This window comes from Equus asinus, chromosome X (genome assembly GCF_041296235.1).
Source record: "Equus asinus isolate D_3611 breed Donkey chromosome X, EquAss-T2T_v2, whole genome shotgun sequence".
Taxonomy (NCBI): Eukaryota; Metazoa; Chordata; class Mammalia; order Perissodactyla; family Equidae; genus Equus; species Equus asinus.
This window is the reverse complement of record NC_091820.1, coordinates 41,816,858-41,961,036: the sequence shown is the minus strand read 5'-3', so window position 1 is coordinate 41,961,036 and position 144,179 is coordinate 41,816,858. Positions and strand designations below refer to the sequence as shown.

At 40.2% G+C, this 144,179-nt stretch overlaps 2 protein-coding genes across 25 annotated transcripts in view; one reads left to right on the top strand and one right to left on the bottom strand.

Annotated features, from left to right (window-relative positions):
• The window catches only part of KDM6A (lysine demethylase 6A), a 213,771-nt gene extending 174,302 nt beyond the window's left edge, over positions 1–39,469 (top strand). For 16 of the 23 annotated variants that reach the window (XM_044763083.2, XM_044763082.2, XM_044763081.2 and 13 more), the window contains 12 exons: positions 3,146–3,275; positions 5,082–5,187; positions 5,802–6,007; positions 8,083–8,147; positions 8,223–8,297; positions 8,785–8,933; positions 15,774–15,888; positions 18,973–19,160; positions 19,956–20,097; positions 34,955–35,081; positions 37,301–37,471; positions 38,590–39,467. In XM_044763083.2, coding sequence (XP_044619018.1) covers positions 3,146–3,275; positions 5,082–5,187; positions 5,802–6,007; positions 8,083–8,147; positions 8,223–8,297; positions 8,785–8,933; positions 15,774–15,888; positions 18,973–19,160; positions 19,956–20,097; positions 34,955–35,081; positions 37,301–37,471; positions 38,590–38,619 — 1,504 coding nt within the window. In that variant the 3' untranslated portion in view covers positions 38,620–39,467. Of the gene's footprint in view, positions 1–3,145; positions 3,276–5,081; positions 5,188–5,801; positions 6,008–8,082; positions 8,148–8,222; positions 8,298–8,784; positions 8,934–15,773; positions 15,889–18,972; positions 19,161–19,955; positions 20,098–34,076; positions 34,185–34,954; positions 35,082–37,300; positions 37,472–37,891; positions 37,936–38,589 lie in introns of all 23 variants that reach the window. The other 7 variants (XM_070501720.1, XM_070501717.1, XM_070501719.1 and 4 more) reach the window with 2 other exon arrangements.
• Positions 39,470–83,219: 43,750 nt separating this feature from the next.
• On the bottom strand, positions 83,220–130,243 carry DIPK2B (divergent protein kinase domain 2B). 2 transcript variants are annotated; one of them, XM_070502156.1, is made up of 6 exons: positions 129,760–130,243; positions 122,055–122,319; positions 107,422–107,598; positions 90,457–90,630; positions 87,753–88,041; positions 83,220–86,326 (listed from the first exon to the last, which is right to left on the bottom strand). In XM_070502156.1, the coding sequence occupies exons 1-6, from the start codon at positions 129,990–129,992 to the stop codon at positions 85,986–85,988; spliced, it is 1,479 nt and encodes a 492-aa protein (XP_070358257.1). In that variant the 5' UTR covers positions 129,993–130,243; the 3' UTR covers positions 83,220–85,985. The 2 variants fall into 2 exon arrangements, with proteins under 2 accessions (XP_070358257.1, XP_014690797.1); XM_014835311.3 differs by lacking the exon at positions 107,422–107,598 and having other exon boundaries at positions 129,760–130,235.
• Between the last annotated feature and the right edge of the window lie 13,936 nt (positions 130,244–144,179).

Genomic DNA, 144,179 nt, shown 5'->3' with positions numbered 1-144,179 from the left:
CTATCTCAGTTTTGAGGCATATATAAACATTCATTACAGAATTTTAAGTACATTCTTATAATTTTATTTTCAGCTTTTAATTCTTAAAGACAATTTTGCCTTATTGTAAAGATTTAATTTTTTATACATGTGTGCATGTGTATGATCTTGTAAGTGGCTAGATACATCAAAACATATAGACGCCTGGGGTTGCTTGGGTTATTTCAGTAACTCTAGGCCTCAGTTTATTAATGAAGAGACAAAAAAGTGCTCTGATACGTTGGAGATAAAAATCTTTTGAGGCTTAGAGAAAAGTCAAGATGGCAAATGATAGGTGTCATGTTGTTTGCCATTTCTGTTCTGTTGATGGTGTCCTGCCCTGGGCAGGAGTCCAGGACTTAAAAGGGAAAGTGACATAGGCACAAGAGACTTGATGTCTCTAGTCTAGGAGCTTCATAACCAAAGATAATTAAGGTGTAGATCAGTTTACCTACTGAGTAGTTTTTCATTTCTTTACCAAATGATGTGGGTAAATTTGAAAGTAACTTTTAGCCAATATTTTAAATAATTGGGCAATGACTAATTTCTTCCTACTCTACTTTGCTCAGGGAAAGAGTTTCAGAATGGGAGAAAAGGATTTAAAATGGGATAATCTCTAAATCCTTTCCAACACCTGCATCTTTCTTCAATGCCTTTTTCCACTTTGGATTGTTACATTAAAATTTCATTATTTGGCTTGAAGCATTATAGACAGTGCTGGACACATACATATTCAGAAGATAAAATCTATTCCTATTTTCCACAGCTCTGTCTTTTGCATGAGAATTGATGTGCATTTTAAATGGAAAAAGCTTATAGTTGCTATATAGACAACTACCTACATTAGTTCCTTCAGAGAAATTCCTGTTTGTTTCAGACTTGACCTCAGCAGGCACAGAATCAGCGTTCAAAATACAATAAGAAACTTCCAGATACAATTTGATTGCATGGTTTGTTCTGACTACCCTCTTATTTTTCGCATACATAGTTGGTTTTTAAAAAGTGTTGGTTATTTTTAATCTGATTCTTGTTTGGTTCATCTTTGTGTTGCAGTGGTCAGTGCATCAAAAAGGCAGTTATAATACCTTTGCTTCTTTTATGCTTTAACATTGTAATTGCACCATTCAGTGGTTGAATCAGCTCCCTTAGTCATGCCTCACCTTTTTCTTTTCTATTTTAAAATAAAGGCAGCTACATTTTTTCATTGTTTTACTTTCCCATTTGCCTTTTTTCTTTTGATTGTTACAGATTTGTAGAAATGATAGAGGCAGAATTCTGCTAATCTATCAAATTCGGTTTTCTAAGCTCATTTCTCAACTTCCAGAATGTTGTAGAAGCTTAAATTTTGTTGCCACGTTTAATTAGCCACGAGATGCTCTTTTATGCCACAATTTTAATACTTGGTCCATATCTTCCAATTTCTTAAAATATTAATGATATACTATACAGTATATCCATCTCTTGCTCTGGAAAACAAATTTTGTGTATTTGGAGTTGTATTTTGTTTAAATTCCAAAGTTAAAGAGTGACAGATGCATAGTTCAGCATGAAAACTAATTTATGTGGATATTATATGTGAATGTTTTATCTTGCATTGGTTTAATTGTAATACTTGAATTGTTTCTTTACTAGTCTCAACCAAATATTTTCTACTTCCATGGAGTTTGTAAATTAGTACCAATTTTATACCTAAATTTAAAAACTTAAATGTATCCTATTTAAATGTACAGGGCACTTGTGCTTTATGGAGAGTTGTTGAAAACTGTTATAGAGTGGAATATTCATTTATTTAACCTTATTTGTTAGTTGAACTTAAAATTTCGCTTTAATAACTATTTCATATACTTTTTTTTTAAAGTCAACTATTTTGCACTTAATTCATTCCTTTGAGACCTGCCATGACCTTGCTTGTTTTTACTTGGAGTTCTTGTTGAGAAAATTAAGGAAGTGACACCCCTGATGCTATTTAGTGTAACATCTCAAAAGTTTGTAGCACTGGAATTTTAAGTCTTAGTTTTCGTTAGTGCCAACCAGAACAGACTGATTTGTAAGGTATTTTTCATTTTGGCAAAATAAGGAAAATTAATTTTCTTTCAACCTGTATTATTCTATAATTTATGATGAAAAATTGCTAATTTCTTCTTCAGTGAGTAAAATTACTAAGTTTTTAACTCCCTACCATAATTAGAATTTTCAAATTCTTATCTGAAATTTTAGTATGTTAAGAGTGCTTGATATTTTGGTGTGTTGATTATTTTTGAACTTGGAATATTGGTTGAAGTAGGTTAGTTAACCTGTAATGGTTTGAAAGCTCAAAATTATATCTTGCTGATTTTCTGAGTTGGGTAGAAACTTTAAGAAATTGGAAATATCTTTTGTTTCTTAACTAAAAGAATTATAGTTTGGAAATAATTCTACCATATTTTAAGAATTTATAATTTAACAAACATGATACCTTCATTAAAGGAAAAGAAACACCAAATACTAGTAAGAAATAATTATATGGAATGTTAGAGAATGGATAGCAACTATACACCTCATTTTAAAAATTGGTATAATTTAATGTAAAATTTAGTAGGTTGGAGTCTTGCTGAATTAAAATTCCTTAGTCAAAGAGTTACATAGAAAATTCTTCCCAGATTTGAGAAAGGAAAAGGTCTTTTCAGGTTTCAGAACTATCACAAAAATATTCTGGTTATAATTGCTGAGATGAGACATAGGAATAGAGTCATATTCTGTTTTTACTATTATGTAGACCTCTTTTGGTCAAGTTATTGTTTTAACATTTAATGGAAAGAATCTGATGGTGGAAAGATGGTGGAGAGAAAATTGGAGTTCATTTGTTCTTTAGGTGAAGAAAATAAATTGGAAAATTATGAGTGAGAGAAGGAATGTCATCAATAATTCATGTGTTGTATCTTTTCTATTATTTTTCTTCATTGGGAGATCTAGGAATCAAGCTAATCAAGTATTTGCTGAAATTAATGATCTTAGTTTTTTCCTGATGGATCCAAATCTCATGGATTTGTGCAACTGCCCAGTAGTTTAATTAGGACTTAATTCACAATTTTTTTTTCTGCTTTCTTAATAAATGTATAGCTGATTTATTCTCCCTTCTTTTTTTAAGGAATCTAGGTAAAAATGGCTTATCTAACAGTAGCATTTTATTGGATAAATGTCCACCTCCAAGACCACCATCTTCACCATACCCTCCATTGCCAAAGGACAAGTTGAATCCACCTACACCTAGTATTTATGTGAGTCTGAATTGACTAAAAATAAATCAAACCAGTGTTTGCCTGAACCTGTCTTTCATAAGATCTTGCTTTAAATCAATATGGATGCCCTTTAGAAAACGTTAAAATTACTGGCAGCAGCTTGAATGTTTTAGGGGGAAAAAGATTTGGTAATAGTGTTTAAAACATGCTTTCTCAGCTGTTAACTATGATTACATTAGAGTAGTGAGAAATACTTTTTTCTGCCCCCAATTTTGAGCAGTATTAGGCAAAAACTACCTAAAAGTGTAACTTTGTTTTGAGTAAGCTGCGTTTTAAATCTGCATTCTACTAGTTGTATGGACCTTAACATTTATTTGTTGTATACATCTACAAAAAGATATTATTTACCTTCAAAAAAAGTGTTCAAGAACATAAAATGTGGTAATAGTTAATGTCATTAAAAAGCTTAATAGATTATTTAAAACTGAATGTTAGTTTTGCTTTATGGACATTTAGATGCATCTGATATGGAAAGTTGATAAGAGTTCAATAAAAGCAGCTTTTACTTATGTTTTTCCCAAATGGGTCCTCCTACCCTCTTTCTTTCCATCCTTGCACTTCTACCCCAAATGAAAAAATTTTAAACCGTAAACTGTTTTTAGAGATTTGGCCCTGTCTTTGCTTTCTAGAGGCCAAATGTTTTATTAATTCTTCCTCCAACTAATATTTATTTATTGATCCTTTAGTATGTAAGGGAAACACTGGGATAGACATGTAATAAAACTTGTAAACTGAGATCTGAGAGGGGGAAATGCAAAATTAAGATTTATCTTTTATGAGTCTTCTTTAGCCTGCTTTCACTTTGGTAATATTTTTTAAAACACTTTAATCTCTTTTTCTTTTTTTCTCTTTCTTTTTGTGATTTTAAAAAAACACATAAAATTTCCCATCTTAACTACTTTTAAGTTTACAGTTCAGTAGGGTTAAGTATATTCTTATTGTTGTGAAACAGCTCTCCAGGGCTTTTTCATCTTGCAAATCTAAAATTCTATTTCTATGTCCATTAAAAAACAACTCCCAGAGGCCAGCTGGGTGACTGAGTGGTTAAGTTCGCGTGCTCCTCTTGGTGGCCCAGGGTTTCGCTGGTTCGGATCCTGGGCGCGGACATGGCACCACTCATCAGGCCACGCTGAGACGGCGTCCCACATGCCACAACTAGAAGGACCCACAACTGAAATGTACAACTATGTAATAGGGGGACTTGGGGAGAAAAAAGCAGAAATAAAAAAGATTGGCAACAGTTGTTAGCTCAGGTGCCAATCTTAAAAAAAAAAAAAAACAACCCCTTTTCTCTGGTCTCCCCAGCCCCTGGTAACCACTTTACTTTCTGTTTCTATGAATTTGACTGCTTTAGATGCCTCATATAAATGAAATTATACCCATAATTTTTCTTTTCATGACTGGCTTGTTTTCACTTAACATGAATCAAGGTTCATGAGGATCGTGAATCATGATCCTCAAGGTTTATCCGTGTTGTAGCAAGTGATAGGATTTTCTTCCTTCTTAAGGCTGAATAATGTTTAAAACAATTTGATTTTGAAGTTTAAATTTTGTTTCTCCCACATATTTTTGTTCAAGATATAATGGACAAGAGAAATGTATATGGTTACCATCTAATTATAGTTAGGAGTAAAAGACACCGATAAAATGCTATAAAACATAGAATAGAAATAACAACACTTAGGATGCATTATTTATTTAAATTGCGATAAAGAATATGAATTTGGCATAATATTTAAATGAAAGGTTGGTTTTCAGAGAGCTAACCATGTTTTAATTTTACAGTTGGAAAATAAACGTGATGCTTTCTTTCCTCCGTTACATCAATTTTGTACAAATCCAAACAACCCTGTTACAGTAATACGTGGCCTTGCTGGAGCTCTTAAGTTGGGTAAGCTTTAAATAAGAAAAAGGAAAAGTTTGTATAATTCTTTTGCTATCTATTAATTTTTAAAGCACTGGCAGAAACTTTATCTATTTTTTCAGGTTTTCACATTTTCATTTTAATATTTTCCTGGCTCTGTGTGTGTATATATGTGTCACTTCTTTAATCCGTAATGTGAAGATATGATGATGATATATGGGTACAGGTGGTTTTTTAATTTAGCTTTTATTTTGGTCTAATTATATAATTATGATTTAGATTGATAATAGAAGAAATTTTTAATATAAAATTTAGGTAAAATTTGATGCTACTAGTAAGTACTATAACCCCCTAAGTAGTTCCTGGCACCTTCAGAAATTAAATAAATAAGTGAAACTTCAGTCCCTGCCCCTTGATTCTGCCTGTGTTGATGACTGGGTGATTAGGTCCAGGGCTTCAGTACGTGGTTGTACAAACATGGCATGAAGCTCAGGATGTATAGAGGCCCTGGTTGGTTTTAGGGGAACTGGATAGAGTGCCACAAAATTTTTTCCCTTTTTTTTTCTTTAAAGAAAGCACTTTTAAAATATTATTCCAAATATATGTATATATTTATTAACTACATTTATTTATTTATGAAGACCTGGGACTTTTCTCTACCAAAACTTTGGTGGAAGCTAATAATGAACATATGGTGGAAGTGAGGACACAGTTGTTGCAGCCAGCAGATGAAAACTGGGATCCCACTGGAACGAAGAAAATCTGGCATTGTGAAAGTAATCGATCTCATACTACAATTGCTAAATATGCACAGTACCAGGCTTCCTCCTTCCAGGAATCATTGAGAGTAAGTATTTGCTTCCTGAAGATTATTTTGTTTTGGAGATATTTCATTTTGAAAAGGCACATTACTTTTGTAAGCATGTCGTTATTGTATAGTTAAGTAAAATACTTTATAAGTACTATTCAGTTCACTCTTAGTTAAAGTCTAAGTAAACCTATGGGTTGATAAAGTAAATATTATTACTGTCTAGTGAGATGTCTCCCTCATCTCTGGGCTATTTCTGTTTAGAGCAGGATTTCTTAACCTTGGCATTATTGACATTTTGGGTTGGATAATTCTTTGTTGTAGGGGATGTCCTGTGTATTGTAGGATATTTAGTAGCATCCCTGGCCTTTCCTCACTGCATGCCCATAGCACATCTCTTATCCCTCACCCCATTTGTGACGATCAAAAATGTCTCCAGACATGCCAAATGTCCCCTGGATGGCAAAATTGCCCTGATTGAGAACCACTGATATTAGAAGATACACTGAGTCTCAAAGTTTGCTTTATGCTTGCAGAGTCCCTAGTCTTGACCTTCCCACTTTTCTCCTCTACCAGGTTAGTATTTATCTGATAGGTAACGCCTACATGAAGCATTAGTTTTGTTCTTACCAATTTCAGTCTGAAAGAGAAAACTGAGGGAGAGGCATAAATTATTTCAAAATATATGGAAAACGGAAAAACAAAACTTTGACAAATAATCAGAGGATTGAAAAGACTCATAGGCCTTTCAGCAAGGAAGCATTACTAAAATCCTTTAGCACTGTAATGAGAACTTTGTGATTTCTCCCACAAAGTGAACAGAAAAAATCCACAAAAATGAGTTTATTAAATGTATTACTCAAATACTTATCTGTACTACGTTGTTCTCTACATACCCTACAGCTGAAACTAAATATGTGCCTGTAAGTCTTTAATTTGTAATTCATTGGATTTGCTTATTTCTGTTTAAATTTTTCCCCTGAGTTCCTATTTTCAATCAAGGCAACGTTTGTACCTGCAAATCATATATTTGTGTTCCTTTCTCACTACCACTCTCTATATCATAGAGAGAAATTTATCTAATAAAAACTGTCCTGCAACTTTGATGAGTTGCAGTGGATTCGTTGTCCATATAAAGCTCTGTAGTTCAAACTTTCGAGATATTTCAACTATGTAGTAGTATTATGGTCAGAAAAGAATAGATAACAAGCGAGATTCAGAGATCATCAAAGGAAAATTTGGAGGAAGAGTTGAAAAGCAAAGATAATAAGAGGCAGATTATTTAAATGGAAAGGGATCCATAACCAAAGAAAGGATGGCTTTTTGTTTGGTTTGGATGCATGGGCCATTACATGTGAAAAATTATCAAATGTTTAGACACTATACTCATAAAGAGAGGGAGGCCATAACGTCACTAAGTGTTGCTAACTCAGAAATTGTAGGACAGTGTTAAGAGATACCATGTCTGCGACACAAAAATTGTAAATAATGGTAATATTTGCATTGCAAAGCACTTATATTTATTCAGCACTTAATTTCCTTATTAAGGTTGTAAATGTTTTATTGTTCATGTATAAATTCATTGTACAAAAAAAGGTAAAACTTTTTAAAATCTTTTAAAGAAAGTTTTCTGGAACAAATGGAACTTCTTGCATTTGTCCATAATCAAGAATAGAGAATGTCTTACCCTCAGTCATTATACACATAGAGTTATATACACGTGTACACACCTCTGCTAGTTTAGAAAAGTTATAATGAAGATTGGTATTTCTTAGGCCTCTCAACTTTCCTTAAATTTTCTCTCTTCATGAAAATGGGGCAAGAATGAGAATTTATAGTTTTTCCCTTTAGGGAAGAAAATTAATAAGGAAGAACTCAGGAAAACTTGGTGGCTAGTGGAGAAGATTGGATACCAGCCCAATGAGCATTGACTTTTCTTGGGCTTTTATTTAATGTGGGCTTTGAAGAAATTTTCATGTGAGAGAGACCTATAGAAGCTTACTTTCAAAACATAGATAATACCATCAATTAAGATGTGATCTTTCCAGTTGTATGATGGAAAGGATAGCTGGTTGTAGACTACTAAGCTGGAATGCTTTTTGCTTAATCTGTAGGAAGAAAATGAGAAAAGGACTCACCATAAAGAGCACTCAGATAGTGAATCTACATCATCAGATAAGTAAGTCATTTTTAATGTCCACTTAATATTTCTGTTTAAAAAACATGTTTCTAATGTTGTCTCTCTTTTTTTAAGTTCTGGGAGGAAGAAGAAAGGACCCTTTAAAACCATAAAGTTTGGGACCAACATTGACCTGTCTGATGACAAAAAGTAAGTGTCTATAGTCATATTTCTGTGAACTGAAGCAAAGAGATAGCCTTTGCAAGATTGGGAATTGTCTACAGTTTCCTCTTCTGTTTCGTTCTTTGTCATTTTTTTAAGTTGATATGCAAGTTTTAGCTAAATTATTTGTGCTAGGTTTTGCAATTAAATTATTTTCTTTGACTTAAAACTCTTGTACAAATTTTCATCAAGATCTTGACCATATGCTAATTACACAATCAAACTTATATTTATGATTAATATATAATTTCTATCAAATAGAATTATACAACAGTTATAAATATAGGAAGTCAATTTTTTCTTTCATTTACTTGGTCGGTAGTTTTTATGCTTCTTTTTGTTACAAAGTTTTCTTTTAGAAAAATTTAAGCATTTGAGTGTTTCTCTGACTGAAACACAAGGTTTTTGAATAAATGATTAACTTCCACAAATATTTGTAGCAGAATTTCACTCTTAATCTATTATTTTATTGCAGGTGGAAGTTGCAGCTACATGAGCTGACTAAGCTTCCTGCTTTTGTGCGTGTCGTATCAGCGGGGAATCTTCTAAGCCACGTTGGTCATACCATACTGGGCATGAACACAGTTCAACTATACATGAAAGTTCCAGGAAGCAGAACACCAGGTAGCTTTTATGAACTGATACATCTACACTTGAAAGACAGAATTAATCAAAATGTGGAACATGATAAAGAGAACCAGATTCTTTCCATTTACAATGAATGAAACTGAAAGGATTTTTCTTTCTTTCTTTCTTTCTTTCTTTTGGTGAGGAAGATTGGCCCTGAGCTAACGTCTCTTGTCTGTCTTCCTCTATTTTGTATGTGGGATGCCTCCTCAGAATGGCCTGATGAGCAGTGTGTAGGTCAACACTGGGATCTGAACCCACAAAGCCTGGGCTGCCAAAGCAGAACGTGCGAACTTAACTACTACGTCACTGGGCTGGCCCCTGGATTATTCCTATTATAAGGCTTGACTCTTTAACTGGCCTCAGATCATTAAAATTTTTCCCGTTTGTATTATATTAATAGCCATGAAACAATAGCAGTTTAATCAGGAAAGGGGTCATTCGAGCGCTCCCAGGAAAATAAGTCCCTGTGGCTTAAAGACTGTTGTTGATGCCATCTACTGTAGGGTGACAAGATACAGTTTTTTCTAAACTTTTTTTGTTTTTTTTTTTTTTACTACAATCACAATAAGAAATGTATTTTATATTATGACCTGGTGCACATGTATGTATACAACAGTTTCATAGAACAATACATTTTCTAATTTATTCCATTCTATTTTATTTAAAAAAGAAAGTATAGGTTGCATTCCTCTAATTGGGTCACAATGCACAGTTTACAAAGCATTTGATGATGTGGAAACATTATTAAATTCATCCTGGTTTCCAGTCTGAATTTTACCACTAACTAGGCTTGTCACTTAGGGCAAGTCACCTTCTTTCCCTGGGTCTGTTTCTTCATTTGTGAAATGAATTACATTGGTTTTAGACTTAAAATTCTGTCCAGCACTAATGTACCATCTTCTTTGTGCTCCCTTGGACTGACATGAAATTTCACAGGGTGATGTTCAAAATATTTAACGATTAGGACAGACTGGTGATAACGAGTTCAACTGTACCAATGCCTATGGGCTGCATATCACCCTCAGGTGTTTCTCTTTGCCACTTGAAGCAGCTATGGTTTGCAAACCAGATTGCTTTTCTTTGTCACCTGCTTATTGAATTATAGCTAAAGAATTGTTTCAATGTAGGCCTCTGCTTGCTTCTGGGTAACATAGGTCAGTGGTTCCCAGTCCTGGTTGCTCGTTAGAATCTCCTGGTAAGCTTTTGAAAAAAGATATAGTTGATTAATCTCTGAGGATTGGGATCCAGACATCAATATTTAAAAAAAAAAAAAGATTCCCAAGAGGATTGTTAATATACAGCCAGAATTAGAACCAATAGGTTGTAATAGTTTTTATCCTCGGGGCATTGGAAGCCCACTTCTGTGATACTTTATCCATAGTTGGATAAAGTGGAAATAGTTCTCAAATAAAGCAGAAGGACCTATCTGCTCCCCACTCTGTCATTTAGACACCAGTATAAATCCTGGGCAAGTTCTTTAAACTATAGAGTTTGTTTTTCTTAGGTATGTAGTATTGGCTTGATTATGTTGATTCACTTCAATTGAAAACTTCTCTCATCCAATTTGATTTATTTTATGCAAATATTGTCAAATCAAAAAGAATGCAGGTTTTTTCTTTTTTAACAAATCAAGAGAAAAAGTATACTTGATAGATTACTTCTTTGTCCCTGTGTCTAGTATATTTTGGGGTTTTTTGTTGGTTTGTATAAAGGTGTTAGTTTTTCAGAAGCGTCCTGTGGAACCTTAAAGAATTCTCTATAAAGAGTTCCCTTAGGATAGTGCTGTACAATAGAAATAAAATGCAAGTCATATTTATGATTTAAAATTTTATAGTCACATTAATGTGAAATGAAATAGGTGAAATTAATTTTAACCCAGCTTATCCAAGTATTATCATTTCAGCATATAAAAGTTATTGGGACTTTTCGCATTTTTTTTTTCATATTAAGTCTTTGAAATCCAGTATGTATTTTACAGTTAGAACACATCTCAGTTCATATTAACCACATTTCGAGTGGTTACCATATTGGACGGCTCAGTCTTAGAAGAAATGTTGTATAGTTTAATTATTAGTCCAGTTCAATTTTTAAAAACTTATTTTGAGTACTTTTTTTATGGGGCAAACACTTTGTTCCTGGAGTTACATAGATAAATATAAGTGTTACCTACTTCAATGGACTTTCATCATCAGTCACGTATTTTCTAAACTGTAGAGATGCTCTCAGGTTCTACCCTAAAAGATTTTTAGTTAGATGGTTGGATCCTAGTGTCTCTAATTTAGATTAGAGCTAAATGTTATTTAGCGTTCATGCCATCGACAGTTCCAACCGTCTACCTGTGGTAAGAGACAGTTCTAAGTGTTAAGAGCACCACCTTCACCTTGTACTGTAGTGTGTAAAAGACTCAGTATGTGATGTGCACAGGGTGTGGCAAGAACAGCTACACTTTTCTTTATTGAGGTAAAATTCACGTAGCAAAATTAACCCTTTTTAAACTGTGCAGTTCAGTTGCATTTAGTATATCACTGTGCTGTATAATCATCACCTCTGTGTGGTTCCAGAACATTATCATCATCCCAGAAGGAAACCCCAAACCCATTAAGTGGTCACTCCACATTCCCCCCTTCCCTCAGCCCCCCCTGGCAACCACTAGTCTGCTTTCTGGCTGTGTAGATTTACCTGTTCTGGATGTTTCATATAAATGAAGTCATACGGTATGTTGCCTTTTGTGTCTGGCTTCTTTCACTTAGCATGTTTCTGAGATTCATCCACATTGTATCTAGTTCATTCCTTTTTATGGCTGAATAATATTCTGTTATGTGGATATAGAACATTTTGTTTATCCATTGACCAGTTAATGGACATTTGGGTTGCTTCTACTTTTTAGCTGTTGTGAATAGTATTTCTGTGAACATTCGTGTACAAGTATTTGCTTAAATACCTGTTTCCAGTTCTTTTGGTAATATACCTAGGATTGAAATTGCTGGATCATATGGCACTTCTTTGTTTAACTTTTTGAGGAACTGCCAAACTGCTTTCCACAGCAGTCGCACCATTTTACATCCCTATCAGCAGTGTACAAATGTTCCAGTTTTTCCACATCTTCACAAACACAGATTATTTTCCATTTTTTTCTTATTATGGCTGACCCAATAGGTGTAAAGTGGGTTTTCATTGTGGTTTTGATTTCCGTGTGCTTGTTGGCCATTTGTATATCTACTTTGGAAAAATGATTATTCCAGTCCTTTGCTCATTTTTTGACTGTTTCTCTTTTGTTTTTGAGTAGTAGAAGTTCTTTATATATTCTGAGTATTAATCCCTTATCAGATACATGATTTTCAGATATTTCCTCCTGTTCTGTAGGTTGTCATTTTACTCCCTTTGTAGTGTCCTTTGATACACGAAAGTTTTTAATTTTGATGAAGTTCAATTTATCCATTTTTCCTTTGGTTACTTGTGCTTTTGGTATCATATCTAAGAAACCATTGCCAAATCCAAGGTCATAAAGATTTATCCCTGAGTTTTCTTCTTAGATTTTTATAGTTCTAGCTCTTATATCTATTTTAATTTTTGTATATGGTGTGAGCTAAGGGTCCAACTTCATTTTTTTTGCATATGGCTATGCAGTTGTCCCAGCAACATTTGTTGGAAAGACTATTCTGTCTTCTGTTGATTGGTCTTGGTACCCTTGCTGAAAATGAATTGACTGTAGATAGATGTATGGGTTTATTTCTGGACTCTTGATGCTATTCCATTGATTTATATCTCTATCTTTATGCCAGTCCCACACTGGTTTGATTATTGTAGCTTGGGGTAAGTTTCAAAATTGACAAATGTGAGTCTTCCAACTTACGTAGTTAGCTTTACTGTAGTTCTTTATTTCTTCATGGGGCTTTGAGTTACTGTCTAGTATTCTTTCATTTCAGCCTGAAAAAATTCTGTCCAGCATTTCTTGTAGGGCAGATTGACTAGTGACAAACTCCTTTAGCTTTTGTTTATCTGGAAACACTTTAGTTTCTCCTTTATTTTTGAAAAATTATTTTGCCAGGTATAGAATTCTTGGTTAACGGGTTTTTTTATTTCAGCAATTTAAATGTGTTATCCTGTTGCCTCTGGTCTCAGTGGTTTCTGCTATGAAATTGGCTATTAATTTTATTGACAATCTCTTGTATATGACAAATTGCTTCTCTTTTCCTGCTTTTGAGATTCTCTGTTTGATTATGATGTGTCTTGGTGAGGATCTCTTTGGCTTTATCCTATTTGCAGTTCTTTCTTGGAACTCAAGGAACTTCTTGGAATTCATGTCTATTGTCAAATCTGGGAAGCTTTTGACCATCGTTTCTTCAAATATTCTTATTGCCCCTTTCTTCTCTTCCTCTGGGACTCCCACAATGCATATGTTTGTATATTTGATGGTATCCCACAAGTCTGTTAGACTCTGTTAATTTTTCTTCATTCTGTTTTCTTTCGTCTCAGAATAGATAGTTTCATTTGACCTATCTACAAGTTTGCTGATTCTTTCTTTAGCCTGCTCAAATCTGCTGTTGAAACTCACTAGTGAATTTTTTATTTGTTCATATACTTTTCAGCTTCAAATTTTATTTTCTACTTTATTATAATTTCTGTCTCTTTATTGATAATCTGTTTGTTGAGACATCATTCTCCTTGTTTTCTTAGGTTCTTGTCCATAGTGTCCTTTAGCTCTTTTAAGCATATTTAAGACAGTTGATTCAAAATATTTGTCTAGTAAGTCCAGTGTCTCTGCTTCTTCAGGAAGAGTTCTTGTTAATTTCCTTTTTTTTTCTTTTTTCCCTGTGACTGGGCCATACTTTATTTCTTTTCATGCCTCATAATTTTTTGTTGAAAACTGACTTTTTGAGTGTTTTTTTCAGATGACTCTATTCTCTGTTGGATGTGGTCCCTCATGTCTCTACTCCTTTAGCATAACGCTCTGCTAGTGTTTTGACATTTTGAATATTATAATATGGCAATTACCGAAATCAGATTCTCCTCCCTCTCCAGGGTTTGTTGTTGTTGCTTTTAGGCTACAGTTGTCTATTTGTTTAGTGACTTTTTCACACTATTTTCACAAAGACTGTATTCCTTGTCACGTGTAAGCACTGAAGTCTCCTTTCTACTGTCTGAGCAGTTAGCCAGTGATCTGACAGAGATTTCCTTAAATGCCTGGTGCCAGAAAAAGAAAGAAAGAAAAAGGGGAAAAAGGACAGAAAGAAAAGAGAAAGGAATTCTCCAGATCTTTGCAGGTTGCCTCTGTGTTGAGTTATTCCTCCTACACTTAGCCATGCTGCTTACAACTCTACTTTAGCCTTTACCTCCTTGCTTGCACTGAGCCTAAAGATCAGCAAGAGGTTAAAGTTTATGGTCTTCTTGAAGATTTTATTTTTTTTCCTTTTTCTTCCCAAAGCCCCCTGGTACATAGTTGTATATTCTTAGTTGTGGATCCTTCTAGTTGTGGCATGTGGGACGCCACCTCAGCATGGCTGGATGAGTGGTGCCATGTCCACGCCCAGGATTCGAACCGACAAAACACCAGACCGCCTGCAGCAGAGTGCGTGAACTTAACCACTCAGCCACGGGGCTGGCCCCTATGGTCTTCTTAATGTTTTTTCTGAGCATGCGTCCTGCCCTGGATATGCACATGGCTTTATAAATTCTTGAGTATTCACAGGAACTTTTCAAAGCCCTTATTCTCCCAAAATCTCATTACCTAGCTTCTCCTCCCAGGCCTTTGCTATGTCTATCATTTGCCCTATATGGGGTGTTTTTTTTTTGTTTTTTGTTTTTTGTCTTTTTTTGCTCCTGGTAGGTAGTATCAGCCTGTTTGTTTGTCTTTCAATGTTTTTGGGGAACCTCCTCCACCAAACTGCTTGTCCTGACAGTTCTGAGGTGGGTGAAACAAAACGAAGCCCTTTATGTCAGTCTTTTGGGGAAACTCCAGTTAGATCAAAACAGAAAAACACAATTTTTCGGGAACAAGATCCATTCTGCTACCTCCAGAACCAGGAACACTCACACTTAGGAACACAGACTACTGTTTTTAGGTTCACTGCCACTCCAGTGATGGGGGTGGCGATATGTTAAGTTAAAGTGACATAAAAATCTACCACATTTTAAGTTGCCTTTCTTCTGGTCAAGGATTCACTTGGTTGCTGTAAACCTTTGACTATCGCCTAGACTTCTTGGAAGGTTGCTTCTGATAGTTTTTACTAGATTTTTTTTTTTCGTGTTTCTGGAGACTTCCCTGCTCTGCCATTTTTGTTGACACCACTCCTGCAGCTACATTTTGAAAACCAGACTTCTTGCCTGTTTATTGATGTCCTGATACTACTTGTGAGAAATGGGGATTTGTTCACAAGGAAGAAATGGTAAAGATGTCAATTATAGCTAATATTTATTACCTATAACAGTGTATTCAGCACTGTTCAAAGCAATCATTGTTTCATTTATCCTCAGAACAACCCAATGACTTGTTGGAATTGTCATTATCTAATCTTATATATAAAGAGACTGAGTCAGAAAAGTTTAGCAACTTGCCTAGGTTCACATAATGACTAAGCCAAGGAGCCTGGCTCCAGGACCTAAGCTTTTAACCATGATTTAGACTGCCTTTCTCAGAAGCTCTTACCAAATAAGTTAGGAGCTGACCAAACTCAGCTCTAAAACTAGACTTAACACAGAAATGGCTATAATGATGAACAACTTAATACTACTAAAGCATTCTCCATTGAACATTTCTAAGGTTTCATTTCTAAAGACACATTTTGCTTTAGAATTTATAGTATACTGATTATTTTTTTCCTTTTCACATTTCAGGTCATCAAGAAAATAACAACTTCTGTTCAGTTAACATAAATATTGGTCCAGGTGACTGTGAATGGTTTGTTGTTCCTGAAGGTTACTGGGGTGTTCTGAATGACTTCTGTGAAAAGTAGGTTTTCAAAACTAAATTTTCTTTAAACATAATTATGCAAAAACAGTAATTGTAAAAGACAGTTGCTAAGCTGGATATCCTAATGCATATAACCAGTTTTCACTTAACCATTCAGCAGAAAATTCATTTAAAATGATTTGATTCCAAACCTATTATTTTATGTTAATGGGAATACTTGAAGAAAGAGGGCTTGAAATCATTTCAAGGAATAGTAATAGTCTTGAATTTAGAGGATAGAAAGGCTGAGTTGTTTATTAGGTTAATTAAGCAGTTGTTGCATAAATACTTGATCATGTGAAAGATCTGTGTTCCAAGAAAAATTATTTTACTATAAATGGTTTTAGAGGTGGAAGGACTTCTATAATTGCGCACCTTTATAGGTTAATAACTCAACAAGCTTGAACATATTACTCTTTGCCATATCATCATGATATAAATTCTTTTTACAACTACATTGGCAACTTTTCCTATAAAGGAATTTTATAAAATTTAATCATCTGCTTCAGATTTTGTTTCCTATAATTGAAAGAACTCATATCATAGAAGTGTTCCATTCCTTAAGATCCTAGAAATAGCCTTCATTTATAGAAATAGCCTTCATTTATTTCTTTGTCTTGTGTTAAAGGATACCTTAGAATTGTTTCCATTGGTTTAAATTTAATTATTTGTCTAAATGGAAACTTATTCTCTTTCTTTTTTTAAAAAAAAGTACTGCATTATGTGAGCACCTGATATTTTCAATTAGAAATAACATTGGGAAATTGTTATGGTTAAAAACATAAGTTATAGGTATGTTTAGTATTACCCCCCTTCTCCAATAACATAAAGGGAAAAAACTACCAAAAACATTTACATATGAGAGACTTTAAAAACTAATTATACACATATTCCACATGCTTACAATTTTTTTATTGTGGGTTAAAGAATCTTTGCTGTAGTAAGAAGTGTAAAAACAGTTCCGAAAAAATCCCATATTAATCCAAAATTTCCTTATATAGAAGCAAAAGATAGTCACCTTTTATTGTCTTTGCTATTTAACATATAGGTTTCCTTCAATGTAAAAAAGCCAAAGGTGTGGAATTTTAAAGTTTCAAATGCTCCAGTGGAATAAGCCGAAGTACTTGAATCTGTCCTTACTTTTATGGACGAGCAGTCTGATAGTAGCAGACAAAGAATGGTGTCATGTAGGAAATCTCTGTTGTGCTACAGAAAGATTTTTATTCTTAAACTTTGAGATAGTATATTATTGCAGCTACAGTACAGTGATTCTTGTTCATTATTTCTGAGTAGGGATTGACTATTTTTAGGATTTAGTTTTCTTTTCTATCTGAATGGAGAGGTAACCTGAGAACAAAGATAATTATAATAGGCAGATGATGTCTGAAAAGCTTGAACTTTGGGATAATAAAAATATTAAGTTAGTAGGAAGGATTAGGTAAATTTAACTAAGTTGTGGAGATAGGACTTGTTACTTCACCATTTCGGTGTAATTTTGATTCACATAAAGATTGTTGCTTTTGATATTGACTGATATTGACCATGTCTGTAGTTTGTCTTATAACTTTAAATAATATCTGTCTTGAAATAACCATTAATTTGAATGTATGATAAAATGCCTTTGTTGTAAGTTTGATATTTTTTGACTTAGTTTTTGATTATTTGGTGGTCTTGCTTACTTGATTGTTTGCTTGCTTTTGGATAGAAAGTTTTCTCCAATTTTATGATGGTAACACCTGGGTGATGTAGGGCTAGGATTTGTGTTTGTATAACCATATTTTGCTTTAAGGCAAGTTTTCCTGGACTGTATCTACTTAGTCTTATCACAAACAATAAGCCAATCCGTATTCCCTTGCAGTTAGGCTACTATTGGCAGTGTATTCTAGACTTTGAAGAGCAGCCTTACATTTTTTTTTAAGGAAAAAAATAAGACTAGGATTACATCTAGATTGAGGTTGGCAAGCTTTTTCCATAAAAAGCCAGATGATAAATATTTTAGGCTTTGCAGGTCATATGGTCTCTGTCACAACTGTGTCATTGAGGCATATAAGGAGTCATATATGGTATGTGAATGAATGGGCATGGCTGTGTTATAATAAAAATTTTATTTACAAAAATAGGCAGTGGGCTAGATTTCGCCCACGGGCCATAGTTTGCCCACCCTTGATTTAGACAAAAAATTAAATTTAAACCAATGAAAATAATTTCAAGGTATAGTTGATCATATCCTTTAGCACAAGACACAGAAATCAAATGAAGGCTGTTTCTTGGATCTTAAGGAAAGGAACTTTTCCACTCTACAGGTTCTTCCTTCCCTAAAATGTGAAATCTAAAGTAGTTAAGTGAATTTTATAAAACTCTTTTGTAGGAATACTTCATATCATATGATGATGAAGTAGAATAAGAAGAAACTGGATTTTAAAGTAAAAGCGTAGTAATATGTAGATTATTTCCAAAGAATGTTGTTGGTTGTTGTGGTGATCATGGTTATTTGTACATCTGGTATGTTTGTTCATTTTTGATAAAGTTTTTTTTCAACTGTATAGTTTTAGTCAATCAGTCATCAAAACTACGCGGAGACTGACATTCTGTCGCCCTTTCCTGTTTGGATTCAAAACAGCAGTAGAGACCATTTCTGTTTTCTACTTTCTCTCAGAAATTTAAGTTCCTAGTACTTATATCTGCCATAGTGTTCCTGTTTATGGATTTAAATGACTTGATGCCAGCTCTACCTTTTAGAGATTTCTAGGTACTCCAGGGAGAAGGGTTCAATCATAATAGGTTTTAGTGACATGAAATGAAAAGTTAACGTTATATAAGTGTTACTTAAAAGTAGCTTTGCGTTTCATATGTATCTTTGAAAAATCAACTTCAGGTAGTAATACTGATCTTTGGATAAGTCATCCAATACTTAACTATAATTAACTTCACTCACTAAACATATAGCAGTTCTTATTGTACAAGCAATTGTTTCAGTGCAATGAATGAGCATATTTTAAAGACTTTTGACATTGTCTTCCAGTCTTATAAATAAGGAGCTTATTAAAATACTTGATCCGTTTGCGTTATTTTTTCTTATTTCAGAAATAATTTGAATTTCCTAATGGGTTCTTGGTGGCCCAACCTTGAAGATCTTTATGAAGCAAATGTTCCAGTGTATAGGTTTATTCAGCGACCTGGAGACTTGGTGTGGATAAATGCAGGCACTGTTCATTGGGTTCAGGCTATTGGCTGGTGCAACAACATTGCTTGGAATGTTGGTCCACTTACAGGTATTTTAAAGAATATGCTAAAAAACAAAGTTTGATTTGTAAAGGGTTGTATCTGATAGGTCTGTTCTTTTTTTCTTGAAATATAACTAACTAAAAATTGGAAGAAGAGTGTCTTCATGAAATTTTAATTTGTAGTACAGGAAATTAAATTCAAGTTAACAAATAGAAATCCAAGACCATAGGTCTCAGCAGATCAGAAATTTGTCTTTATATACAAGGAAGATATACTTTTAATAATTTTTAGAGTGCTTGGTTTTGTTTTATAAAGGAAACCCTTTATGGGAGAAAGCAAATAGAGTGGTTATTCATTCTTTCAAATTTTTCTTTTTATCTAGTATATGAACAGCCCTTTTATGTCAAAATCTGTTTGAATTATGCCTGCCTTCAGGCAGTAGATACTTAAAATTAAGAATATGGCCTTTGGAGCCAGAAAGACCTGGATTAGGACCAGGACCTGGCTCTTGCAACTTTGGGCAAGTTATTTAACCTCTCTGGGCCTCAATTTCTTCATCTGTATAATGAAAATAATAAAGGTAATAAGGTGATGGTAAAGATTAAATGAGATAATGTGTAAAAAGTAGCTCAGCACAATGCCTGGCACATAGTTTATAGTAAGCACTCTACATGATCGCTACTGTTATTATTACCATAATTATAAAAAAAAACATAAAAATTATTTCTGTAATGTTTTGAGGTTTTCAGAATTGGTGTTGATATCACCTGAGAGGGTGATAATGGTTATCTTCATATCATTTGGTACTTTGGGTTGCTTTATAACTGTTTTTTTTTTCCTAGCCTGCCAGTATAAATTGGCAGTGGAACGGTACGAATGGAACAAATTGCAAAGTGTGAAGTCAATAGTACCCATGGTTCATCTTTCCTGGAATATGGCACGAAATATCAAGGTCTCAGATCCAAAGCTTTTTGAAATGATTAAGTAAGTGCTTTCTAAAACTGCTGTAGTCCCTCTCTTTTTGGGGAGTGTTAATTATTCAATACTTTTTTCCCCTCATAGAATCATGTTGACATTAAAACCAAATGGTCCATAAATCTAGCAAAGTGTAATATGAGAATCAACATGTTAAAAGTATTTTTCCATTCCAAATAGTCAGTACACTATGGTACAAAGAGGAACAAAGGCCCAAATGATTCTAAACCAGTAGATTCACAAACCTGTCCTTCCCCACTACCCTCTGAACCACCTGATTCCTAGGAGAACTTTAGTTTTAATATTGAAAGACTACCCTTAGTATCAGGGGGAGAGAATAGCATCACAGAATAGTTGCTGGTACAGAGAAGTTGGCATCTAATATAGGAATTTGGCTTAAATGTCCATTTATTTGGATTATTTTAATTAAATCATCCATCTTATAATTGTCCCTTTTCTTAGCTGCTTTAAACACCTAAGACAAGTTATTTGACTACGTATATATATCCTAGTAAGCTTCTCATTTATTGTCAGAGTCTCTATCCTAGCTATTTTCTAAATCTATTTGGAAATAATATTTTCAAACAGTGCTATATAGCAGTGTTTCCCTAAACTATGTTTTCTGTCACTACTACCCCTATCCCCAAAAGGTGGGGAATTTTGGTCAAAGAAATATGGGAAATGATAGATTAGATGAAGTTTAACAAGTCTTTTATTTTTTTTTCTTGCACAATGTTTTAGAGACTATAAGTGTTAGTGTGTTTTGTGAATGGGACAGAAGGGTTATAATATATTGTATTTCCCAAACTTATTTGTTTGACCAGTATCTTTTGATCTCCTCAAAAACTCCTTTTGGAATACACTGCTTTATACTCACTGATAAAGTAAGTTTGTCTTCATCTTTCTTAAAATAGTGCTTACATTAAGTTTTTCTCCTGTAGCTGTATTAATTTGGTCAGCATGTGTTGTTTTCAAAAATACTGTCTTTTGAAAGTAATCTTGGCTTATTAAAATGACTTCCAACCTAAATCCAAAATTTTATTCAACAAAAATTGTGTGGCCAAGGTAACATGCCTATGGATTATCTTATGATACAGTCCTTTATCAACTGCACTGTTTTATCTAGTCCTGGGCAGAAGTCGTGGGGGGAAACAAAAGGTAACAAAAACCAATGTATAAATCCTTTAAAAAGTTGGATCTTAGGTACCATACTCTATAAATGTAATTGGTAGTGAGGTGTGAGGGATTGTCTATCCATTTTTCCTATTAAATCTCAGAATGGTACTTTGCTCTGAAAAGCAAGCTCAGGGTTACTTTTGTGGAAAAAAGATTGTCTGAAGTCACTGAAGATGTAAGTTGAAAGTAGGCGTAAACTAGAGACTAATGCAGATCACCTAAAGGTAAAGGGCTGGTACAGTATAGAAACCTTTTCTCTAACAACTATATAGACTGAAAGTGACTCATTAAATTTTGGATAGATTTGGATTTTATAATTGGAAAGGATTTTAAAGGTCATTTAGTCAAAACTACTTAATACAGTAATCCCTTCTATAACATCCATAATTTGTGGCCATCCAGCAACTTCTTGAACATTCTCATTACTTCACTATAATTCTTGAAAGTTCTTTACAAATTGGCCTAAAATCTACCTGTCGTTTAGTCCCCAATTCCCTAAATATATTTGGGATTTATGTAGAGTAAATCTCATTAAACAAGTGTTTCAGAACCAACTCTATGCCAAACACTGTTCTAAGCACTGATGGTAGACATAGCAGTGTGTAAGTTAAAATTCCTGTCCTCGGAGGACTCAAATTCTAATGGAACAAGACAGAAAGATCTCCAGACAGATAAATAAATTACTGATAATAATATGAATAAGATAAAATAGATAATATTTGGGTTGTGGGGGAGGTAGGAGTGTTGCTTTTTCTAAAATCTCAGAGGAGATGCCTGAGAAGATGCGTTTTGTGCCTTAGACTTGAATAATGAGATAGAATCGACCGTGCAGTGTTCTAGGGGTAGAACGTTTCAGACTCCAGGAATGAGCACAGGCTAAATTAGGAACAACTTTGGCATGTTTATAGGACAAAAAGGCCAGTGTGACTACAGCAGCATGAGAGAAAGAAAGAGGGGTAGCAATAAACTCAATGCAGTGAACAGGAACCAGATTGGGCGTGGATTTTTAGGACATGGTAAGAAGTTTATATATTAACTCTGGGTGTTAGGGGTTACCATTAGAGGATTTTAAGCAGGAAAGGGATAGATTCTCATTTAAACTTTAAGAAATAAATCTGGTTGCTTTGTAGACAGTGGATTTCAAAGGGCAAAGTTAGAAGTGGGGGCCAGTTAGGAGGCAGTTGCAATAGGACAGACCAACCTGGGCAGACTTTTACCCATGGGAGTGGAGAGGGATCAAACTAGGAACTGTGGTGGAGCTAAAGCTCATAGATTGGGTGGTGGGGTAAGAAGGAAAAAGGAATCAAGGAAAGATTGTTGCATTCTGTTCTTCCTACGTGGTCTTCATTAATTTAAACATCTCTTACCTTTGTCATCTTTTCCATGCCCTCTTGCCCCCATCATCCTTGCCATCCTTCTAGACTCCTTCTAGCTTATCATTGTCCCTCTTAGTATTTGAAATGTTGAGTATTGACACTTGCATTGTCTTTGTTATAAAGTTGTCTTGTTTTGAAAGTGTATACACACAATTTGGACATTTTTCCACTTAAAATTACTGGTGATACAGTTGTTTCTCATACTTTCCTTACATATTTTTTTAACCTAAATCTAATTACATGCTTCCTTTACTCCATTTTTACTCTGCACTACAAAATGTCCAATCATTTGAATCTTGATTGTATTCCTTATTATATTAAGAATTCTGCTCCCAGCTTGAGTTATCATGAGATGTGATTAATAAGCTTTTTGTCATCCTGCCAATTGAAAATGTTAACCATAAATCCAGATCCCTAGACCTTGCTTTATAAACTTCCTTTTTAACATACATTCAGCTATTGCTAAAAATGTACTTTTCTCCAGCCAACATTGCTCCATTTCATTTAATGAATATTTGCTGACTGTATACAAGGCTCTGGGCGAGGCACTGAGAGGGGGTGTGTGTGTGTGTGTATATGTGTCTGGTCTAGGTCCTGTCTTGAAGTAAAAGTTAGTGCATATAAACAAACAGACTAAAAGAAATACAATGACAGATCCATTGGATTCTTTCTAGCCCTACAGAGTCAGAAAAGTCTGTATTCTGGGAGGCAGATATTTTGTGTGAAGGATGAAGATGTGGAGATGGAGAGGAAAGAGGAATAGCACCTAAAGCCAGCTTAGACCAATCTCTCGCACCATCAGAAAGATACCTCAGTTCATCCATAAAATACTAGTACAGTAGTGTCCCCCCTTATTCACGGGGAATATGTTCAGAGACCCCCAGTGGATGCCTGAAACCACCAATAGTACCAGACGTTATATATGTTATGTTTTTCCCTATACATACCTACCTATGATAAAGTTTAATTTATAAATTAGGAACAGGTGAGAGTTTAACAATATCTGATAATAAAATATAGCGATTATAACAGTATACTGTAATAAAAGTTATGTGAATGTGGTCTCTCTTTCAAAATATTGTACTGTACTCACTCTTCTTCTTGTGATGATGTGAGATGATAAAATGTCTACATGAGGAGATCAAGTGAGGTGGATGATGTAGGCATTGTGACTTAGCATTAGGCTACTATTGACCTTCTGATGATACGTCAGATATGATACGTCAGAAGGAGAATCATCTGCTTCCACACCATGGTTGACCACTGGTAACTGAAACCATGCATAAGGGGAGACTACTGTATCCATACCATGACTCCTTCAGTCCAGCACGGTCACATTTTCCTCCACTGAGGGAATAAATTCCTTTTCTTCAGTTGAGCACCAGGCAAAATAGTTGGCTTATGTGGAAAGGCTTTGTTATACTAACTGCTAAAATCATCCTCAGCATGGTAAGCTGCTTACACTGTGAGAGGCTGAGGGGAACTCCGACAGCCTAGAGGAACAGCAAATACATACTCACTTCAAGTTATCTTCTCTTCCTCCTGCTCTTATTCTCTCCTCAACACCTACCTCCTTTGCCTTCCCTCCTGACTTCCTTCTCTACTGTTATTTGTATGAGCTTAAATGTATATATGATACAACTCTGCTGTATGTACGTTGACAACGATTGGTGGTACATTCTGGCTTGAGCACAATGTGTGTGATGGGTAGTAGAAGAGATGTAGTTGTAAAAGTTCTTAGTGACAGATCATGCATTGTGTACCAAACTTAAGTCTATTCTGTTGGAGAGCTTTTGGTGCGTTTTTAACTAATATGATCTGATTTGCGTTGCATAAAGAGCTTTCTAGCATTTAAATAAATAGAATAAGTTTCTGGATGATAAAAGAAAGGAATGAATTCAAGTCTGGGTTTTCAAGTCTGGCTTGTAGATGGTTTAGTAATAATGCTAGTTAATAAATTGAGCTTGGTACTTAGCCAAGCAGTGAGTAAAGTGCTTCCCAGTCTGTATCTCAGTTATACCTCTCAGCATCCCAAGGTCACTCAGTTGGTTAGAGCCAGAATTTAAGCCCATATCTATCTGTCTTATGTAAAAGCCACTTGTATGTATTTGTGGCACAGGGCTTCATTTTGGGGCTGTGGCAAGTTTGAGGAGCCAGTAAAATAGTTGGATAGAGTTGTTTAGCGGAAGCTGTATGAAATGCAGAACTCCAGAGAACAAAGTCAGAGCTGACTGGACCTAGGGAGTGTTCTTCCTAGCAGTTTGTGATTACCTTGAAAGGAAGAGGAAGGGAGGAATTGGGGACAGAACTTGGGGGAACACTTCTATTTAAGAAAAGCAAATAGGCCAACTAGATGAAGGTCAGAAGAGAGCATAGAGAATGTATTGTTACAGAAATAGAGAAGGGGGTCTTCTTCCACAAACTCAGTTTTCCTGTAAAATTGTTATAACAACGTCATTGGTTTGGTCCTCAAATCTAGTATATTGCCAGCAAAAGAAGTGGCATGGGTTTGTTCTGGCTATTGAGCTGTACCAAGTCTTAAGAAATAGTTCTCCCTTGCCATTCCTTCCCTCTGCTTTGAGTCATGTTCTTCATCTCCTGTTCACTCCACCATCCATAGCAGTTTGGCTTTCCACCTTCACTATGCCCCTGTTACTTCTCTTGCTCAGGTCACCAGCCGCCAACTATTCTAAGCATAGAAAGGCACACACATAAACATTCTTTGAAGTCCCCATTTGTACCTCAAATCTGACCCCCACTTACCTTATGAGCCATTTCTCCTGCTGCTGCCTTTAGTTGTATACTTGAATTTTCTATTTATTTTTGCCACTCTATTTGGTATTTTAAACCATCTTTAATATGAACAGCAATTTTTACACCTCCTCCCTTCTTTAAATAAAGCATTAATCCAATATACATTGAGCATATGAATTGTAGGCTATTTTAAAAGAAAACATATCAGCTAGACTAAAGAAGTGCAATGGAGAAGATATATAAACCTAGTCCTCTTCCTTAACTTTCTCCCTGAATTATTGTTTTTAGTTCTTAAATACTATGAATCTACAATGTATGATTTTTAAGTCTTCATAGTTGAGGGCGAAGTTTGCCCAATCAAAAAGAATGTAAGCAAAATTTACCTTGTGCCTTCTTGTCCACTCACTCACTCAGCTCTTCTCAGTTCTCTTCATTCTTTCATATTTATTTAATATTTATTGTGAACTGAGTTGGTGCTCAGGTATTGTGCTAGGTGACAAAAGGATTTCATTACTTCTCAGGCTGCTTAAAATAAATGGAGAAATTTAGTGAAAACATTAAAATACGTGATCTTTGCTCTAATGATGGAGATATTGGTAAACAGACAAACAAAAACAGTTGAGGGGCAGAGAAGAAGACACTTCTGAGGGGAATATTCAGGAAAGGCTTCTCAGAAGTAGTACTACAGCTCCATAGTTCCCTATTCTAAACCCCTTAGGCCAAATGTGTTTTGGTATTCAGAATTCTCTGCATTTAAAAAGGTAATAGAGTGCATTTATAATATATTTTACCCTCCCAGCAGGTCTGTCCTGGCAGTATCCTGGAATCAAACATGAATATTTCTGCAGTAAAACATAGAAACAGTCGCTCTCATGAGCTAAGTGAAAGCTAAAAAACCCCAGGTCACGTTTCAACACCAAATGAGTGCATGCAAAATTTATGAAAAATTTGTGGGATTATAAGAAGAGATTATGAACCTGTATTTGCACTGAGTGATTTAATAATGGGAAATGGTGTTATCTCATTGTCATCTACTAATCCCTCATTATCATTTTGAGAATGAATTACCTGTAGTTATTCACACAAGTCAGCATCACTCTTGTGGTTTTTTTGTTTTTGTTTCTTTGCACTTTCAAGTTCAAGTTGGGTCTTTAGAGCCCTGCAATTCCATAAAGTCCTTTACTGAGTAAGTCATTTTGTAAGTCTCTTTCCATTTCTACATTCTAGTTATTTTACTGAAATACACTAATCTTCATACTTTACTTCACATTCCTCCAAATACCTCCTACATTGGCATGAGTCAGAAGAATAGTCATTATCTTCGTTACTTCTTTCATTTCATAATTCAGTGAACTTGACTTGAAAAGTTCACAGCCTAACTCCTTAGGAAAATTTTAGTGGAAGCTTGGTGAATAACTTTCTCTTTTTAGTTTCCTTTAACTGTTTAAATGAATATAAACTTCTTCCCACATACTCCGTATATTGCAAGCAAATTTAGTTTCTCCTTTTTTAGACTAAAATTTCAAGTGTCTCTTGGGTTTAAGCCCTTACTTGTTCATTCATATTAGCTGAAGAGTATAGATTTAAACTTTGTTGCTAAAAATTTCAAGTAGACTTTGCATTGGCAACAGCTGCTGACGTGAAGCCTTGAGAATTTTTAATCTTTTTAATAATGATCAAATTTGCGTGTTAGATCACTTGGCAGCAAGTTGAAGCATTAAATGGAGGGCAGAAGATTTAGAGGCATAAATTAGAAGGTAGTTGCTACAGTTCAGACAAAAAGAGAGACCAAAGTAGACTACACTTGATGATTGATTGGGTGGTGGAGGTGAGAGGGGAATCTATTGCTGGGGCTTTGGCTTGGGCTGTGCAGTGGGACATTTCTGCTTGTTGATGAAACTGGGAGTAAAGGAAGAAAGGGGGAAATGGGTTCGGTGTGGAGAGTGATGATTACCAGCTTGGCTGACTTTAAACACGTAGAACCTGAATTCCTCCTGCAATGTTTAAGTGGGCATCTCTATTAAGTAGCCAGATGGATACATGGTTGTATTACTTACAAAAGAAATCTAAGATACACACTTGGAGCTCTCAGCTGGCTGATCGTAGTCCTTGCTGAGGTGTTAGCTGTTGAGCTTTTTGAACCATTAGGTATTTTTAAAGTAAGGCAGTGCCCACACAAAGAAATGAGTTAAGGAAGACTATAAACGTAAGGCTACTGATCTCTTCCTTTAATTCATTGAACTATGACAATTTTTCTGTGTTAATATCTTATTCTCCTTTAAAATATATAAAATTTGCGTATAACATTGCTGCATGCCCCCCAAATTGTTTATACTTTTTCCTCAGACTTTTTATTTTGAAATTTTTTAAATCACAAAAAAAGTTGAAAGAATAATGCAATAATACTATACAAATACATTTACTTAGCAGTCTCTATATACGTACACATGTGCACACACTTTTTTGTCTGGGCCATATGCGAAAGTAATTTGCAGACATTATGACATGTCACCCCAACTACTTCAACCTGCATCTCTTAAGAATAAGGACATTCTCACATAACCACAGTACCATTTACCAGATGTAAGAAATGTGAAAATCAGTAGTAATCAGCCAATATGCAGTCTACATTTAAATTTCCCCAGCTACCAAAAAATATCTTTTTAAACTCTTACTTCACTCCACTACCACCAATCTAGATGTAATCAAGGTTCACATTGAATTCAGTATGTAGTCATTGTGCCTTTAGTGTCTTTTAAATCTATGAGAGTCTTTTTCATGATTTTTATTTTGAAGAGGGCAGAACTGTGTGTCATACAGAGTTCCACATTCTGAATATGTTTTCCATAATTTTATTTGGGTTATACCTTTTGTAGAAGAACTATTGATGATGTTTGGTAAACCCCTGTCCCACTTGAGTATAAACTGTGTCATAGATATTTTCATTAGTGGGTCCTGAGTGAATGAAGTTTTACTAAATAGGCACTTTAAAACTTAAAATTGAGGGTTGGGAGATTATTGCTGCTTTTTATCCATCTTCATGAAAAAAGTATACAGTTTTTGCCATTTGGTTTTAATTTTAAACTAGTCGATCAAGAGCTAAGAGAACACTCTCATGCTTTGCAAATTGATAATTCCCATTTTCAGATACTTGAGATACGTTGCTTTGGCCTGTGTTTTCTCCCTGTATAGTGCTAAGGCTCTTTTTCACTTCACTTTCGTATGACTCATATGTTCATTGCTTTGCTTTGAAGTATTCCTTTTAACAGGACTGGAAAGGAACCAGATGATAGTGTAGCAAGTGAGCTCTGGAAACTGTTAGCTCTGATTAGATTTCCCTGTGGTTAGCAGGCTTTCGAAATAAATAGAGATTCTTTTAGATGCAGTTGAATGGTTTAATCTCAGTGGTAGATAAGACCAACTCCAACAAATATAGTATAAATTGTCACAATTATGTTGGACTATTAGCAATTTAATGTAGTGATAGTATGTTTCTGATACATTGGAAACTGGTTTCTTCACCGACTACTTCATGAGTTCCACTTAAATCATCATGATAATAAGTTCAGTGCATTTTTAAAATGTCAAAAACAGAATGCCAAAGAGCCCATTTTCCTCTGAAAAGTTCACTATTGGGAAGTCTTAGATTTAGGAGCAGCACATCAGATAGTATGCTGAGGAGTAGAAAGTTAATTTTCAGAATACACATTCTCTTGTCTACCTCCCTGTAATCTGTCAGGTAATTTACAAAATTCTAAAAATACTAACGACGCAGAAGCCAGTAGTTGAAAATAAGTTTTCTAAAATTTCAGCTACCAAGTCCATGGAAAACCACTCCCCACAAACTTAATTTCTTGTCCTATCATTTTGTCATTCTTTTGACCATCTTATAAAGCACTGTTTTATATTTCCGTTTTTAAATGTACCATTTTATATGCACAATATTAATGTTTTATGTGCTTTCTCTGTGCCTTTTGCGTATGTGTGATTGTTATGTGTTCGTTATTTGCCTTTCTTTTTTAATTTTCCCAAGTATTAGACTCTGTGCTTTTTAATATCACAGCGAAATATTACAGGTAGGACAGCACTGTGTAGTTGTTTGGAGTCCAATCTGCCTTCAAGTCTTGGCTTCTCCATTTACTGGCTGGGGGACCATGGGCAAATTACTAAACCTATTAGTCTTTGTTTCTTTTTCTGAAAAATGGGGGTAATAATTATATCTTTCTAATATGACTTATGAGTATTATGTAGGTCTTAGTGTAGATAAACACTCAGTAAATGAAGCTGTTGTTAATATTAATTATAGGAACCTCAATTACCTTCTGTTTTTTTAAGTTAATATTTATGGACCTAGTGCAGTGATTCTCAACTGTGTGCAGTTTTGCCTCCCCTTGCCTCCTTCCTCGGGACATGACTTGAATGTGAGGGGTGCTACTGATATTTCGTGGGTAGAAGCTAGGGATACTGCTAAACATCTACAATGCACAGGATAGTCCCCTACAATAAAGAATTATCCAGCTCAAGATAACAATAGTGCCAAGGTTGAGAAATCCTGACCTAATGGAATCTGGATTAAACACCTTTTAGATAATCTGTTTTATGTTCTTTTTGGTGTAACTATTGTACTTTCAGTTGGCACTCATCGCACAATTGTTTCAAATTTAAAAAAAAACTTTAGTAATTATGTAATTATTTTAACATGATTTAAGATACTGATCACTGCCAGGCACTAATCTAAGCATTTTATGTAATATATGTAATCCTCATAATAGCACTATAAATTAGGTGTCCCATCTTTACAGTTGAGGAGCTTGAGGCACAGAGAGTAAGTATGTGTGGAGCTAGGATTTGAACCTAGGCAGTCTAGCTCCAGAATCTGTGCTCTTACCTACCCTGCAGCTTTCTCTCTGTGGTCTCTTAAGGCTCTCATCATAAAAACATCATTTGTGAAGTTAGTATCATACTAGTATCTATTGGAAAATATTATTACAAATTTTAGACATTGTTTCCATTTTTATCACTTACGCAGTAAGAGGTTTGCCTTTTTTTACTTGCCAGATCATAAGAAACACCTGAGACTCTTATTAAAATAAATTTCTAGACTCTGTTCCTGACAAGTAAATGCAAGGCTCTACAGGAAAAACCCTGAGAATCTCTTTCACAGTGGCCTAGATGAATCCTACAATCAGACAAGTTAGGGACACCCTAGATTAGATTAAATCTCTTTTAGAACTAAACAATATTTTTGTTTTCCCTTTTCTTTCACACATATTATAGATTATTACCCTATCTACATAATATACACTTTTATCACAAGCACAGAGGTTTTAAATGTAAATTAAAGCAAACTGTTAATGTATTAATTCCCTTTACCTTTGATAATGCATAAATGAGGTGTTCTACAGCTCTTTGATCATAGCCAGTTGGTCTAATAATTGACTAAGAGGGTATAGCCACAAAGACCAGTCCATAGTTAGCATAGATCCTAGTGCTGTTGTCCTGGGAGGTCTTCTAATACACCGTTGGGTCAAATATACAATGCTTTGTGATAATATTGATATAAAAATTCTAAAACTCTGCATTCTCGTGGTTAACATATATTTGCTTTCATGCTTGTTTTTTCCATTGGAGAGTTTAAAATGTTTAAGATACTCATTTTATCATTGACTGAGACCTTGAATTTCAGCCATGTGGTTGGTTTAAATGAAACTGTTGGATGTCTTAACTGACCTTCAGACACTCACTGTTGTCCTAGGGGAACAAAACCCTGGAGTGACACGTGGCAAGTGTGTTTCGAGGGCTCACATGTTAACTCACTTTTCTTGCATGGCTCTTTCAGTAAGAGAGGTGGGCAAAGACAAGGCACCTCTTGGTATACTTTAATTTGTACACTATCTCCTTCTTAGTGGCTGAGGTTGTTACTGTAAAGACTTTAAAAGTGCCATATCAAGTTAACCCATGCTTCATCTGTCTCCACACTGATATTTGGGAACTTACTTTGGAAACTTAGTCAAATTGCCCCCAGAATGTCAGAGTAATCCCCAGTGTTGTCTTAGCTTTGACATAATATGGTATCGCTGTGCCTTCATTCCTTTCTTCTCCTGCCCTAGAAACCTCGTCCTAAGATTAAAATCTTGTGAGAACAGTTGTTTGCTCCCTAAATAGTCCCCACACTATCTTTGCTCATGGCATATCTTCTGCTTAGAAGGTGCTTTCCTCCCACTTCTCCTTCCTGCTCACGTCTAAATTGACAACTTCTTTATGAAAACTGTGATTTCCACCTCCCCTCACCTGAAGATGAGCTCTCCCTCCTTTTAGCATCCATGGCATACTGTGTCTATTTATCTTTTGCCTAATGCATTGATTTATGAATATATTATACATGATCCTTTGTCCTCATATTATTGTCTTCAGTTTTCTTATTCTAATATTTTAAGTATATTTTCATTTTTATCTCCTATTTGATGTCATTCTCTAAAATTCCATCCCTCTTTAGATTTCATCTTTGCAGGTGGGTTTTTGGTTGGATTAGATTCTACTGTATAACCTCAAATACACCAAGCCCTCAATCAGCCTCTTCCTCGTGGTTTTCTTCCAAACCAGAGTTGCCTTTTTGTGTAGTCTTTCATCCAAACAGTTAAAAACAGGGCTTGGTTTCTGAAACCAGACTGATCCTTAAAAGTCAAAGAATTCCCTACTTGTCTAGCTCCTGAGATAATTTCTGACCCTGTTCTTAGAAGATGCTATTTTTAATAAATGCATTTTACCTTCTACATTTTTATACTTTTTGCTAGTGATATATTTTTTTGTTTTTAACAAATTGAATTTTTAATTACTGTGAGGTAAATTTATTAAAATTCAGCAAAACTGAAATAGGAGGAAATGACAATCATGATTTTGACTTATTTTTTAGCTCTTCAGTACACTTGCACATTGTCCTCATATAAAATCAAAGTCTGAGATTAATCAAAGCAGAAGGGATTGTTGTTACATCATCTTGAATATTTTCTGTCTTCCCTAGGATCCTTTCCCTAAATCTCTTTATTTTCTATTTGTTTTTCCCTAGCGTTTGATTGACTAAGAGCCTTCCTTTAGGATCTGTTCATTGTTGTGGACTGCAGAAGAGCCTCTGTCTCTCTCAGTTCTCCTTCTGTTCCAACTGCTACCTTTTGAAAATGGGAAAGAGCAAAAGATTTTAATGTTAGGGGAAAAACATAAGGGCAAGGGGGAAACCACAATCTGGTTATTCGTTGTCAGATCAGATTAATAGAGCTGTCGGTTTTCTAAGATTCCAGTATCTCACAAAATAAAAATTCTGGAGCTGTGATTCCGGAAACAGAATACTCATGACTTAGTATTTTATATTTAGCAACCCTTAGCTCTAACCATTTATTGTTTGCAGGAAAGTAGTATATATTGCCCTTTTTTAGATGAAACTACCAAATTAACCTATAAATTATAAACTACAATCTGACTGGCAGAGTAGTCAGTAGCATTGGAGATGAAAATTCATTTGCTGAGTGGAATAATACTCCATAGAACCAAGGCTCTGTTTTGGCGGGGGGGACGAAAACCAAAAACTGTTGTGACTGAACCCCAAGAATCTCATCTTTAAAAGAGAAGAGGAGGATGGGTAAGAAGACATAAAAAGAGACCAGAAAGAAGAGAGTACAGTGTGAGAGATAGTGAGGGGAACCTTGAGATTTTCTGCTTTTACAAACCCCTAGTCCAACCACTTAAAAATTGCTTTATGACGTCAGACAAATTTAGCTTCACTGAGCCCTAGTTTTCTCATTTTATAAGACGGAGATAATAGTGCCTCCTCACAGGGTTGCTAAGAGGCATAAATGGCATAATATGTATCAAGTACCTAATACCATGCCTTCTGTCTGGTTCTTATTTTTTATTGTTTATTTTTATTGTATTGTTTCATTATTTTTGTTTATTTTCCCACATGGGAGCATAGTGGAGTCTGCAAATCTTCCAAAGCTACCTGCAGAGTGTTAGGCATTATTTTCATGTCAAAGAGACCTTATTTTGAAGCCCTGCTTGGAATACTTGTTCAGTAAGATCAGTGCCTTCAGAGGTGAATTGTATGGGACACAGAGAAGAGAAAAGAGAGGAGCAGGTACTGTTCAAGAGCTAGCAGCGTAGTCTGAATTATGATCTCTCTCTTTTTGCCATGGTCTGAATTTTTACTTGCTACCTCACCTGGCACACCTCACACACATAAGCTGTCCTAGCTTTGACTTGGAACCATAGTCTAAAGCATTATTTTGTTTCTAAGTAAGTTAAACACAAGAATTGCTGAAGCCAAGCTGAGAGACAAATTCCTTGAGTATGATACTTAAGGGATTTGTCTTACAAATGTAAAGTTGATATTATGTTTGTTAAATAAGTTAAGTTTTATATATTTTTTTAATCATCTTTTTACCTGGCTTAATCTACCTGGGTTCTGATAAGTAACAAAGCTTTAACCTAGCAACTTATAAAATAGTAAGGAAATATAGTTTAAGAGAAATTAAATGTGCTATTACTTATACTTTAAATTTTAGTTGTTTAGTAATCAAATGTTTATCGAGCATCTACTATATGCTGGGCACTGTCCTAGGCAATGAATAGACAGCAAGACCTTTGCTTTCAAACAATACTCAGGTGCTAAGCCCGTTTCCTTTTCTTTAGGCTATTTTCGTTCTCTCCAAATTTTAGAGCTGAAAAGTGCCTTAGAGATCATCTAGTCCAACCTTTCTGTTCAAATGGAGAGCCTGAGCCACTAAGATTCACAGGAGAGTAAGAGAAATTAGCAGACACTTCAAACTAATGACAGCAAACTAGGAAAATCAGCACAAATTGTAGGAATTCCCTGTATTGTTAGCATCATAACTATGTGTTTAGAAAAGGTATAAACTATAAGAAAAGTTTGATTGTGTTATTGTAAATGGAAGATTCTACCATATGATCTTCAAGTTAAAAGAGGAATTAAATGTCTTTTTTTCCTTCTTTAGCACTGTAGCAAAACCAATTTTGTGTTGTTCAGTAACTAAATTCATAAATGGTTTTCTTCTTATAGACTCAAAAGTTTCCAGAGCAACTATATAGATGATGCTGTTTATGAGTATCTAGGTAGTGTTGATAGAAATAATGTGCCTTTCTGCCTTACTAGAATCATAGCTGTTCAGATTTGGAATTTAGATCCCTTATTTCAAGGATGAGGACATTGACTCCCAAAGAGGTTAATAGACTTGCCCAAATAAGAGCCAAAATTAGCAACTTATATTTAAGCAAGGAGTCAGGTTTTGTATATTAAGTTCATTATATTTTGATATTCAGATATCAGTTATCCTCAACTTTAAAAGATCTAATACTGTTATCGTCAGACCTGCTGAGCTTTGGCCTTATTTTTTAAATCTGAGAATATCTGAGAAATTGATGAAAGAAAAATGATGAAGTCACAGATAATAGAACTGAGTCTCTTGGCATTTTTTCTAGTGGTATATCTTTTATGCTAAAAATATTCAATATTCAGTTGCTGGTCACAAATAATTTTTCCCCCACAATAGGTACTGTCTTCTGAGAACTCTGAAGCAATGTCAGACATTGAGGGAAGCTCTCATTGCTGCAGGAAAAGAGATTATATGGCATGGGCGGGCAAAAGAAGAACCAGCACATTATTGTAGCATTTGTGAGGTAAGTAACTGTTCTTATCCACAGTTGTTTTGTAAAGCCTCTTACCTCTCTACTTTTCATTTCTCTTTAGTTATTTTTTAAAATGTATTTATACTTTTATGTAATGTATTTTACTGAAATTGACATTGTATTCAATCTTATTTTCTTGTTACTTAGCTATTATATTAAAACTTAATCTGATGATATACTGTTTCACTATGTATTAACTCTAGAAGTATCTATTACAGAATCATTTATCTGTTCGACATTTAACAAATGATAATCATCAAAAGATTTAGTCTTGGATTTTAAACAATCCAGACATAAACAGATGCCAATAAACTGGGTGTAGTTCGGTATAGCTCCAGGTATAGACCACTGTTCAGTCTTCTTTGGTGCAATTCACAATACAGTGGTCAGTCTTCTCTTGGGGCCACAGCTTGCAAGAGATACGGAAACAAAGAAGAAGTGGTACCTGCTCTGAAGAAGCTTATATTTTTGTGGAAAAGACAAATTATAAACAGTTAATTGTAATGTACATGAGACTGTCATGAATGCAAAGTTGGTCTTACTAACTGTTATGATAACACTGGGGGGGAAATAACCTAATTTTCCCTTCTAGTATTGACATAAAGAGTTCACAAAAGTATTAACATTTGAGTCCGTCCTTGAAGAATGAGTATGGCTTCACTAGGCTTTAAAAAATGATGAGAATTGGAGGTAGAATGAATGTTATTATGAGCTATAGGAACAACATGGGAAATGGAGTGATTTATTCAGAAAAGGGAAGTAGCCCACTGTGGCTGGAAAACAGACTATGCAAATTCTACTTACAAGTCTAGGTGATAGGAAGCTTGCAGAAAGGAGTTTGATATTTATTCAGAGGTCATTGAAGCCATCAAAAGTTTTTGAGTAGGCAACCAAGTTGGATATGTGTTGTAGAGAGGAAAATGATTGGAGAGGATGGAGATAGGAAGCTATTGTAGTCTAAGTAAGAGTTGTTATCTTTAGGCCTAGACTAGAACCTGGCAGTGGAAATACAAAAGAAGGAGAAGATTTCAAAAATATTTAGAAGGTGAAATCCACAAGACAACTCATTAAGTGGCAGAAGTAAGGGACAGATTGAAGAATGCTCACAAATTTTCTAGCTCAGATCATGAGTTCATGTTGTTGCCCATTGATAGTAATGGAAAACATGGTGAACTCTGGGATTTTAATCAACATAACTGTTCAAAGAAGACATGAAGTCAAACGAGTTTTCTGTCACTGAACAAATTCAAGGATATGCCAAAGCCAGGGATATTGATGATCCATTCCAAACCTTGAAATTTTGTAATTCTGACATTGACTTTTATTTGAAATGATTGAATTCATTGACTATTTTAATGTTGTATAACCTGGCCAAAATAAGTCATTGGGAGATCAGGTAGATTCTAGTTAGAAGTGTTATACCTTAGAAAAATGAATATATAAGCTTTCCAGTATTTGAGAATGACTCCTATTCCACAGTGTTGTTACTTATCCTGCCTGAATCTTAGCAGCTCATCAATCTTTCTGTATAAGATACATTATTTTTAAAATCGTGCTATACTCATGAATGCACTTTTTGTTTGTACTCATACTCCTTAACATGAGCTGACAGCTGAACACTCACTCACTGTCGCTTACCTGTCAGTTTCCTCATCTATAAAATAATCATAGATTATATTCATTCAACAAGTGTGTTTTGAGGTTTGGCTAAGGACTAAGCACTGTGATATGCTCTGTAGATACAAAGATGAGTAAAACATAGTCTTCATCTTTGAGGAGCTTAGTCTATGGGGTAAGACAAAAATCCGTATGTAGTGCCCTGTGATGAGTACTATCATAGAGAATTAAAAGGAAAATAATGATCACACTTTTATCTGATTGTGTATTAATGTTTTGGATTTAAAACAGAAACAGGCTGACCTTTATCAAACTTTTGAATTAGGCTTTTGCCAGTGGTTGTAATGAGTGTATCATTCCCTTAGGTCACTCCCCTAAATACACATTGCCACCCATGTCTTTGGGTTGGGTGCAAAATAAACCTGGTCTATTAAAGATTCTCCAACACAGTCATGTTTGTCTTAGTACCTGCTCTTAACAGAGATCACTGTCCACAATTTCATGTAAAGTAGAATTCTGTTATTATACTAAAGCAGCACAGTAAATAAATAACCACTGTCTCTATTCAATGCTTTTCCTCTTGTATAAAATAGGTGGAGGTTTTTGATCTGCTTTTTGTCACTAATGAGAGCAATTCTCGAAAGACCTACATAGTGCATTGCCAAGATTGTGCACGAAAAACAAGTGGAAACCTGGAAAATTTTGTGGTGCTAGAACAGTACAAAATGGAGGACCTGATGCAAGTCTATGACCAATTTACATTAGTAAGTGAAATCAACATGTGAGTACATGGTTAGCTGGATAGGGAAGCAGCAGTGTTTGTTCTGCCACCTGATAAGTGGGAGGTAATGAAATATTTAAATTTTCTTTTGGCTCATTAGATATTGAATTAGGAAATAGTCATATCATTTCCCCCTCTCCTCGACTTCCAAGTATTTATTCCTATGGAATTGGCACTTTCCCTTTTCTTCCTGGGTAAGACTAGCCTAAATAATGTCACAATAATTACATTTTAAAATCTTTGTGTACTTTTAGAAGACTATCATATCTTTTATGTCATTTGATCTTAGTTGATAAAACATTTGTGTACATAGGTTATTAGTGTACACAAAATGAATCAGTGTGTGCATTCAAATATACTTCTGCTTTTAGAGCTAATTTATTTAAAATTTTGTCCTTGCCAGAAGTATTAACCTCATGGGAATATTTGATGGAGCTTAACTTCCGGGTATGTTATATCACCTTATGAAATTCAAGTGTACTTATAAATTACTCAGTCTTTTATTTTAAACAGCATATGTTTAGGGGGAAGCACTTTAGCACATTAATGGTTTTGTGAATAGAAACACAGACTTAATTTATGAATTTTTGATTTCTTCCAATACTTTTCTCTTACATATGTGATCAGAAACTGAATTTTTGAAATTTAGCTCCTGATATTTTAACTTGAATGGTCTTCAAGATTGCTTGAAGAAGAAGAAAATTATCTGGAATATGTAAACCAGAATATATTATCTAGTTGAGATAGATCCTTAAGCCAGTCACTAATGAATTTGTAATTGATTTGTTAAATTATTTTCCACAAGCCTTTTTTTTCGTTTTATGCAATCTAAAAAATGATCAACCTGATAACATTCTAAGAGTAGAAGTACAGACAAATGTGGGTGCACTGAGTAGGGTCATGGTCTCAGACTCTTAGGAAAATTGGCCAGATGAGAGACGGTAAGGAAGGTTGTACTTTGACATTGTGTAGCTGGCTGTTGAACTTTCTTGAAGAATTATTTCTCCTACCTTCATAAGCAGACTATGTTTGTAGCCTTGAGCTAGGGAATGCTGTTAACAATTTGAGTACCAAAGTAACATACCTTACTTTTATTTTCAGGCTCCTCCATTACCATCCTCCTCATCTTGATATTGTTCCATGGACATTAAGTGAGACCTTTTCTGCTATTCAGGAAGTAACCCAGTTCTGCACCACCGATTTTTGTAGCTATCTCGTAAGGCTGCTGGCTGAAAACTGTGTCTATGCAACCTTCCAAGTGCGGAGTGTCAACCAACTGGACAGGGGAGAGCACTGCTCCTACTCCAGGACTCTCACAAAGCTGATCAGCTATACTTCAGAAAAAAAAATAATAATTTCCACGTTTTGTATATATCTGACAAAACTGGCAACATCATACAGACTACTGACTTGAAGACAACCTCTTTTATATTTCTGTATTTCTGGGCTGATGAATTTGTTTTCATCTATCTTTTCCCCCTTCAGAATTTTCCTTGGAAAAAAATACTAGCCTAGCTGGTCATTTCTTTGTAAGGTAGTTAGCAATTTTAAGTCTTTCTTTGGTCAACTTTTTTTTAATGTGAAAAGTTAGGTAAGGAACTTTTTTACTGCTTTTATGTTTTTCTGTCTTGTTTTAAAACCATGACGGTTATTACACTTTTGGTTCCTAAATAAAATGTTTAAAAAAATTAACAGCCAAGTCACAAAGATAATGGATTGCACATAGACTAAGGAATAAACTTCAGATTTGTGATTTTTGTTTCTAATCTTGATGTAAATTTACACTATTTATAAATACATATTTATTGCTTGAAAATATTTGTGAATGGAATGCTGTTATTTTTTCCAGATTTACCTGCCATTGAATTTTAAGGAGTTCTGTAATTTCAAACACTACTCCTATTACATTTTCTATGTGTAAATAAAACTGCTTAGCATTGTACAGAAACTTTTATTAAAATTGTTTAATGTTTAAAGAGTTTTCTATTGTTTGAGTTTTAAAAAGACTTTATGTACAGTGCCCAGTTTTTGTTCATTTTTCAAATCTGATTATATATATTTTATATATACTTATGTATGTATATATAATATATATAGAAATCTGGATATATATGTATAAAGATTTAGAACTTAAATTTTTCTCGTTTTAAGTTTCACATCTATGGTAGATTTTTGAGGTGTCTACTGTAAAGTATTGCTTACAAAAGTATGATTATTTTTAAAGAAATATATATGGTATGTATCTTCAAGATCTAAAATGTCAGACTGGTTTATTGTTAAGTTGCAATTACTGCAATGACAAACCAATAAACAATTGCTGCCAAAACGTAGTATAATAGTAGAAAACAAATAGTGATGGAACTTAAGATTTTAAAAGGAATGTTATATGGGCTTAACAAATCCTGTACATCACTTAGTAGTGTTTTATATGGAAAAAAGATTCAGATGAAGGGCTCTATTTTAGAATGCAAATAAATTAAGAGGCTTATTTTTAATGTTAGGCAATTTTTAAATCTCATGCTTTTCTGCTTGCATGACATGATTGGGTCGGGGGAATCTGCAAATTCCATATAACTAGTAAAATATAGCAAGCTATGTTAGCATTAACAAGTCACTTCTAATTAAGAATAGTGTTTCATTTTATAATAATGGTACCTCGCTTGCATCTGGCACATATTCTCACTTTATCATGCTGTTCTTTCTAGGAATTTTCCAGGAAGCTTTAGTGAAGAGCATAGAGAGTGCTATAAATGAAGTTATATATATGACTAAAGGGAGTTTATAATCCTATCGGGTGAAATGCTGTGCTGATTGCATTAATCAAGTACTCTTTTTCAGATAGTTTTGGAGTATGCTGTCCTCCTAGAAACAGTTCGGGGCTTGAAAGCATGGAGATATTTTATTCAATTAGTTAATAATTTGGTAAATATTGAATATCTACTGGCAGCAATCATCTCTTATTTATAATTTCAAAAGGAGATAATTACAAATCTATTTTAGTTAAGGAGCAAGAGTGCTTGTCTAAGTGCTGCTTAGGATGTTTAACCACTGATATTTTTGAAAGAACTAAAGACAAACATTTTTGCAAATAAAAATTGCAAGCCAACTACCCAGAAACAAAGATTATGAGAATGCTAAAGCTATGCCTAAATGTTTCTTAACCAGTTCTGGTTTATCTTACTGACACAGTCTTATTTTCTAAGTTGTCTGACATTTAAGAGTAATATAGTCGTGTTTCACCAGTACATATTTGGAAGTTACATGTCAAGGATAATACTTGCTCAGCTTAGTCTTTGAATGGGTAGAGGATAGATAGAAATCACACACATCAACATTACTCTGAAATATAACTAGATGAACAAAGTCTTATGTAAACATTTTTTTCGTCAGTTTAGCATTCTTCATAATTTACATTTTTCAGGTTTCAGAAGAAAGAGTAATTTTTTTTTCTTTTTGCTGCTTGTACAGGTAAATCCCATGAAAGCATACTCTATCCAGGTGCCTTCATGAAGTAAGTTTGCATCATGACACACACATTGTTTAGAGAAAGAAGCTAATACACGATGTATAAAAAAACAAATGTTGATCCAGAAAGTAGGAACTAAGTCAAATTCTTTTCTCATTGTCGCCAGTTAAATAGGAAATCTTATACCATCTGTATAGCAGTTCACTTTTCTTAATCTATTTAAGTTAAATCAATAAAAAAAAATTATGAGGGCCTGCCCAGTGGCATAGTGGTTAAGTTCATCTGCTCCGCTTCAGCAGCCCAGAGTTCACTGGTTCAGATTCTGGGTGCGAACCTACACACCGCTCATCGAGCCATGTTTTGGTGGCATCCCACATAGAACTAGAATGACTTAGAACTAGGATATACAATTATGTACTGGGGTGTTGGGGAGGAAAAAAAAAGAGGAAGATTGTCAACAAATGTTAGCTCAGTGCCAATCTTCCTCACCAAAAAGCACACCTTTAAAAAATAAAAAATAAATTTAAAAAAATAAACTTTTGGCTTCTGCATTTTGAAGTTACTTTTCCAAAATAGTAAATTGATAGGACCTTCAAAATAGTAGTGACTGGTCAACTGAAATTTAAGATCACATAATATGAATTTAACTAAATGAAGTATCTGCTCAGAACCTGGTCATTAAATCTTTATCATCATGTGCATTTTAATTTAATCAATACACTTATTTAGCATCTCCTAAAAAAATGAATCTGAATAAGATGTGATCCCAGCCTTCTACCCTCCTTATACACATCTCATTTGGTAGATGCATGTAATATATCAGGCAAAACCTAGAAGAGGTAACAAGAAGGGTGAGTAGTATTGGGGCTTGCATTTCAGCAGGGTTTACATTATCACACCTTCCAGAGCAAGAGCATTTGGGAACTTTGACTAAGGAGCTTTAGGCATGTTAAAAGACAACTGGAGAGGTAGGAAGTCCTCAACATTGGAAAGCCACCTCTGCCATAAGAGAGATCTACACTTTACCCTGCAGTTAATATGGAACCATCCACAGGATTTAAGCAAAAGACCAGCATTGAGTTTGCAGTAGTCTTCCTGCCTCCTGTAACACATTCCATCTATCCTGTACGTTGCTGCCAGAGGGACATTCTAAAGCACAGAAATTGGAAGAAGATGTGTTTTGGGCTTGGAACTTTGGACGTTGCAAGGCTGGACTAATAAGAACAAAGATTTGGAAGAGAAAAGGTAAAATCCACAGGACCCATTAGATACCTTAGATGCGTGAGGGTGCTTCTAACCAGTATAGCAAATACGGAAGGGTAGTTCTGGAGGCAGAAGATAATGAACTGCTTGTACAGCATATAAGTTGTTGGAATTAGGAGAGATCTGGACCACAACCATGAATCTGGCTGTCCGTTGAGGTGGTGGTGCTTGGAGCCGGAGGAGATGGTAAGATTATACAGGAACTGGTGGTGAGGAGAGGTAGACCAAATACCCAGTAAGGAACGTCAGCATATAAGAGGAGATGGCAAAGGAGAAGAAAGCCAAAAGAAACCAGCCAGGGGTGATGTTAGACAAGCTAGAGCTTTTGAAAAATAACCACACCATGCTCCAAAGATGAGGATTAAAGGAATTCCTTTGGATTGACACAAGACAGTTGGTGACATTTGCCAGAGCACCTTCAGTGGAACAACAATCTGATTGCCAGGGATGGGAAAGGTACTGAACTTCAGGGGGTGGGGCGGTCAGTTCAGTCTTTTCCAGGAGGCTTGGGTATGAAATTATGTTGGTCTGGTGAATAGCAAACACCACCAACTTTAAACATTTGTGTTGTCGTCTTGGAGTGCTTTACACAGTAATAGTTTTATATATATATATATACTGTGAAGCAACCCATGTGGTGGTTTGTTTTTGAAAGGAAGATGTACTTTTTAGTTGAACAGGGAAATGAGGATGGTATTTTTTTAGTGCGGCCTAAAGATACCTACCATTACTGAGTACTTGTGCAAGGCACGGTGCTAAGTACTTTATGTACATTCTCTTTAGTGCTCACAATGACCCTCTGAGTTAGGTACTCTTTTATCCCCATCTTACAGATAAGTAAATTGAGGCAAAGAGAGATCATGTAACTTGCCCAAGATTCCACGTGTGGTGATCTGACTCCAGAGCGAGTGCTATTCTACCTCCCACTGCAGAGAAATAGCAATTGCTGAGTGCTTAACTCTGGTCACGTTTGAAAGAAACTTTTCATTTTGAATATTTAACAAGAGAAAGATGTCTTTAAATTTGATAACCTATAATTAGGCTGACCATATCTTTTACAGTCCAAACCAGAACTTCTTTGAGGTCAACAGGGGCCACTATTAGTAATTGGACAGGGCAGCAGCCATAGAATGGGACTATCCTGGGCAAGCTGGGATGTATGACATAGTGTTTAAGTTGGTCGTCAGAAGAAGCATTTGGGGAGTAATGTGTACCTACTCCCTACATCATACTCCTAGACTTTTGCACTCTTAGGATGGAAAGGACGCATGGATTTTGGTTGCATTAGGACCTACTGTTGTGGTTGAAAAAGATGGTGAATTATCAGGGTGAAGATGTAAGCCATGAATTAGAAAGTGGAAATGATAGAGGAAAGGGAAATTCCTGTTAAGTCTTAGTAATGTCTACTGAGTTGTTCCCATCCTAAAATCAAATAATGGCACTTGAAGAAACTGTGTGACAAGAAAATGAGTAAATAGAATATTCTCAATGTAAAGATTTAATAATATGCATTTTTCTAAACTCTTGGTCTGACTACCATTTGCCAATCTAGTTTAAGGTGGGAATTTGATTTAACATATTCAAACTATGATTTTTAAGCATACCAACCTAAAAAAATATATAGTCACAGTTTTTCTCAGGGTTTCAAAACCATTCAGTGCCATGTAGTGTACTTCCAAATGATTATACGTCTTAATATGAACAACAAAGATTCTTGGTGAATTTAAGGACTATCCTAAGGTATTTAAATTATAACTGTGTGTGTAAGTGTATGATGACTTCAAATAGATTAAAGGTATGATTAAGACAAAGCAATACTCTGAGCCACACCTACTTCCAGAAATGCCCAGATACAACATCTATCAAAGAGAGTAAGGGGAGAAAAGAGGAGAAAGCAAATACACTGATTTTGTAGGTTTATATAGTTAATTGTAGCTAGGCATTAACTTTGGCTCTCCACTTTGTGGTAGAATAATACACTTGACAGAATGAAACTAGATGAGAATGTTCTCTTTAGAGAAGATATATGTGATTTAAGTGTCATTATCTTTCATTAAATGTACTTGGATGCAAATTTTGAGGTGTCTGCACATGGAAAGGATTCTGTGTCTAATAAATGGAAATCAGTACTCAAATCTATGATCAACAAGATTTTCTGGGTTAAGGTACTGAAAACATTGGTGGTGGGGGAGCAAGTTCAAAAGTATATGAGGTACTGATACATCAAAAATTTCGGTAAAAAAGAAAAGCTATAGAAAGTACCAAAGGTTTGAAAATACAACCTCTGTATACAAAACCTGGATAGTTTTAAAATATTGATCAGCCTCCAAATTATCCTGTCATAAATCATTCTAAATCAGCTGGAGCTCAAAGCCCATCAATTAGAATTCCTCTGTATCTAGAGTATCTCCCTCATAGAGGTCCTCTAGATAAGGTCAGTCTGCTCAAATGTTTCATAAGTAAGAGCCCATTGAAGAGCTGTGTGAACAGTAGATAATTTGCTAGTTAGGACATTGAGGGCATGGGACACCAGCACTCTGAAACTTGCATTTTAGGCTTGCTTCAGTCTCCATCTAGCCCTCACCCCCCTTCCCTCCCTGTGTTTTGATTTAACTTTACTTCCAAGATACATAACATTTACATGGTTCAAAATGCAACACTATATTAAAAGGTACGTTCAGAGAAGTCTTGCTCCCATCCCTTTCACCTTCAAATTGTCTCCACTCACCACCTACCTATATGTAACCATTTTCAGTTCATTAGCTCATGTTTCCTGTGTTTCTTTTTCCAGAAGTAAATAAACGTGTATGTATAGTCTTATTTCGCTTCCTTTTTACACAAAATGTAGCATGCTGTTTCTGTTTTTTGGCACCTTGATTTTTTTTCACTGAAAGTATCCTAAAAGTCATTATCAATTCATGGTGCTCCATTGTTGTTTGCATGTACTATCTCCTAATGATGGACATTTGGGGGTGTTTCCAATCTTTTGCTGTTTGACCTTATGTGTATGTTTTGTATTTGTGGAGGTATATCTTGTCCTTCACAGCTCTACTGTGTTGCACTCAGCCCAGCAATGTATGAACATGACTATTTCTCCTACAGCCTTGCCAACATACTGTATTGTGGAACATTTGGAATTTTGCAAATAGGATGGGCAAAAGTGGAATCTTAGGATAGTTTCAATTTGCATTTCTTTTATGACTAAGGTTGGATGATTTTTCATATATTTAAGGACTATTGGCGTGTTTTTTCAACTTGATCTTTCTTTTTTGAGATGTGGTTACATACAATAAGCTAAACAGATCTTAAGTGTACAGTTCGGTGAGTTTTGAAAAATGTGTACACTATACCCCAATCAGGAATTAAGGCATTGCTATCACCCTAGAAATTTCCCTTGTCTCCTTTTCCATTCTATCTCCTTCCTCCTTTGCTGCCCCCCCAACCCTCAGCAACTGCTTTTCTGATTTCTATTCCCATAGATTTATTTTGCTCTTCTTAAAATTCACAAAAATGGAAGCATGCAAAATGTAGTTTTTTTGTGTGTTCAACTTCTTTCACCGAGCACAAAGTTTTTGGAATTTATCTATGTTGATATGCGTATCAGTAGTTCCTTCTTTTTGGTTGCTGAGTAGTAGTTCATTGTATGACTCTAACACAGTATGTTATCCATTCTCCTGATTGACATTTGGGTTGTTTCCAATTTTTACCACTAAGAATAAACATGGCTGGATCATACCAGTAGGTATATATTTAACTTTATAAGAAATCACTAGACATTTCCCCAAAGTGGTTGTACCGGTTTATACTTCTACCAGCAGTATGTGAGAGCTCTGCATCTTCACAGACATTTACTGTTGTTAAGTTTTCAAAAGTTGAGCCATTCTAGTTGGTGTGTAGTATCTCATTGTGGTTATCATTTGCATTTCTGTGATGACTAAGTTGAATATCTTTGCATGTGTATATTGACCATTCATATATCTTCTTCTATAAAGTTTACAGGTTCCTTATATAATCTGGTTGTAAGCCGTTTGTCAGATATTTGTATTACAAACATTTTTCCTAGTCTGATTTGCCTTTTCATTTTCTTAATGGTGTCTGATGAGCAGAAGTTCTTAATTTTGACTAAGTCCAGTTTATCAGGGTTTTTTTTACATTTAATGTTTTTTTGTGTTCTGTCTAGGAAATCGTTGCCTACCCTTGGTCTTGAAGATATTCTCCTATGTTTTCTATTAGGAGCCTTATAGTTTTAGTTTTTACGTTTAGGTCTGAAGGTCATCTCAATTTAGTTTTTGTGTTCTATGAAGTCTTTCAATCAGGAGGTGTAAGTTTTCCAACTTTATTTTTGTCAAAGTTGTTTTGGCTATTCCAGGTCTTCTGCATTTCTAGGTGGATTTTAGAATTAGCATGTGAATTTCTATTTAAAAATCCTGGTGGGATTTTGACTGAGATTACAGTGAATCTATAGATCAATTTGTGGAGAAGTGGCTTCTTAACAGTTGAGTTTTTGACCCGTGGAAAAGGTCTATTTCTCCATTGGTTTAGGTCTTCTGTAATTCCTCTCAGCAGGGTTTGTAGTTTTCAGTAAATAGGGCTTCGTGTCCCTAAGTATTTGATATTTTTGATGGTGTTGTGAATTGTATGTTTTTAAAAATTTTAATTTCCAACTATTTGTTGCTAGTTTATAGACTTACAATTGATTATTGAGTATTGACCTTATGTCCTGCAACCTTGCTAAGCTCATTTATTAGCTTAGTAGCTTTTCTGTAGATTCCTTAGGATTTTCTACATAAATAATTATGTTCTCTGTGAATGAAGACAGTTTTACTTCTTCCTTCCCAATCTGAATGCCTTTTATTTCTTTTTCTTGCCTTTTTGTACTGGCTTGAACCTCCAGTACAATATCGAGTTGAAGTGGTCAGAGCAGATATCCTTGCCTGTCCCCAGTTTTAGGGGAAAGCAAGCATGATGTTAACTGAAGGTTTTTCATAGATGCCCTCTATCAGCTTGAGGGTATCCGCTCTATTGCTAGTTTGCTGAGAGATTTTTTTTATCAGGAATGGATGTTGACTTTTATTAAATTATTTTTCTGCATTGATTGAGCTGATTATCTGGCTTTTCTGTTTTAGTCTTATAATATGGTGAATCCCATTGATTGATTTTTAAATGTTAAACTAATCTTATACTCCTGTGGTGAAGCCCACTTGCTCATGATGTTTTGTTATTTTATATATTGTTGAGTTATATATTGTTGCCAAAATTTTGTTGAGAATTTTTGCATCTGTGTTCATGAGGGGTATTGGTCAATAGTTTTATTTTCTGGTAATATTTTTGTCTGATTTTGTTATCAGAATTATATTGGTCACAGAGTTGGGAAGTATTCTCTCTCCTCAGTTTTCTTGAAGAGTTTGTGTGGAATTGGTATTATTTCTTCCTAAAATGTTTGATAGAATTCATCAGTAAAGCCACGTTATGGAGTGGGGCTGGCCCGGTGGCATAATGGTTAAGTTGGCGTGCTCTGCTTTGGTGACCTGAGGTTCACATGTTCAGATCCTGGCACAGACCTACACACCACTCATCAAGCCATGCTATGGCGGGGTCCCACACACAAAATAGAGGAAGATTGGCAGAGATGTTAGCTCAGCAACAATCTTCCTCAAGCAGAAAGAGCAAGATTGATGACAGATGTTAGCTCATGGCCAATCTTCCTCACCAAAAAAATAAATAAATAAATAAATAAAATCTGGGCCTGGAGTTTTCTTTGTGTAAAAGATTTTAACTATGAAATCAATTTCTTTAATATACATAGGCTACTCAGTTTATTTCTTTAGAAGTAAGCTTTGGTAGTTTGTGTCTTTCAAGTAATTTATTCTTTTAATATTTGTGGAATCTGCAGTTCTGGGTGATTCCTGGTATTAGTGAATTGTGTCTTTTTACCCCCCTGATCAGCCTGGCTAGAGGCTTACAAATTTTCTTGATTTTCTTGAAGAACCAACTTTTGATTTCACTGATTTTCCCTATTGTATTCCTGTTTTCTTTGTCATTGATTTTCTCTCTCATCTTTATTTTTTTCCTTCTTTCTGCTTACCTCACGTTTCTTTAGCTGCTTTTATTCTAGTTTCTTTAGGTGAAGGCTGAGGTCATTGATCTGAGACATTTTCTAGTGTAGTCATCCAGTCCTATAAATTTCCATTTAATTAATGCTTTAGTTGTGTGTCAGGGGTCCCCCAAGACCAGCCCCAGGCTTGCTGATTTGCTAGAAAGAGTCACAGGACTCAGAAGCTGTTTTATACAGAGTTACAATTTATTACAGTGAAAAATACAGAGTAAAATCGGCAAAGGGAAAAGGCGCTTGGGGAGACATATGGGGGAAACCAGACTCAAGCTTCCAGGTGTCCCCTCCCGGTGGGCTTACCTAGGACATGCTTAATTCCTCCAGCAGCAATATGTGACAAGTGTTGCCTACCAGGGAAGGAAGCCCCAGGATTTTTATTGGGAATCAGCACCTGCATAATTGACCTCACCTACTCAGACTTTGGGTCCCCAGAGCAAATGTGGGTCTTCACTATAAATCACATTAGCAGCACAAACTATCTGGTTGAGCTGGTCCAGCATGGCCCAAGATCTCAGACATACAAAAAATACTCTTAACAGACAGACCATGCCAAGAGCTCAGTATTTAGTTCCCAGGAACTGGCCAAGAGTTTTTCTTGGGAATGTGCAGGGTTTGAGCAACCCAGGCCTGCTGAGTTAACCTTTTCCTGCACAAGCTGCCTTCCACAAACTTGGATATGATGTATTTTTATTGTCATTCACTTCAGAATACTTTCTGATTTCCCCCTTGATTTTTTCTTTCATACAAGGATTTTTTGAAAGTGTGTTATTTAGCTTCCAACTGTTTGGGGCTTTTCAAGATATTTTTCTGGTTGATGTCTAATTTAAATCCACTGTAGTCAGAGAATGTATTTTGTATGTCTTGAATCCTGTTAAATTCATTGAGACTGTTTTATGACCTGGAATATGGCCCTTGGTAAATGTTCCATGTATGCTTGAAAAGAATGTGTATTCTGCTGTTGGATGGAATTTTCTGTAAGTGACAGGGCAAGTTGGTTGATAGTGTTATTCAAATCTATTTCTATACTGATTTTCTGTCTATTTGTTCTATCAATTATTGATTGAGTGGCACCAATATCTACAAGCAAAATTGTGGATTCGTCTGTTTTTCCATGTACTTCTCTCAGATTTTACTTCATGTATTTTGAACCTCGGTTATTAGGTGCAGAAGCATTTAGGATTGTTATGTTCTCTTGATGAATTGACCCCTTTATCATTATGAGGTGACCTTCTTTATTCCTGATGATATTCTTTGCTCAAAAATCTATTTTGATGTTAATATAGCCACTTTAGCTTTTTTTTTGATCAGTGTTAGCATGCTGTATGCTTTTTTTTTACACTTTAACATTCAAGTAACCTATTGAAATAACCTTTAAATGTCTTTAAATAAAAAAAAAGTTTTTAAATACAGTATGTAGTTTAATCTTGCTTTTTTATCCAATTTGATAATCTCTGCCCTTTAATTGGAGTGTGTATTACTTTTCTATTGCTGCCATAACAAATTACCACAAACTTAGTGGCTTAAAGCAACAGAAATTTATTATCTTATAGTTCTGTAGGTCAGGAGTCTGATATGGGTCTCAACAGATTAAATCAATTGTCAGCAGACTATATTCCTTTCTGGAGGCTCTAGAGGAAAATCCCTTTCCTGCTCAATTGGATTGTTGACAAAATTCAGTTTCTTGTGGTTGTAGGACTGAGATGCCCATTTTCTTGCTGACTGTGAACTGAAAGCTGTTTCCAGCTTCTAGAGGCTGCTGCATTCCTTGCCTCGTGGCTCCCTTCCTCCATCTTCAAAGATAGCAATAGCAAGTTGAGTCCTTCTTATGTCACATTTCTCTTCCTTGTCACATTTCTCTTTCTTCTTCTTCTGTCTCATCTTTCTGACCCAGCCAGGAAAGGTTCTCTGCTTTTAAAGACTCCCAGATGGGGCCCATCTGAATATTCCAGGATAATCTCCCATCTCAAGTCCATGCCCTTAATGACATCTGCAAAGTCCTTTTTGCCATGTAAAATAATATGTTCAAAGGGTTTAGGATGTGGATTACTTGAGGGGGGCACTCTTCTGCCTACCACAGTTTGTCTAGACCATTTTTATTGAGTATGCTTGTTGATATGGTTTGGTTTAAATCTACCTCCTTGCTCTTTGTTTTCATTTGTACCATCTGTGCTTTGTTCTCTTTTTCTGTCTTCTTTTGGACTCAGTATTTTTATCACAGTCTACCTTCACATGATATTGTACCACTTTATGTATAGTTTAATAACTTTACAACAGTATACTTCTATTTTTGTCATATATTATAAACCCTATATACATTGTTGTTATAATTTTTATCTGGCTGCTTTTAAGATTTTATCTTTTTTCCTGGTGTTAAGCAATTTGATTATGACTGTCTTGGTGTAACTTTCTTTATGTATCTTTGGCTTGGTGTTCTTTGAGTTTCCTGAATCTGTGGAATTATAGTTTTCATTGAATTTGGAAAATTTTGGTTGTTAATCCTTCAAATATTGTTTTTTGAGTCCTCCTTTGAAGACTCTAATTATGAATGTGTTAGGCTTCTTGAAATTGTCCAATAGCTCACTGATCATCTGTTGACTTTTTTTCAGTCTTCCTTGTTTCTGGGTTTCATATTGGATTATTTCCGTTGCACTGTCTTCAGTTTCACTAAACTTTACTTCCACCATGTCTAATTTGCTCTTAATCCCATCTAGTGTATTTTTTATGTCTCAGACATTAATTACATTGTAATTTTTTATCTCTAGAAGTTAGATTTGGATCTTCTTAGTATCTTCCATGTTTCCTGCTTTCTTCTCCCTTCTTGAACATATTAATATGGCTTAATAACTCTTTTAATAGCCATGTCTACTCATTTTATTATCTGCATCACTTCTAGATTTATTTTGATTGATTTTTCTTCTAATTATGGGTCATATTCTCCTGTTTCTTTGAATTTAATTTTATTTAATGCCAGACAGTGTGACTTTTATCTTGTTGCTTTCTGGATATTGTTTGATTTCTATAAATATTCTTGGTCTTATTCTGGGATGCAGTTAAGTTACTTGGAAACAATTTGAACCTTTCAAGTCTTACTTTTAAGCTTCATTAGATGAGACAAGAGCAATGTTCAATCTAGTTCTAATTTTGCCTCAGTATTGAGGCAGAACCATTCAGAGTATTCTACCTGATGCTATATGATTTATGAGGTTTTCCAATCCAGTTGGTAGGAACAGGAACTATTATTGGCTAAGTTAGCTCCAGGGACTCTTCCATCTAATCTTTTTGGATGCTTTTCCTCTCACCCCTCCTGGCCTCAAGTAGTTTCTTCACACCCATCCTGATCCTTTCAGTTGAAGACTTGAAGCCTAGATAGATCTCCAAAGACATTGTTCTCTGCACTTCTATCTACTGCAGTATGCTGAATTTTTAGTTGTCTTTGCCTCCTTTAATTCTCAACTCTGTTACTTCAACTCGGGAAAGCACTGGGCTCTGAGTTCTCTCTCTCTGGGCTGCAGCCTGGAAACTCTCTCCAAGCAAGAAGCTGAGACAATTGTAGGGATCACTTCATTCATTTTCCTTTTCTCAGTGATTGCTGTCTTGTGATGCCTGGTTTCCAATGTCCGAAAACCATTGCTTTACATTTTTTGTACAGTTATTTGCTTCTTTAAGGCAGGAGGGTAAACAGTTCTGTTTCTCCATCTTTTCTGGAAGTAGAAGTCTCTGCTTTTTAATATAGAGATAAAATTTTTATTATTGTTGAATATTTTTCCTTTTCTATTGCTATTGCAAATGAAACTTTCTCTTCCACTATGTCTTAGAAGTAATAATTGTTTGATATATAAAGGCTATTGATTTTTGTATGTTATTTTTATATTGTTACCTTCCTAAACTTTTCTTATTATTTGTATTAGTTTTAGCATTACTTCTCTTGGGTTTTTCAGATATATTATCTTATCAACTATAAGTAAAGATGGTTTTACCTCTTCCCTTCCCATTTTTATTCCTCTAATTGTTGTGTTTGATTGTGCTGCTTAAAATCTCCATACAGTGCTAAATATTCACACTCTTCTATTTCAAACCTAATGTTGAAACTAACCTCAATTTGCATCAGCTAGGTTTATTTTTAAGGCCTCAGACTGATGTTAAGTTAGGGGACTGTCAGTGACCAGTGAAGAAAGTCTCTTTTCAAAGTGGGGTTAAATTGAAAGAATGGATTGTCCCTAGAATGTCAAACAATACATTGTGAACATTCAAGTGGTGATGTTCAGCATGTATGGGTAAATGAGTGTTCTGACCCACTGTGTTCTAAGCCTCTTAGTTTCCCATTGAAGACCTTTCTGATGTCTATTTTACTTTTATTTGGTGGAGTGGTCTATAAATACCAATTAGGTCAGGTTGGTTGGTAGTATTGTTCAGATCTTCTATATCTTTGCAGATTTTGTCTCTTGCTCTACCAATTACAAAGAGAGGAATGTTGATATCAACAAGTATAACTGGGTTTTGTCCATTTTTTCCTTTAAATTCAATTGGATCTTGTTTTGTGTATTTTGGAGCTCAATAGTGAGGTGCATAAATGTTTAGGATGGTTATGTCTTCTTGGAAAATTGACCTTTTATCATTATGTAATGTCCCTTTTTATTGCTGATAATTTTCCCTATTCTGAAATCTACTCTGCCTGATATTAATATAGCTAGTCCAACTTTTTTTGATTAGTGTTATCATTGTGTGTGTGTGTTTAGCAGGTATACATTTCTTGGGCCAGGGAAGGTATGCACAAGAAATATAACTTTTTTCTCTAATTTCTATTTAGAGCCCTCATTAACTGACAGAGAGAATCACAGCCAATTCAGGGTCCAAGACCCTCCCAAGTGTTGTATCTCATTTCTGTAGAAGGCTTATGTGGCACCAAGGCTTGAGGAGGAGGAGTCACCCTCTGTCAGTGCAAGCATCTGCCAATATGCCTCATTCTCCCTTGTCTCCTGTCCTTGGACTACACAGACTTGTTCTTCATCCTGGACACCTGGCCTCTCTCTCCTTTGTTGCCAGCTCTCAAGGCCCCATCCACACTGCTCTCAGCTTCATCAAAACATTTTCTGGGTCTCTTTGTGATGTGTTAACATGGGAGAAGACTCTGAAAGGCTACCTTGGACATGTCTTCCTTGAGTCCCCCACACTACCCTTTGGAGCTGCCACAATGCAGTTTGATCTGGAGTAGGAGAAGAAATATTCATTTTTTATAACTTTTTAATATTATGTTACATAATAATATTTTGATATTATTTCCAACTTATAGAAAAGTTGCAAGATTAGAAGAAAGGTCTTGGGGCCGGCCCCGTGGCTGAGTGGTTAAGTTCGCGTGCTGTGGTTCGGTGGTCCAGCGTTTCGTCAGTTCGCATCCTGGGCACGGACATGGCACTGCTCATCAAGGCATGCTAAGGCAGCATCCCACATGCCACAACTAGAAGGACCCACAACTAAAAAAAATACACAACTATGTACCGGGGGTCTTTGAGAGAAATAGGAAAAATAAAAAAAAAAGAACAAAGGTCTTTATTCAGATTCACCAGTTGCTTATATTTTGCCACATCTGCTTTGTCATTCTCTATGTTTGTGTGTGTGTGTGTGTGTGTGTGTGTGTGGTGTTTGTGTATATTCTTTTTGCTTTCCTGAATCATTTGAAGCTCAAAAAAAGAGGAAATCAATGAAATAAAAAATTGATTCTTTGAAAGACCAACAAAATTGATAAAACTTTACTTAGATCAATCAAGAAAAAAGAGAGAAAAGACAAATTATCAGAATCAGGGATGAAAAAGAGGGCATTCTATTGACCTTACAAAAACTAAAAGGATCATAAGAGAATGTTGTAAACAATTTTATACCAACAAATTAGGTAACCTAGATGTCTTAGGAACAAACTACCAAAACTGACTCAAGAAGAGGTAGAATCTAATCTTAAGAGTATACTCAAGAGAAATGAAAATGTATGTCCACACAAAGACACATGCACAAATATTCATAGTAGCATTATTCACAATAGCCAAAAAGTGGAAACAAACAAATGTTCATCAGCTAGTGAATGGATAAATAAAAGTTCTATATTTATACAATGAAATAGTATTTGACCATAAAAAGGAATGAGGTACTGATACATCCTGCAACACAGATGAACCTTGAAGACATTATGCTAAGTGTAAGAAGCCAGTCACAAAACACCTCATATTGTATGAGTCCATTCATACAAAATACCCCAAATAGACAGATCTGTGGTGACAGAAAGATTAGTTGTTACCTAAGGCAGGGGGAGGGAGGATGGGGAAATTGGGGGAGGGTAAAGGCCAAAGGATTCAGAGTTTCTTTTTGGGGTGATGCAAATACTCTAAAATTAATTGTGGTGATGGTTGCACGACTCTGTGAATATACTAAATTGTACACTTCAAATGGGTAAATTTTATGGTTGTGAATTATATCTCAATAAAGCTGTTATCAAAGAAAAAGAATAGAAAAGCTGAATAGACAAGTAAGGATATTGAAGTATTAATTAAAATACTTCCCACAGAAGAAGTGACATCAGCATCATGGCAGAATGAGTTCTAGTGATCTCTCCCCTCCACCATATAATGAAAAAGACATTTATACTCAAACAGAGGACATTCACACAACACAAAAGATTTCTGAGAGACCCACACAGCCACACGTCAGAAGGTAGAGAGACTGGAGCCCCTCTCAGAGGAGGTGGAAAAAACTTTGCTTCCTCCCCCAAAAAGTGCAATCTGGGACTGTGTGTGGCCTCTGAGAGGGAAGGAAGCAGGGAGCGGATGCTCATTCATGGGAACATCAAAGATCCCCAAGGTCCCTTGCAGCCTAGGGGAAAGCCCCTACCAAGGTGAAAGCTAATGTGGGGGTGACCTCATCAAGCCAACACCCCAGGAGAGCATATAGTGAGAGCAGAGTGAGTAAGGCTGTGAGAGCATGCAGAAGAAAGTGCCTCTCCCCCCAACCCACCCAGTGCCGGCTCCAGCACCTGGGACCCCAGTGGAATGCAGAGGGCTCAGAATACGCGGCTCTTGACCCCCAATCAGTGGCAATAGGTGGTAACTGCGACCAAATAATACCAAGATGTGAAAGAACAAAGCCACACCCTTTAGCAGTATCAAAAGTTATGTTAAATCTCCATACCAGAGAGAAAATGACAAGCATCTGGAAATCAGTCCTGAAGACACAGAAATATGTAATCTAAATGACAGAGAATTCAAAATAGCTTTCATCAAAAAACTCGAAAAGTTAAAAGAGAATGTAGGAAACAATTCAACAAGTTCAGGAACTCCTTCACAAAAAGAGATTGAAACTATAAAGAAGAATCAATCAGAAATATTGGAGATGAAAGACACAATCAATGAAATAAAACAAAATATGGATTCCTTGAATGCTTGAGCAGACATCATAGAGGAGCAAATGAGCATAATCGAGGATAGACATATTGAAATGCTCCAGATAGAGATGGAGAGAGAATTAAGACTAACAAGAAATGAAGAAAGTCTCTGAGAAATATCCAACTCAATTAGGAAATGCAACATAAGAATTATAGGTATTTAAGAGGGAGAAGAGAAGGAGAATGGGGCAGAAAGCTTGTTCAAAGAAATAATAGCAGAGAACTTCCCAAACCTAGGGAAGGAGATGGAAATCCATGTGGAAGAAGTTATTAGATCTCCTAAATATGTCAATTTAAAGAGACCTACTGCAAGGCATATAGTAGTGAAACTGGCAAAAGTGAATGACAGAGAAAAACTACTAAGGGCAGCAAGGCAGAAGAAAATAACCTACAAAGGAACTCCTATTAGGCTTTCAGCGGATTTCTCTGCAGAAACTTTACAGGCTAGGAGAGACTGGAATGACATATTCAGATCTTTGAAGGACAAAAACTTTTAGCCAAGAATACTCTATCCAGTGAAAATATCCTTCAGATATGATAGAGAAATAAAAACTTTCCCAGGTAAACAAAAGCTAAGGGAGTTCATAGCCACAAGACCCCCCCCCCAACACACACACAAGGAATCCTCAAGAAGGTCCTCATACCTGAAAAAAAAAGGGAGAAAGAGGTTACAAAGCACAGAGTAAGGAGATAAATAGGTAGACAAAATCAGAAAGTTGTAGCTATACATCAGAACAGGTTAGCAAATACTCACTATAACATTAAACGTATAAGGAAGGAAAACACCAAAAACAAAGATAATCTTGTCATTTTAACTGCAAACTCACAACACAGGATAGAATAAGATGTGAGAAAAACAAGTTAGGAGGGGAAGAGGAAAGGGACTGAATCGGTTTAGTCTAAGGAAATAAGAAGCCATCAGAAAATGGACTATATTATCTATGAGATTTTGAATACAAACCTCATGGTAACCATTAAACAAAAAAGCAGAACAGAGACACAAATAACAAATAAGGAGAAAACAAAGAAACACAACATAAAAAACTACATGACTCAATTGGCAAACTGAAACACATGGGACGAGAGACAAAGGAAATGCAGGAGAACCAGAAAACAAGTGATAAAATGGCAGCATTAAACCCTTATATATCAATAATCACCCTAAATATAAATGGATTGAATTCTCCAATAAAAAGACACAGAGTGGCGAGATGAGTTAAAGAACAAGAGCCAACATTATGCTTCTTCCAGGAAACACATCTGAGCTCTAACAATAAACACAGGCTCAGAGTAAAGGGACAGAAGACAATATTCCAAACCAATGGCAAACAAAAGAAAGCAAGTGTCACAATACTTAGCCAAAGTAGACTTCAAGATAAGACAGGTAAAGAGAGACAAAGAGGAGCAGTATATAATGATCAAAGGGACACTCCACCAAGAAAACATAACACTTATAAATATCTGTGCACCCAACACAGGAGCACCAAAGTACATAAAGCAATTATTAACAAAACCTAAAAGGAGATATTAATAACAACACAATAATAGTAGGGGACCTCAACACCCCACTCACATCAATGGACAGATCATCCAGACAGAAAATCAACAAGGAAACAGTGGAGCTAAACGAAAAGCTAAAACACTTGGACTTAACAGACATATATAGAACACTTCATCCAAAAACAGCAGAATACACATTCTTCTCAAGCAGGCATGGAACTTTCTCAAGGATAGACCATATCTTGGGAAACAAGACAAGCCTCTACAAATTTAAAAAAATTGAAATAATAACAAGCATCTTCTCCAATCATAATGCTATAAAGCTAGAAATTAATTACAAGAAAAAAGCTGAGAAAGGCACAAGGATGTGGAGACTAAACAATATGCTATTGAACAAGCAATGGATCATTGAAGAAATTAAAGAAGAAGTCAAAAAATACCTGGAGACAAATGAAAATGATAACATGCCATACCAACTCATATGGGATACAGCAAAAGCTGTATTAAGAGGAAAATTCATCGCAATACAGGCACATCTTAACACACAAGAAAAACCCCAAATAAGCAATCTTAAACTACACCTCACTGAATTAGAGAAAGAAGAACAAACAAAGCCCAAAGTCAGCAGGAGAGAAATAACAAAAATCAGAGAAGAAATAAATGCAATTGAAACAAAAAAGGCAGTAGAAAGGATCAATGAAACAAAGGGCTGGTTCTTTGTGAAGAAAAAAAAATTGACAACCCCCTAGCCAGACTTACAAAGAAAAGAAGAGAGAAAGCTCAGATAAATAAAATTAGAAATGAAAGAGGAGAAATAACAATGGATACCACAGAAATACAAAGGATTATAAGAGAATGCTATGAAAAGCTATATGGCAATAAAATGGACAATCTAGAAGAAATGGATAAATTCTTAGACTCTTAGAACCTCCCAAAGCTGAATCAAGAAGAAATAGATAATCTGAATAGACCAATCACAAGTAAAGAGGTTGAAACAGTAATCAAAAGCATTCCAAAACATAAAAGCCCAGGACCAGACAGCTTCCCTGGAGAATCCTGCCAAACTTTCAGAGAGTCTTTAATACCTATCCTTCTCAAACTATTCCAAAAAATCAGGGGAGACAGAATGCTTCACAACACCTTCTATAAGGCCAACATCACTCTGGTACCAAAGCCTGACAAGGACAACACAAAAAAGGAAAACTATAGGCCAATGTCACTGATGAACATAGATTCAAAAATCCTCAACAAAATATTGGCAACCCAAATACAGCAATACATCAAAAAGGTCATACATCATGATCAAGTGGGATTTATTTCAGGAACACAGGGATGGTTCAACATCCACACATCAATCAATGTGATACACCACATTAAAAGACTGAGGAATAAAAACCACATGATCACCTCAATAGATGCAGAGAAAGCATTTGACAAGATCCAACAGCCATTTATGATAAAAACCCTGAACAAAATGGGGATAGACGGAAATTACCTCAACATAATAAAGGCCATATATGAAAAACCCACAGCCGGTATCATATTCAATGGGGGAAAAAACTGAACGCCATCCCTCTGAGAACAGGAACAAGACAAGGATGCCCACTACCACCACTCTTATTCAACATAGTACTGGAGGTTTTGGCCAGAGCAATTAGTCAAGAGAAAGGAATAAAAGTAATCCAAATAGGGAGTGAAGAAGTGAAACTCTTGCTGTTTGCAGACGACACGATCTTATATATAGAAAACTCTAAAGAATCCATCGGAAAACTCTTAGAAATAACTAACAATTACAGTAAAGTTGCAGGGTACAAAATCAACTTGTAAAAATCAGTTGCATTTCTATACTCTAATAACGAACTTACAGAAAGAGAACTCAAGAATACAATTTAATTTACAATTGCAACAAAAAGAATAAAATATCTAGGAATAAATTTAACCAAGGAGGTGAAGGACTTATATAATGAAAACTATAAGACATTATTGAAAGAAATAGATGATGACATAGACAGATGGAAAGGGATTCTATGCATATGGATTGGAAGAATAAACATAGTTAAAATATCCATACTACCCAAAGCAATCTACAGATGCAATACAATCCCAATCAGAATCCCAATGACATTCTTCACGGAAATAGAGCAAAGAATCCTAAAATTCATGTGGGGCAACCAAAGACCCTGAATTGCTAAAGCAATCCTGAGAAAAAAGAACAAAGCTGGAGGCATCACAATCCCTGACTTCAAAATGTACTACAAAGCCATAGCAATCAAAACAGCATGGTACTGGTACAAAAACAGACACACAGATCAATGGAACAGAACTTAAAGCCCAGAAATAAAACCTCACATCTATGGACAGCTAATCTTCGACCAAGGTGCCAAGAACATACAATGGAGAAAAGATAGTCTCTTCAATAAATGGTGTTGGGAAATCTGGACAACCACTTGCAAAACAATGAAAGTAGACCATTATCTCATGCCATAACACAAAAATGAACTCAAAATGGATCAAAGACTTGAAGATAATGCCTGAAATCATAGGTAGTACACTCTTTGACATCGAACTTAGAAGGATCTTTTCAAATACCATCTCTTCTCAAACAAGGGAAACAAAAGAAAAAATAAACCAGTGGGACTTCATCAGACTAAAGAGCTTCTGCAAGGCAAAGGAAACTAGGATCAAAACAAAAAGACAACCCACCACTGGAAGAAAATATTTGCAAATCATACATCTGACCAGGGGTTAATCTCCATAATGTATAGGGAATTCAAACAACTGAACAACAAAAAAAACAAACAGCCTGGTCAAAAAATGGGCAGAGAATATGAACAGACATTTTTTCAAAGAAGATATACAGATAGCCAATAAACACATGAAAACATATTCAACATCACTAATCATTAGGGAAATGCAAATGAAAACGACGCTAAGATATCACCTTACGCCTGTTAAAATGGCTATAATCGCTAAGACTAAAAACAACAAATGTTGGAGAGAGTTTGAAGAAAAGGGAACCCTCATACACTGCTGGTGGGAATACAAACTGGTGTGGCCACTATGGAAAACAGTGTGGAGATTCCTCAAAAAACTAAAAATAGAGGGGCCAGCCCTGTGGCCAAGTGGTTAAGTTCATGTGCTCCACTTCAGTGGCCCAGGGTTTCACTGGTTTGGATCCTGGGCGCAGACCTAGCACCACTCATCAAGCCATGCTGAGGAGGCATCCCACATGCCACAACTAGCAGGACCCACAACTAAAATATACAACTATGTACTGGGGGGCTTTGGGGAGAAGAGGAAAAAAGCAACAAAATTTTTAAAAACCCTAAAAATAGAAATACCACACGACCCAGCCATCCCATTACTGGGTATCTACCCAAACAACTTGAAATCAACAATCCAAAGTAACGTATGTACCCTTATGTTCATTGCAGCACTATACACAGTAGCCAAGATGTGGAAACAATCCAAGTGCCCATTGACCAATGAATGGATAAAGAAGATGTGGTATATATACACAATGGAATACTACTCAGCCATAAAGAAAGACAAATTCATCTCATTTGCAACAACATGGATGGACCTGAGTGTATTATGCTAAGCGAAATAAGCCAGACTGAGAAAGACAAACACCAGATGTTTTCACTCACATGTGGAATATAGACAAACACATGGACAAAGAAAACAGTTCAGTGGTTATCAGGGGAAGGGGGGTGGGGGGTGGGCACAGGGGCTGAAGGGGAGCACTTATGTGGTGACAGACAAGAAATAATGTACAACTGAAATTTCACAATGATGCGATCTATTATGAACGCAATAAAAGTAAAAACTTTCAACAAAGAAAAGCGTAGGCCCAGATGGCTTCATTGGTGAGTCCTCTCAAATATCTGAAGAAGAAATCATGTTAGTCCTTCACAAACTCTTTCATACAGTGAAAGAGGAGGGAACACTTCCCAACTAATTCTATGAGAACAGTATTACCCTGATATCAAAGCCAAACAAAGTTATCACAAGGAAGGAAGATCACAGACCAATATCCCATGAATGTAGAGCCAAAAATTCTTAATAAAATATTAGCAAACGGAATCCAGGAACATACAAAAAAAAGTATGCATCACAGCCAAGTGGGATTTATCCCAGGAATACGAGGTTAGTTTAACACCCGAAAATTAATGTAGTATACCTTATTAATAGAATAAAAGTCAAAAACCATATGATCATCTCAGTAGTTGCCAGAAAAACATCTGATGAATCAAACACCCATTCATAAAAAGCAAAAACAAAAACAAAAAACTCAACAAACTTGGATAGAAGGAAACGTTCTTAATCTGATAAAGGGCATCTATGAAAAACTCAGAGCTACCATCACACTTAATGATGAAAGACTTAATCCTTTCCCAAGATCAGGAAAAAGACAAGGACGTCCACTCTCACCACTTTTATTCTGTAATTGTCCTGGAGATTTGGGTCATTTCAATAGGAGAAGAAAAAGAAATAAAAGGCACCCAGCAGGCTTTTTTTGATGGGGATGTGTGTGATTGTTTTGTCTGCTCCCATTGCTATTTTTGGGCTGCCAGCCTCTCCAGCACCTAGTCCAGGATATATGAGGCATAAAGAAAACCCAGGGAACTCACTGCCATGTTGTTCTTCAGGGCCCTGGGCTCCTAGCAGATCAGTCACCTTCTCGTCACCTTTTAAAGTCATCTTATGTTTGTTTTTTAATACAGTATTCAGGGGTTCTATCTTTACTTAGTAGGAGGAATAGAAAGAAGTGCATCTATTCCATCTTAGCCTGCAACAAGAAGTCTGGAATATTTATCTTTTATTAAAATTTTTATTTTGTAATAATTTTAGATTTTTAGGAAAATGACAAGGGTAGTACAGAGGGTTCTCTTATACCCTTCTCCCAATTTCCCCTGATGTTAGCATCTCACGTAACAATGGTACCTTTGTCAAAACTAAGAAATTAACATTGGTACAATTCTATTGACTAAACTCCAGACTATTCAGATTTTACCAGCTTTTCCACTAATATACTTTTGCCATTTCAGTATCCAATCCAGGATACTACATTACATTTAGTCATCATATCTCCTTAATCTCTTCTAATATGTGACAATTTCTCAGTCTTTCCTTGTTTTTTATGACCTTAAAACTTTTGAAGCCACGGAAATGCTATAAAAAGATAAGAAACTGGCTAAAGAGGGAGGCTTCAGGGACAGCAAACCAGGTAGCTTGGGGCCAGGGATGGGAGGAAGACGTTTCTCTGTCTACCCTTTAGTTGTGTGACTTTTGAATTTTGTATTCCCAGTAGCCATGAAGATACTGCTTGTATTAGCCAGGGTTCTCAAGAGAAAGAGAACCAATAGGAGCTCTATCTATCTATCTGTCTATCTATCTATCTATCCATCTATCTATAGCTATGTATCTATCTAAAGAGATTGATTTATTTTAAGGAATTAGCTCACCTGATTATGAAGAACTGGTAAGTCCAAAATCTGCAGGATAGGCTGGCAGGCTGGAGACCCAGGGAAGAGCTGCAGTTTGAGTCCAAAGGTGATCTGCAGGCAGAATTCCTTCTTGTTGGGACGTCAATCTTTGTTCTATTAAGGCCTTCAACTGATTGGACGAGATCCACTCACATTATGGAGGGTAGTCTACTCAAAGTCCATCTATTTAAATGTTAATCTCATCCAGAAAACACCTTCACAGAAAACATCCAGAATTTCATTTGACCAAATATCTGGGCACCGTGGTCCAGCCAAGTTGACACGTAAAATTAACCATCACACTGCTTATTTTTAAAAATTTAAATTTTTTATTAAAAAAGTACATTTGAAGATTACTAGTCAGGTATTTTGTAGAATATCTCTCAATTTGGGTTTACTGGATGTTTTCTCATGATTAGACTTGAGTTACAGGTTTTTGGGAAGAACACTACAGAGGGAAAGTGCCTTTCTTACCATATCCTATCAGGAGGTCCATGATATCATGCAACTTTATCACTGGTGATTTTGACCTTGGTCATTTGGTTAAGGTGGTGTCCACATGTTTTTTCTACTGTAAAATTACTATTATCCCTTTCCATACTTTATTCTTGTCAAGCAAGTCACTAAGTCCAGACCACACTCAAGAGGAGGGAATTAAACTCCACCTCCTAGAAGGGGTAGTATCAATGTGCATATTACTTGGAATTCTTCTGCAAGCAATATTTCTTATGTGAGAAATATTAGTTCCTTCTCCATTTAGTTATTCAATCATTTATTTATATCAGTATCAGCTCATGGATATTTATCTTATTTTTGGAGTTATAATCCAATACTATTTTTATTCGTTTTCTTGCTCAAATTGTTCTAGCTTTGGCCATTGGGAGCTCTTTCAGTTGGCTCTTGTATACTTTTTTTTTTTGCTTGAGGAAGATTGTCCCTGAGCTAACATCTATGCCAACCTTCCTCTATTTTATATGTGGGACACCGCCACAGTAAGGCTTGATGAGTACTGTGTAGATCTATGCCTGGGATCTCAACCCGTGAACTCTGGGCCGCCAAAGCAGAGCACACAAACTTAACCACTATGCCACCAGGCAGGCCCCAACTCCTGTGTACTTTTGACAAGGCCCCTTGCGGTTTTTTTTAAGCACTTCCAAATTTTCTGGTACCACAAAATGCTCCAGGCTTACCTTCTATTTTGTCTGCCCTAGCCCTAGACTTAGTCATTTCTCTTAAGAGTCCTGGTTCCTTTTATTGAAGAATGGTATTAGAAACCAAGATCCAGGTGATGAGTCTGCTCATTGCTAGTTGGCTGTTACTGCTTCTAGACCATCTAAAAGGACAGAACTAGGAAATGTATGTATGTGTACTAACACATGTATACACATATATCCATAATTCTGTTTTTATCTGCACATATATTAAAGTAAACATGGTTTCACTCACATAAAAATGTACAAGAAAATTGATGCAAAGAATTAAAATTGTGCCTTGCTTTCCCAATCTTCTAGAATTATTTCGTATATAACTAGAATAAATGTGATATAATTGCATAAATACATACATACATAAACATGAGTTCATACTGACATCTGTGACTTGAATCCAGCACCACAGGGTTCAGTCTAGCCATCTGCCCTCCTCCTTTGTTTATCTGTAACTATTTACTCTGGTACCGTGGTTCCTATTATCTACAATGTATTTGCTTATTTATTCAACTCTACAATACATGTAAAGTACTTTCAGAATTACTATCCCGTAGCCCTGTGAGAAAAAATCTTTACAAATTAGAGTGCAGTATTTATGTATAGTTCTTTTTGTCTTTAGTCTTTGAGAGTCTACTTAAAATACTGTTTTCCAAAGTTACTTTGGTCAGCTCCTTTTATCCTCACCCACTTCAATGAGGTTACATCAAACATTTGTAATACAGTTAGATTCATTTGTTGCAGTCTGAGTTCCATCCATCCAGGGCTCTCCTGACACCTTTGTTGATTTTTAAAAATTTGTATATGGTAAAGTTCACTCTGTATGGGTAGAATCATGTATCCACCACCCTAGGACAGTTCAATCACCCTAAAAATTTCCCTTTGTTCCTCCTCCTGCTTCTCCCTCCCTCACCCGGGGCCAGGGCCATTTTGAAGGGTTAGTTTCCAAGTCTGCAGAAACCATAACGATGACCCACTGAAATTGCTGTGATCAGACAGCTGGGGTACAACAGAACAGAAGAATGTGATTTCTTCTTTCTGACTGCCCTCTAGAGGCTGAATGAGAAGCCTGCAACAACTCCCAGAAAGAACAGAAAAGCAGGTTGTGGACCTTTATCTTTCTCATACACTATATTCCACTTGTTAAGTAGCAAATGGTTGAGATAATATGTCTTCCTTCTGGAAAACCATAAAGAGAAAAAGTCTACTCACACAGTCCGATGGGGGTAAAAATCTCTTAATATTAAGAACATGACCTCATGACCTAATCTTTCAGCAGTCCTGGGAGAGACCAGAGAGGCCTATGCTTTTGAATAGAGACCTTGCAATTAGCAATGAAGTAGGTGTAACATTTTTCTTATATGCCACTGAATTGAACTGAAAATATTTCATTTGGTATTTTTGCATCTCTAGGTATTAGTGAGATTGGTTTACAGTTTTCTTTTTTAAATTTCTTTTTTTTCTTTTGCTATCTTTGAGTAGGTTTTGGTATAAGGATTTTGCTCCTTTTGAAAAATACATTGAAGTTAGAATTCTGTAAAGATGACAAACTGGATATGGGTAGCAACCCAAATCTGGTCAGCTTCTGGAACTGATAGTTGAGGGTAAGTGAGGCTATGACCCTCATGAGAGTCCTAGCAAGGAGAACTTGGGTGGAGCTTTCTCCTAAGTGGGGTGGTCAAGCCTCAGAAACCAGAGGGGAGAGCCCCAGGGAGGGGATTAGAATGAGGTTGCTCAGGCCACCAAGGCATGGATCACAAGGTGTGAGGGGGAGGGGCACCGACATTGGATTCCCTCAGGTGGGTTTGATTGTCTAGACTTCCAAGAGACGAAAGGGAGCTAAAAGAGTGGACTGTGTCCTCTCCATGCCCGAGTCTAGGGAGGTGTGAGTAGACCTGGGAGCAGGAAGGTTTTCTCCTGGGGTGTCAGCAGGATACTGGTAGCCTGCCTGTTGCTAGGGGAGTTCCTGAGGGGTGAGACCACTTTGTCTTCCACCACTTTGGGGCCTACTTCCCCTGTACTTTAACAATTGGACCTCAGCCTCAAGTAGAGCTAACTCATTTAAGGGATCCTAGAAACTGGAGACAGATCAATCAGAGCAAGGATAACACATGTCCAACCAAAATTGTTCAAGATAACCACACAGGACAAGTTCTGAGTCAGTGTGACTTCCCAGCTGCTCAATTCAGTAGCTGATTAGAAGAAAGGGATAGTCATTATTGAGACATAACTTTGCAGCCTGCAAACTCAAATGGAAGAAATACTTCAAAGCATAGAGCAAAAACACAAAGACGGAAACCATGAGGAACTTGTCATGAATTGAGGTGAATGTATGCATGAGTTTCTCTAGTATATACTCAAGAGTAGAACTAGTGGGTCATAGGGTAGATAATCTTCACCTTTATCAGAATATGCTAGGGGCCAGCCCGGTGGCATAGTGGTTAGGTTCATGCGCTCTGCTTCTGTAGCCCGGGGTTTGCCGTTTGGATCCTGGACGCAGACCTAGGACTGCTCATCAAGCCATGCTGTGGTGGCATCCCACACAGAAGAACTAGAAAGACTTGCAACTAGGATATACAACTATCTACTGGGGCTTTGGGGAGAAAAAAGAAGAAAAGGAGGAAGATTGGCAACAGATGTTAGTTCAGGGCCAATCTTCCTCAAAAAAAAAAAAAAAGTCAAATGTTAAGCCTCTCACAGTGTGATAAAAAAAAAAGAATATACTAAACCATTTTCCAAAGAGGTAATAGTACCAGTTTGCATATTCATCATCAGTTATGAGTTACTTTTGCTGCACCTCCTCCTGAACATTTGGTATTATCAGACTTTTAAATGTTTACCAATATGGTATGTGTATAGTGGCGTATCATCATGGTATTCATTTGTATTCCCTCTTTAACAATGAGGTTGAACAGTTTTTCACATGGTTATTGGCTACTTAGATTTCTTTTTTGAAATGTCTCTTTCAGTGTTTTGCCCATTTTTATATTAAGCCATGTTTTCCTCCCACATTTGTATGTAGGTGTTCTTTATATAGTCTGAATGTGAGTCTTTTGTCAACGAATGTGTTGCAAATATCTTCTCCCACTCTGTGGCTTGTCTCTTTATGGAGTCTTTTGATAAATTTTAATGTAACCAATTTTAATGTAACTTAATTTTAATGTAACCAAATGGATCAATCTTTTGATCTATTGTTACCGCTTTTTGCGTCTTGTTTCAGAAAACTCTCCTTGGTCTCATGTCATGAAGATACTCTCCTATATTCTATTCTAAAGCCTTCAAAGTTTTGTCCACATTTAGTTTTATAATCCACCAGGGTGTTTATCTAAGGTGTGAGGTAGGGATCCAAGTTGTTAGCCTCTTTCAAGCTGCCAATCTCCTTACATGAACAGTAATCTTTTATTATCTACCCCTAATTCTAATCAAGGATCTCAACTGAGCACTCTGGTACTTCTCCCCGCTCCTGCATTCTCATTAAATCAATAGTTCAGATCTTCCCTTTCTCTTACTCGGAATGGAGATTTCTCTGCCTCACTCTAACACCCTTCATACATAATACCACCACTCACCTCTTCCTAAAATTCCAAATTTGTTATATTATCCCTCTTTTCAACCCTACTTACATTTCCCATGGCTTTAAGGATAGAATTTTAGCATACCAGTGTGTCGTCAAAGCTGTTGGCAGGCTATGCTCCTTCCACACTTCTTGCATCATTTTCCCCTCAGTCCCTTCACAACTCTCATCTTTCTATTCTGTCAACTTGGAACTTCCTTCTCTCATATTCATCTTTGAATTCCTGGTGCTTGGCACTTACTCAACAAATGTCTGTTAAAATACAATTAAATCCAACCCACACAAAGCACATGTTCTGGTCACTGGCACATCATAAGTACTTAATAAACGTTGGTTTGTTGAATGAATGAATGAATTACCATCTCTGCACTTATAATCTATATCATTCATTTTGGTATCTAACATACCAAAGTAAAGTAAACTTTACTATAGTAAAGTTACTATGATTTACGTATCTCACGTGGTTATGGGATCCAGTCTTTAGAGAAATGAAGGAATAAGTAATGACAGTCATATATGACATAGCAAAATGTTCTTTAGAGGCAATGAAGAAGATAGTAAACACGGGGCAGATTGTATAATCTGGATAATAAATATAAGAGGTGCCTAATAAGAGAGAGACTACTGTGGGGTGATGTCAACAGGGAAGGCCTGTAGGAAGGGAAGCTTCAGATGGATTTTGAAGGATAGTTAGGCCTAGGGAATCCCAACTAGGGGAAAGAGCAAATGCAGATGTGGGATTGGGCTTGGAGTCAGGTGGGACAGTCAGGCTGGTGGTCATTGCCCCTGCAATCTGACCTTGTAGCTGACACACAGGATCTGCCCGACTGGAGTCCATCCTGAGGTCGGTGGTGGGACATGAGTGTGAGCAAAGGTCCTAATGTCATCAAAGCAGTGCAGCATGGTGGTTAAGTGCATGGACTCTAGAGTCAGGCCTAGGCTCAAATCCCAGGTCCATGGCTTACTAGTGTGTGTCCATGGGCAAGCTACTACCATGCACAGAATTGTGTCCACTCCCGTCCTCCAAATTCATATGTTAAAGCCCCAACCCCTAATGTGATGTTACTTGGAGGTGGGGTATTTGGGAGGTAATTAGATTTAGATGATGTCATGAGGACAAGGCCCCCATGATGGCATTAGTTCCCTTATAAGGAGAGGCACCAGAGGGCTTTCTCCCTCTCCCTGCCACACATGGACACAGCCGGAAAGTGACTGTTTGCAAGCCAGGAAGAGAGCTCTTACCAGAACCCGACCATACTAGCACCCCGATCTCCGACTTCCAGCTTCCAGAACAGTGAGAAATAAATTTCTGTTGTTTAAGCCGCCCAGTCTGTGATACTTTGCTATTGCAGCCTGAGCTAAGAGACTTAACTTCTCTAAGCCATGGTTTCCTCACCCGTGAAAAGAATAATATAATACTTACCTCCCAGGGCTTATGTGAGAAGTAAATGCCAGCCAAAAACAAACAAGTAGACAAAAGTCAGAATGGTTTCTGGCACACGGTATACACTCAACAAATCTGCTATGGGAGATGGGGTGGAGTTTCTCTTAGGGGCTGGAAATGGGGGCAGGGCAAATACCCAGGCATCACTGCAATGACAGAGAACCCTCTTTAGCATCATTGACTTTGCAAAGGAGACCGGATCAGTGCCCTTGGTCTCCATGGCATGGGGTGGAATCAGTAGTCTTTATTTTAAACCCATTACTAACAACCGCTGTTGAGTGCCGTAGGACAGTTAAGGGATGAATGGATAAGACAGGGTCATCCATGAAGAGGTTGCTTCAAACCCCACAGATGGTGTCCAAGTCATTTACATTAGATTTGTCAGGCCAGAGTCTGACGAAACTCAGCCAAGCACCAAATTTTAATTAAAAATAAAGACTTCAGTCCAGTCATGGCTCCCATTGCTATTGCGTTTCATTGTCATCAGACACAGCTATCTTTGGACTATTAGAAGCAATGGATGGCTTCCTTGATTGGGCAAAATTGGAGCAGCTTCTGTGATGCTCTAAATCTATCTGCGAGCTGGGCCTTTGGAGATGAGACCATCCCTCCAACGTCCTGTTACTCTCCATGAAGACTTCCGACCCAGACTCAACTGCCTTGGTCTTCCCCAGGAAAAATGGATCTTCAGTAAAACAGGAGTGTACGTATGTCACATGAAGACGTACAAAAACATTAATGACAGTTTTATTTATAATAACTTCAAACTGGCAACAACCCAAATGTCCCTCAACAGATGAATGGATAAACAATACTTGATAGCTCCACACAATGGAATTCTACTGGGCACGAAAAAGGAATGAAGTACAGATACACACAACATGGATAAACCTCAAAAACATGTTGAGTGAAAGAAGCCGGATGCAAAACAGTATACACTGTGTGATTCCTTTTATGTGAAGTTCGAGAGCAGACAAAACGAATCTACGGTGAGAGAATCCAGAATGATGGTTACCTTCGTTGAGGGTGGGAGTGAGCGCAATAGTGAAGGGGAAGTTGCATGCAGGACAGTTTTCGGGGATTGGAAACATTCTGTATCTTGATGGTGCTCACCTGGGCGCATATATCTGAAAATTCAAGCTGTACATGGAAGATGTGTGCCTTGTTTTGTTTTGTTTTTTTTTTTTTTGAGGAAGATTAGCCCTGAGCTAACATCCGTGCCCATCTTCCTCTGCTTTATATGTGGGACGCCTACCATAGCACGGTGTGCCAAGCAGTGCCATTTTCACACCCAGGATCCGAACCGGCGAACCCAGGGCCTCCAAAGCAGAACGCGCAAACTTAACCGCTGCACCACCACGCCAGCCCATTTTGGTATCTTAAGTTATACCTCAATTAAAAGAAGAAGAAGAAAAGAAAGAACAGGGATGGGAAGTGGGAAATGAAGTCATCGATAAACCCAGCAAAGCACAAAAGGAGTCTAGCTGAAGTGCCATGTAGGCGTGTTCTCTGCAGAGGGCGGGCAGGCAGCTGCGACGCGGCCCGTGAATGGAGCCAGTGTTCTGGGCCGCTTCCCCCAGGCTCCTGTGCGGAGTCGACCCAAGCAGGGAGGCTTGACTTGATCTTGGGGCGGGGATGGGCTCTACCAGGCCAGGGGCTCTCAGCCGCCAGAAACGGTCATTGTATAGTCCTTCTGGGAAGACATAACTTTGTAAAAATTACTCAAGCTTTTGCCAGTCCCATTCAGCCTCTTAACCTTTTGGAAGCTGCTTCAGGAGCATCACAAAGCCAGTTGAGACACTTTCCAGAGTGCGACAGAGTGGGCACTAATCCCACAGATTTGCTGCCAAACAGGAAGAAAAATGGCGACTTAAAAGAAGGTGAAGAAATAGTCGTTGGAGGCCAAGACTGCTTTCCCGAAGAGCCGAAGCGCCTCCCGGAGCCGCAGCCGAGGTCTGTGCTGGGCGCGATTTCCTCCTATTCTCAGAGGGCTGGCTCTCTGACTTTCTAACCACAGATGAGGAGGAAATTATTGTGCACATGCTTCCCGATCCTTCTCCCCTCGCCCTTCCTCCCTCGCTCCACATTCCTAGCTCCCACCAACATTATTGTGTTAGTTGCTGCTTCTGTCTACACTGAGCTGCATTCTCAATGAGTGGAGAGCGTTTGTCCTCTTTCACTCAGCCTAGAGTTGCCCTTGCTTCCGTTTCTTTCCTCCTGCACGTCCTAACAGCGTTGGCAGCAAGCTGGATTTCTCTGTCTCTCTTCCTCCATCCCACCCTCCTCTTTCATTTTGTGCATTCACCATGTAGTTTTCATGTATCTATCCACGAAAAGCTCTATTACAGACACTTGGGTAGACAATTACTTTTAATATAACAGTAGCCAAAAATTAGCCAGCCCTCACATGAAAAGATGTTCAACATCACTAATTATTAGGAAAGTGCAAATCAAAACTACAATGAAATATCACCTCACTCCCGTCAGCCTAGCTATAATTAACAAGACAGGAAATAACAAGTGTTGAAGAGGATGTGGAGAAAAGGGAACCCTCACACACTGCTGGTGGGAATGCAAACTGATGCAGCCACTGTGGAAAACAGTGTGGAGATTGCTCAAAAAACTAAAAGTAGAAATACCATATGATCCAAGTATTCCACTACTGGATATTTATCCAAAGAACTTGAAATGAACAACACAAGAAGAATTTCTGTACCCCTATGTTCACTGCAGCATTATTCACAATAGTCAAGACGTGGAAGCAACACAAGTGCCCATCGCCAATGAATAGATAAAGAAGATGTGGTAAATATTCATACAATGAAATACTACTCAGCCATAAAAAAAGACAAAATCATGCCATTTGTGACAGCATGGATGGACCTTGAGGGTGTTATGCTAAATGAAATGTCAGACGGAGAAAGACAAATATTATATGTTTTCACTCATATGTGGAGGATAAACAAAGAAACATGTAGATAAGGAGAACAGAATCATGGTTACCAGAGGAATAGGGGGTGGGGGGAGGGCAAAAGGAGTAAAGGGACACACATGTATGGTGATGGATAAAAACTAGACTATTGGTGGTGAACACGATGCAGTCTGTACAGAAGTTGAAATATAATAATGGATACCTGAAGTTTATACAATGTTAAAAGCCAATATGACCCCAATAAAGTTAAAAAGAAATGAGCCAGCCCTGGTTGTCTAGTGATTAAGATTCGGCGATGTCACCGCCATGACCTGAGTTCATTTCCGGTGAGGTTCACTTCCGTCTGTCGGTTGTCATACTGTGGTGGCTGCATGTTGCTGTGTTGCTATGCCACTGGTATTTCAAATACCAGCAGAGTCACCCATGGTGGACACGTTTCAGTGGAGCTTCCAGACTAAGGCAGACTAGGAAGAAGGACCTGGCCACCCACTTCTGAAAAATTGGCCATGAAAACCCTGTGAATAGTAGTGAGCATTGTCTGATACAGTGCCGGAAGGTGAGAGGATGGCGCGAGAAGACAGAGGTCCGCTCTGCTCTACACAGGGTGGCTAGGAGTCAGAATCGACTCGATGGCACTAATAACAACTCAAAATTATGCACATGCAACTTAGACAAAAATTATTTATGTCTAAGTATTAGCCTCCTTTTCTATGAGTCCACGAAGGCAATATAAACTATGATTCCTCATACAACTCATGACTAAGGAGCCGGCCACAACTCAAATGGAAACCAAGAGAATGCAGCCTAGAGACTGAAGCAAGCACAACAAAAGGAATGATAAATGTGAGAATTACTGTTTCCAGCTTTCATTGTTAGTCACCCAGTTTCTGAAATTCTTCTGAAACTTTGGGCTGGTTTGTTTTTAGTTCCTGGGACTCAACTTGAAAATAAACATCAAAACTGGTTCAGATTATTTTTTCAGTAGGGTTTTAACTAAGTTTAAAAAAAATAGTGATCTTGGTGCCTCAGATGAATCTGTTTCAAAGTCAAGGCCAAGACTCAGAAGCCTTGGTCAAGTCCCAGTTGGCCAGCTAGACTGTCTGGGGCGTGACTGTTCCCAGGCCGCTGGGCAGGCACAAGGGAGAAATCCTCTCGCTTTAAAAATGTCTGCATTTCTTCATAATAAAAGCAATATCTTTGGATGACTTTTATTTTCTTCTTAGTCCATGTTAATATTTTCAATTTTTCTATGATGAACACATGTTTAATACTATCATTAAAAATATTTTTAAAGTTCCAAAAGAATGTTTCTTAAATACAGAAAAGGAAAACTGATTTTTAAGGAATCCAAAGCCCCATTATCAAAGTCCAACCACTGTTAATATTCTGGTATCTTTACTTCTAGTCTTATTTCTATGCAAAACTTTATTTATTAAAAGAAAAAAACAAAAATGAAAAGCGAAACAGAAAAAACTCAACACATATAGAACATTCTGTGACCTGTTGGTTTCACTTAGCATTGGGCCATAGGCATCTTCTCATGGCATTATAACTTCTCTGTGAACATTATTTTAATTTAGTTGCATGTAAAATTGCATGGGTGCAGCCCAAATTACTCAGCCATTTTTCCATTCTTGGGAATTTAAATGATATACAACCCTCTGCTATTTAAAATAATAGTGTGATTATAATTTCAATGCATAAATCTTCTGTTTCTTATATTTAAAATGTTTCAGGGTTGCATGTAAAAATGTTTTTGGCAAAATTATAGATATATATAGCTTGGAGAGTCACATAGCACTGTAGGGTTTGTTACAAAAGCCAGCTGCCCCACCTCTTCCCCTCCATTTGCCTCGCCACAGAGGCGACAATATCTTTTAGCTAATTCTTTCACCTCCTTACCACCACTTCTCTAAATAACAGTTTTGAATGGAGACTTCTTGATTTTTCTGTCGTAGACTTTATTTATTGAATCGCTACTGTGGAAGATGAAGATTTGTTTTGCTTTATTTTTCTTCTCTCTGGCCCCCTCTTCTCGTGCACGCTGTTTCCATACTCCCAATATAGATATGTCGTTATTCTGAATAAATCAATATTTAGTGTTGTTAAAAGAAAATTTTACACAGACATGTACTGATCTAGTAGGCTTTTATTCAATGATTCGTGGATCAGGCAGCATCCAATCTAGCAGATAGAAAGGAGCTCTGAAGAGCTATACAAGTGAGAGATTTTTACGGACCAAAGTGAGCAGGAACAAGGAAGTTACACTGGGCATTTGCTGGTTGGTTAAAGCAGGGTTACTTTCCTTATAGGGCACAAAGGGAAGTCTTGGAGCCGGGTCAGGTATCTTGTGCTGAGCAGGCAAGTGGTGATTGATTGATCTAGGCCTTCCTTTTTTGGGAGAGCTGAGCATAGAAATTTAGTTAAGTTTTGTTTTGCTGACATGCGCCTTAGCATGAGGGACTCCATCTTGGGCCTAATCTGTTACTTAAACAGTGTTTAGATTACAGTGTTTAGATTAAATGCCATTCAAGGCTGAGCCATGTAGCGTACAATGCCCACTTTTCTTTTCCTGCATAACGTTTTGTTTTCTCAGAAGTTCTTAATTGTGTTGTTAATTCCTTTGCTTGGTTTTCTGTATATTTATTGTTAATTCAAATCCAAATTTTTCACCGTTGGTCTAAATCTTCTCTCAAAACATTCAAATGCATCAGGTTTGTATGAGTTGCATCTTCCTGAAGGAGTGACTCTTGAAGCCTTCTGACCTGTCTCCCTGTGGACTGGGTGGCCCCATGCCTGGTGTGTAGCTGTCTCCTGGGACCACTCTTGGCCATCATCCAAGGACCCATTTCCCCTTTCTCCCACCCTGGATCCCTTGTTTCCTATATCTCAGTTCTCCTTTATCTTGGTCTACTGTACCTTTTGGGCAGAATACATCCTCCAATAGCTTCCTAAGACAGAGTGCTTGAAAATGAAAACTTTCGAGAGCTTGGATGGCTGAAATTGATAGTTCGAGTAGATACAGGATTGATTGATTGTTTATTTGGGTAGAGAATTGAAGGTGAGAAATAATTTTCTTTCAGAATTTTGAAGTCATTGTCTTCTGGCTTCTAGTGTTGAGAAGTATGAGGCTGTTCTGACCCCTGATCCTTTGTATGTGACCATCTGCCCTGCCCCTCAACCTCTGGAAATTTGTAAGGTCTTTTCTTTGTTTCTAGGGCTCTGAACATTCACTCATTGTAATGGGCATTCCAAAAGTCCTTCCAATGTAAACACTAATGGCCTTTTATTCTGGGAAATTTAGTTTTCTTGATGATTTCTTCCTCTGTGTGTATGTGTCTGTATATCTGGGTGTGTTTCTGTTTGTGTATCTGTGTGTTTCTGTGTGTGTGTCTCAATGTCTGTATGTGTTTGAGTATGTGTGTCTGTATGTCTATATGTGTCTTTGTGTGTATGCCTATGTCACTGTGTGGTGTCTGTGGTGCGTGCATCTGTGTCTGTCTATGTTTGTGTGATTTTTTGGGAACTCCTATTATTGAATATTGGACCTTTGGAGTAATTCTGTAATTAATTTTTTTTCTCTCACTTTTAGTCTGAGTTTTTGCTCTACTTCCTGGGAATTTTTCCACTTGCCAAACCTGGGAAAATTTGGAGCATCAAAATAAATGATAATAATAAACTATAACCCATTGAATGAAATAAGAATCCACAAGTCCGTATTTATGTAAATGTATTAATAAGTAAGTAGAAGGGAAGAAAAGGTTGTTTTTTTTTGTCTTTTTTTTTTTTTTACAATAGAACGCCAACTAATATATGTAAAAGAAATAATAGAAATAAAAAATTTCCACTTGGCAACTATCATAGTAATAATTCATTCAGGCAAGAATTATCGATGGATGCTGAAATGAGTAGGTAGAAGTTTGACAAAAAGAGGATACTTACATGGTCTCAAAGTATTTTCTCTCCAATTGCATATTAAATTTACAGTGGAGAAACCTGCCAGACCTCACCTTAACCAAGCGAACATCACCAATAATGGGACAAACTGACGTCATGTGTCTTCTGATAGGATGCAATGAAGAGAGCACAGCATCACTTCTGAGGCATTCCTACCAAAAATGAAAAACCTAAATTGAATCATGAGGGAACAGACCAACCCAAATTGAAGGAAATTCTACAAAATAACCAGTCTTTCCTCTTCAAGGATGTCAAAGTGATGAAACACACACACACACACACACACACACACGGAAGCTGAGGAACCGTTCCACGTTAAAGGAAGACTAGAGAGACGTGACAACTAAATGCAATATATGATCCTGCATTGGATCCTGGGCCAAAAAAAGATTTCTCTGAAGGACGTTATTGGAGAAATTGGCAAAATTTGAACAAGAGCTGTAGTTACAGTGTTGTATCAGAGTTAATCTCCTGATTTTGAGAATTGTACTGTGGTTATGTAAGCCTTTATTTTATTTTTAGGATATAAACTTTAAAGTATTTAGAGGCACATAAGCGACTTCCTTTACAATGGCTCTGAAAGAAAGCGGCAGAGGAAGTGGAGAGAGAAAGAGAAAGAGACAGAGGAGAAGAGAGAGGGAGGGAGAGAGAGAGAGAGATGAAGAGAGAGATAATGATAGAGCAAACATGAGGAAAAAGGAAACAATTGGGAATACAGATACAGGTTACATGGGAGTTATTTGTACTTTCCTTTCAATTTTTCTGAAAGTCTGAAATTATTCCAAAATAACATTAGGAAAAAAAGTAGAAAAGAAAAGGAGTGGGACACCGAAAAAGTGACTGGGTGCTCTGGACAGCCAGTGGGGTTTGTCAGCTGCAACTTTCACTGTAGGGACCTGGCTGTGTGGGGTGCTTGAGGGGCTTCTGATGTTGGGATCTTTTGGTCTTTTCCCTGGAGGCTCATTCATCAGTTCTGCTGCCTTGAGGGGAAGGCCAGGCTGCCAGTGTGGGGGTGGGGGGGTGGGAGGGACAGAGAGCTGGCGGTCACTGTGCACACATGCCCCTGTAGGGGCAGAAAAATTTTCCCTTCTTCTCTTCCAGGTTCTTTGGCTGGTCTAATAATTAAATTGATGTAAGACAGATTAACAGGAGAAAAATAAATTTAATTTCATGTGTACAGGAGCCCCATAAAAATATAAGAGCCAGAGGCAGTCAGGCAATTGAGGCTTATATGCCCTCCTGAGCTAAGGAATGGGATAGGGACCTGGGCCTTCAAAGGGGAGGAGGGTAATTCACAGGACGATAAGAAGGATGGATGTTGGGTAATCAGATTTTTGCCCTGCCGTACAGATAGGTCATTCAGATAAATTACCTCTGCTAAAGCTCTCTCTCTGAGCCAGGCCTCCTATCTAAATTCTTTTAGGTAGTTAAAGGAGAGGTAAAAGTTTTTGCTGAGTCTTCTGGATCTTGATTGCCTTCAACTCAAAATAATCCACATGCCAAAGTGGCACATTTTGGGATGGAATATTCTGCTCCCCTTCACCCTTGATCGCCCAGTTTTCGGTGTGACCTGCTGTCCTAATCTCTGTGCTGCCCTGAAGAGCCTTGAACTGACTCTCTCCAGGGAAAGAAACTCCCGTCTTTTGTTGGGTCTTGGAGAGCTATAGCCGGGCCGTTACCTGGCAGTGAAGTGGGGAGGGCATATCCGCGATCCAATTGCTTCTTCAAAGGCCCTTTTAAGACTCATCCTTCTTTCAGCCTCCTGCCCTACTTCCTCAGGGATCTAGTGCCACCGATTCCTCAACCTTTTGAGAGATTTTGTGGTGTAAATTAGGATGGTTCTCAGCATTCTTTGCTGCCAGCTTAGGATTCAGTTCTTTTGGTCTTGCTAAGTTATTTGCTTTCTAGCTTTCAAAATTTTGTTTCTGTTTTTCTCCTCTCTCATTTCCTTCTGTGTGGTAGTTTATAGCTATTAAAAATTCCACTTACTCTCATTTTAGTAGGAGTTACAAGTGTTCAATCGGTGATTTTTAACAGTCAGTCTGTGCATAAATCTCTCTGCATCCTTGATTACTTCCTTTGGATAGCGTCCCAGAAGTGGAATTATTGGGTAGAGTGTGCAATCCTTTTTGAGGCTCTTGATGAACTTTGCCAAATTGCTTTTCAATAGGATTATATTCTCACCAAGTTTCCATGACTTGTGTCTTTTCCTGAACTTTTGCCTGCCTTGGGTGCAATCATTAAAGAAATAAAATATGAAAACGTGTTACTTTGACAAGGGGAATATTAACTCACTTTTGGCACAATTCCCCCTAAAGGATGATTCTTCAGAGAGAAGCTTCAGGTAGGGACATGAGGCAGAAAGATGGATTCAGCTAAATGGTGGGGGTTGGGGGCTTGTGGAGGGGGATTTCAACTCGTGCTAGATGCCCTCTCTACACAAGGCACCGTGGTCTGTGAGTAGAAGGGAAGGAATCAGAAGTGAGCGTGTGAACTCCCAGGTCTCCACTGCCTTCCAGGGTGGTGGGGGCATCCCTGGTTCTAGCACGGGCACATTCACTTGGGCAAATTGAATAAGAGAGAAGGAGAGGAAGAACGGTAACAACGAAAATGGTGTAGTGGTGCTTCTACTCAACGAGCATCACCCTGGAGCAAGCCCCAAATGGGAGACCTGAATCTGTCTTCTAATCTAATTCAGTTCCCACCTGTTTCTTGTCATTGGGACCGTCTTGTCACACAGTTAATGCTTTCATGTTTTGAGATACATCTTTTGTTTTCTATAGCACAGCCCCAGTATGCAAGCCAGCTTCTGGCGCCGAACCAATTTCTACTTCATGCACAGAGTTGCTTTTTTAACTTTTTATTTTAGAATAATTTTAGACTTACCAAAAATTTCCAAAATACTATACAGAATTCCTGCATCCAACTTCCCCTCATGTTAACATCTTATATGACCATAGTACAATTACTGAAACTAAGAAATTAACATTGATAAAATTCTAGGTACCAATCTAATAGATTTTATTGGAATTTCACCACTTGTCTCACTGAGAAAGGGCAAAGTGGCCGACGGTCGCTGGGAACCAGCCGGGTGTTGTTGGCCTTCTCCTTGGTGTGGCTCAGAGCTGGCCTGGCCCTCACAGCTGGGCCTTTGTGTTCTCCTTGAACATAAACAATTTCTCAGATCACTAACATCAAACAAGGCCACTCTGTGACTGTGATGAATCAAGACAAAACAAAGCCACTCTGTACACATATCTGAATGCCACCACCAAGATAAACATTGTTTAAACAACAATGACCGAATATGCCCCTATCCTGGCTACTAAAGTGACTGCTGCTTTCCTAACTACCACGTTAGCCTGCTTCACCCCTCCTGCCCTATAGATAAGATTTACTGAGATGTGCAGTCATGGATTTACCTCTACTTCCTGACAGCATCCAATCCAGAGCAAAGCCCCACTTCTTTGAGCCCTCCCCCAAATTACCTAAGGAGCCTCAATCCTCTAAGTCATTTCTAACTCCCTCTTACTGAGACACCTCATGTTGCTCCATGGTGTGCCTTCTCTCTTGTTGCGATAAGCGATAAACTCAACTTGTTCAGCTATAGATGTGTTTCTGGTGAGTTTGGGCTGGTGGGTATTGACACTACTGATGTCCTTTGTTTGGTCCAGGATCCAAGCGAGGATCCCACATCGCATGTAGTTCTCATGTCTCCTTAGTCTCGACCAATCTGTGATAATCCTTAGTCTTTCTTTGTCTTTCATGGCCGGTTGTAGGATGTCCCTCAATTTGCCTGATGTTATTTCATGATTTGATTGAAGTTTTGCATTTGGGGCAAGAATACCACAGAGGTGATGCTGTGCCCTTCCTGGTGCATCATATCAGGGGGTACACGATGTCTGTGTGATTTATCACTCATCAGTGACTTTGATCACATGGTTAAGGTTATGTTTGCTAGATTTCTTCACCATAAAGTTACTATTTTCCCTTTGAAGTTAATGAGTATGTTGTGGCGAGATAACTTTGAGACTCTATGCAAACATCTTGTTTCTGACACTTTCATCTACTAGTTCTAGCCCCCACTGATGATTCTCGCCTGCAACAATCATTTACTGCGCTGTTTGCCAGGTGGTGATTTCCCACTCCCCTCATTCCTTCTACATTTACTAATTGGAATTGTACTGTAAGGAGGAGCTCTTGCCTCCTCCATTTATTTACTTACTCAGTTATTTATTTATATCAGTAAGGTCTTGTGATAATTTCCTTTATTCTATGAGTTACGATCCATTACCATCATTACTTATTTTGTAGATCAAATTGTCCCAGATTTGGCTATTGGGAGCCACTTCAAGTTGGCTCCCATGTCCTTTTGACATGCCCCCAATTTTTTGAGCACTTCCTTCCTTTCTGGCAACACAAGATTATTCCAGGCTCATCTTGTACTTTCCCTGTTCTACTCTTGGAATCAACCATTTCTCCCAAGAGCTCTGGTTTCCTTTACTAGAGAAACCAAGACCTGAGCACTAGGTACTGGGGTGTCACTGCTTATAGGCCCTCTCAGAGACAGAGCTAGGAAATAGATTTCTTTACACTCGCGTCTTTATCTGTTTCTATACCTATTCGTTTGTGTATATATGTCAAAAATCCTGAGTTTGTAGTGATACCTTCCAGTCTAACATCACAGGGTTCAATTTTGCCTTCCATCTTTCCTTACTTGTAACTCCTTTCTCCAACAGTGAGAAGCTCATCTCTCATTATCCACAATATATTTACTTACTTGCTCAACACTTAAAGTAGTTTTGGGATTGCTAACCCAGTTCCCCAGGGGAAAATATTTACTAACTAGAGCACAATTATTGTGTATGGTTCTTTTTTCCTCCCTCTTTTTGAGTTGAGATGAAATTCACAAAATATAAACTTAATCATTTTAAAGTGTGTGTGCAGTTCTTTTTGTCTTTAGCCTCATACTGGGTAGTCAAATGCTCTCTTTCCAAGCCACTTACATTAGCTCTTCAGTGTACTCATTCATTTGTAACGCAGTTGGGTCCATTTGCTATTGTTTGCATTTCACTTAGTTCAACCCACATCCTGGTGGATCTTATTTATTTATTTGCGGGTTATGGGAGACATTCCCATGGTTCTGAGAGTCAGATTTACACAAGAAGGCATACTCACGCAAGTTTCCCTCCTTCCTTATCCCTGCAACCCCACTGCCATCCCCCATTTATGTAAAGATACATATATTTTTTGCAGCACACGTGAGCAGATACATGAATGTTTTCTTTTATCCCCTTCTTTCATACATGAAAGGTAACTTGGTATAAATACCCTTGTGTGCTTTGCTCTTTTTTCTCATTTAGTATATCCTGCAAATCACTCTGTGTCAGTTCTTAGGGCTCTTCCTCCTTCATTTGCAGAGCTGCATAGCACTCCATCATGTGGATGGACTGCAGTTTACTCAGCCACTCTCCCATGTGTGGGCATTTAGGTTATTTCCAGGATTTGCAGTTACAAACAATGCTATAATAAATAACTTTGGTGACTGACTTTTGTGAGAGGGGCTGGCGCCAGATCTGAAGGCAGACGTGTCTGCTTCCAGAGCCACTGCTCCCTCTGCACAGTCACACTGCCTCTCCAGTCACAGCCCAGGCCTGAGACCATGCCCTGGTCACCCTAGCAGGACAAGGGTGCTCCCTCTCCTTGTCTGCTTCTACAAAGAACCCCAATGAGTGGGCCACTTGAACAGCTTGCCTAGCTCCCCTTTGCTGGTCCATTCCTCTAAGTTGCCTTTTTGGAGGGTCATTATATCTGCAAATTCAGAGCCTCCTGCCTGAGTGTTGACCCTCCCACACAGCCTACAACCATTCTTAAACAGTGCCATAGAGAGCTGTGGACAGAGCAGAGTATGCTCATGCGCACATGAGCCCAGCTGTGCCAATATACGTGGGCAACAGGCCTGCAGTGGGCAGAAAAGCCACATCACCACCAACAGGCAGTGAGTCTGGAGCTTTCAATAGGCCGAGAGAGCTTCCTCGCTTCTCTTCAACACTGAGTGTGGACGGACTTCAATTACCTGTTTGAGGAGGATTCCCTTCCGAGCCTGGAGGAGAGCTGGGCTGGGAAGGCGAGTGTAGTGGCTGCCCAGCTGCCATTCATGATTAACCCAGAGTCTGGATAGCGAGAGGGAAAATGGCCCCAGTCAGACTGCCTAGCAGCCTTCAGCATCCCGGGGGTTCCTCTGGGCTGGAGTAGAGGCTTGGGGCAGGGATCAGGGTCCCTCCCAGGAGGCTGCAGCCCTCACCTTGGCCGTGTGAGGAGCCCTTCTGCCAGGAGACCCTCTGCTCTTTCCCTACATTTGCCTTCAAATACAGAATGTCCATACGTGCCAGGCTCTTGAGTGACATTGTCTTATCCAAACAGAACAATAACCTTTTGAGGGTGAATCTGTTCCTCCTCATTTTATGGATAAGAAAAGTGAGGCTCAGAGAGGTCAAGCAACTTGACCAAGGTTACACAGTAACCAGAAGAGTCATGATTTGCAACCAGATCGGAATCCAGAGCTCTAGATCTTTCCAAAAAGAACACAAATCCAAGAAAGTGTCTAACACTAGAGGGAATGTTCAGGCTCCTGGAATCACTTATAAGCAGAAGTCGGATGCTACAGGGGAGGACTGACTGGGAAAGCAGGAGACCTAAAAATTGTTACTTTGAGCAAATCATTTAAACTGGTTTCCTCATTTGCAAGGTAGGACTTGCCCGCAGGGCTGTGGTTATGCCCACCTGCTAAGTGCAGCCGATGGAGTCTCTTCTCATAGGTCAGTCCCCATGCCACGGTGGTGGTTAAATATTTTATATGTCACCTCTGGTCCCACGCCTACTCCACTTGGTTGTGGAGGTCAAGTGAGACCCCAGCAAACCCCAAGAACACTCTCCGCTGAAGTTAAGGAGAATTAGTATTCTCAGGCACACAGGGTTGGCTGTGTGGGCACGCAACCCACACAGTTGCAGGGGGCCTGCACTTAGTTTAATGCTCTGTTGTCTCTGTCTTGCAATTCGTAATAACAGGAAGCCCCACATTTTCATTTTGCCCTGGGCCCCACAAATTCTGTAGCCAGGCAAAAAGACAGTGGCTGGTAAAACTCAGAAAAATACTCTAACACCTCCAATCAGATTTCAGGGGACTGAGAATGTACCTCAATGACTTTGTTCTGGTTGAAGTCTCTTGAGTGTTGACTCACCTGTTGCCTGGCTGTTGAGGGGAAAGAGTTGTTTTCAAGGAAGTGGCTGTGTCCTGTAAATGGTCAGCACGGCATCTTAGTACGTTCCAGCTGCTATAACAAAATACCACAGACTCAGTGGCTTCTAAGCAACAAACATTTATTTCTCACAGTTCTGGAGGCTGGCAAATCCAAGATCAAGGCGCCGGCAGATTCGGTGTCTGGTGAGGACCCACTTCCTGGTTCAGAGTCGATGCCTTCTCACCGTGTCCTCACATGGTGGAAGGGGCCAGGGAGCTCTGTGAAGTCTTTTTCATGAGGGCACTAATTCCAACCATGAGGGCTCCACCCTCATGACCTAAGCACCTCCCAAAGGCCCCGCTTCCTAATACCTTCACGTTAAGGGTTAGGATTTCAATATATGAATTTTGGGGGGACACGAACATTCAGTCTATGGCACATCGTGTGTGAAAAACACCAAGGAAAAAGGGCTAAAGTACACAGTCATTATCCTCAGCAAGAACATTTTCTGAGCAGCTGCTTTGTGCCCAGCCCTGTACTGGTTGCTATGGGGAACACAAAGGGCCCCATGCCACCGCCATCCTCAGGGTGATCCCAGCTGGATGGGAAGCTAAGACACAGATGTCTCTGGAATACCCTTGGGATTACAGAGATGGGATTCTGAAAGGGCTTGCCGGGGACTGGGCTGTCAGGAAAAGCTTCTGGTCAAGGCAGGACTCAGACAGGGTCTTAAATGATGCTTGGGACTTAGGAAGTGAAGGAACAGAGCCATCTAAGCCTCAGCACTGGGTACAGAGGCATAACACGCTCCCTTCCATTGGGGCTGGCTTCTGAATCCATCACAGTAGACTGGAGTTGGGGAGTACTGCAGGTCTGGTCCTCTGGAAGCAGACATTACGATGGAGTTCCCGGTGTGTGTTAGTTTCCTGTGGCGGCTGTAGCAAATTGCTCCGAAGTGGGTGGCTTACAATAATGGAAATTTATCCTCTGCAGTTTTGAAGGCCAGAAGTCTAAGATCAGTTTCACTGGGCTGAAAGCAAGGTGTTGCGGGGGTGACCAATCCTCACCCTCTCAGCCAGGCCAGGAAGGCAACTGTCTCACAGACTCTCAGGCGGCCCAAAGCTGCCCTTCCAGAAGCTTAGCCTGTCATCTTCACTGTCCTGTTTGCCCCAGGGGTAGTGCCTAGAGCAGTCCAAAAGCAACCCCCAAAGGCAACCTACTGCCCCACAAAATAGGACTTTTCTTGACCTATCTTTAAATGTGAATGAAGGGACGAGAATTGGGTAGGACAGGGCAAAAGTCAGAGACAGACGGGGAAGGCAAGAGGAGCATGGACTGGTAGCAGGAGTTCTGGAACTGTCCCAGCAAGTCATTCTTCCTCCCTGGACCTCAGTTTCCCCATCTGCAGCATGAAGCCTGTTAAGCCGGGCATTCTGACCTATAGGTGGTGATTCAGAGGTAGAACAGAGGAGGCCGACTGAGAGGTCCCTGGGGATAGAGGACTGGCAGGGAGGCTGGGCAAAGTCCAAAGAGCCCCCCACTCATGCTTGAGGGCCTGGGGCAAGAATAAACATGGAGGCCCACATACCATGGCTAAATATTTAAAAGGTCTAAAACAAACTAACAAATTGTTGAATAAAATATGTTCTGTTGGCTGACCTTGAAACAAATATTTTTTTAGTGACCTGTGAGGCCAAGTTTGAATGAAAATTCTTGGACTGCTTAGAGGCCTGTGCTGGAGGCTGCGGCATGGAGACAGCTGGCCTGGGTTCCCGCCTGTGGCTACAATGACAATGTTCTACCCACAGACCTCCCACTCCGGGGAGCAGAACTGGCTAGGTGCCCCGCGCTGAGCTTTGAAATCCGTCTTTGCGGTTTGGCTGAGGCCACGCTTCCCACAGTCTATTCCCTGCAGCGGGGATATAAGGGCCGTCCATTCTTGGGAGGCTCGGGGCTCCTCTGACCGCTGGCTTTGCCTCAAGGACACCCTGACAGCCTTGCCGAACCTTCCAGAGGGCAGGCTAAGATGCTCCCACAGGCCCTTCCCTGCCTCACTGGGGCTCAGACTTGCAGCACGGCCTGCTGGTTCTCCCAGCTCCCTCCTTTCCTTCCACACAGGCAGCTTCCTTAATACAATCCTTGGTCATTTAATCCTGTCTTGACACCTGCTTCTCAGAGGACCTGCATGAATGTATTGGCCGCCAGCCCGCCCCCGTTTCCTTACTCCTGGCTCCTTCCCACACCACGAAGTGCCTCACATGCACGCATGTGGGGCCCCAGGCACGCAGGGCATGGTCCTGTGTACACGTCCCCTTGGCCAGCACTCTCCTCACCTTGTGGCAGTGTGGGGAGTGTGGCGGGAGGGCTAGTGCAGGGGCACAGGGAACAGGAAGGGGTTCCTCCTGTCTAACTCTAACGTGCTACTGGCCAGAGGCCTCGCCTTCCCTCTACACCAGCGTCCTCACCTCCACAGCTCTGTCTCATTTGCCTTGCCTGTGCATGCTTCTGGAACACTCTTTGTAACCACCTGGGCTGGGGAGAGGGAGCATGTGTCTTGTCCCTGGCCCTTCTTATCTTTGTCTTCTTTCACTCACTCAAGAGTCTGGTGGAGAACAGAGGAAACTGAGGCTCAAAGAGGTGGAGTGTCCATGCCAGGATCTTCTGATGCCCACCCCTGGGTCTTCCATGGCGCCCCGGCCAGCGGGGGTACTCACGCGGTATCACATGACTGCCCTCTGGTCGCTGGAGTACCCCTCAGTCCCTGGGAAATGAAGGTGCAGTTCTCCTAATGTCTACAATGGAGCTGCTTCTTTCAACCTTGCAGCAGCCCAACCAGAGAAGAGAGGGCCAAGGATGTTGTCCCTGGAGGCCAGCGAGGCTGCAGCCCCTCAGAACTTATCATTATACTTGCAGTCTGGGTAGCGGTAGGCAAATCTGGGGTCACAGGTTCTCAGGGGTCTCAAAATGTCCTTCAGCCGGCTGGCGGCCCCAAGGACTTCGGCATCTGGGCGGGTATCCTCCCCACACCAAGTGAGGGTGGCGTCTATCTCCTCCTGCACTGGGGAGGGGAACTTCCCCTGGAGAAGTCGAGGCAGCACCTGCCGACACACCAGCACCAGGCTCTGCTTCTCAGGGACGGTGTCACAGGAGGGCAGCTCGGCCTGGCAGTCAGAAAGCAGGCAGCTAAAGATGTCTTTATTCTCTCCTGCCCTGGCGGCTGCTTGGCTGCCTAGAAGAGAAACGGGAGATGTTACATATCCTACAACCTGTTCTCCTTGGGGGACGCACCACTGATTGGAATTGCTGGGTGAAGTGGGTTAGTCTCCTAGCCTCTCCTGTCACCAGGAGATTAGAGCTTGGGGACACAATGGCCCCCGCTGAGAACAACATGGGAGGCACTCTCTCTTCTACTATAGGATGAGGCCTGGGCATGGAAACCCACTCATCCCCACCAGAAGCTGGGCTTCTAATTGTAAGGTCACCTCCATGATGTGATTCTCCCATTATTATCACTGAATTAGGAAACTCAGGAAGTTACTAGAACCAGTTTCATTTGTTCTTTTTAAATACAAAGTCAGGAGAAAGAAGAGGTAATCCTATTCTTATGCATTCAACGAGTTGTAGAGGGACTGACATTCAGTGGTTTACATATCCCGAACATTCTGGAATTAGCCTCATTTCTTCTAATTTAATTCTTCTTCTTTTTTTAAAGGTATGCTTTTTTTTTGGTGAAGAAGATTGGTTCTGAGCTAACATCTGTTGCCAATCTTCCTCTTTTTGTTTCTCCCCAAAGCCCTAGCACATAGTTGTATATCCTAGTTGTAAGTCCTAGTTCTTCTATGTGGGATGCTGCCACAGCATGGCTTGAGCGGTGTGTAGGTCCATGCCCAGGATCCGAACCGGCGAACCCCGGGCCACTGAAGCGGAGTGCACAAACTTAACCACTACACCACCGGGCCAGCCCCCTGATTCTTCTTAATAAAGGCAAATCAGGAAATGAATAAGTGTGGCTTAATTGGTCTATTTTTGTAGGCCTTCTCACATAAACAAAACCAGAAGTCAGAAAAGAAAATCCTCCGTCTTATTATTCAGCTCAGAAAATTTGGTCACTGCTGGAGATTGGGATGTTCAAAGGGTTCTAGAACCCTGGACAAGCCTTCGCACATAGTGAGAAGCATGATTCACTCCTACACCTCATTGGATGCCATGCTTTTTAGTTTGAAAACTTTATAAAAAGCAAAGCTCCCCAAATGGATTGTGAAGTGTACCAGTGAATGAGCCAGATATTTCAGTTTCAGATAAAGGCTATAAGCATCTGATGAGAAAGGCCCTGAGGGCGGATGCATCTGGGGGTTGCGTGTGTGAGGAGGGCAGGACGGGTTCCTCAGAAGGTACAGTCAGATCAGGCCACCATGCAAAATGCCCCCCACAGACAAAGTCAAGTCCAGCTCCCCTTTGGAGATGGAGTCGGAGCAGAGACTCTAAAGGGACAGAGGTGCATTTTACAACAGCTAACATCCCCTAAACTTGGGCTGCTCTCGCTATGACACACAGACTGGAAAGGCCCAATCATGTGACCCCCAGTCACCTCTCCCTAGCTCTTGTCACTCTGACTTCCCCTCTGACGGCTGCTCAGCCAGGCTCATGCTGGGTACCTTCTTGCCTGTCGATGACGCCCAGTGTGCTGGCATCCCGGATGAACAGATGCCCGTTGTTAAAGATGCCAAACATGCCCGCGTCAACGTGGGTGAAGTAGAAGAAGTAGTTCAAATCGTTGCTCCTCAGAGACTCCAAGACACCAAGGAGCTGATAGGCCAGGTCGGCTGCCTGGTCTGGGGGTGCACTGTAGAATTCCTGCAGCGGGCTGGTGCTGGTGCTGATGAGGAATCTGCCACAGGAGCCCAGGTACCTGGGCAGCGGCCATCCCTCTGCGCCAGGGAAGATCTGCCAGCCGGAAGGAAGAGGCATTGGAAGATTAGAGAGAAAAAACTCCCGGAGACAGCTCGTTCTCTGCGTCTCACCAAGAGCGCACAGAAAGATCAGCCTTATACAAGCATCCTCCTTCTCGAAACATGTCGGCGAAGTGTCCCTCGGCCTTTTTTATACCTCTTGGAACATGGCAATGCACCCCCCTTGCTTTTTTTTAGTGGAGAGATTCAGAAAAGGAAGCTCTTCTTTCCATGCTGTGGATTGCATTTCAACGGAGTTTACCGGGAGGTATGAGGATGCTGCTGCACTTGCTGCGACTTTAGACGGTACTCAGGATTCAGGGGAGTACGTTTATTTTAAGAGTTGGAGAGTTGAAAAAATGAGACTAGGATTTGAGATTTCACAGATATCACAGTTTAGGAAGAGGCCATGGGAAAAAAAAAAGAGGGTCAACATAAGGACAATTTAAAGAAAAATATTTTTAAAAATAACAGTGCAGGCTCCCGGTTCTGGGATAGGGCAGAAACCATGGAGATGGCCCCTGGTAACTCAAGTGTGAGGAGCCACTGCACTGGTCCAAAGTGTCCTTCATCTGGGCCCTGGGCGAATGTGCCCGGCCGGGATAAGTACATACTCACAGATGCTCCCCAACTGACTGGAACCTTCCAACAGCCTAACACTGGTCTAGGGAAGCACATAGCCCTGGCCGGTCTCCTCTCTCTCCTTGTAAGAGCTCCAAACTTGTGGATGTGTGAGGAGAAAAAGAGAGGAGGGAATCCTGGCTGATCTTTTCTTGACTATTTATTGAAGCAGCTATATTTAGAATGGTATTTCTTTAAACTATGGGGGAAATGACAGAAACTATAAATACTTAGCACTTTTTTTCTTGTTTCCTTCTTAAAAATTGGAGCCATCCCTGTCTCTGGTGATTTTCCGTGGCCTTCTGTCCATTTTTACCCTCTTGCCACATTGTGATGAATCCTTTCTTGTTTCCTGGGCCTATCGGGGACCTCTCCGTGCCGTGGAGGGAGGGCCCAGGCCTACTGGCGATGTCTAAATGTCCAGCTGCAGAGTCCTCCTCGGGTTGGTGGCAGATCAATGCCATGCCCTTCCCGGGCAGAGCCCAGGGTGGATGGAGGGTCCCAGTCTAGGCCTCTCAGGAGCCAGGGCTGGGAGTAGCCAGGGTCTGCCGCTGCCAAGGCTAGGACAATGGGCTCCCTTGCTGACACTGGCTAAGTGACTGTGGTGAAGTCACTTCACATCTCTGAGACCCATCTGGGAAAGGGGACAATAGTAATATTCCTGTGGGGTTGTCGAGTTGTCCTGAGCATTAAATGAGATAATAATGTCAAACATCCAACACAATGCCTGGCACACAACAGGTGCTCAATAAATGTGAGCTGTTAGTATGTATTTAGCTGTCATCTCTTTGGCCAATAAAAATAATTATATATAATATATATTTAATAACATGTAATTAAAATATAACCTATATATAACATTATTATATATTATATTGTAATAGAATTATAGTTATATATTATACAATTACATATAATTGCATTACATAATTAATTAAAATAAATATTAATGGTCTTCATTGTAGCTTCTTGCCTCCTCCCTCTCCTGTTCGTTTTTCCTTCCCTTCCCTCTCCTCCTCCCTCTCTTCTTCTTCCTCTTCTTCTTCTCCCTTCCTCTCCCCTTCCTCCTCTTCCTCCCTCCTCCTCTCTCTACCCCTCCTTTTTCTGCTCCCTCCTCCCACATCCTAGTTTTCTCTATGCCCACTATGTGAGTGTCCTGACTTGGGATTTGAGGCAAATGGGTGCAACTGGGCTCCACGTGTTCCATGGGTGCTTGTTGACTTGTTCAGCTGCTGTCTCTACCACTGGAGTGGAAGCTGCATGAAGGCAGTGGCCACTAAGCCTGTCTTGTCGGCCAGTGTATCCCCAGGTTCTAGTGCATGCTCATTTATTTGACCATTCTCCTATTGATGGGCATTTAGGTTACTTCCATTTTTTTCTACTTTCCAAGCATGGCTGCAGGGCACATCTCCAGGTAGGTCATTCTTTGGCTATTTCCCCATCTCTTGAGCTTGCTCAAATCTTAATGATCTTTGAGGTACAGGTCAAAGTTGCCCTCCTTTACAAAGCCCTTCAGGTCTGCCTCAGGCAGAGAAGGTGACCATTGACTCTTGTTGCGCAGCCCCCCACCCCAGCCTTGAGTTCTCACACCTCTTCCCTCTACAGCAACCACAGCACTTTCCCACTGTAGAAGCCAATGAGTATTTAGTGAATGCCACAGGAGTACTAACATGGGCTGATGGCCCCAAGGCGTGCAGAAAAGGGGGAGAGAGCTTAACCCAGGGCTGGCCCCTTCGGAATTCGACTTGAGCCCCATTCCTGGAGGGGCTTTCCGGGGGTCGCTGCGTACCTGTAGGAGGATGGGATGCGCGTTGACAGCCAGCGTGTAGAGTAGACGCAGCTTGTCGCGGTCGGTGAAGTGGTCCATGAAGATGCTGCCAGCATCGGGCACCTCAGCGTAGCGACGGACCACACGGTCCAGGAGTCGCTGCGACGGACAGCGCAGGAGGGGACTGGGCAGGCCCTGCGAGAGGGGGAGGGATGTTGAGCACTCGTCGGGGGCCGGCAGGACCAAGAACGGACAGGTCCTGCTGACTGGGGAGACCCGCGGGCCTGGGGGGCAGAGCACCCCTAGGGGGCGTGGCGGGAGGGGGCTGAGCAGGCTACCTGGGGAACGGGAGTGAGGCGGGGTAGGAGGCCCCGGGAGCCGAGGAGAAGCGTCTGAGCAGTCCCCGGGGCAGGGTAGCTGGGCACTGGGCAGCGGTAGGCCCCAGCAGGCCGTGGAGCCTTGGAGCGCCTGGGTCTCCAGGCACCGCCGCACCTCCGCTCTGCCCTTCCACACAGAGCTGATTCCAGAGGGAATTAATCAGATTGGCCCTCTGTGATCGGCCCTTTCGATTCCTTCCACCATTTCACTACGATGTCAACACAATTATGATGCTATGCATGAGCCTCTTTATGTGTGCTGCTTTGTATTCTCGATAAAATTGGGAAATACGGACCCAGGTTTATTTTCCATGACCTTCTAGCCCTCCCCGACACCTTTCTCTTCACACTGAACAAAGACAATGAACCGACTGAAAAAAGAAAAGAAACATAGTTAAGAACAGGGCCCTGGGGCTCAGTCTGCCAGAATTCAACTCTGGCTCCACATTTACCAGCCAGCTGTGTGAACTTGGACAAGTTGCTTAGTCTCTCTGGACCTCAGGGTCCAACCTAAAGTGAAGGTGCCAGTAATAGCACCCTAGGAGGTCATGGGGCTCAAATAAGTTAATAGATGTAAAATACTAGAACACTGTCTGCTGAGCAGTGAGCACTCCATAAATGCTAACTGCTCTTACCAAATTAAAAAAGTTCAAATTCCCAGCACAGAGAAGAGTGGCGATAGCCCCTGATGGCAATGATAGCCTGAGTCAGGCTTTGTCGGAGAGAACAGGATTTTCAAGTTCCAAGAGACTGGCTTTGAAGATCACAAACCAAAGCCTGAAAGACCCAGGGCAGAAAGTGTGTCATGGAGTGTCTGTAGACCACATTTGCAGGCTGCCAGCCTGGCAGAGGCTCTGGCTGAGTGATCTGCTGGAGTAGGCGCCAAAGAGCAGTCTCCAGAGACCTGGGCACCGCAGCGTGGAGCGAGGACAACAGCCTAGACCTCTCTGTCTCCCCAGTTGGAACCCAGGAGGGTGGAAGGATCCCTGGGGGCCTTGAGGTTAGGGCTTGGAGGTTGGTGAGGCTATGGACAGGCCAACAGGGTAGGCTGCCCAACCATTCTGGTTTGCTTGGGACTGAGGGTTTCCTGCTGACACTGGGAAACTGAGATGGTTGGTCACACTACCACAGCTGGACCATGGCCATGGGCAGAGTATGCTCCTGCCCCCAGATGAGGACCAGAACAGACTGGCAGAGGCCAGTGTGGCTGCTTGTGGAACTGTCACAGCCCAGGCACGCAGCCTGGGCACCAGGTGAGCCCCTGGACTCCTCAAGGAGGGAAGGTGCAGGTTGGGATTCTGAAGTGACCGGACATGATGGGATGTGACTGAGGTTGCCTGACAGTGTTTAGATGACACTTTCCACCCCTCAGAGGAGTGGGAGCACCAGAGTTCAGCTCAGGGAGAGAAAAGTAAGGAACATTCCATTTTTGTGCCTCTGAGTCTGTGAGTGTCCAACTCATGTGTGCTCCATCCATCCTTCGGGAATGTTTACAGATGGGAGGACAGGGGACTAACCCACCAGGTGCCAGGCGGTGGGCTGGGTATTTCACGTGCAGCAGCTCATTTAATCCTCCCAGGCACCCCACGAGGTAGGTGCTATTATGAGCCTCATTTTGCAACTGAGGAATTGCAAGTTTGCAGAGTGTAGTAAGGGTTGGATTTGGGATTTGAACATGTTATGGACCGAATGTTTGTGTCCCCCAAAAATTCACATGTTGAAACCCTAAACCCCAGTGTGATGGTATTTGGAGATGGGTCCTTTGGGAGATAACTAGGTCATGAGAGTGGAGCCCTCATCATGGGACTAGTGTCCTTATGAGAAGAGAGAGGAGCGAGCTGGCTTTCTGTCTCTGCTCTCCGCCATGTGAGGATACAGCAAGAAGACGGCTGCCTGCACACCAGGAAGAGAGCCCTCACCAGGAACCGAATCTGCCGTCACCTTGATCTTGGACTTCCCATCCTCCAGATCTGTGAGAAATAAACGTCTGTTGTCTAAGCCACTCAGTTGTGGTATGCTGTTATAGCAGCCTGAGAGGACCCCAATTCGTTAGACTCTAATATCCATGCCTTTTCCCCTGTAATAGGTCCTGCCCTGCTGCCAGCCCCATAAGCTACTGGGGTGGGGATCAAAGAAGACGATTTGAAGCTATGAGAAGATCTCTTTGCTTTTGACAGTCTTTCCTACACAGCCTGAAATTCCACCATTAGAAATAATCATTGGTGGTCGGAAGAGGTAACTAATTTCTTCTTCACTTCTCCAAGAGCCTCCTCTTAAATGGAAATACCTCTGGGAGAGGTAGGACACTAATTGGCCATAACAACGACAATGATAATAGGTAATAATGATTGAGTGCTTATTATACAACAGGAGCCCTTCTAAGCCCCTCACAGCTAGTGTGTTCTTTCATTTACTCCTCATAGAAACCTAATGAGGTTAGAGACTACTATTGTTCCCATTTTACAGATGGCAATACTGAGATTTAGAGAGATTAAGTGAGCTGCCTCAGGCCACACATCCCTGGTATTTGTCCAAGACTATATACCAGGTGAGAGGTAGGTGGAGCCAGGCAGGGCCTGCAGCCTTGTCTTTACTGGGATACAACCCTGCAGTTAACTGAGATCAGGGTGCTCATTCATTCCTTCACCCACCAATGTTTGCAGAGAATCTCCCAGGACCAGACTGCATTTGAGGAATTGTAGCTATGAAGGGGAACACAACAGGCCCCGCCCTCCCTGGGCCTGTTGGGCAGGCGAGGCCATCCAGTGCCCAGCAGCTACAATGTGGTGCGGGGAGAGCTCCGACTGCAGCAAGGTCAGGGAGCTAGCAGGGCACGCTGGAACTTTTGTAGGTCTCCGGAGTTTTGTCTTCATGGGCTTCTTCCTCCATAAAAATATTAAAAATTATATTTTGCAACTGCATTGGTATAAAGACAAATATATTATTCATATTATATATTCAAACTTTTTTGGACCTAAAAGTTCATTTTTTCTTTTGATTTTATATATGTATATAAAATATACATATTTATTTTTTTGGGGGGGAGGAAGATTGTCGCTGAGCTAACATCTGTGGCAATCTTCCTCTATTTTATGTGGGATGCTGCCACAGCATGGCTTGACAAGCGGTGCTAAGTCCACACCCAGGATCCAAACCTGTGAACCCTGGGCCACACAGGCAGAGCCTGTGAACTTAACCACTGTGCCACTGGGCCGGCCCCTCTTCTGATTTTAAAAGAAATGGAAACATTTTCATGGGCCCCTCAAAGGCTACTTGGAAGACAGTGAAATCTAAGGTGAGGCCTGAAGCACGGGTGGAGTGAACCTGCAAAGAGGGTGGCAGGGGACTTTATGCAGAGGGAACAGTACATGCAAAAACCTGGAGATGAGAGAGAGTGTGCTGGAAACTAGGAGTAGGTTAGTACTCCTTGAAGCTTGAGTATCACTAGTGAGCGTGGGCAGAGAAAAAGCCCTGATAAGAAGAAGCCCAGAGTCATTTTAAGGAATGTTGATTTTATCCGGAAGGGATGGGGAACCACTGAAGGCTTTAAGCAAGGAAGTGATATGCTCAGATATACATTTTAGGGAAATGATTCTAGGTGCCCTGTGGAGGAGAGATTCAGAGGAGTGTGGCTAAGACTGCTTGTTACTGACCCTTGGATTTTTAGTGAGGCATTTGGCTGCCAGAATAAATTTTCCATTCTCAGCTTCCTTTGCAGCCAAGTGTGGTAATGTGACTAGGTACTGGTCAATGAGATATAAGGAGATATTTCTGAGAAGGATCTCTAAAGAGAGAGGGTGTATCCTTCTTCACTCTTTCTTTCTTCCTGGCTGCAATATGGAGGCAATGGCTGGTGCGTGGGCAGCCATCTTGGGCCAGGGCATGCTAAGGGTTGTGGAGCAGCAAAATGAAAGTTGGCTGGGTGCCTGAGAATCACGGAGCCACTATATCAGCCCTGGACAGCTATGTATCGGTTTCTTTTAAGTAAAAGAGAAATATATTTCTATCTTGTTCAAGCCACTGTTATTTGGATTTTTTGTCACGTGCAACTGAACCTAGTCCTCAGCGTCACAGGAGAAGAAAGTGGAGGCAGGAAGGTCAGTCAGGACGATGTAATGGTCCAAGTATGAAATGAGAGAATGAAAAAATTTGAAGATAATTGTTCATAGTAGAATCTAGAAGTCTTGGTGATTGGCTGAGTGGGGGAGGGGGCAAGGAAAAAGGAGGAGTCAGCGATAGTACCCCACATGAGGGTGGACACCAGAGGTATCATTTGCTGAGCTGCTTTTAAAACCTGTTCACAAACTCTTTGACACCCCTCCCATCCAGGGATGGAGTCTAATTCCCCTGCCTTGGAATACACACTGGCTTTGGTGATTTGCTTCTAGTGACTGGAATGCTTACAGGAGTGATGCTGCGTGACTTCTGAGCCCTGGCCATAAAAGGTGATACAGCTTCTACCTGGCTCTCTTGTACCCAACCACCATGCTGCAAAGAAGTCCAGGCCACATGGAGAGAAAGCAAGATCCCCTGCTTTCACCCAGCTGAGTGCCTAGCTGACAGCCAGCCCCAACTTGCCAGCCACGTGACTGAGCCATCTCAGAAATGGCTTCTCCAGTGCCGGACAGAACCATCCCAGCTGATGCCGCATGGAGCTTGGTGAGCCTTCCCCACCAAGCCCTGCCCAGACTGCAGGAGCAAAATCAATGATCGTTGTTGTTTTAAGCCACTACGTTTTGAAGTGGTTTGTTACATCAATAAATAGCCGCTGAATTTGCTGAGCCGCCTCTAGAACGATAGGCAGAAAAGACTTTAAAGACCATCTTGTACCCCAACCTCCCTTTATGGTGAAGGCAGCTCCTTTGCAAGGTTCTACTCCCAGAGTAGGGCTCCATCTATTTTTGTTTGGTGTGTGCTGGCCCAGGGCAAGCCCACAATTGTATTGGCCAATGGCGAACAGAACTGGGAAAACGAACATTTCCAATAAAATAATGATTCATTTCAAAACCAAATGCATCCTCTTTGGGAGTTTCTAAATCACCGCTTCCTTCCGCACACGTGGGCAACAGGGCTAACTTGCCGCCTTCCAATGAAAGGCAGAAGGAAAACGAAACCCAGGCCCTCTGTTGCTCCTCCTGCTCCCGTGTCTGGTTTCCTCATCCTCGAGTTTCCTGCCTGACACGGTCCCTTAGGGAACCAGCCAGCCCATCAAGGTCTTCATGGTGTGGTGCTAGTGACTGGGCGTTTGCTGTACTGCATTGTCACTTCACAGGGGCCTTCTGCGCAGCATGGTACCGAGAGTGATTGACCGCAATCCCTAACAGTCTGTAAAACAGTCAATAAAATTTAGTAGGTGTGTCACTTGATGGTCAGTTGTATGCGTTAACTTGGTTTGGCTATGGTGCTGTTATTCAAGCAAACACTAATCTAGGTGCTGCTGTGAAGATAGTTTGTAGATGTGGTTAACTTCTACAGCCAGTTGACTTTAAGTAAACGAGATTATCTTTGATAATCTGGGTGGGCCTCATCCAATCAGTTGAAAGGCCTTAAGAACAAAACTAAGGTTTCCCTGAGGAGGACGAAATTCCACCTGTGGACTGTAGTTTCAGCTCCTCCCCAAGGGTCTCCAGCCTGCTGGCCTGCCCTATGGCTTTTGGACTTACCAGCCCCCACAGTCACATAAGCCAATTCCTTGAAACAAATCTGTTTATATATATATATATATATATATATATATATGTAATATTATAGTATATGTTATATATAATTACATATTATATATAATTATTTTTATATGAAATATTTTATATAGTTAATAATTTAGATTGTAACATTATATGAATTAATAAATTACTGATACTGTATATTTTATATAATATCACATATATTATATACATATAATATTATACACATACACGTAGGTGCACACACAGATTACACACTGGCGCTCAGGGAAAAGCACTTGTTCCTCGTGGAAATGACAGCCACCCAGACTGGAATCTAGATTTACTTTCGCTTTTGAAGCTTCTTGTGAAATCTGAGTGCACAAGATGTAACTTCCTCCGTGAGTTGTTTGACATTCAGTCGCCTTTCACTTTCTCGAATGTGCTCAAAACATGTCACCAGCCATCAGTAGTGTCCTTATTTAAAGGAGTCTTAGCAGAAGGGAAGCATGAAAGTTAAATTGTCTAGACAAATGACTTCATGACTCTGATGGAGGTCCTTCAGAAGTAAAAGAGCTACGCTTGTTGTTCCTCTCTAGAAGCCAGAGAGAAGCGAGCTCGTCCACTGGTAGAGCAAGAAGGGAGTTTCCTTCAGAGCAGACCACAACTTAACAATTGTGTGGATCTTCAGTAATCTTGCCAGAATCGCCCTAGCTCCATCTCAAGTTCCATCCCTTGGGTGAGCTCTGCCCAGCTTGAGGGGCCCATCCAAAGTGGAAGACCGCAGCAGGGGGACCACATCTCAGTTGGGGTGGGCTGCGTGAAGGCCCCATCTAGGGAGCCATGCAGGGTGGTGGAAGGAGGCCGGGCTTTGGAGCTGCCTGCCTGGCATCAGAGTATACTGCGCACGTGTAGCCCGCTCCCGGTGGTCCTGTGTGTCGGTGAGTTCCGGAGGGTGGCATGGGGGCTGCGCGTGGAGGGCTGGTGTGGAAGCCTCTGTAGTGTTAGTTATTTGAAAACATGCTTGGCACAGCACAGTCGGGCCAAGGAGGCTCACGCTTTCTGGAAGCTCTAAGCGTTAGGCTCTATGGCAAGTCTTTCCACAGATATTATCTCAGCACACACGGGGCCTTTGAGCCTTTAGTTCTGTCTTGTCCTAGTGACTCTCCTGGAAATGTAAAGTCATTGATTAAAAAAAGGGTTAAAAATTTGCAGGAGATGCAGTGACACTAATTGTCACAGCCCATGCTGGCAAATGCAAACAGTACACTGCATTATTAAGTGAGCTAGTAAAATGCTCCCATTTTCCAGATGAGAATACTGAGGTAAGGACCAGGAAGGGAAAGCGGCTTGTTAAAGGTCATGCTGCTTCTTGGTGCCCAAGCTTGGTTTCATACCCAAATCTCAGTAAGACATTAAAAATGATTTAATGGGCAGAGAGAGGAAAAAAAAAGGAGAAACTAGTGATTTCAGAATAGGGTAGTGTGCCCCAAAGTTGACTGACAATCGAAGGCTTCAGAGTGCTATTAACAATGTAAATCCTTAGAAATCCTGAAAAGGTAGGTCCAGTGAGGGCCTGAGACTCTGCATTTTTGACAGGTGTCCCAGGTCATTCTTGTTATCAGGCAAGTCCGGGAAACAGGTGGGAGGAGGAGATGTGATTCAGCGTTCCCGTCTTAGGAGGCTTGAGTGAAGTCCCCCAGCAGACGTCTTCCTTTCTTTTGGGCGCAAATACAAATGATTGATTGTGCATTCTTTTTTTTGTTGTTAAAAATTGGCATCTGAGCTAACATCTGTTGTCAATCTTCTTTTTTTTTTCTTCTTCTCCCCAAAGCCCTCCAGTACATGGTTGTATATTCTAGTTGTAGGTCCTTCTAGTTGTGGCATGTGGGATGCCGTCTCAGCGTGGCTTGATGAGCGGTGCTAGCTCTGTGCTCAGGATCGAAACCCGTGGAACCCTGGGCTGTCAAAGCAGAGTGCACGAACTTAACCACTCGGCCACGGGGCCGGCCCCTGATTGTGCATTCTTGATGGCAGAGTGTGGACATCTGGTGGAGAAGCACTTCCCCGTCACTCCTCAGACAGCCAGTACCTTTCCCCAGAAGGTCTTGGTTGATAAAAACTCAAAACATTACCCTTTAAAAGGGGCTATGCACACTGTACTAAGGGTGCCCTGGAAGCCCAGACAACCTTCAACACCCAACCAAGTGAATCTCTTAGGAAGGAATCAAATGCTTGGAGGAGAGATGGTTGCTGACCCCGTTAATCCCATCACAGAGCCCGCTCTGCCTTCTCAGAAGGTTTGAACCTCTCTGCTAGAGAGCCGGGAGAGCTCGAGCTGGAGGAGGAGGAGAGGCATCAGGAGTGCCAAGCCGTAGCTGGAAAGGCATCGACTGTCCAAGGGCCACATGCTGACTCAAACTGGCCATTAGCCCTATGTTGCCACTCAGGGTGACAAGACCAAAAGGAGAGCTGGACTCCTAGGTGCCTCCATTTTTATACTTCCTATGTGGGGTCAGGATGGTGAAGATATTAGGATTGTACCTTTGGTCATTTTGGCCAGGAAAAGGTGCCAGAAGTCACGCTGCTGAGTAGTTCATTTTCACGTGGTGGAAGGACTGGAGAACTTGTTCACCTTCTGTACTACTGTCTGTCCTTCTGCCTCCTTGGGACTTGAGCACAAAGCCAGTTTACAAGCCTCACAGAACATGTGTGGCATGGTGAGAGGCACATGTTTTGCACTCGGTAAATGGTACACATTTTGTCACCATCATAGTCACCTGCATCAGCATCAGCATCATCACTGCCACGTTATAGACTCACCTTCTGACCAGCCATGCTGCTCTCTGTGCCCTATGTCCCCTTGTAGCTGAAGCTCCATCTCCCCATGGCTGGCCTGCTCAGGCAAGCCGAACAAGGCCGTCTTTGACGGAATGGGGGTGCCTGGTGTGAGAGGCTCTGCCTAATGCGGTGTTGATAGAGTTAAGCCGATTATTCTGACTCTCTTTTGGGAGTTAGAGTCCATCTGAGAAAGAGGAGCAGGGGCAGAGCTACGGAAAGAAGCAGAGATGCCATGAGGCAGGGTGATTGGGGGCCCATGAGAGACAGGCTGAAGCACTAGATGCATGGTTACTGGGTGCCAGAGCTGCCTCAGGCCCCAGAAGCTTCCAGGCCCAGTTCTGGGCCAGGGGTGGCCTTATTACAAACTCGTTTTTCAGAGAGTGAGTTCGCTGAGCCTTTGCTCCTCACCCCTGGGAGAGCCAAGCACCCGTTAACCCAGAGAAACGTGGCTTCACTAGGGCCCGAGGGCAGGGCAGGGCCTCGGATTGAATCTTGGCCTGGCTGGGACTTAGCTTCCACGTCTGTGAGAGGGGATGATGGAATGGCAGAGGGGCTCAGGAAGATAATGTGTGCGAGTATCTTTACAGTACTCGACGTCCTGGGCCCCTGGATAGCCATGTTATCCTCAAGCTTATTTCCCATATTAATCACCCCTTTTGGTTCTGAATGACTCTTGGCTGTTTCCCAAAAGCAAATACTACTCAAAAGACAAAGATTTACCGCCACTGAACAGATTTGAACACTTGCTCCGCTGGATATAAACGTGTGCTCTTCAAAAGAAAATCTAAGACCAGAAGTGTGGCTTTTACTTTATGATCAGAAGCCAGCTTTCCCAGCAAGAAGCTTGCCCTGGCCAGCTAGAGTTTTTACTTTGGGTGAATTTACTGTTCTCAAGCTCTCCTAGCATCTAGGGAGAAGAAGAGAAAGTTCTAGTGTTAACCTGTGAGTTGACTTTCTGGTTATATATCTGAACACCTTTTACATGATTTAGTTGTTAAATATGCTTGTGAAATGGGGTTTAGCTTATGTGTCATAATTAATCAATGTGTTATAATTAAAACAATAATGATTCAATAACTGTATCAATTGTTGTGGATAATTAAGCCAAAAGGTACTGACCATTTCTTCAAGCTGAATTGTATTCAAAACCATGAAAACCCCCATTTGGTTTATGTTATTAAGAGAAACATCTCACAGTTCTTTTCCTGTTCCGGTACATGGATTTTTCTTCCCTTTTATTAAAGTTCTTTCTGATTGATTTTTTTCTCTGAAACTCAGATGCAACGCGAGGCTTCTTGGTTTGTTAACTTTTCATTCTAAAAGTGCCTGCCAACACAGTGATTATTTTTGTGAAAGCATTTGGATGATTTTAAAGGTTTAGGCATCCAAAAATGTCCTCCTAACTCTCAGTCATGTTACTTTATGACACAGTTCATCCTCTCAGCCGCCGGTACTGAGACTAGAGGAAGGGGGGATTTCAGTATAGTAGATGGTCCCCAAATCATTTCAATTTTGCTTTGAAGTCCACAAGATATGGTAGATTAATGATAGGCCCCTTCTCCCATTAAGAGGTTTCTCTCTGCTGCCGTTTGCCCAGGCCGATCAGCTCAGGGTCCCTGCAACTCAGTCACTGATGGAAAGTCAGGCTCAAAGGGGAGAGGCAGAGACAGGAAGTAAGCCAGGAGTGGGTCCAGAATTTGGAGCTTGCCTTGGATCATCTCAGAGTGGATAACATACCCAGGAGGGTTGAATAGATGCTAAAACAACATAAAATTAAAAACTAAACAGACTTAGTGGGGCGGGACGAGAGATATAAAACGTCTCCTTTGTACTGGAAGGCCAGCTACTTGCAGAGCTCCCGTTTCCACGTAAAACAGGGCCTCTAACTCTGGGTGACATCCTTTCCTTGGGCAGGGTTTCTGTTGCTTAGATGCTTGGTACTCCGCAGCGTTTCTGGGTTGAACCCTGATGGAATGTTCGAGAAGTTCTGTTTAAATTGAGGGGGAGGGTTCCCAGGAGAGGAGTAATGAAGAGCTACCCTGAGTGTGTGGAGTTACATGGCTTCATCCATTCTCCTGCCTCTACCAGTGCCTCCCGGTGGATCTTCTCTGCATCCAACCTCTCCAGGCCACTGCCTGCTTCCCTCCATTCTCGCTTGGATTCCACCGGCCTGGGGAAGGGGGCCTCGGCCCGGATGGGTGGACAGCCTTCACCTCAAACTGCAAAGGTGAAAAACTGGATTTAACACCACCTTCAGGAGTTAGGATGGCGAAGTAGTTACAAGTAAGCTGCCTGGGTTCAAATCCCAGGTCTGTCACGTCACAGCTGCATGACCTGGAGCAAGCTCTTTAATTGATCTGTGCCTCAGTTTCCTCATGTATAACTGAAGGACAATAATTAGGGGACTATATGATTTGTCTTCTAAACCTAGATATTTTTGAGAGTGAAAGGGATGATATTAGTAATTAAATCAGGACAACAGGCATACACTGGGACTGTCTCAGACAAACATGAATGTGTGATCAGCCTAATGATTATGGAATCCTCATCAGGATGTTGAGAGGGTCACGTCTGTGGGAAAACTGTCTGGCACATGGGAAGGGCTCTATAAGTATTGGCTGTTATTTCCCCAAAGACAGTGCTTTCCCAACTTTTCCATTTCTGTCAGGGATCCGACCACTCTCCCAGTCTTCCAGGTTAGACTATCTGGAGCTATTTCTGACTTCCTGAACTTAACGGCTCATCCCTGCTGTCTTTGACTCCCCATATCAATTTGTGCTGTCATCATTGTGACATATAACATGCATTTTATTGTGTCTACTTGTGACCTTCATGACCTCTCCCCCAGCTTGTGCTCCTTCTGGGTTTAGCTGGCCCAGGAGTGCACCTCTAGGCAGGTCCCTTTCCCTTTCTGAGCCTGTTTCCTCATGTCTCACATGGGGATGATGGTAGATTCTCAGCTTATACCAAGGACATCACCCCATTGGTCAGCTCCAGCTGAGTCTCTGGACATCATCAACACCTGATACGGCTTCTCGAATGCATGATAAACATGTCACTGTGCTTTACAGGCTGTGGAGCACTTTGTAATCACAAGGTACTATTGTCAGTTCGAGGGGTCATTGGGTAAATGTAATATTCCCCCTTCCCAAATTTCACAATAAATTGGACCTCTGAGTAGAAAACAGAGTTGCCCTTGGAGGGTCAAAAATGACCTCCACACTGTGACTATGATTGACCCAGGGCTGAGTTTAAATATGGGAAAAACACTTGGGAACCCCAGGAAACCCTAGTCAGGGAGCTCTGGAAGTAATTTCAGGGAGAAGGGTTGGGGAGCGAGCGTTATCATCTTGTCCGCCATATGGAGAGGCCAAGTGGACATAAGAGAGTGGTAAGATTGGGCACTTAGAAAGGAAAACTTGAGGGTCAGAAGTTGGCCTTGGGGTCTGGGGAAGTGGGTGTCCAGCCCACGACCTCCAGCACTGAAGCCTGTGAGCCGGTGGCCGGGCCACTGACGATCACATGGCCTAAACACCTCCTGGATCAGCGCCTACCCACCAGCCTTCTGACTACGAGTTGTCTTCCCCTTCGCTTCTTTCACTGTGTTCGTCTTCATTCAGAGAGAGGTGATTTCCACTCTGGGTGACTGTAATACTCTATTAGTAGCCATTTCATTTGCTGGCTCTGTGACTTACATAGCCAGGATGAGTTGGCCCTTCTGTGGGTATGCTCCAAGGCCACCAAATGGCAGCTCCAAGAGAGCGGGGACTTTATCTTGTTCACCATGTGTCCCTACTACTGGGTAGAAAGTTCATACTCAATACATACTTATTAAACAAATCAGTGGAGGAATTATTGAAGGCCCCTCTGGACTGTGGTGAATTTACCAGGGCAAATGCCAGTCTGTGAGGCCCTTTGGGAACCAGCAGAAAGAGTGTCCTTTCTGGTGGCATACTGTGCACTGCTGTGTATTATGACCCTTGGCACTGATAATAAAAACCATAGCTGACATTATCAAGTGCTCGCTTTGGTTCCGGCACGGTGCCCTGTGCCTTGCATGTGTCGCTTCGGTTCATCCTCACACTTCCGTGGGGGTAGGCACTGTGGCAGCCTGCAATGAGGATTCTGTGTGCAGGAAGTCTGGGAACATGCTCAGCGTTTCCTACTTCGTGGTGGAGCCGGGACTTGAACTTGCAGCTTCCTCGTTAGCTTGCTTTCTCTGGTATTGCCAGGTAGTTCGGGCCTCAAGCGCAGGACCTGGATCCCAGGTGTCCTCATTTCTCCAGGAACCCTGGGCATGGTCTGACTCATGGCAGACGCTACGGCTCTTGGATGTGCCCTCCCTTGCCTAGTTTCTTCACCAGCTGCTCTGTGTGTGTGGCCCTGTCCTTCTTTTGCCACATAGCCTCTCTGATCCCACTCCCTTCCCATCTAACTTGTCTACCACTTTTAGTCCCATTTGTGGAAATATCCACTGCCCTCAAGTCACTTTTCTTTAGAAATGCAAATTCTCAGCCCCAGCCCCAGACCTGCTGAATCAGAACCACTGAGTCTGGGGCCCAGCGATGCGCATGTTAACAAGCTCTCCAGGGGATTCTGATGCCCGCTCATGTTTGCGAACCACTGCCCTATAGAATGAAACTCACCCTCTTCCCGCCCCCGTCCTGCCATCGCAACATTTACCCACTGCTCTGGACACATACTGTCACCATGGGTCATGACACTTGCTACTTCCCACAATCGCGCCTTATTCTCACTTCTACATCTTTGTCCGGCCTTCTTTTCTTTTATTCTCTGGAAGATCCTCTAGTGACGTTTTCCCTAGCCCCTCCTTCCTCTCCCAGTTCAGGTTGCATCTCCTCCAAGCAGCTTTCTTGACCTTTCTAAGCCCTCATTTTCTTCCCTCTCCTGGAGTCTGTGTTACACGGGCCTCGCGCTGTGAGTCAGAATTCCCCCTAGCTGCTCAGTGCCTTGTGGACAGGCACATGGCATAATAACACTTTTGTAACCTCCTCAGCTCCCAGATGGGGGTGGGTGCCTAGGAGGTTCTTGACAAGCAAATACTTGGTCGCAGACTGATTGATGTGCCACTGCTCACATACTTGGGGTGTCTGCCCCCACCCACAATTCCTGAGAGGCTGAGTCGGGTGGCTGGCGGTTGGTCCAGGAATTGTAATGTCATGTGATGTTGGGAAGGAGCAGGGAGCATGACCACACAGAGAGATCCAGTCTGCCCAGAAGGTAAAGGAGCAGACATCCAAAGAGGAGCAGAGATGAGGAGCGTCCGGAGGCAGAGATGGGCTGAATAGGTTCCTCACAACTTCCTAGGTTCCATGAGGCCTGGATGCATGTACTTCCAGCACAGTAAACCCCTTTTCTACTTTAATTGGCCTGAGGAGGTTTCTGATCCTCGAAACTACTGATCCCTGATTAAGATACAGGCAGGGGGCCGGCTCCGTGGTCGAGTGGTTAAGTTCACGTGCTCTGCTGCGGCGGCCCAGGGTTCGGATCCTGGGCGTGGACATGGCACTGCTCGTCAGGCCACATTGAGGGGGCGTCCCACATCCCATAACTGGAAGGACCTGCAACTAAGATATACAACCGTCCTGGGGCGGGGGGCGGGTTTGGGCAATAAAGCAGAAAAAAAAAAAAAAGATTGGCAACAGTTGTTAGCCCAGGTGTCAATCTTTAGGAAAAAAAAAAAAGATACAGCAATTGTTGCCTTTTGGAGACATGCATCATTGTGGTTACATAGGTGACCATCTCAGCTGAATTCCCCCCAGTGTCCTCATGCTATCTATGCAGGAGAAGCCCCGGCCAAGGCTACTTCCCCTTGCCTACCTGTGTCCCTTGCTATCCAACCATAAGCAGCTAGAGGCTCACTTGGTGTAAATCACTGCCCCCTCTTCCATGGGGTAGCCGACCTTTTAGATGGCCCTGCTGGTGGAAGTGGTTGTGACCGGCTTTCCCCTTCTCTTGGAATCTTTCTTTCTTCCCACCTCATCCTCCATCTTTCTCCATTCCAGGGCTCTTGAGGCTTTGCCACTACAACATTTGTGGGCTGCTCAAAGGTTTTCACTGTGGCAGATGAAATAATCATTGTGGCAGGCAATTCAGCTGATAGTTGGACAGGCGGGGCAGCTGATGCCGAGGAAAACACATTATTTCACGGTCTGTCATTTTGATTCAGGTATGCCAAGGCTGGTCACATTCTCCACTAGGCCATTTCATTTTATAAGCTGTTTTTTTCCTTTCTTCCTTTTAAAACCAAAAGATAAGAAACCAAGTGCTTCTGACAACTCGTTTGTGCATGCAAGCTTGCAGAAACTTCCATAGGAGCTCAGCGGCTTTTGCTGTGCAAAGGTGCTGTGGTCCAGGAAGCTCAGACAGAATTCTGATTGTAAAGAAAACCTTCCGACCAGCTCCACACTTGCCTGGTGGGAGGGACTGTCAGGCTTCTTCTCCCCAGCCACTCTGTTGAAGTTGTACCATCTGTATCAGTCAGGGTTCAATCCAAGAGGCAGAATCACTAGATTTTTTAGTTTTTATTTTTACAGGGATTTGACCTTGCACAATTGTAGGAGCAGGTTAGGCAGTCTCTGTAAGGCTGCTGTCCTCTCATCTGATGCTAGAGCTTGAAGTCCACAGGCAGGCAGTTGGGAAGGGAAGACAGATGCGAAGTGAGGGAAGGTCAAGGACAAGATTGAACCTACAAACACAAACTGGAACTCACGAAGATGGACTGAAACCTATGTCCGTTTTTATTGCCCTTGAGCTTGATGGTGTGGTGACCTGTAGAAGCCGAGGCCCTTCGGTATGCAGCTAAACCTAGCCTGGGACTCAGAAGCTGAAGGAGGAGCCAGGAGAAGGCAGAGCAGCTGCAGGCCTGGCCACTGCCTCACCCCAGCAAGGGGAGCCAGAAGCTAGGTGACACTGTGTGTGAGCTACTGAAATGGCCACTGTTTCCCTTCTGCCCTCCCAAACTCCTGAGAGAATCTCTCTGTGTACCACTCTGACCAGAAACATACAGGGGAGGGCATTCTGGAAAACATAGTTCAGCCTGGCCAAGTTGACACATTACAAAGCCACCACATCACCTTTGGCTTTCTTTGCCACTCTCACAGTGACTTTTCTCTTCATTAATGATATAGGGGATAGTATGTGATATAATATTAAGTCATAGAGAAATATGCAACATTAAGTATATTTAATTTTTAATATATTTAAAAACTATTCTTATAATTTTTCAACTAATTCAACTTATAATTATTCAACTTATTTTTAAACATGACGAGAAAAAAGACTAGAAGGAAAAATGCCTCTGGGTGGTGGGTCATGTGATCTTTTCCCCTACTTTCTTGTGGGTTTTAAAAAATATATACTTTATAAATGTTTATAGTGGGTATATGTTATTTTGATGATTAAAAATACAATTTAAAAACTGAATGTGAAAGGAAAGCTTTGTTTTTTTGGGAAGGTAGCAGGTGGCTAGGCTGAGGATGTGTCTGAGAAAGGAAAAGTGAGAGGCAAGGAGACAGGCCCCAAGTCTCTCTGAAGCAGGCCAGAAGTGGTGCCTTTCCACGTCACAATGGATGCGGAGGTGCTGGGGGTGTCGTGTAGAAGAAGGACTTGGTTAGAAAAGTTCACTGTGCATAGCCAGGAGGACTACGCAGAGGGAAGGATGTCTGTCACGGGGACCACTTGCAGGAAAACACGCTCAGGCAGTCAGATGGCCTTCTGAGCTGCGAGGGCTTGAGGTATTAAGGTGAAACAGACAGCTGAAAGGGGAGGCCATGGATTATTCATCACTGGGCCAGGGCAGGACTTCAGGGGAGACAGAGAGATCAGATGGACCCAAGAACAATGACTGTTATGAATGAGATGAGCCCCATGACTTTTCACACATTACTGCAGCCATCTGGCCATATAAAAATCAGTAGCCTCCCATCTAGAGTTCCTTAGACCCAGAACCCTGAGGAAAGGACTATAGTTTTAGGATGGAAAGAAAGTGCCAATCTCAAGATGCTAGGAGGTAGTTATATTTGCTGGTTAATAAAAAAGTTGTTTATATTCTAGAGACCCCTTGCCCCTAAGGACATACATACTGTCCACTGTCTTGTCCTCAGAATTGGAAAGTGCCACAGGTACTGCTGAATCTGAATAAATGATCGTGTGCAGAAAGTCTCCACTGCAGCCAGTGCCATTTTGGGGGCCTTAGACACAGCATCACTCTGGACCACTGACCTTCCCAGAAGCCTCTTGGTAGGGAGGCAGTGCTGACCCTAGGAGAAATAGTGATGGAAAGGCAGTTGGCCTTTGCCCCTCACCTTTCCTTCTGGTGTCTCACATTCCCTTTGAAGCACAGTGCTCAGAAGTGCTTGGGCCAGCTTACCAGGCAACCCCCGGAGGAACCATCCCTTGTCCTCCTGAGGAAGAGGCTCCCCATCTACTTCTTCCTCCCCTGCGCTGGGTCAAAATGCTTCAGTTGTCTCTTTTCCAAGATAGCTATGGAGAGATCAAGCCCTGGAGAATGTCAGTGGATAACTGTCACCATCCCTCCTCACCCAAATCAGGTAAACATCACTAGTATCAAGAATCATGTTCCAAGGAGTAGAAACCATGGGACTTTCAGGTTTGTTAACTCCTGAGTCGGGCCAGTAAAGACACTCTCTTGGGGAAAGATAGGACTTTCACAGACTGAAATCCAATGGCCTTTAGAGCTGACCTGAGAGTTGGCACCGGTATGGATCAAGAGTCACCCTGAAGCCGTGAATAGTGAGTGGTGAATGATGTCCTATCCATTCACTGATTCTATCACTTTTTCATTTCCCAAACATTTACAAGGTGTCTACTCCACATCAGACATGTGTGAGGGAAGACATTGATGAATAAGGTTCAGTCCCTGCCCTCAAGCAGCTCGCTGTCTGGTCAGAGAGGCAAAAACAGAAAGAAAGAAAGAAAGAAAATCAATGTCACGTGCTCTATAGAAAGTGTTTTTCTGGTCTGCTCTATGTTATTAAGTCAGATTCTCCCCTGGCTGCCATGCCAGGCTTGGATCCTTTCATGTGTGCTGGGCTGAAAGCCATGGGTACTCCCCACACTTTCCTCAGCCTTGAAATAGTAACCAAAATGCCAAAGCTTTTTAGAATAAGGTGAGATTTTCAAAAGCAAGAAAGATGGCTTTAATAGTTATATTTAGGATTTGGATATTTGAATGCAATAGCACGAGTTTTTTCTCTCCTGGAGAGTAGATCATTCTGAGGTTTCTAGTTCTGGTCCTGACAGAATAACTGGGATCAGACTTACCCTTCTGCTGTAAATAGCTCTAAAACCTGCACAAAATATATAAAACAACTGTTCTTGGGCATTAGACCATGACCAACACAGGGCAATGATCCTTGAGAGAAAGGATGCACGTGAGCTGAGCCCCATATTCACACTATCTTTTTCCCTGAGGGCATTTTCCAACTGCAGTGCAGGGTCTTGCTAGGTAGAGGAAACAGCGATCAGGGTTTGAGGCTGCCAGAGTAGCTTGCATCTGGGGGGCCACAGAGAAAGAGCCCCCAAAATACGTGTAAAAATTCCCCTCAGGTCTTTGGCCAACTCCTAAGCTGCAGAGGAGCAGACTGGGACTCCAGAGGCTTCGCAGAAAACCACATTAGAAGGCTGTATCGCTGAGCAGAGATTTCAGAGGCCACATAGTGCCGGCAAGACGGAAGTTGGAGTTTGGGGTAGACATCTTAGTGAGCACCCTGGACTTTCAGGTGGACCTCAGGAAGTCCACATTCCAGTAGTAAGTGTCAAGTTCCACCGCAAGGATCTATCATCGTGTCCTACCAGAAGGACCATGTCCTAGGAGTAAAGGCAAAGCTGAAAGAGACCTGCACCCACAAGTCTAAAACCAGCCTCAACAGAATGAAGGCCGAGATTCTCAGCTGGGGCCATTTTTCCGCCCAGGGCGACGTTTGCCAACATCTGGAAGCAGTTTCGGTTGACATGACTAGGAGTTGTGGTGCTCCTGGCATCTAGTGGGTAGGGGCCAGCGATGCTGCTAAACATCTTACAGTGCACAGGACGGACTCCACTCCATCCCCCAACAAACAATGATCCAGCCTAAAATGTCAGCTCTCAGATTGAGAAACCCTAGATTTAGGTGATCTGTGATCAGTTTAACTGGGTGCTGGAAGAAAACTCAACAATCTTTAGAGAAAGATAACATAATTCAGAACCTCTACAGTGTATTATCCTTAAAATCCAGTGTACAATAAAAAATGTGAAGAAGGAAGAAAAACTAATTAATAATCATGAAAAAAGAAAACAACCAACAGAAACAGAAGTAGAATCACAGATAATCCAGATATTAGAGTTAGGAAATAGGGAATTCAAAGTAACATGATTAAGATTTTAAGAAAACAGAGGAAAAGACAGACAAAATTAAAGAAAAGGAGAGAATTTCAACAGAGAGGATCTATAAAAAATCTATAAAAAAATCAAATGGACATTTAGAAATACAAAATTCAGTATCTGAAATTAAGAACTTATTCACTGGATTTAATACTAAACTGGGCAAAGCAGAACCTAAGATTAATGAGTTGTATATGAGAGATAATACAGGAAAGCTTCTAGAAGTAAACTGAGGAATACCTTTATGACCACAGGATAATCAGGATGTGAAAAATATCAACCTTAAAATAAGACAATCAATAAATTGGACTTCATTGAAATTAAGAATTTCAGTCCATCAAAAGATACCATTAAGAGAGTGAAAAGGCAAGCCATGGACTGGGAGAAGATATTTGTAATATGCATATCCAATAAGGAATTTATATCTGGAACCTGGCCCAGTGGCATAGCAGTTAAGTTCACGCACTCTGCTTCAGCAGCCCGGGGTTTGCAGGTTTGTGTCCTGGGCTTGGACCTATACACCACTCATCAAGCCATGCTGTGGTGGCATCCCACATACAAAATAGAGGCAGATTGGCATAGATTTTAGCTCAGGGACAATCTTCCTCAAGCAAAAAGAGGAAGATTGGCAACAAATGTTAGCTTAGGGCCAATCTTCTTCACCAAAAAAAAGAAGAAACTGTTATTCAGAATATAAATTCTACAAATCAATGAGAAAGACAGATGACCCAATAAAAAATGGACAAAGAACTTAAGCTAGCACTTTACAAAAGATGAAATCAAAGCAGCCAATAAATACATGAAAAGGGTCTCTATATTATTATTATGAGAAAAATACAAATTCAAACCACACAGTGAGATTCTGCTATACACCTACTAAGATGACTAAAACGAAAAACTAACAATATCAAGTGTTGATGAAGACGTGGAACAGTGGAACTCTCTCTTCCATTGCTTATAGGAGGAAATCAGTACAACCACTTTGGAAAACTGTTTGGCAGTATCTACTAAATCCACCCCTAGCTACATACTATGACCCCGGAGCTTTGCTTCTGTACGCTTGTGTCCAACAACTGACATATGGAAGAATGCTTGCAGCAGCTTTAATTCACAATAGCCCACACTAAATACAAACCAAACATTCATCAACAGTAGAATGAATAAATTGTGACATCATCATACAGTGGAATATTATACTGCAATGAAAAGACAAACTACTGATTCATGTAACAACCTGGATAAATAGCATGACAACATGTTGAGTACAGACTGTGTGATGACATTTAAATAAAGTTCAAAACCAGGCAAAACGAATTCATGGTGACCTGGGTCGGAATAGTGGTTACCATTGGGAGGGTGTTGGGTGATCAACTGTTCCAGTTTGCCTGGGACTGAGAGGTTTCCCGGGATGTGAGACTTTCAGTGTTAATACCAGGATAGTCTCAAGCTAATCCCCTGGAGGGGATCTTTTTAGGGAAGGGACATGAAAGAGACTTCTGAGAGGCCAGAAACATTCAGTATCTTGACGTGGATGGTGGTTTCATGAATGAGCACATGTGTAAAAATTTATCTAGCGATGTACTTAAGATTTGTGCACTTAAGTATGTAATTTATACTTTGACTTAGAAACTTTAAAAATATCTGTATTTTACAAAGTTTAGAGTAAAAAGAAACTAAAGACTTTTTGAGTAGGGCCACGGGGATAATTTGGTGGATAATAAAATGAAGGCCCAATATTTATTCTTGATGTTTGCTTGTCTTTCTTGCTAGGTGTTGGGCCTTTGGTCTGAAAAGGGTGGAGCAAAAAGTGGTGAACAGGAATGGGAAGCCAGAATGTGTAAAGGAATCCTTCACTGTTCTGAATGAGTTTTCCGCCTGGAAGATTCACAGAGACCTTATAAACAACATTGCTGAACCATGGGCAGTGAAAGTAGAGACCAGACAAGGCGTGAACATCCATTTCTGATCTTCAAAGGAGGAAGAGGGTAGATTTCACGAACTAGTGATTAGCGGACTAATCCTGGATCACAGGAAATATTCTAAAACAGGTTATTAGTAGGATGATTTGTGCACCTCTAGAAGAGGAAGTGATCATCCTAAGTGTTACTGAGGATTCATTTAATCAAATCGTTCTAGACTAACAACTTTTTTTCTATGACCTGATTATTTGATTTTTAATCAGAGAAATGCAATAGACCTAGCATATACAGACTGCAGTGAGGCATTCAACAGTAACTCTCATGATAACTCTATAAAGGAGATGGTGAAGTAAGATTTTGGCTGAATAGAAAATTAAGATAATTAGTAATTGGTTAACTGAGTTTATCTAACAATTGATGGATTAATCCCCATAGAGTAAGAAGCCTTTCTCTTTGGCCCTGTTCTGTTTAACATTTTTATTAATGACTAGGACCTAGACAAAAAGTTGCATCTATCAAAATTGAAGATGATATGTAGTTGGGGTGATAGTAACCATAATAAGTCACAGAATCAAGTTGACAGGCTAGCGTAATGGATTTAATCTAAGACGATCATATTTAACAGGATAAATAAAAGGTCCTGTTCTTGAAAACTAAAATCTAGCTGCAGAAGGGGTTTTAGTTGACACAACTTTTAGTATGTATTAATATGAGGGGGATGACCAAGATGGGAAAGAGAATTGGGGATGTTTAGATTGAGAAGTCAAGGTTTAGGAGGTGAATGTATGGGAGGGGGAAATGTCATATGTAACTCCAAGAAGTAGAAATAATTTAATAATTTAAATGAGTGAAAGCTACAAGAAGACAGACTTGAGATGAACTTTCTAATGACCTGTTTGGTTCAAAGAAGGAATACATAGGCTATTTCTGAAGGTAGTGAGTTTCCTGTCACTGCATGGTAGGACAAAGGATGCAAACATCTTGAGAGTTTGAATTGGTGAGCTTTCAAGCTTCTTTCAGCCCCAAGAATTTATGACATATGTATGGTTCAGTGGGTAGAAATCTATTTTGATCTTTAACAAATTGATATATTGCCCTGTCGTCTGCTTTTTAATGTTAGGACCAAATTGACATGTAATTCTCCATTTTTATGTCTTTTTGTATTATTCCTTCACATTAATGACCAAACTTGTATTGACAGCTGCCTAACACAACACTGGCTTGATTTCCAATTTTCCTCTGAGCTGTGATTTGGCAAAGGTTAAATCATAGATTGGGGATATGTAGAGTTTTCATCATTGTTATTTTCTTGATATGATTACAATTTCAGTTATTTGCTCTGTGTTTCAAAAGATAATGTCTTTAAATTCCAGGTTTGGTAGGTTTTCGTTTTTGTTTTCTCCTTTCTATTCTTGTTAATGTCTGATGTTACTGCTTTTTAATCAGAGAAAATAGTCTTTGGTATTTCTACTTTTTAAAGTTTATTGAGAGCTTTTATGGCCTTATTAAACAGTTTTTAGAATTAACCAATATATCAATTAGTTCTATCATTGATTTTTTCAAATGAGTATCTTTTTTTTTTTATTAATGTTATGATAGATTACAACCTTGTGAGATTTCAGTTGTACATTTTTGTTAGTCATGTTGTGGGTACACCACTTCCCCCTCCGTACCCTCCCCCCACCCCCCCTTTTCCCTGGTAACCACCGATCAGATCTCCTTCTCAATATACTAATTTCCACCTATGAGTGGAGTCATATAGAGTTCGTCTTTCTCTGACTGACTTATTTCGCTTAACATAATGCCCTCGAGGTCCATCCACGTTGTTGTGAATGGGCCAATTTCGTCTTTTTTTTTGGCTGAGTAGTATTCCATTGTGTATATATACCACATCTTCTTTATCCAATCATCAGTTTCTGGGCATGTAGGCTGGTTCCACGTCTTGGCTATTGTAAATAATGCTGCGATGAACATAGGGGTGCAATGGACTCTTGAGATATCTGATATCAGGTTCTTAGGATAGATACCCAGTAATGGGATGGCTGGGTCATAGGGTATTTCTATTTTTAACTTTTTGAGAAATCTCCATACTGTTTTCCATAGTGGCTGTACCAGTTTGCATTCCCACCAACAGTGTATGAGGGTTCCTCTTTCTCCACAACCTCTCTAACATTTGTCGTTCTTGGTTTTGGATGTTTTTGCCAATCTAACGGGGGTAAGGTGATATCTTAGTGTAGTTTTGATTTGCATTTCCCTGATGATTAGCGATGATGAACATCTTTTCATGTGTCTATTGGCCATATTCATATCTTCTTTTGAGAAATGTCTGTTCATGTCCTCTGCCCATTTTTTGATCGGGTTGTTTGTTTTTTTGTTGTTAAGCAGTGTGAGTTCTTTGTATATTATGGAGATTAACCCTTTGTCGGATAAGTGGCTTGTAAATATTTTTTCCCAATTAGTGAGCTGTTTTTTTGTTTCAATTCTGTTTTCCCTTGCCTTGAAGAAGCTCTTTAGTCTGATGAAGTCCCATTTGTTTATTCTTTCTATTGTTTCCCTCAACTGAGGAGTTACAGTGTCCGAAAAGATTCTTTTGAAACTGATGTCAAAGAGTGTACTGCCTATATTCTCTTCCAAAAGACTTATTGTCTCAGGCCTAATCTTTAGGTCTTTGATCCATTTTGAGTTTATTTTGGTGTGTGGTGAAAAAGAATGGTCAATTTTCAATCTTTTGCATGTGGCTGTCCAGTTTTCCCAGCACCATTTGTTGAAGAGACTTTCTTTTCTCCATTGTAGGCCCTCTGCTCCTTTGTGGAAGATTAGCTGTCCATAGATGTGTGGTTTTATCTCTGGGCTTTCAATTCTGTTCCATTGATCTGTGGACCTGTTTTTGTACCAGTACCATGCTGTTTTGATCACTGTAGCTTTGTAGTATGTTTTGAAATCGGGGATTGTGATTCCGCCGGCTTTGTTTTTCTTGCTCAGGATTGCTTTAGCAATTCGTGGTCTTTTGTTCCCCCATATGAATTTTAGGATTGTTTGTTCAATTTCTGTGAAGAATGTTCTTGGGATTCTGATTGGGATAGCATTGAATCTGTATATTGCTTTAGGTAGTATGGACATTTTAACTATGTTTATTCTTCCAATCCATGTGCAAGGAATGTTTTTCCATCTCTTTATGTCATTGCCTATTTCTTTCAAGAAAGTCTTGTAGTTTTCATTGTATAGATCCTTCACTTCCTTGGTTAAGTTTATCCCAAGGTATTTTATTCTTTTCGTTGCGATTGTGAATGGGATAGAGTTCTTGAGTTCTTTTTCTGTTAGTTTATTGTTAGTGTATAGAAATGCTACTGATTTATGCACGTTAATTTTATACCCTGCTACTTTGCTGTAGTTGTTGATTATTTCTAATAGTTTTTCTGTGGATATACACTACATCAACAAAATGAAAAACAAAAACCACATGATCATCTCAATAGATGCAGAGAAAGCATTCGACAAGATCCAACACCCATTTATGATAAAAACCCTCACTAAAATGGGTATAGAAGGAAAGTACCTCAACATAATAAGGGCCATATATGATAGACCCGCAGCCAACATCATACTCAATGGACAAAAGCTGAAAGCCATCCCTCTGAGGACAGGAACAAGACAAGGGTGCCCACTTTCACCACTCCTATTCAACATAGTACTGGAGGTGCTGGCCAGAGCAATTCGGCAGGAAAAAGAAATAAAAGGAATCCAAATAGGTAACGAAGAAGTAAAACTCTCGTTGTTTGCAGACGACATGATCCTATACATAGAAAACCCCAAAGAATCCTCAAATGAGTATCTTTATAGATACATATTATATACTATATAGTTTAACCTCTGCTTACTTCATATTATGTGGACATATGTAGAGGCACAGCCAATCCCCAGGCCTCTGAGTCAAGTCACACTACAGTAAAAGCATTTGTTCCCGAATACATCAGAATAGGGACAGTGAGATAGCAAAGGAAGAAATAGTAGCGAGAACAAAGTATGTCTTGATTTCTTTAAGAGAGAGCTTGGTTGGCTAACATCTAAGTTCAGGGAAAGCTGAGAGCCCCATAAAGGTGAGGGGTGCTTTGGATGGTCTGCCTTGATGCTATCCAGGCTTCAGTGATGCTTTGGCTGGGGACTACCTCTATTCTGCATTTGAGACTCATTGGCAAGGAACCACCGGTGACTCATCTTGTCTACCTTCTCCAGGTTTTCTCTTGCCTCCTTTTTCTTTCCCAACTGGTCTGTGTCAAGGCAGGGGAAAATTTCGATGTTTCCTTTTTACTCATGAGATCCGTAGAGAATAATTTAGGAGCCATTTTAGGCTGGGTGATCTATTAGTCCCTTTTCTATTAGCCTGTGATACAATGGAGGCCTGGAAATTAATAGGTTGGTCTCTGTCCCATTCCACATAATCCCTTTGCCACAAATGCTGAGGTGACAAAGTCTCAGTGGTTTTAACCCTAAACAAATCCCATGATTCAAAGTCTTAGTTATTTCAACTCTCATCAATTCCATGATTGGAAGGAGAAAGTGGGCTATGCGGAGCTTGCATCCATGCCATAATCTCTTTCCACTTGGCTCCTGAAACTCCCATGGGCAACAAACGAAGCACCATGACTCCTTCTCAAGGGTTACGAGGCGCAAGGTCTCATGAGCTCATGGTCACCAGGGACCTCTGAAGGGGCTGTGCTTTCCAAAGACCACTCAGCCAGAGGGTGTGTGCTGGTGTCTTGGGAATACTGTCCTCTGTGGGACTGGTGAGACACTTTTAGTTGCTTAAATTTACTTTTCCACTAATAGTCATTTCATCTTTAACTCCGATGTTTGATGAGTGTGAAAATGGTACAGCCAGCAATCAGCTGTTTTTCTTTTTCAGCATCAGTATAGCCATGTTATTTTTTTTTTAAAAAATGAATGCAACTTTTTGGAAAGGTCCTTGACCTGGTAGCCTGTGAGAGATTAAAATATTTACAGTCTGAAAACTAGCTGTGACTCCAATATAAAATTTCCATCTTCATTCAAACACTTTATCATAACCTTTCTTGTAGCAGAATGAATCGAATATGGCTTGTTTCCCCCAGTGGGGTGTCATCTCCCAGAGTGCAAGGACCTTGTCTTGACACTCATATATCCTTCTAGGGCGGAGCATATGTCCTGTAAATACCCCTTAAATATTTTTGAATTAAATTTAAGCAAAAGTAAACTTTGTTTGGTAGTTACCTCTAAATCCATATTCTGGTTAAATAGCTAACTTACATTTTGGTTAATTTGCTTATTTTCCTTATTCCATCAATTTAAAAAAATAATTCAGACAGAGAAAGTAAAGTTGCCAGCCATCCTTGCTTAAACAAAGCTCCCTGAGCACTCTATACTGCCATCTAGTGGGAGAAAAAGCACCACGGTCATGGAGCCCATTCTCACATGAGGAAGAAACAGGGTCTGTGTTTAGAACAATGTCAGAAGTGGCTGGTAGTTGAGAGGCTGGGAGAGGGGCACAATGGAGGATATGTGTTTTCCTCTGATTAGCCACGTGCTGCTGAGGGCAGTTGCCTCTTTGTGCTTGGCATAATAGCAGAGGAAGCCCTCTTTGTGGTGTTGCGAACAAATACATCGTGATAAACTCTGGGTGGTGTTCTTGGCTGTGGTTCTATTTGTGAGCTAGTAATTTAGGCTATGGGATATTCCCATCAGAACAATGCAACTTTTAGAGGAGAAAAGTCACGGTTTTATTAGCGTAAGTGCTACACACACACGCACACACAGAGCCACAGACACATAGATGTGCACACAGCATTGTTTCACCCTCTTGCTGATTCCTGGTCCTGTCCCGCCTCCTCGGCAGCCCCTCGCCTGAGTGTATTGCCTGAGGCTCAAGGGAGTATCCTTAATACAAAGCTGCACTCGGCTCTGCAGGGGGCGAGCCACGGACTTCCCGGCTCAGCCTCTGATGGTGATTACTGGGTTTTTTCATCCAAGAAGACTGTATTTATCCATAAGCAGGACTGACAGTCAAGGTTCTAAGGTCCCTACACCAGTCAGATCCCTCTTGCCTTCAATTTTCTTTGATTGTTTCTCCTCTCTCCTCTGCCTTGCCAGTTCTCTGAGCAAACCTGTGAGTTCCTTGTGGCCCCTTTTGCCTCCTCCAAACACACAGCAGCGCACACAGATACAAATACACACACTTGGGGGCCCTGGCTTAGATCCCTGTTAGGAAGCGGCTCTTGAGAAAATCAGAGAAAACCCATTGTGTCATGTGGCCCAAATGATTGGCTGAGTTGGCACTGGGCCATTTGGTATGAGTTGAAGGATGTGGTGTCTCTGTACCATCCATCCTATAATCTCTCTCCAGTTGGCTTCTGAAAGTCCCATACAAATTAAGAAATATCATTATTTTCAAACTAGAAATTAGGACTCATATCTGACAGGTTATCAGGAAAATAGGGCAGAGCTGTTTGGGGAAATCTGGGACAAACGGTCACTCAGAAATAGATTCTACCTCGTGTTCCAGCTGAGATCATGGCAGAGGCTGCTTGCTTGGAACACTGTTGAGAAGGATTCTGGGGCCACATCTGGGTTTAGTGGGGTGAGGAATGCAGGGGTCTATCTGGAAGGTCTCAGGTAGTCATGGGATGGGGTAGTGGAAGCATTACAATATTGGCCTTACAAGCAAATGGTTTCTGGGAGGCCTAACAGTGAAATGCTCTTAGCTGTTAACATTGTTGTGTGAATTAAATTATTAGATTTGCTGCCCATCAACTCTCAGGGCTCTAAGGGGATGGAGTCACAAGATTGGGGAAGTTTTTTATGGCTTCTTCTTCTTTTTTTATAATTGAGATAAAATTCACATAACATATAATTCATCATTTTAACCATTTTAAGTTGTACAATTCAGTGGCTTTTAGTTCTTTCACAAGGTTGTGCAATCATCACCACTATCTAATTCCAGAATTTTTTCATCACCCCAAAAAGAAACTCTGTATCCATTAAGCAGTCACTCCTAATTCTTCCTTCCCTTCAGCCCCTGGCAACCACTGATCTGATTTTTGCTCCTAGGGATTTGCCTATTCTGGCTGTTTCCTATAAAGAGTCATACAATATACATCCTTTTGTGTCTAGTTTCTTTCACTTCATGTTTTCAAGGTTCATTCATGTTGTAGCATGTATTGGTATTTCATTTCTTTTTAGGGCTGGATAGTATTCCATTGTATGGATATAACATATTTTGTTTATTCATTCATCAGTTGATGAACATTTGGGTTGTTTTCACCTTTTGGCTATTATGAATAGTGCTACGATGAACATTCACATACAAGTTTGTGTTTAAACACCTGTTTTCAACTCTCTTAGGTAGATAGGTGTCCCCCTCCCCCCACTTTGGTGCTGATGAATCTATTTGAAACTGTCTGATAGGTGAGTTTTGCTAAGAAGAAAAGAGCAGGAGTTTGAGTGCTGCCTGGCTGGGGCATGGAAGGGAAAGGGTACAGAGCATCTTGGGCATGCTGGTGAATCCTAAGGGCGAAGGGTCTCTGGAAAGGAGAACAGGAGAGGGAGGAGATGGTGCCAAAATGGGATGGCAATGACCTTGAGCTTGGTGGACGGAAGAAGAATGGGTTTGTCCAGAATTTATAAAATGGCTGCTGATGGCTTTCTGTTTTTTATAAGGAAAGGAAAAATCTCTGGTGAGGATAAAAAGATGGGCTGGGAGAGGGTCGAGGGAAAATGAAAATGGTCATGGCTTTGGCTGTGTCTTAACTGGATGTTGTTAATGGAGGCATTTTTGGCAGAAAGAAAGCTTGTTTATCTGTGTGTTAATGCAAGATGACAAGGCCGGTGGAGCAAGTTTTAGCACAACAAACTGAAGAAAGGGACCCTCGTATTACAATAATGCTGCCAGGCATTTCTATGACAATGGGCTTTTTCCAAAGCGTCTTCATATCTATAAGCTCATTAGGATGAGTGAATCAGGTAGAGCAGGCGCCATTTGCTGCCTTTTGAGAAACAGGAAATCAAGGCACCCAGCACAGGGCCTGGTGATAGTAGGCGCTCAATCAGGATTTGTTAAATAAGTGAAGCAGAGTCATATCAAGTCAAAGAACGTCAGAGCTGGGAGGGTCTTTGAGATCATCCAGAAGCCCTCCCCCCAACCCATTTTTGGAGGAGGAACGTCGGAGCAGAGTGGGGAAGTCCTGGGCTTAAATGCAAGGTCAACCAGTTGGCGAGTGAAGGACCCAAGTCAATAGTCTGTCCTTGTACAGAGTGTCTTCATAACATCCACTGCATTGCTTTGTGTTCTTGTCTGTCCTCACCACTGGGCCACATGCTCCTGGGGGTGGAGCTTGTGTTTGATTCATTTGTGCGTCCCCAGGATGTAGCACAGCGTTGAAACTTGTTGAATGGATACACAGGAACTGCAAGCTCTCTGCTCTTCCTGGAGCTCTGCTCCTTCTCGTTCTGCCACAGCTTTTGGTGGCAGAGCCAGGACTCAACCACAGTTTCCAGGCCTCAGGGATCTTTTGCCTATATCGCAATGTCTATACTCATCAAGGTAGGTGACAAGGTAGTTGCACCTGGCAGGTTGCTTTGGACTTGCTAGGACCCCTGAGATAATCTCCACTGTGTGGTTATTATGGAAGTGTCTAGAAGATGAAGGAAAGAGGAAGTTTTCTTTAGTTCGAAGCCTAAGGCCAATCTAGCCACTTTCTGTGGCATCTCAATGTATCCTGTGCACCAGGAAGTTCTGTCCTTTGGTATGTTGTCCAGGTCCCAGGCGGAGGTAGTCTTGAGCCAGTGCCTTGGGGGAACTGTGCCCTTCAGTGTGGAGCTGATGATGATGGGGGCAGGCAGAGGCGATGGGATGTTCAAGGGGTTCTGAAGCAATTCCTTGTGTATCTTGTTTTGTTCTTCCTAAGGATTTCTATTTGTTCCTGAGCACATATTTGAGGCAAAGCAGAAAAGGTCTCATATTATTCCTTCCCATGCCTCAGTACTAGATGTGGCCAGCCTGTGAATGGCAGATGGCAGGGACCCAGGCCAGTGTATGGAGGGTCTTTCTGCAGACACAGAAAGAGAGGTGCAGAGGGATTACACCTAAGGTGTGGACCATGGTGTGGGCTTTGGTATCTGTCTTCTGGTTCTGCCCAGTGTTGAGCAGCCCCCATGTGGCTCTTCCCACCTGAACCTCTACTTCTGGCACAAACTCCAAGATCCTTATGTTGGGTCCTGCCACTACCTCACTGGCTTGGGAACAGCTTGCCTTCCTCTCTCCACTCCACGCCAGTGAGATTTATAGAGTGCAGAGTGCAAAAGGATCACACTGGAAAGCTCAGTGTCAGATGATGGCCATGTTACCAGCAACTCTACTCCTCCTGATTTCAAAGCAGTGTCCATACAACCTAAGAGGAAAGTCAGATGGTCTTGTCACATGGATGAGATATCCAGAGACCAGTGGTTCTTCTTTGCTCTGTGCCTCTCATCTCGAAGAGGCTGAGGGAGGTACTCAGAAGTCACCCAGGCAGACTTAGGTGCCCATGTGAAGGGGCTAGTGGCCCAGGGAGTATGAGAAGCAGCCTTGGCATTCCCCTGAGGGGCCAATTCAAGTCCTCCAGACTCATCATGGCCGGGAGGTTGGAGTGAGCCCCTTCTTTCCCATCTTTTCTGAAGGTAAGTAGCTCCTCAGTCCTTTGAGATGGCATCTTCTGCCCCAAGGGGCGCAGTGGGATGTGTGCGGGGGTACGTGGCTGTGCTGGTTTGGATGAAGAAGGATGATACCGGAGACGATGGTGAAGGAGGGGACCAATGCAGCCCCGGCGCCGGCAATACGCTGTAGTTCCAAGGGCAGCCCATTCGTGGGAGTGGGGCGAGCTCTCAGATGGGGAGGAGGAGCTGTATTCTCAGAGATTGCTTCTCTAATGACTGAGGTTTGGCTCTTCTTTACAGTGGGGGATCGACGAGGAAGCCGATTTTCAAAGTGGGCTCTTTGGATCGTGAAACAGGATGAATAGGGGAGCTTCCAAGAGAGGGTGCAGTCTGGGGGTTGGCAAAGGCCCCCTGAGAAGGTTGTAGGTGAGCTAATCCCTGTCAGGAGGGAGGGCTGGTGAGGGTCATCCTGTCAGATCTTCAGACCAGAAGTGGCAGCTAGGAACTGTTTCCCGAATAGTCACTGAGGGTCACATGGGAGAGAATGGAGGATGACAATGGGATGGGTCCCTATAACTAAACCTTGTTTAGTTCCTGTCTTGTCACAAGCCACTCTGTTTCATGACATTGTTTTGTCTCACATTAGACGGACCACAACTCCTTTTCCCCAGACTGAGATGTGAGATGGAAATGGATTACCCTCCCCTTCCACCGCGCCCCCCCCGCCCCCCCCCCATGGCTAGCACACTCACCCGCACCAGGTCTGGGGTGAGGCGCTTGGCCTGCAGCCATTTCTGAAATCTCCTCGTTTTCCGCAGGACGCGCTCAATGCTGCAGGTCTTTGGGGCTGCTGCAAAGGCACAGATTCTCCTGTCCGAAATTTCGTTTTGCTGTTTGCTGACCAGCCTTGAGACCTCCACAGGGCGCCAGGTTTTGGAATCATCGGAGTAATTTGCAGAGTAAGAAGGCAAGTAGCCGGAAGGCAGTCTGAGGTGGGAGGCCAGCCGGTTGTCAAACCTGGAAGAATAGCCCTTTTAGGGTCGGCCTGGGAGCTGGAGAGATGGAGCAGGGCCTAAGCAGGGACTAGCCACACTGCCAGAGCCAGAGCCAGTAGAGCCTGGGAACAGGGAGACAGGGGGCAACATCTGGTCTGATCTATCTCCTCCTTAGACTGGGGCGCTCCAAACACATTTTTGTGAAATGACTGTTTTCGTTTTCTCAGACTTAGGGAAGTGTATATGTGTTGTCAGGAAAGATGAGGGAAGTGCATGCCAGATACAAACTTTATCCTCTTTACTCAACTGGCACAGAAGGACTAGCCATGGCTTTCTGCACTTCTACTCCATGTAAAGACAGCAGCTTTACACATGCTGGGACCTTTGGTTCTCCTAAAACGCCACCCCCGCTTTACAGATGTAGAAACTGAGGCTTAAAGAGCTTAAGTACTTTGCCCAAGGTCAGACAATATTTTGCCAAGCAGGAGTGCAAACCCAGGGCTGTCTGTCAGCAAAACTCATGATCTTTCCCCTTCCAACTGCACTGGTTCCAGAAACTGCTCACCCTCTGACCATCAGCTGGGTCTTGGAATCACAGTTCTTGAAGAGGCTACTGAGCCTGCACTGGGGAGACCACTGCCTCTCCATATCCAGCCCCAAGCAGCCCCATCAATTTTGCTTTCAGTCCAAAGATTAAAGTTATCAGTACTAACCAAGTCTCAGGGAACGGTGGCTGCTAAATGGTCACCAAACTCAAAGCTGCCTGGGATCTGGGAGGTGTGTAATCCCACACAATGGCCTGCTCGGTCCAGGGGAGAGGCTCTGGCCTGTTACCATCTGCCGATTTCCCGGGCCCCACCCTTGACCCTTTTCTCCAGTCATTCCTCCAGCTGTGTGCGGACATTTCCATTAGGGAAGAATGTTAAATCTTCTTCTGATTTATATATGAAAAATCACTAAGGTAACATTTACCTTCATTATTATTAATAGTTGAGGGTCATTCCGCAAATGAAAATTAGGCCTATAGCATACCATATATATCTAATTTAAATAAGGATCTTTAGATTCTTATTATTGGCCTTTATTGGGCAACCTCATGATAATGAGTTTTGGAAGAATTAGCATTTTGATTAGCCCCAAAACCTAGACTGTTTTGCCTTCTCACTTAGAAGAAACACCTTTACCCTAAGAGACTGCAAGCTTTTAAAAAAAGGTGCTCTGGTGGAAACTGTCAATAAGCCCCTTTTGCAACGGAGGACCGTTCAAACGCAATGGCAGTAGGCACAAAGAATTCTGTTCAAGAACATTGCCCCACATCTATTTAAAAAGACAACACACTGTAAACTTGCAAAGGGTCAATTTTACTGGAATTTTCAGGACAACCATGGGAAATGGCCCTCCCTTCTGGTAGGATAAGGAAGGGCCAGCACCCTGAGGCAGGCCTGTCTGTCTATTTCCTGTAGCTGTTCTTGCTCATGGGACTCAACCACCCTCCCCCCAACCAGGGGCATGTGACTAAGGATTTACAACTAGGTGGCTCTCTTAGATCACAATAACAGCAACACACATTTGTGAAACACTTAAGCATGTGAATGACTTTGCTAAACACTTTACGTGTATTAATTCAGTTAAATCTTTCAACAAACCTATGTGGTCAGTGCTATTATTACCATACAGACGAGAAGACTGAGACACAGAGAAGTTAAGAAATTTTCCCAAAGTCACACAGCCAGGAATTGGAGGAAGTGGCATTTTGCTTAGTCCTCTATCATTCATTTTACGAATTAGCTCTTGGAAACAGATTGGTGACATTATTAGGGGTTTTAGCTAGCAGAGTCCTTAAAGATTATTTTGTCCCTGCCTCCTTCCCCATCATATTTTGAGGATAGAAAATTGAAGGTGACTTGTCTAAAGAATCACAAACAATTAGTGGCGGAGGGGCACAGATCTCAGGTGTCCTTGTCTCCCAGTTGGTGGGAGTGGCATGGGGAGGGGCTTCCTGTCCTGTAGGACAAGCTCATTGTCCTTTTTGTCTGTCTCCACCTCCTGAGGAGGCACTACTGGGAGGACAGCACTGACTTGGTAGGTGACCTGTAATGAATGCCTGGTACATGTTCAGCAGTGGCTCAAGGCATCCCATAAGGACCAACTGAGGACAAATAAACAGGTTTACAGGCCACTCTGTCCCCCTATTAAAAATGGTAATCAATTTATGGCATTGAATGGGAAAAATGTATATTCTTACAGCTTTGATTACCTACTTTTTGACTAGAAGAATCAGTGAGAAAATGGGCCCTGCTTTTTATTCACTAAAATGTTGATATCCTGGAATTTGGAAAACCACAAAACAGAGGCAGCGTTCTAACCCTCCTTCTGAACTGAGATCATGGGCGTGTTTGAAGTGAGGCTGGCTTAGTTCCTCACTGGGCCAAAAGATGGACGAGCAGGATCATAGTTTCCCAGAGTTGGAAGGAAGCATAAAGGTTGTGCGGTCCAAGCCCCCCCAGCCCCTCAACATGGAGAGCAGGGTGGAGGTGTGGGGGAGAGCGACAGCATTGGAATGAGAATCAAATGCCCTCTTCTCCTGTAAACTTCTCATGCTTGCCTCCAATCACTCAGTCTGCACACATGCCTTCCTAAATAGTTCTAGCCTCTCTTCCATCTTCACCCCTCAGCTCTGCACAGAACTCCGAAAACATCTAGTGTCTTCCTAAAGCTCTCAGGACACAGTTCATACTCCTTAGAGCAGTTCACAATGCTCTTTCTAGGCCTATCTCCTGCTGCTCCCCTTACAAGCTTGCTTTGATCTCGCCAAACCATTGACCAGCTTTGGATAAGCCACGTGGTTTTGGGCCTTGGGCCTCCACTCACCTTGTAATGTGCTAATCTCTTTGAGACACTTTCTTCCTCTTTTCTGCCTGGATAATCCCTACCCAACTCTTTAAAATCCAGATAGGTGCCATCTCTTCTGGTACCTTATCCTCACTTCCTCATCTGCAAGTTAAGATAGGTTCCTTCTCAGATGCTCCCATGACACCCTGTGTAGGACATTTTGATGGTCCTCATACTCTGCTTTAATCATTAGTTTATGTCTCTGTCTCCCCCATAGAAAGTACACTCTTGCAGGGCCAGAATTGGGCTCCCCTCAACTTTATAACTCAGTGCCTAGCAGAGTCCTTGGGACTAGGTTAGTGCCCAATACATTTTAGTTGGATGGATGGATGCATGGGTGCTGGGATGTATAGATGGATAAGTGAGTAGAGGGATACATGGAGGGCTAGGTAGATGGGATTCCCAGAGTGATAGTTGGGTGGAAGAATGCGTGGAGGGATGCCTGGATGAATGGGTAGGTGGATAGGTGGGTGCATGTATGGATGATTGAATGTGTAGATGGATGCTTTTGCCATAAGCTCTGGGGCCCTGCAGCTCCCAAGACCTCTGAGTTGATATGAGGAAGTGAGTTAGAGCAATAATTACTATCACCTTTTGAGGGGAAGGAGGTAGACAAGGGCAAGGGAGAAGGGAAGGCGAAAGGAAGCCTAATGATTTAATTATTTTACTATGAGCCCTCTATCCCTCACTTAGAAGTATTTAAGCATTCTTTAAGACTTTTGGAGTGGGGGGGTGGGATTTGAGGCCATGTGGGTACAGTAAGGAAGGTGAGGTAAAGTATCCATCCTAGTAAGAGCCTAGGAATCTCTAGGAGCAATTCTGATCAGAAATACTGCAACTAAGTACCCCTCCCCGACCGTCCACCCCAACCAGTTATCTGCACATACACAAATACTGATCAATCAGATCCTGGGAGACCATACCAGTTGGTATGATCATTTAGGATTTCACATATAGGTATATTTTCAGTAGGAAGAATATGTCAACCAGATTTACTCATTTTTCTAGCTTCCTTTGACTTTTTCGTTCAGAATTTGAAAGTCAACATGGAAAGCATGGGAAAATTGGTACTGAAAACATTCAAAGGTCAATGGTTGAGTATGGGAAGCATCAGATTCATCATTAGCATTATCACCAAAGAAAAGATAAGGAAATGAAGGAAAGGTGACTTCCATCTACCAATCACGTGTCTTCAGCCTACCCAGCCAGCCTGGGAAGCTCACCTTTCATTTGCTGCTGAGCAACAAGCATTGTCCAGTCCTTAGTGAAGACCAGGCCTGGAGCGCTAACACTTGCCTGGCTATAGCATTTCAGCCAAATGTCTGAGAGTTTTGGATGGGCTTTCTCTTAAGGTATCATCATCATCATTTTTAAAAGTAGAGAAGTGTCTAGAGACAAACAAGGACAAGGTGAACAAACACACCATTGAAAGGAGAGGGAAAGGATGTGAACTTATAGACAATTTAACAAAGAAGAAATAAAAATGGCCAATAAGTCTGAAAAAAGGGCTCAACTCAGAAAAAATACAAAGTAAAAATGGTAGTAATCTTAAATATTTGTGCGTATGCAAGAAGCGAGCTCTATAGGTAGAAGTTTCCATTTGGATATATATCTCAAGATCCTAAAAATTTGCTATGTTTTTTGACCCAGAAATTCCGCTTTTAGGAGTTTGTCATAAGAATTAATCCTTGTTGTGCACAAAACTCTAGCCACAGGGATGTTCAACATAGCACTGTTTATAATACTCAAAAGTGAAAAAAAAAACCCTAGTTGTCTCAAGATAGATGATTCCTTTAATAAATTATGGTTGATTGATGCAATTGAATACCATGAAGTCATTAAAAATCAAATTGTGAAGAATGGTTAATAATGTGGAAAGGTGTTCCTGAATATATTGTTAAATAAAAGTTTACAAAAGAGTATATGTAATATGATCACATTTTTGTTGAAAAAACTTTTAATCCATACTTAGAAAAAAGGTGTCAAGGATAAACACCAAAATGTTAACTAAGGGGTGATCTCTTGGTGGAAGAATTATACATGATTTTTATTTTGTGCTTTTTTTAATCAATATTTCCTGAAAATTCTAAAATAAACAGATATTACTTTTAAAATAAGGAAAAAGCAGGGCAGGCACCGTGGCCGAGTGGTTAAAGTTCTGCGTGCTTCACTTTGGCGGCCTGAGGTTCATGGGTTCAGATCCCAGGTGTGGACCTACTCCACTCACCAGCCGTGCTGCGGAAGCAAAGTAGGGGAAGATTGGCACAGATGTTAGCTCGGGGCTAGTCTTCCTCAAGGAAAAAAAAAAGAGGAGGGTTGGCAATGGATGTTAGGGCGAATTTTCCTCACACACACACACAAAAGGAACAAGTTATTTACAACATAGAGAAAAGAACTATAAGCAAGTCCATGTCCCCAGACCACTCACTGCCTCTCTCGGCTTCTTTGCGTTGAGGAATGTGCATTCCAACACGAAGAACTCTAAACCTCAACCTGCCCCGCCTGGTGCTTTCCTGCTTGCGATTGCACACTTCCCTTTCAGGCACACATGGAAAATGAATTCTGAGGGTGAAGTAATATCCTGAACTCTACTGGAACACAAACCTATTTGGGGAAATGCTTCCTGACTTCGGCCAATGCCTGCCTGGTGAGAAAAACTTCGTCTATTGCCCCTTGGTGAAGAGTCAGCTGTGAGATTCATAAACCCTTGTTCACTTATCTGGAGAAGGATGTGAAGCTGGAGCTCTTCTTCAGTTGAATCCCTGAATTTCCCTCCCTCCTATCTTATGTCCATATTCTCACTGCCTCATTTCTCCAAGGCATCAGCCCCACTTCACCTGTGTTTTTGGTCCTCTCCACCCTATTTCTTAGGTGGGGAATCTTGAGTTCACTTTCAACACCTCCATCTTTACTTCCTCTCACATCAAGTTGGTCAACAAAACGACTCTCTAGCTGAACCAGCTTCCATCCATCCTGTCCTGCTTTTTTCCTGATGACCTTTCTCCTGGACTAGGAGAACTGGTCTGGTAGCCCCTGCCAGTGTCACCAGTCCATCCTGCATACTGCTTTCCATAAGATCTTGTCAAAGCACAGGCCTTATCTTGTCCCTTAACACCCTCACCCTGCAATAGAGCTTCCCCAGTTGGGAGCCTTTCAACTTTTCAACATTCAAAATGCCTTAAAAAGAGTCCTAATAGAGAAAGTTCACATCAACTTCATACAATATCTACCATGCTCAAAAGAAGTTCAACATTTTTGATTGATACTTTCTATTTGTTACTTCTGTTTAGTAACTTAGTTGCATAATCCAATACGTCTTTGGTTAATACAGATTAAAAATAAAATTATCGTAAATTAATGCGTTTTGTTTGGTCACTAAATCTTACAAGCCTGAGGTAGGTCCTTGGGGGAGGGCAGAGGAGAAGAGGCCTATTACACAGGGTCTTTGGTGTTGAAAAGACTGGGAACCACTGGCCCAGAGGTTAAGGTTCCAATTCCTTGGCATGGCATCCAGGGCCACCTTCCCCTCATCCCCCATCTGACCCTTCCAATCTCCTCCTTCTGCCACACCTCCACATACGCCCCATGCTCCAACCACTAAGTGCTTCTCACCTCTTCCCACACTTCTGGGACTTTCCTTAAGCTCATCCTTCCACCTTAAGCCCTTCCCCTCCCACTAAATTTCAGTTTATCATTTAAGGCCTTGCTCAGAATATCTTCCCCTGGAGAAGCCCTTCTCTAGTCCCCATTTGGAATTAATGTCCTCTCCCTGAGGCTCCCGGAGGTTCTTTACACTTCACTTCTGGCCTGCATCAGACCAGGCCTTATTATTGTTATTGTTGTTTGTAACGTGGCTCCCTCCTCCTGAACCCCTGGAGGGCAATGACCAGAGTTATAGCGATGTCACTACAGTACCTGCTGAGTCTTGGCTGTGGTAAAGGCTCATTGACTGTGTGTGATACCATTCTTTAGTGACAGCCACATGCATCGCATCACAATTTATTAACTTGGGTTTTCCTCTGATCAAGGCAACATCTCACAACAGAAAACTGGTTCAGAAACTTTGAAGCAAACTGCCCTGGTTTGAATCCCAGATCTACCACTTACTAGGTAATGACCTTGGGCAAGTCACTTAATCTTGCTGCGTCTCAGTTCACCATCTCAAGAATGGGTGCAAAACACTAACTCCCAAGATGGTTGTGAGGAGTAAATAAAACTAGCTTTTAAAATGTCTGTCACAAAGTAGACTTTCTATAAATTTTATTTCCCTCCTCCTCTGAGAAATGAATTTGGTAAACTCAATAATCGCAGGCTACTCTACTCATGGAAAAGAAAACTTTAAGCCCCCACTTCAAAAGGAAACTGGATTTAGCATTTAGGGCTGGAATTTGGCTTCACATTTTACCCTCCTCCCCACCTCAACTTCAACCCATTACCATATGGTTAAATGACTTTGCTTCAGCTCCCACCCATAAATTATATCCTGACTCATTTTCAACAAACGCCTGGACATCTTCACATGAAGGGAACAGAATTTTGCCCCTCCGAGTTATCTGATTGAGATTCTGACCTTATTTCTTCTTTAAAGAACTTCTTGCAAATAGATGTTCCGATGCAGGCATTGCATTTATCAAGACCGAGGAAAGTCCTTCCAAAATTGTAGCTGGTTTTGACTCGGGGCACCAGAGAAGGAGAAGGAGAAGCCGGCGAGGAGACAGAACAGCGCAGGGCTGAGACCCACAGCAACAGGGCAGGCCAGCCTGGGCGGAGGGCGGCAGCCTCAGGTCCCAGCCAGGGCTCCATCTCGGGCTCAGGACTCCAGCTGCAGCCTTTGGCTGCCCTCTCAGGGCTGCACAGAGGCAGATCTTGGCAAAAGAGAGGGGGCTGGCTTCAGGGCGCTGACCCCATCCCAGCCTTCGAGGTTTCTGTTTGAGGATGCTAAGGAGCTTGGAGCTAACGAGGCTGGAGAAGAGGTGAGGAAGTCCATGGAGGATGCTGATAACACGGTTTCCAGAGTTACTCTTCCTTTCCCTGGGGCGGCTGCCACAGGCTGGGGAGGGGCTGACTGGCAGATTTCGGGAAGGACAATGGTCAGGGCTTCTCTGTGCAGTCCTTTCGACAAACACAGGATATCCTGGTTGGACAGGAAAGGTCCCTGCAGGATGTATGTCCGACCTGGGTTCCACCTGGGAGTTTCAAAGGATCCTGCAGACCTCCACCCTCCACTGTTTTAATTCTGGGTGTATCTGTCCCTATGGATCACACACACACACACACACACACACACACACCAATTTTTCTCCCCTCTGCAGTGGATATTTTGGCCTGCCCCTTAGCCAGCCGTACCTCCCTCGCTTTGACCATATTTGGCTGTGAAATAAGTAGAGGTCGGTTTGCTGGCCATTAAGTGGCACGTTTCACACTGATTTGAAAGGCAAAGCCTTTTTGCTGCCTAGGAAATAGAAAAACTTAAGCTAGTCCGTGCTTCAGCTCCTCTTGCTGATCTGAGAAGAGAGGAGAGAGAGCCCAGTGGCCTCTGATGTGCTGAGGGGAGCACCAGAAAGAGCCCACTGACTGCACTCAGCTGTGTCCATCCCTCTACCCCATGCCTGAAAATCCATCTTCCCTTTACCACCCTGCCTCGTTTCTCAGTGGCCGGCCTGACTTGGTGGGATTTAACTGCCCCAGGATTGCCTGCTCCTGACACCAAGATAAGATCCACAGCATGGAGTAGACAGGAGTGCTAATTTAGGAATAGAGAGAGCCTATGAGGATCAAATCAGGGAAGGCAGGCTTGGGCTGGGAGAAGGAAAAAGGGAGGTAAGAGGGGCCTGGGGATGGCCTCAGGAGAATTGGGGAATTTTGCTAGAGATTGGTGGGAAGAACAGGGTAATGGCAGGTTTCTGATGCTTGAGCATGTGCTTATTGGCTAAGCGTATATCCTCCTCAGTGAAACGTCTGGGCGTGTTTGGTTTTTATTGTTCACTTGTGAGAATTCTTTATATATATATATATATATATACATAGACACACATATATATATACATATTCTGGGTAGTAGTCCTTTGTTGGTTATGTGGCTTGCAAAATTTATATTTTCTCCCAGATGATAATTTGTCTTTCATCTTCTCAACAGGATCTTTCACAAAATAAAAGTTTTTAATTTTGATGGCATCCAATTTGTCAAGTTTTCCATTTATGTATCATGCTTTTAGTGTCCAGTATAAAAACTCTTTACCTAGCCCTAGGTCCCAAAGGTTTTCTCCTATGGTTTCTTACAAGTTTTATAGTTTTACATTTTATATTTAAATCTATGATCTGTTTTGAGTCAATTTGCGTGTAAGATGTGGTTGGATCAAAGTTCTTATTTCTGCTGATGGATGTCCAATTGTTCCAGCACCATTTGTTAAAAAGACTATCATTTTTCCATGGAATTGCTTTTGCACCTTTGTAAAAAATCAGTTGTCTATACTTGTACGTGACTATGTCTGGGTTCTCTGTTCTGTTTCATTGACCTATGTGTCTGTTCCTCTGTCAATACCACACAGTCTTTATTGTAGCTATAGAATAAGTCTTGAAATTAGGTAGACTGTTTCCTTCCGCTTTCTTCTTTTTCAAAATTATTTTAGTTATTCTAGTTCATTTGTCTTTCTGTATAAATTTTAAAATAATCTGTTCTATATCTACACAAAATCTTACTGGAAATGAGTTAAATACATATATCAATTTGGAGAGAATTGACTGCTTTATCATGTTGAGACTTCAAATACATGAATACAATACATCTTTCCATTTATTTGGATCTTTGATTTCTTCCATCAGCACTTTGTAGTTTTCTGCATTCAAGGTCTGTACATGTTTTTTTTGAAATTTATGTCTAAGTATTTCACTTTTTTTGAGGGATTATAAATGGTGTTGTGTTTTTAATTTTGGTGTCTATGTGTTCATTGCTATTATATACAAATACAATTGACTTTTGTATGTTGATCTTGTATCCTGTGGCTTTGTTGAACTGACTTATTAGTTCGAAGAGATTTTTTGTAGATTCCTTGATATTTTCTATGTAGATTATCATGTCATCTGCAAATAGGCAGTTTTATTTCTTCGAAAAGATGCTGTTAAGACCGATGTCAAAGAGCATACTGCCTATATTTTCTTCTAGGAGTTTTATGGTTTCAGGTCTTACATTCAAGTCTTTAATCCATTTTCAGCTAATTTTTGTGTATGGTATAAGGTAGTGGTTTACTTTCATTCTTTTGCATGTGGCTATCCAGTTTTCCCAACACCATTTATTGAAGAGACTTTCCTTGCTCCATTGTATGTTGTTAACTTTTTGTCAAAAGTTAGCTGTCCATAGATGTGAGGGTTTATTTCTGGGCTCTCAGTTCTGATTCACTGGTCTGTGTGTCTGTTTTGGTGCCAGTACCATGCTGTTTTGTTTACTATAGCTTTGTCATATATTTTGAAATCAGGGAGTGTGAATGATACCTCCAGCTTTGTCCTTTTTTCTCAGGATTGCTGTGGCTATTTGGGGTCTTTCGTTGTTCCACATAGATTTTACGATTTTTTGTTCTGTTTCCATGAAAAATGTCTTTGGGATTTTGATAGGGATTGCATTGAATCTGTAGATTGCTCTAGGTAATATGGGCATTTTAACTATGTTAATTCTTCCAATCCACGAGCATGGAATATCTTCTATTTCTTTGTGTGCTCTTCAATTTCTTTCTTTTATATACTTATTTATTTTTATTGAGGTAACATTGGTTTATAATCTTATATAAATTTCAAGTATATATCATTGTATTTCAATTTTTGTGTAGATTACATCATGTTGACCACCTAAAGACTAATTACCATCCATCACCATACACATGTGTGTAATCACCGCTTTCACTCTCCTTGCTCCCCCTTTCCCCTCTAGTAACCACCAATCCAATCTCTGTCTCTATGTGTTTGTTTGTTGTTGTTTTTATCTTCTATCTATGAGTGAGGTCATATGGTGTTTGACTTTCAACCTCTGACTTATTTCACTTAGCATAATACCCTCAAGGTCCATCCATGTTGCCCCAAAAGGGGAGATTTCATCTTTTTTATGTCTGAGTAGTATTCCCTTGTGGATATATGCCACATCTTCTTTATCCATTCAACCCTTGATGGGCATCTAGGTTGCTTCTAAGTCTTGGCTATTGTGAATAATGCTGCAATGAACATAGGGGGTGCATATGTCTTTATGCATTTGTGTTTTCACAGTCTTTGGACAAATACCCAGCAGTGGAATAGCCGGATCGTATAGTAGTTCTATTCTTAATTTTTTGAGGAATCTCCATACTGTTTTCCATAGTGGCTGCACCAGTTTGCAGTCCTACCAGCAATGTATGAGAGTTCCTTTTTCTCCACATCCTCTCCAACACTTGTTATTTCTTGTCTTGGTAATTATAGCCATTCTGACAGGTGTGAGGTGATATCTCATTGTGGTTTTGATTTGCATTTCCCTAATAACTAGTGATGTTGAGCAATTTTTCATGTGCCTGTTGGCTAGATCTGTATATCTTCTTTGGAAAAAATGCCTATTCAGATCTTTTTTCCATTTCTTAATTGGGTTGTTAGTTTTTTTGTTGTTGAGATGTGTGAATTCTTTACATATTTTGGATATTAATCCCTTATCAGATATATTGTTTGCAAATAACTTTTCCAAATTGTTAGACTGTCTTATTGTTTTGTTGATGGTTTCCTCTGCTGTACAAAAGCTTTTTAGTTTGATGTAGTCCCATTAGTTTAATTTTTCTATTGTTTCCCTTGCCTAGTCAGACATGGTACTTGAACATATGCTGCTAAGACCAATGTCGAAGAGTGTACTGCCTATGTTTTATTGTGGAAATTTTATGGTTTCAAGTGTTACAGTCAAGTGTTTAATCAATTTTGAGTTAATTTTTGTGTATGGTGTAAGATAATGGTCTATTTTCATTCATTTGCACGTGGCTGTCCAGTTTTCCCAACACCATTTATTGAAGAGACTTTCCTTTCTCGATTGTATGTTCTTGGCTCCCTTGTCGAAAATTAGCTGTCCATAGATGTGTTTGTATCCTCTTCAATTTCTTTCAACAATGTCTTATAGTTCTCCGTGTACAGGCCTTTCACCTCCTTGGCTAAAGTTATTCCTAGGTATTTCATTCTTTCCACTGAGATTGTAAATGGGATTGTATTCTTGATTTCTCTTTCTATTAGTTCATTGCTAGTGTATAGAAACGTGACTGATTTTTGTACATCGATTTTATACCCTGCAACTTTACTGTATTTGTTTATTATTTCTAATAGTTTGTTGGTGGGTTCCTTAGGGTTTTCTCTATATAAAATCATGTCATCTGCAAATAGTGACAGCTTTACTTCTTCCTTCCCAATTTGGAAACCCTTTTATTTCTTTTACTTGCCTAATTGTTCTGGCTAGAACTTCGAATACTGTGTTGAATAAGAGTGGCAAGAGTGAGCATCGTTGTTTTCTTCCTGTTCTTAGAGGAATAGCTTTCAGTTTTTCACCATTGAGTACGGTGTTGGCTGTGGGTTTGGTTTGTCATATATGGCCCTTATTATGTTGAGGTACTTTCCTTCTATACCCATTTTATTTAGAGTTTTTATCATAAATGGGTGCTGAATCTTGTCAAATGCTTTCTCTGCATCTATTGAGATGATCATGTGATTTTTATTCTTCATTTTGTTAATGTGATATATTATGTTGATTGATTTGCAGATGTTGAACCATCCTTGCATCCCTGAAATAAATCCCACTTAATCATGGTGTATGATACTTTTAATGTATTGTATTCAATTTGCTAATATTTTGTTGAGAATTTTCATATTTATGTTCTTCAGTGATACTGGCCAGTAATTTTCTTTTTTTGTGTGTTGTCCATGTCTGGTTTTGGTATCAGCATAGTGTTAGCCATGTAAAATCAATTAGGAATCATCCCCTCTTCAATTTTTTGGAAGAGTGAGAAGAATAGGTATTAAGTCTTCTTTGAGTGTTTGGTAGAATTCAACAGAGAAGCCATCTGGTCCTAGACTTTTGATTTTGGGGAGGTTTTTGATTACGATTTCAGTCTCCTTACTAGTGACCAGTCTATTCAGATTCTCTATTTCTTTCTTTCTTTTTTTTTTGAGGAAGATTGGCCCTGAGCTAACATCTGCCACCAATCCCCCTCTTTTTGCTGAGGAAGACTGGCCTTGAGCTAATGTCCATGCCCATCTTCCTCTACTTTATATGTGGGATGCCTGCCACAGCATGGCTTGACAAGCAGTGCATAGATCTGCACTCAGGATCCGAACTGGCAAACCCTGGGCTGCTGAAGTGGAACATGTGAACTTAACGCTGTGCCACTGGGCCAGCCCCCAAATTCTCTATTTCTTGCTTCAGTTTTGGGAAATTGTATGATTCTAAGAATTTATCCATTTCTTCTAGGTTATCCAATTTGTTGATGCATAGCTTTTCATAGTATTCTCTTATAATCCTTCATATTTCTATGGTATCCATGTTAATTTCTCCTCTTTTGTTTCTGATTTTGTTTATTTGAGCCATCTCTCTTTTTTTCTTAGTGAGTCTAGCTAAAGATTTGTCAATTTTGCTTATCTTTTCAAAGAACCAGCTCATAATTTCGGTGATCTTTTCTATTGTCTTTTTAGTCTCTATTTCATTTATTTCCGCTCTGATTTTTATTATTTCCTTCCTTCTATTGACTTTGAGTTCATGTGTTCTTCTCTTTCTAGTTCCTTTAGGTGTGATGTTAAATTTTTTATTTGAGATTTTTTCTTGTTTCTTGAGGTAGGCCTGCATTATTATGAACTTTCCTCTTAGTACTGCTTTTGCTGCATCCCATAGATTTTTGCATGTTGTTTTCATTTTCATTTGTCTCCAGATATATATATATTTTATTTTACACTTTAACAGATTTTTTTTTACTTTGTATTAAGATTATGATAGTTTACAACCTTGTGAAATTTCAGTTGTACATTATAAATGTTTGTCAGTCGTGTTGTAGGTGTACCCCTTCACCCTTTGTGCCCACCCCCACCCACTCTTTCCCCTGGTAACCACTAGTCTGTTCTCTTTGTCTACATGTTTAACTTCCACATACGAGTGGAGTCATACAGACATTGTCTTTCTCTATCTGGCTTATTTCATTTAACATAATACCCTTAAGGCCCATCCATGTTGTTGTGAATGGAATGATTTTTTTTTATGGCTGAGTAGTATTCCATTGTATATATATATACACCATGTCTTCTTTATCCAATCATCAGTTGATGGGTACGTAGGTTGCTTCCACGTCTTGGCTATTGTAAATAATGCTGCAATGAACACATGGGTGCATGGGACTTTTGGAATTGCTGATTTCAAGTTCTTTGGATAGATACCCAGTAGTGGGATGGCTGGGACATATGGTATTTCTATTTTTAATTTTTTGAGAAATCTCCATACTGTTTTCCATAGTGGCTGCACCAGTTTGCATTCCCACCAGCAGTGTATGAGGGTTCCTTTTTCTCCACAACCTCTCCAACATTTGTCACTTTTTGTTTTGGTTATTTTTGCCACTCTAATGGGTGTAAGGTGATATCTTAGTGTAGTTTTGATTTGCATTTCCCTAATGATTAGTGATGATGAGCATCTTTTCATGTGTCTATTGGCCATCTGCATATCTTCTTTGGAGAAATGTCTGTTCATGTCCCCTGCCCATTTTTTGATTGGGTTGTTTGATTTTTTTTGTTCTTGAGATGTGTGAGTTCTTTATATAGTATAGAGATTAACCCTTTGTCGGATATACGACTTGCAAATATTTTTTCCCAATTGGTGGGTTGTTTTCTTTGTCAATCCTGTTTTCCCTTGCCTTGAAGAAGCTCTTTAGTCTGATGAAGTCCCATTTGTTTATTCTTTCTATTGTTTCCCTTGTCTGAGAAGACATGGTGTCCGAAAAGATCCTTTTGTCACTGATGTCAAAGAGTGTACTGCCTATATTTTCTTATAGAAGTCTTATGGTTTCAGGTCTTACCTTTAGGTCTTTGATCCATTTTGAGTTTATTTTTATGAATGGTGAAAAAGAATGGTCAATTTTCATTCTTTTACATGTGGCTGTCCAGTTTTCCCAGCACCATTTGTTGAAGAGACTTTCTTTTCTCCATTGTGTGCCCTTAGCTCCTTTGTCAAAGATTAACTGTCCATATCTCCAGATATTTTTTGATTCTCCTTTGACTTCTTTGTTGATCCATTAGTTGTTCAGTAGCATGTTGGTTAGTTTCCACATATTTGTGAGCTTTACAACTCTTTTCTTATAGTTGATTTCTAGTTTCATAGCATTTTGGTCAGAAAAGATGCTTGATATGATTTCAGTCTTCTTAAATTTATTGAGACTTGTTTTGTTTTCCAACATATGGTGTATCTTTGAGAATGCTCCATGTGTGCTTGAGAAGAATGTGTACTCTGCTCCTTTTGGATGGAATGTTCTATATATATATTTTAAGTCCATCTGGTCTAATGTTTTATTTAAGGCTGATTTTCCTTGTTGACTTTCTGTCTGGATGATCTATCCATTGATGTAAGTCGGGTATTAAAGTCCCCTACTGTTATTGTATTGCTGTCAATTTCTCTCTTTAGGTCTCTTAATAATTGCTGTATATACTTTGGTGCTCTTATGTCAGGTATATATACATTAATAAATGTTATGTTTTCCTGATGGATTGTCCCCCTGATCATTATATATTGTCCATCTATATCTTTTGTTATCATTTTTGGCTCAGAGTCTATTTTGTCTGACCTAAGTATGGCTACACCCACTTTCTTTTCGTTGCCATTTGTTTTGAGTATCATATTCCATCCCTTCACTTTGGGCCTATGTTTATCTTTAGGGCTGAGATGAGTTTCCCGGGAGCAGCATAATTTGTGTTTTGTTTTTTAATCCATCCAGCCACTTTGTGTCTTTCGATTGGTGAATTCAATCCATTTACATTTAAGGTGATTATTGATATATGAGGACTTAATACTACCATTTTACTTTTTGTTTTCTGGTTGCTCTATATTTCCACTGTTTCTTTTTCCTTGTATTTCTGTCTGCCATTTCCGTTGGTGGTTTTCTGTGATGTGTTTCTCAGTTTCCTCTTTTTCTTATATTTCAAGTCTCTGCTCTAAATTTTTGTTTTTGTGGTTATCATGAAGTTTGTATAAAAGGTCTCATAGGTAAGATAGTCCTTTTTCTGCTGATAGCATCTTGTCTTCATTTGCCTATATGGGTTCTGTCCTTTTTCTCTTCCCCTTATATGTTTTTGTCACCACAAATTATCCTTTCTTGTGTTGTGAGTTTGTTACCAAGTTGAAGCAGTTATAGTTATTTTTACTGCTTCCTTTCCCTTAACCTTTATGCTATAATTAAGTGTTTACTAATCTATTCTGATATAGATTTGCAATTTTCTGATTCTGTCTCTCTATATATCATCTTGATCAAAACTTTGTATACCTTTGCTTTTAATTTCAGGTAGGAGAGCTCCTTGCAACGTTTCTTGTAAGACAGGTCTAGTGACGATGAACTGCCTCAGCTTTTGTTTGTTTGGGGTAGCTTTTATTTCTCCTTCATATCTGAGCGATAACTTTGCTGGATAGAGTATTCTTGACTTACAGTTTTTATCTTTCAATATTTTGAATATATCATTCCACTCTCTCCTGACTTGTAGAGTTTCTGCTGAGAAATCTATTGGTAGCCTATTAGGGGTTCCCTTGTAGGTTATGTTTTTTTTTTCCCCTTGGCTGCATTTAATATTCTTTTTTTGTCATTGACTTTTGACAGTTTTATTTTCATGTGTCTTGGAGAAAGCCGTTTTGCATTGAGATAATTGAATGTTCCATTAGCTTTGTGGATTTGTATATTCAGTTTCTTTCCCAGGTTTGGGAAGTTCTCAGCTATTATTTCTTTAAATAAGCTCTCTGCTCCCTTTCTCTTATCTCCTTCTGGGATTCCCATTATCCTTATGTTACCCTTTCTAATGGAGTAGGATAATGCCTGTAAAATTTCTACATTAAAAAAGATCTTTATTCTCTTTCCTGTTCTACCTGCATCATTTCTAGATTTCCATCTTTGAGCTTGCTAATTCTCTCTTCCATATGATCTACTCTATTTCCAATGCTTTCCGATGCTTCCTTCATCTCATTTATTGAGTTCTTCAGCTCCAGAATTTCTGTTTGGTTTTTTTTTTAGAGTTTCAATCTCTTTGGTAAAGTATTTCTTCTGTTCATTGATTTTTTTCCCCCTGAGCTCATTTAACTGCCTTTCTGAGTTTTCTTGTAGCTCAGTGAGTTTCTTCATGGCAGCTATTTTGAATTCCTTATCAGCTGGATCACAATTTTCCATGACTTTATGTTTGGTTTTGGGGGAATTGTTATTTTCTTTTTGTGATGCTGCATTATCATGGATTTTTGTGTTACTTGTTGAGTTATTCCTTTGCTGGTGCATTTGTCACAGTGAACACTTTTCTTATTTAGGTATAGCTTTGTTTCGATTTAAACTTTTCAACCAATTGGAGATTAGAGGCCTTTCTTTTGTTTTTCAGTAGGTGGTGCTATAACACTATTTTTGGTTTCTCTTACCTGAGCTGCCTCTGGCTGCATTTGAGGATTGACACATTCCATCCTCCATGACCTCTACTCAAGGTGTTGCTGGTACTGTTGTCATCACCGCCTGTGCCTCTGGGGCTCATTGATGCCTTGCTGTTGCCAATGTTACTGTGGTCACTGGCTTCACCACTCAGTGTACAGGGATGGTTGATGCCTCTGCAGAGTCTGGGATCACCTAGGTTGAAAGCTCTGCTACTATGGTTGGGGGAGGAGGATGGGGAGGAAGCCTGGTATATGGGGCACCTGCCTCTGCTATTGCTTGTTGCCTTGTGGTTGTAGGTGCTTCTGAGGTTGGAATGTCAGTGTTGTGTGTGCACCTTTGCTGCTGCTACCTGGCTCTGAGCTGTGGCTGGGGGCCTAGGATCACGGGGCACAACCTCTGCTGCTGCTCTGTTCCCCCTGGCCACATGTGCTGCTGTAGTTGGCTGGCCAGAGTTGCAGACACACCTCTGCTGCTGCCTACCAGGTTCTCTGGGACTGAAGACAGTTGGCTCAGCTTCCATGGCTGGGGGTCCAGGGTCCTGGGCACTGCCTCTACTGTTCACTCATTTTGCCTCTTCTGTGTGCTCCAATTCACCCACCTTTGTATGTAGCAATTTGTGGATCTCTCCAGCATCCTGATGTGTTGGTGAATGAAGCCTTTGTTGGGTTATAGATGGTTTACTCATTGTAGATTGAAGGGGAGAGACAAAGAGATCCTCTCACACCACTATGTTGATGACGTCACCTAGTTTTATTTTTTCTGTTTGTTCTCTGTTTTCTTTGTCCAGCTTTCTTGTGAGCTGCTTGAACATTTTTAGAATTCCACTTTGATTTATCTATAGTGTTTTTAAGTGTATCTCTTTGTGTAGCTTTATTAGTGGTTGTTCTGGGTGTTACATAATATATACACAACTTATCCCAGTCTACTGGTGTCAATGACTTACCAGTTTGAGTGAAGTGTAGAAATCTTACCTCCCTTTCTCTTCCCCATTTATAAATGTCTTAAATATTTCCTCTATATACATTTAGGTCCACACTAGATGGTATGGTAATTTTTGTTTAAAAAATCAAGCATATTAGACCACTCAAGAGGAGAAGGAAAGTCTACTATATTCACTCATTTTGTTGATCTTTCCTCCTTCTTGATGATACAAGATTTCTTCTTTTACCATTTCCTTTCTGCTTAGAGAATTTCCTTCAGTCATTCTTCTAGGGTAAGTCTGCTGGTAACAAATTCTCTTAGTTTTCCCTCATCTGAAAATGTTTTATTTACCCTTCATTCTTTTTTCTTTTTTTGAGGAAGATTAGCCCTGAGCTAACATCTTCCACCAATCCTCCTCTTTTTGCTGAGGAAGACTGGCCCTGATCTAACATCTGTTCCCATCTTCCTCTACTTTATATGTGGGACACTTACCACAGCATGGCTTGCCAAGTGGTTCCATGTCCACACCCAGGAACTGAACTGGTGAACTCTGTGCTGCTGAAGAGGAGCATGTGAATTTAACCACTGCACCACTGGTTCGGCCCCTCCCCTTCATTCTTGAAGGTTATTTTCTGTGGATATAGAATTCTGGGCTGACAATTCTTTTCTTTCAGCACTTAAAAAATGTTCCATTTCCTTTTGGCTCATACTGTTTCTATTGATAAATCCACTTTAGTTCAAATTGTTCTTTGCCTATAGGTTTGCCTTTGGCCGCTTTCAATATTTTTTCTTTGTCTTTAGTTTTCAGAACTTTGACTATGATGTGTACTGGTGTGGATTTCTTTGCATTTATTCTGTTTGGGGTTCACTCAACTTCTTGAATCTGTAGGTTTATGTCTTTTGCCAAATATGGAAACTTTTAAGCCATTATTTCTTCAAATACTTTTTCAACAGCTCCCTCTTTCTCTTCTCCTTCCAGGACTCTAATGATATGTATGTTAGATCTTTTGTTGTAGTTCCATAGGTCACTGAGGCCATGTCCATTTTTTTCAGTGTATTTTCTCTATTGTGAGTTGGTAATTGTGAGTGGGTAATTTCTATTGATGTATCTTTAAAATTATTTCCTTTGTTTTCTCCATTCTGCTGTTGATCCTTTCCATTGAGTCTTAATTTCAGTTAGCATATTTTTTTAGTTCTAAAATTTCCATTTTGTTCTTTGTATGTCATTTCTTTTCTGGGACTTTCTATTTCTTTGCTCAGTCTCTCTATTTTTTAAATTTGTGTCAAGTGTTTTAGTAATTCCTCATTGATATATTTTTATGATGGCTACTTTAAAATCTTTGTCAATAATTTCAACATCTTTGTCATATTGGTGTTGACATCTGTTGATTGATTGTCTTTTTTCTCTGAAGTTGAGATTTTCCCAGATTTTGGTATGACAAGTGATTCTCAATTGAAATCTGGACATTTTTGGTATTATGTTATAAGAGTCAAGATCTTTTTTAAATCCTATGTTTTAGCTGACTTTCTCAAACAGCTCTGGCAAGGGATTGGGGGAGAGAGCCACCTCATTACTTCTGGAGCAGGGTGAAAGTTCAGGCTCCCACTCAGACCCCCAAAAGGGTCTCCTTTTTACTTCTGAGGAGCTGTGGGAGCTCTTGCTCCCCACTAGGGCTCTACTGATTTCACCCTGGCTGGGAGGTCAAGAGCGCCCTGCTACTGATCCCTATTGTGGTCTCTACTGATACTGCAGGAGGATGGTTGCCTTGTTACCACTGGGCAGTGGTAAAAATCCTGACTCTCCATAGTCCTCCTCTGATACCGCCCTAGCAGGGAGACAAAGTGGGCTCTTCATTACCACTGAGTGGAGATTGAAGTCTAGGTTCCCTACATGGTATCCATTGCTAGTAGGGGGAGGATGGGTATGCCTCATTATTGCCTGGTGAGCATGCAAGTTTTGGCTCCCACTTGGCCTTCTCTGACACCACCCCAGTGGAGGAGGGGAGTTGGATGCCTTGTTATAGACTGGTAAATGTGGAAATCTAGCCTCTCCTCTTAGCCTTACTGGTGAGGGTAAAGCCACAGGTTTTTTTTTTTTTTAAAAAGATTGACACCTGGGCTAACAACTGTTGCCAATCTTCCTTTTTTTTTTCTGCTTTATTGCCCCCCCCCCCCCAGTACATAGTTGTATATCTTAGTTGCAGGTCCTTCTAGTTGTGGGATGTGGGACGCCGCCTCAACGTGGCCTGACGAGCGGTGCCATGTCTGCGCCCAGGATCCGAACCCTGGGCCGCCGCAGCAGAGTGCGCGAACTTAACCACTCGGCCATGGAGCCGGCCCCAAAGCCACAGTTTTTTCTGTCAATCTAGGCTGCCCTTTCCTATTCCTTTGGCTAGAAAGATATGGTTTTTGCTGGAGCCTTAAAAAAATTTCTGTCCATTGGCCTTTGCAGGTTTCTGGCTTCTCTAGCACCAAGTCTTGAATATATGAGGCAATAAGAAAACTCAGAGAACTCACAACCAGGTCATTTCTTGGGTCTCAAGCCCTCTAACCTGTTTTCTTCTTTTGTCTTTTCAGTGTCTTCCTATGTTTTGTTTACATACAATGTTGACAGTTTTTAGTTGTACTTAGCAGAAGGAACAGGGAAAAGTACTTCTACTCCATCTTTCTGGAAGCAGAAGTCTTTTATAGCCTGATCTCAGTCTTTTATAGCCTAATATGAGTAGTGACATTCCATCACTTTTGTTGCATTTTATTTGTTAGAAGTAAGTCATTAGGTCCAACCCACACATAAGAAGGGAGGATTATATAAGGTCATGAATACGAGGAGACAGGAATCATTGGGAGACATTTTTGAAGGATGCCTACCACACCAGAACTACTCAAATGGTGGCCTCTAGACCAGCATCATCAGCATCACCGAAAACTTGTTATCAATGCAAATTCTTGGGCCAAAACCCAGACTCACTGAATCAGAAACTGAGAGTGGAGCCTACAACTTTGTATTTTTTTTTTTTTTTTAGGAAGATTAGCCGTGAGCTAACTGCTGCCAATCCTCCTCTTTTTGCTGAGGAAGGCTGACCTTGAGCTAACATCCATGCCCATCTTCCTCTACTTTATATCTGGGATGCCTACCACAGCATGGCTTGCCAAGCAGTGCCATGTCCACACCTGAGATCCGAACCGGTGAACTCCGTGCCGCCGAAGCAGAACGTGCGAACTTAACCACTGCGCCACCGGGCCTGCCCCGACAACTTTGTATTTTAACAAGGGAATTCTCCAGGGAATTCTAAGCATGCTAAAGTTGAGAGCCATTTCTCTAAGTAATTTACTAAGATTTTTCATTAGCTTCTGCTTGATCACTTCAGGTAACAAGAAATGACACACCTATCCTATAAAGCAACCCATTTCATTTTTTAGCTCTCAGCATTTTATTACA

What these genes read in the sequence shown, in the direction of transcription:
- DIPK2B (XM_070502156.1), bottom strand. Translation starts at nt 129,992, where the DNA reads ATGGAGCCCTGGCTGGGACCTGAGGCTGCCGCCCTCCGCCCAGGCTGG. An exon ending in CGCATCCCATCCTCCTACAG is followed by an intron (nt 88,042 to 90,456) that starts GTACGCAGCGAC and finishes TCCGGCTGGCAG; the next exon opens with ATCTTCCCTGGCGCAGAGGG. An exon ending in CGTCATCGACAGGCAAGAAG is followed by an intron (nt 86,327 to 87,752) that starts GTACCCAGCATG and finishes TTTCTCTTCTAG; the next exon opens with GCAGCCAAGCAGCCGCCAGG.